Source organism: Bubalus bubalis, chromosome 10 (assembly GCF_019923935.1).
Source record: "Bubalus bubalis isolate 160015118507 breed Murrah chromosome 10, NDDB_SH_1, whole genome shotgun sequence".
In the NCBI taxonomy this organism is placed as follows: Eukaryota; Metazoa; Chordata; class Mammalia; order Artiodactyla; family Bovidae; genus Bubalus; species Bubalus bubalis.
The window spans coordinates 35,810,224-35,938,511 of record NC_059166.1 but is presented as its reverse complement, the minus strand read 5'-3'; the positions used below and the strand labels follow the sequence as shown (position 1 = coordinate 35,938,511).

The 128,288-nt window shown below is 39.0% G+C and overlaps 1 protein-coding gene across 12 annotated transcripts; it reads left to right on the top strand.

Annotated features, from left to right (window-relative positions):
• Positions 1 to 19,969: 19,969 nt before the first annotated feature.
• Positions 19,970 to 126,797, top strand: L3MBTL3 (L3MBTL histone methyl-lysine binding protein 3). Of its 12 annotated transcripts, none has more exons than XM_025294556.3 (23): positions 19,970 to 20,105; positions 23,702 to 23,775; positions 42,232 to 42,348; positions 50,450 to 50,561; positions 50,937 to 51,011; positions 52,465 to 52,624; positions 53,778 to 53,910; positions 55,726 to 55,810; positions 57,442 to 57,533; positions 59,609 to 59,713; positions 61,242 to 61,377; positions 63,369 to 63,460; positions 65,920 to 66,071; positions 74,243 to 74,319; positions 78,569 to 78,654; positions 80,354 to 80,464; positions 85,157 to 85,271; positions 86,871 to 86,973; positions 95,522 to 95,671; positions 108,095 to 108,174; positions 120,630 to 120,799; positions 121,015 to 121,077; positions 124,956 to 126,797. In XM_025294556.3, exons 3-23 carry the CDS (start codon positions 42,247 to 42,249, stop codon positions 125,097 to 125,099), a joined length of 2,343 nt encoding a protein of 780 aa, XP_025150341.2. In that variant the 5' UTR covers positions 19,970 to 20,105; positions 23,702 to 23,775; positions 42,232 to 42,246; the 3' UTR covers positions 125,100 to 126,797. The 12 variants fall into 12 exon arrangements, with proteins under 12 accessions (XP_025150341.2, XP_044780176.1, XP_025150343.2 ...); XM_025294558.3 differs by having other exon boundaries at positions 20,070 to 20,186; XM_025294559.3 differs by lacking the exon at positions 19,970 to 20,105 and adding an exon at positions 20,847 to 20,912.
• The last annotated feature ends 1,491 nt before the right edge of the window (positions 126,798 to 128,288 follow it).

Here is a 128,288-nt window from a genome sequence, read left to right as displayed (position 1 = left end):
TAAAATCATTTTTACATTTATCTTGGAATGACTAATACATTCCCGTGGTATAAATTCAGAAAGTAAAAAGGGTTTACAGTGAAGCATCTTCCACCCACACCTGTCCCCCAATTATCCAGTGCTCCTCATTGAGGGAAAATAATGTTACCAATTTCTAATTTATTACTCCAGAAATTGTTTATGCTAATATTTTTTCAAACTGTGATCCACGGGACACCTGTGTGTTTCCAAGCTGCACTGAGGAGGTCTATGCGGGCAGAACTATTTTTTTACAATAATAAGACATGTTTGCTGTTGACATTTTCCCTGGTGATGCAAAAGCAGTGGTGGATAAAACCACTAGTACCTTGACATGAGTCGAGACAGTGGCACTAAACTATCCTAGGAGGCATCGTTGTATTTTTGCCTACCACGTATCCACAGTGAAAAACATTCAAATTTCACTTAGGAAGGCCCTTGATGAAGCAGGAAAAGCTAATAATTTTGTTAAATCTTGACTCTAGTGTGTCTTCTTAATATTCTCTCTGATGCAAAATGAAGTACACATGAAGCACTTTTGCTGTATACCAAAGTACCAGGTTATCTCAAGGGAATGCTCTTGCATGCTTGTCTGAGTTGCAAACCCAACTAGCTGCCTTTTTCACGGAACACTATTTATATTTGAGAAAATGATAGACAAACTACGGTTATTCATACAAGGGTTTGGGAAACATTTTCTTAAAAATGAACGAAATGTGCCCGTTGATTCAAGAAAAACAAATGACGGTATGAGCTGCAAATTATAAAATATGAACTTTCAAGTAAAAATTAGAATTTTGGAAAAACTTGTGTCCACCAGTGTGAGCTCAATATCTTCACAGTATCTAAGAACTTTTCCGATGAAATTGGTGGGGATACAGCAAATGCAGATTTTTATGTTGTGAAATGAGGTGTGTTAACCTTTAGAAGATATGTGTAACTCAGTGGACCAATATTTCCCAAATGACCAACACATGGTCCTAAAAATCATGCATGGGTAAAAGAACTATTCAAAGAGCAAAGCAGACCAGTGGATTTTAATGTAACTGGGTATGAATAGTTCTTTGATAGTTTCAGATACTACATTAACCTTTAAGAAACTATTAGTTGTCGAGTTTTGGTGTAATAGCAAAGAAGAATAGCTAGAAGTCATATGAAAAGTATTTTAAAATACTTCTCTGTTTTCCAACCTCTTATCCAAATGAAATCAAGTTTCTTTCCTTATAATTCAATCAGAACAATGTATAACAATAGATTGAATATGGTAGCAGATATGAGAATCCAGATGTCTTCTATCAAGCCAGACATTTAAGAGATTTGCTAATATATGCCACTCAATTTTTATTTTGAAAAACCCAGCTAATATTAATAAAATATGTTATTAATGGTAACATGTAATTGGTTCATTATTTCTGTATTTTCACATAGTGGAAGGGGCAAAGGAGCTCCCTAGAGTATCATTTATAAGGGCACTCATCACTTCCCTAAGAGCCCATCTCCTAATGCCATCAAATTGGGGACTAGATATCAATATACATATATTTAGAGGGACAAAAACACACTGTTGATAGCAACATATATTAAATATAAATACATACATATATACATATATGTTCTTTATGTGTTCTTTTCTTATATAAAACATCCTACACTCACTGATCCTGCACCTTGCTTTCCGAACTTAACATGTCTTCAAGAGTTATTCCATTATCAGGACACATAGATATTCTTTTTATGGCTACATGTTATCTCCTTGTAAGAATTTGTATACTTTAAAAACTAGTCTTTTATTGATGAATTTTTAGTTATTTTTGTTCTTAGAGACATGCCACAACGAATCACCTGATACCTGTCTCATGTCACACACGAGTGAGGTGTGTAGGAAAGAAGTAGAAATGCTGACCAAGTATTCAAGTGCATACATAATTTTGATATATGTTCCAAAACATAGAAGCTCATACTTTTTAAAAAAAAAACAAGTAATCAAATTACTACTTTATGAAAATTGCTGTTGTTCAGTCACTAAGTCGTGTTTGACTCTTTGTGACCCCATGGACTGCAGCATGCCAGGCTCCTCTGTCCTTCACTGTCTCCCAGAGTTCGCTCAAATTCATGTCCATTGAGTTGGTGATGCTATCTCACCATTTCACACTCTGTTGCCCCCTTCTGTTGCCGTCAGTGTTTCCCAGCATCAGTGTCTCAGCCTTTCCCAGCATTGGGGTCTTAGTCTCTCCCAGCATCAGGGTCTTTTCCAATGAGTCAGACTTTTGCATCAGGTGGCCAAAATATTGGAGCTTCAGATTCAGCATCAGCCCACCCAATGAATATTCAGGTTGATTTCCTTTAGGACTGACTGGTTTGATCTTGCTGTCCAAGGGACTCTCAGGAGTCTTCTCCAGCACCAGAATTTGAAAGCATCAATTCTTCGGTGCTCAGGCTTCTTTATGGTCCAACTCTCACATGCATACAAGACTACTGGAAAAACCATATGGAGCTTTGACTAAACAGACCTTTGTCAGCAATATGATGTCTCTGCTTTTTAATATGCTGTCTAGGTTTGTCATAGCTTTCCTCCCTTCAAAGGACCAAGAGTTTTTTTAATTTCATGGCTGCAGTCACTGTCGACAGTGATTTGGAGCCCAAGAAAATATAATCTGTCAATGACTCCACTTTTTCCCCATCTATTCAGCATGAAGTGATGGGACTGGATGCCATGATCTTAGTTTTAATGTTGAGTTTCAAGCTGTTGCTTCTTGACCCCCACACAGGATTCTCAGGACACAGGTAAGGTGGTCTGGTATTCCTATCTCTAAGAATTTTACACAGTTTGTTGTGATCCACACAAAGGCTTTCACATAGTCAATGAAGCAGAAATCGATGTTTTCTGGAATTTCCTTGCTTTCTCTATGATTCAACGAATGTTGGCAATTTGATCTCTGGTTCCTCTGACTTTTCTAAATCCAGTTTGTACATCGGGAAGTTCTCAGTTCATGTACTGCTGAAGCCTAGCTTGAAGGATTTTGAGCATAATCTTGCTAGCATGCGAAATGAGCACAATAGTACAGTAGTTTGAACATTCTTTGGCATTGTCCTTCTTTGGGATTAAAGTGAAAACTGACCTTTTCCAGTCCTGTGGCCACTGCTGAGTTTCCCAAAGTTGCTGACATATTGAGTGCAGCACTTTAACAGCATCATCTTTTAGGATTTTAAATAGCTCAGCTGGAATTCCATCTCCTCCACTAACTTTGTTCCTAATAATGCTTCCTAAGGCCTACTTGACTTCATACTCCAGCATGTCTGGCTCTAGGTTAATGATCACATCATTGTGGTTATCTTTTTTGTATAGTTCTTTTGTGTATTCTTCCCACCTCTTCTTAATCTTTTCTACTTCTGTTAGGTCATTACCCTTTCTGTCCTTTATCATGCCCATCCTTGTATGAAATATTCCCTTGATAGCTCCAATTTTATGAAGAGATCTCTAGTCTTTCCCATTCCATTGTTTTCCTCTATTTCTTTGCACTGTTCATTTAAGAAGGCCTTCTTATTTCTCTTTGCTGTTCTCTGGAACTCTGTATTCAGTTGGGTATAATATCTTTCTCCCTGGCTTTTTGCTTCTCTCCTTTCCTCAGCTATTTGTAAACCCTCCTCAGACAACCACTTTGCCTTCTTGCATTTCTTTTGCTTGGGGATGGTTTTTCTGCTTCTTATACAAAGTTACCCAAGAAGGCAATGGCACCCCACTCCAGTATTCCTGCCTGGAAAATCCCATGGATGGAGGAGCCTGGAAGGCTGCAGTCCATGGGGTCGCTGAGGGTCAGACACGACTGAGCGACTTCACTTTCACTTTTCACTTTCATGCATTGGAGAAGGAAATGGCAACCCACTCCAGTGCTCTTGCCTGGAGAATCCCAGGGACAGGGGAGCCTGGTGGGCTGCCGTCTATGGAGTCACACAGAGTCGGACACGAGTGAAGTGACTTAGCAGCAGCAGCAGCATACAAAGTTACGTCCATAGTTCTTCAGGTAGTCTGTCTACCAGATCTAATCTCTTGAATCTATTCATCATCTACACTGTATAATCATGAGGGATTTGATTAGGTCATACCTGAATGGGTTAATGGTTTTCCCTCATCTTAAGCTTCAGCCTGAATTTTGCAATAAGGAGCTCATGATCTGAGTCACAGTCAGCTCCTGGTCTTGTTTTTGCTGGCTGAATAGTTTCTCCTTCTTTGGCTTCAAAAAATATAATCAATCTGATTTCAGTATTGACTATCTGGTGATGTCCATGTGTAGAGTCATCTCTTGGGTTGTTGGAAAAGGATATTTGGTATGACCAGCATGTTCTCTTGAAAAAACTGTTAGCCATTGCCCTTCTTCATTTTGTACTCCAGAGCCAAAGTTTCCTGTTATTCCGGGTATCTCTTGACTTCCTACTTTGCATTCCAATTCCCTACGATGAAAAGGACATCTCCATAGAACTGGTCAACTTCAGCTTCTTCAGCATCAGTTGTTGGGGCATAGACTTGGATTACTGTGATGAATGGTTTGCCTTGGAAATGAACCAAGATCATTTTTCATTTTTCAGGTTGTACCCAAGTACTGCATTTTGGACTCTTTTGTTGACTATGAGGGCTATTCCATTTCTCTTAAGGGATTCTTGCCTACGGTAGTTGATATAATGGTCATCTGAATTAAATTTGCCCATTCTCATACATTTTAGTTCACTGATTCCTAAGATGTTGATGTTCAATCCTGCTTGACAACATCTAATTTGCCTTGATTAATGGACCTAACATTCCAGGTTTCTATGCAATATTGTTACATTATTAATTTACAGTATTAGACTTTACTTTCACCACCAGACTCATCCACAACTGAGCATTGTTTCTGCTCTGGCCCAGCTGCTTCATTATTTCTGGAGTTATTAGTAATTGTCCTCTCAATTTTATATGTAAGTTGTGGTCAGGTGAGTATAACAGAGTTGAATGTTATATACATATATATATGTAAATTATATGTTTGAGAGCAAAATTGACTTTAAAAAATAAAAATTAAGAAAGATGTAAAATCTGTTATAATATATAAGGTAAATATTGTAATTTTCCATAAATGTTCTGTATCATGGATGTAATTTTGGAGAAGTTGCAAGTTTTGCCATTTGGTCTGTAGTTGAAATGATTAGTTCTTTTGCTGGAGGCCCTGAAGCAGCTGGCACGGACTGCACCAATGAACACAAGGTCCCAGCATTTGTAAATTCCAAGTTCATAGTGGCCAGTGAAGGAGATAGTACTTGTCTTTCCATAAGCGTGATTTCGGAGCCTAGCAGAGATGAATTCCAAGCAAAGACTGTTGCAGAGAGGCAAGATCAGTTCTTGAGTTCCTCACTAGCCATTACAGGTAAATGTAAATGTGGGCTCATAGAATGTGGGCTGGTAAGTGATATAATTAAGTATCTTTGTGTAGGAGGATGGTATTTTGAAAAATATTTTAAATTTTTTTCTTTTTAAAATTTTTAATTGGAGGATAATTGCTTTACAATGTGATGTTGATTTCTGCCATACATCTGTGTGAATCAGTCATAGGTATACATATGTCCCCTCCTTCTTGAACCTCCTTCCCATCTCCCACCCCATCCCACCCCTCTAGGTTGTCACAGAGCAGGATTTTTTTTTTTTAATCTTAACAGTCTCAAGTAAATTTAAAGACATGAAAGTCCTTAGTTACCTCTTCCCTGTCTCCAAATAAGCTTCACAATTTTTTTCATACTTATTGATCAAATTTTGCTCATTATATGGTTTCCCATATCTCCCATTTTATCTTCACATATCAACTTAAATGCCATCTTTTCCAGAAAGCCTCACAAATTTCCCTTAAACTCAACCAAATTATTTTCCTTCCTATTCCCACAGCATTTTGTACATTTTCTACCATATTTATTTTTGTACTTTTACCACCAATACTTTTCTAGTATATATTATGATGCAATATTATAATTGCCCATTTACTGATAACATCTCCACTATATTTTACATCTTAAGGACAGTGATAATATGTATTTTATTTAGTGTGTTTTATTCTCAGACAGATATATAACCTAGTATATTGCTTGGCATGTAGTAGATACTCAATAAATATTTGTTGAAAAAATAGAAGGACAAATTTAGCTGAAATATGGGCTCTTGGCATCTGGAAACTTTAATTAAAAAGTCCACAGAGTCCTAGCAACTATTTTAAACAGCCCTATTTTCACATCATTTGTTTTACTGTTTCACATAAAATTTCTAGCAAGACAAATATACATAAGTATTTCTGATATAGATATACTAGTGGTTTGATATAATTTAGAATGCTATTTTCTCTGCTGTTTTCTGTACCTTCCCTAGTGATATTAGTGCTGTTTGCATTATTGACCATCACTGACACCTTGGGCCATCAATGACACCTTGGGCCTAAGAGGAAAAAAATGAATTTTCCAAGAAATAACAGGATAAATCATGTGAGAAAAGTGTAGTCACTACTCTGGTATAAATCAAACATCAATAGGCCAGTGAAAGCATGCTTTAGATGATGTTAAAATGAAATTATTTTTCTATATTTTGATAAAAATTGATTTTTTTCCCTTCGTTTCTAAACTACCATAGGTCAACCAAAGGAAGCAGAATCTCAAGAGGTGGGGTAACATCAGCATCTTTTAATTCTGAAAAGGTTTCTTGTGTGTTAACTTCCAAGAGGAAGGATCAAGGGAGGAGGAACACATGAGAAGCTGGAGCTCCAGGAAGCTTCTTCCCCCAAGTTCCCTGCCACCTCCTCACTGTCCTGTAAGGCAAGGTCCTGTTCATTTTCTTTGGGAAAACTTCTCTAATCCTTTCATTCCAGTTAGAAGTTATTATTCCCTCTTCCATACACTCCTTTACTATCTTCCTATATTTTACATACATTTTTGACTGATCTTGTGTCTCTTCTGATAGAAAATGGGTTTCTTAGGGGTCCACCTTGGGTTGTCTCATGTCATCTACCATGATAATTCACATATGATGATGCTCTAAAGATGTCAAATGCCTTAATATCTCTGCAGTGACTTGCCCCTCTTGTCTATACAGGCATGTGATGTAGAGAACAGGAGTATTCAGAAAAGGTGGAAAAAATAAGCTAGACTAACTCTTAAAAATACAGAAAAGTTCATGCAAGTATAAGAGGATTTAGATGAAGGAATAAAAAATCATTTCAAGAATACCATGATTTAGCTTAAACACTCGGAGAAGGCAATGGCAACCCACTCCAGTACTCTTGCCTGGAAAATCCCATGGACCGAGGAGCCTGGTAGGCTGCAGTCCATGGTGTCCCTAGGAGTCGGACACGACTGAGTGACTTCACTTTCACTTTTCACTTTCATGCATTGGAGAAGGAAATGGCAACCCACTTCAGTGTTCTTGCCTGGAGAATCCCAGGGACAGAGGAGCCTGGTGGGCTGCTGTCTGTGGGGTTGCACAGAGTGGGACATGACTGAAGTGACTTAGCAGCAGCAGCAGCTTAAACACTGGCCATAGGCCTAGTTCAAATCTTGATATTAACATTTAGAATTGTGTCATCTTGAACAATGACTTACCTCTCTAAACCATAGTTTATTCATCTCTCAAATGGGGATAAAGAGTAGCTATCTGTGTTAGGTGGCCCCCAAGTTTCCTCCCAGCTGGTGTGTACTCTCTGTTTAATCATCTCCCCTTGACTGTGGGATGAATATGATGGGATTCTACTGTACTGATTAGATTATGCTATGTGACAAAAGAGAAGGGATTTTTTTAGATGTAATTAAGGTTTTAATCATCTGACTTTGAGTTAATCAAAAGGGTGATTATCCTGGGTCGACCTGAGTTAATCAGGTAAACCTTTTAAAGGAGGGTCGAGGGCCTCCCTAAAGGAGATGTTTCAAGTGAGAAAGATTTTTCTGCCAGGAATGAAGAAGCAAATTGTCATTTTTTGAGAGCCCCATAGATCTGGCAAGAACTGTAGGGCCCTGTAGGAGCTGCCACCTGGCAGACAACCTGCAAGAAAAAAGGGACTTCAGTCCTATGACCACAAGTAGTAGATCTCTGCTAACAACGCATGCACTCAGAAGAGACCTCCAAACCTCATATGACATTGGTCCTGGCTGACACCTTGACTCAGCCTTGTGAGTCCCTGAGCCAAGGACCCAGTTTAGCTGGGCCTGGAGCCCTGATCTCTAGACAATGTGAGATCATAAATGTGTGTGGTTTTCAGCAGTTACATGTGTGGTAATTTGTTACACAGTAATAGAAACAAATATACTACCTTATAGGGAAGATTTGCAGGCTACCAACAAATGATTCTGGCTAAAATTAGATTTTTTTTTTAAAGCAGAAGTTATTGGAACAAAATTTAGTATGTCAAAAAGCTGAAGGAAAAGCTAAGTGACTAGGTCTTGGGGTAACAGACACCAGGGCTACTCTAAAGATATCGTTTAGAAATTGGGGAGTGTACTCTGAAATAACCTATCTACAGCCAGCTACTCTTGACACTTAGCCCATGAATCAGTCGATACTCCTGACAGAGTCAAAATGGCCTCACTTTCATCACCCACCCATTCCTTGATGTTAGGAAAACTGTGGACTTAACAAGCCCCTAAGGCCACATGGAATGAGTCTGCAAGCTCCCTAAAGGGAAAATTGGTGCTATCAGTGAAAGACGAGGAAAAGAATCTAGGGTAGTCACACACACACACACACACACACACACACACACACACAAATCCACCTTGCTGTTTCATAGGGTTGTCAAGAAGACATGAGATAATATAAGGAAATTGCACATTTCTTGGCACTCTGTAATCAGTTGTAAACTATTCAGTTCAGTTCAGTTCAGTCGCTCAGTCGTGTCCAACTCTTTGGGACCCCATGAATCACAGCACACCAGGCCTCCCTGTCCATCACCAACTCCCGGAGTTTACTCAAACTCATGTCCATCGAGTTGGTGATGCCATCCAGCCATCTCATCCTCTGTCGTCCCCTTCTCCTCCTGCCCTCAATCCCTCCCAGCATCAGAGTCTTTTCCAACAAGTCAACGTCGCACGAGGTGGCCAAAGTATTGGAGTTTCAGCTTTAGCATCATTCCTTCCAAAGAACACCCAGGGCTGATCTTCTTTAGAATGGACTGGTTGGACCCCCTTGCAGTCCAAGGGACTCTCAAGAATCTTCTCCAACACCACAGTTCAAAAGCATCAATTCTTCAGCGCTCAGCTTTCTTCACAGTCCAACTCTCGCATCCATACACGACCACTGGAAAAACCATAGCCTTGACTAGATGGACCTTTGTTGGCAAAGTAATGTCTCTGCTTTTCAATATGCTATCTAGCTTAGGCATAATTATTAAGCACCAGGGGGCCTAAGTCTCATCTAGAAAGCAAAAGAGAGAATTCGGCCCCTGAAGATGAAAAGAAAAATCCCATCTTGATGAAAGAAAGATTTTCCTAGCATTCAAGAAAATAGCCTTCAGTGTCTGATGCTACCTGGATGACTTATAATTAAAAGCTTATCAGAAGATAGAACACTGTAGGTTCCTCAGTGCTCTTTTTGCTAATTATCGCCATATGCTCAAAAAGAAACCAACTGCCATTTGTTGCTAAGTCACTTCAGTCGTGTCCGACTCTGTGTGACCCCATAGACGGCAGCCCAATAGGCTCCCCCGTCCCTGGGATTCCCCAGGCAAGAACACTGGAGTGGGTTGCCATTTCCTTCTCCAATGCATGAAAGTAAAAAGTGAAAGTGAAGTCGCTCAGTTGTGTCCGACTCTTCACGACCCCATGGACTGCAGCCCACAAGGCTCTTCCGTCCGTGGGATTTTCCAGGCAAGAGTACTGAAGTGGGCTGCCATCGCCTTCTCCGAGCTGTCATTTGGACCCCACCAAACTCCAGTGGGTCAGGAAGGGAAACCAACAGTTAATGGCTGTACATTTTCTCACAAAACCCTTAATGGTTGGCTCACATTTCTGACAGTAAATATACCGGACAGTGCCTAAACCCATCCATCTATGTTTGAATCATGGCTTTCCATCTGAAATTTTAGAAAATTCATTCAGATGTGAGATGACAGCCCACTTACTAAGGATCATAAATGGAATCTAGAACAGCTATAAGTATCCAGTACTGAGTGATGCTCTTGTGTTATAGAGGCAGGCTCTCCTTTGATCTTTGTGTTCGAGTATGTTACTGGCCAGTACGCCCCTCCTGAAGAAGGCCTGTCTATGAGGTGGTGTCATTTTTGGCCTGAAACATCACTGATGGCTGAATTTAACTTCCATTATGTTCTGTTCTACTCCACAAGTATTTATTGAGCCCCCCATTATGTGCAATGAACTGTATTAAGTGCTATGATAGATTAAAAAAATGAATAGATAAGATAGAGCTCCTGACCTCGGGGTATTTTATTATCTCACAAGAGAGACAAACGTTTACAGGGACCAGATATACAATAGAGAGCAGGATGTGACCAGCATGAAAACAGATGCAGAGACAGAAGAAAGCTTTCAATTTCAAGTGTAATGACCTGGAGTTTTTCATGGTGGAGGTAGAGCTTGAGGCCTTCTCAATTATGTGGCGCTCTGGGACAGGTAGCACTTATATTCATCGGCTTGTTTGTTCATTGTATTCCCAGGGTCTAGCACAGTCCCTGGTATTTAATATATGTAACTTGAATTAGGAAAAAAACTTAATTGCAGTAAAATATACATACATAAATATACATACACAGTGGGACTTAATGTCCAAGTGAATGGGTGAATGAATAACAGACACTTAACCTACTGTATAAAAGACTTTTTTGCATCTAGATTTTTGTCTTTGGTTCTAGTCATTAGTGGTAGTCTTGGGGTTATATAATCTGTTGAAATATAATATGTGGCTGCACAAACTTTTAGGCCCCAAGTTAGGATTAGAATAAAATTTTAATTTCCCATTAAAATTTGCTGATATAAAGGTCAGAGTAGGATATACTGGAGGGCCCTAAGATGCCGTGGAGAAGGAAATGGCAACTCACTCTAGTATTCTTGCCTGGAGAATCCCATGGGCAGAGGAACCTGGCTAGCTAAAGTCCATGGGGTTGCAAGAGTCAGACACGACTTAATGACTAAACCACCACTATACATACATAAAATTGCCTATTTCAACCATTTTTTAAATGTTTGGTTATGTGGCATTAAGTACGTTTGCATTGTTGCCCAAAAACTATCACCACTGTCCAGCTCCAAAACTTTTCCATCTTACAAAACTGAAACTCTGTACCCATTAATTGATGACCCCCCCCCCCACCCCAGATAAGTGTAATCCTAGAAGATTTGTCCTTTTGTGACTGACTAATTTCACTTAGGAGACCTGGGTTCGATCCGTGGGTCAGGAAGATCCCCTGGAGAAGGAAATGGCAACCCACTCCAGTACTCTTGCCTGGAAAATCCCATGGACAGAGAAGCCTGGTAGACTACAGTGCATGAGATCGAAAAGAACTGGACACGACTGAGCGACTTCACTTTCACTTTCAATTTCACTTAGCATGATGTTTTCAAGGTTCACTTAAAGCATGAGTCAGAATTTCCTTCCTTTTATAAGGCTAAATAATATTCCATTGTATGCATATACCACATTTTGTTTGTTTACTCATCTGCTTATGGCCATTTGTGCTGTTTCCACCTTTTGGCTACTGTGAATATACAGCTATACACATGGGTGTACAAATCACTTTGAGAGAGACAGAAATTTTGATAGGTCAGTGGGGGCAGAGAGAGGGTATTTTAAGCTTAGGAAATGGCAAGAACAAAAGTACAGACAGGTGGCAATACATGGGGTTTGCTTGGCATGGCTTACTCCTTGGTTTCTCCGGGTGTACTAGCTGAAGATAGAAAGGTCAATTTGTTTCAGTGTTTGAAAGGCACTAAATACTAGACGAAGAAGATACATTTTTTTCTAAAGCTTTGAGGAACTATTTAGGGATTTGGAGCAGGGCAGTAACAATACCAGCTCTATACTCTGAAAGAGTGAATGTAATGGCAAAGATGTAGTTAGAAATGAAGGGTAATAAGCCTGGCAGGAGACCAGGCTGTTGAGTGGCAGAGGAAATAATAAAATGGAGGGAGGGATTAGAAGATAGATATCACAGAGGAACAATCAATAGGATCTGGATGTGGGTAGCAGCAAGAGGAAGCTGTAGTTAAATGTGACTTAAAGCCCTGGGATGTTATAAACTGAGATGGAGAATGCAGAAGGAAGAAGTAGCAGACAGAAACAATAGTTACTATTCATTAAACTCTTATGTGTTAGGCAACTTACATGCATTATCTCCTTTAATCTTGATAATGGTCAGTACAGGCGATATTATTAGACACTGGAGGAAATTCAGTTTAGGTAGATTAAGTTACTAATACCTAGTTAAGTAGTAGAAATGGGATTCCAACACAGGTTTAACCCTAAAGTTTTTTGTTTCTTTTAAAATTATTCACAGTCTTCTAACACATAGAATATCCACGTCGATTTATAGCTCAAGAAATTGGAAATGTAAGTCTGAAGCTCTGCAGAATGGTCACGGACAAAAATATAGTCCAGGAGTTCTATACACAAAGATGAATTAAAATGATACTGAGGGAGTACATGAGTTCACTCGAGACAGAATATAAAAACAGAAAACCAGAACTTAACTCCAGAAGCAATCATATTTATCAGGTGGGAGGAGAAAGAAGGACTAGGTCTGAGCCACAAGAGAACAACCAGGAAAGTAAATTGACAAAGACATTACGTGAGAAGACAGTTTTGAAGAAGGGATTAGTCAACACCATCAAATGCTTCTAGAATCTTAAATAGGAAGTGGACTGTAGCCACTAGATTTGGCATTTAGGAAGTCTTTGGAGACTTTAAAAGAAGAAAGCATATTCAGTAAGTTCATGGATTGAAGGATGAATCAGATGTATGGAAACGAAGAATGCTGAGTGCAAACTACTTGTTCAAGAAGTCTGGCAACAAAGGAGAAATTATGGCACAGTATTTGAAGGGATGTAGAACTGACAAAAAAGGTTTTCTTTCTAGGACTGGGAAGATATGAGCATATTTGGGGGCTGTAAAAAAGCCAGTGGAGAAGAGCAAACTGTAAATATCAGGAGAATAATGAAAATTTATGGAGGAATAATGAGAGGGTGTGAGTGATAAAGAACACATTTAGAAAGACAGCCTGGTGAAGAAGTAGGAATATTTCTCCCTGGGGATGGGAAAGAAAAAGAGAGAGATTTTGGAAGTTGAAGGGAAGAAGGAGCTTACATTGGGACAGGAGAAAACTGGGGTGGAATTTGACCTTGCAATCAGTACACAGCTGGTTGGGTTATGTAGAAGAGGAAGTCAACTAGAGTCAAAGAAATAGATCATCCAGCTTTATTGAGGGCTCCTCTGAGTTAGGATTATTTTAATCTTTAATGAAGCCAATCAGCTAGAATAGTGACCAAAACTCAGTCTCTCTTTTCTGTCCAATACATTTTCAGACTTTCCTGAAACTCTACAGAGACACCTGATTGGATTTGGGCATTTCCCAAGTCTCCTTAAACTAGATTACTCTTGACTGATTTCATCAACAGTGTACTGATTTTTACCCTTTCATTCTTCACTGTCTACAAATTCTAAGGGCATACATACAGAAAACCTCTAAGCAGTGACAGGAGGTAAGAACTACTTTCTTGGAGAGGTTTTCACAGAAAAAATTGGGAAATTACTAAGATATGGTGAAATATTTCAATACTGAATCTCAAAATTTTATTCCTTAAAGTCTTCAAACCCATTGAGAAACCCCAGTTTAAAAACCTTTCTATTGATTCTAGTTCCTGAAATAGAACAAGTGAAAGGCAGAGCTAGTATAATTTAAAGTAACAGATTGTCTTCTTCTTGAACACTGACATTCCATTCGGCATTCTACACGAACAAAGTAATGTTCCAGATTTTTTTTAATATACAGTTACACTTACTGTATTTATGTGATGAATTTTCTTCCAGTTATAGGTATTAATGATTGGAACCATGCCTCAGTTACCTCCCTTATGAAAGATAACATAGGAATGTTATAACAAATATTTAGTTAAAAAACTGAAAAGGGCTTTGAAAATGTAAAAGTGTAATATAAATGCTAAATAAAGATAATATATTCTGAACAGCAGGCTCCTTTGAAATAGGGCCTATGAATTCCATTAGCACGCTCTGTTTACATGCTTTTAGGAACTTTTTGGAGGATGTTGTCCACGGGCATGCCTGTGACGTGACACCTCTGGCCTGGTCACCAGCAAGGAAAGAGGCAAATAAAAGAGTGGCCATAATAATTCACATAATAGTATTTTCTTAAGTCATTCGATAAATATTTATTGCATTTTTAACTGTGTACAGGTACAAGTCTGGGTGCTAAGAATACTGCCGGGAGCAACTCAAGCAAAAACCCTGACTCATAAGCTAACGTTTATTGATTAGTAACTACACACCAAGGCTTAGTCTTGCATTACTCCATTAAATCCTCATAGAGGGGACTTCCCTGGTGGACCTGTGGCTAAGACTCTGGGTTCCCAATGCAGGGGGCCAGGGTTTGACCCCTGGTCAGGTCAGGGAACTAGATCTGATGTGCTGCAACTAAAGATTGAAGATCTGTGTGCTGTAACTAAGACCTGGCACAGCCAAGTAAATAACTAACTAACTAAAAAAAAAAATCCTCATAGCAGCCTCATGAGCTAGGTACTATAAATATTCCCATTTTACAGATGTAGAATCTGAGGTAAGAGGTTCGCAACTTACCCAAGTGGTGAACTTGGGATTTGCTCCTCACCATCTGGCCCACATGTTCCAATAACAGGCACAAGGTTATTGGGTGTTGGGCCGACTCAACTGACTTTCAGAGTTGGCCCCCTTTAAATCTATAAAGCTAAAAAGAACAGGCCATACAAATTGTTGGTGTTAGGGGTCTTTTGCTTATCTACTCAATTCAAAAAATGACTCAATTTTCCATAAGGGATGGGGTGCCCTCATGGTGATACTAGTGAAGACAGAAATTCTAGCCATGCAGGTGGTTTTCATGAGGTCCCAGAGTGGCCAGGCCTCTCTAAGACTAGAATGACATTTGGGGAGTCAGGCGACACCCTGGGCAGCTCTGGCCTTTATTTGGCTGGCTAACTTCTGCTCTGCTGTACCTTCTGACTTCTATTAATACTTATGCATAGTTTTTGGAGAAGGCAATGGCACCCCACTCCAGCCTGGCAAATCCCATGGACCGAGGAGCCTGGTAGGCTGCAGTCCATTGGGTCACTAAGAGTCGGACACGACTGAGCGACTTCACTTTCACTTTTCACTTTCATGCATTGGAGAAGGAAATGGCAACCCACTCCAGTGTTCTTGCCTGGAGAATCCCAGGGACAGCGGAGCCTGGTGGGCTGCCGTCTATGGGGTTGCACAGAGTCGGACACGACTGAAGCGACTTAGCATGCATAGTTTTTAATGCCTAACAACTAAGGAAACTACACTCTACTTGCTTCTCTCTGTGAATCATTTAGTTTTTGTAATGCCTATCAACTAATTTTATCTCCAGAACTTCCAGTTCATATGGTGAAGCATAAGTGTAGATGAGTCCATTTCATCACTTTTATTCATATGGGGAAGCACTCCCTGCTGACTCATAGGCTACCCCTTACTTGATTTAGTCCTTGGATTAAATATCCACTCCTGGACCAATCAGCTGTGGCCAGGAGGCCATGTAATATGGAAAGAACATTCTAGAACAACCAGGCTCTAAAATTATCAGGGGCTACAATCACAGATATGTTATGAAGTCTGGCTTGTTCCTCTAATACTGTTTAGTTATAAGGCTTTTGGATTTAGGCTTTAAGCAAGTAAATGTGTTCTGGAAAATTATTAACTTTTAAAATTTATAAGTCACTTTATAGTTCTATATTAGTCCATTGTTTTAAATGTCTGTCATATTTCTATCTTTACTTTTGCATCTAAATAAGATTATAATAAACAAGATGTTCTTTTATATTAATTTCCTTAAGATGTTGAGAATTTAAGATTTACATCATAATCCTTTCCTTACCTAATGAGTAATACTAACAGATATTTTTTCTCTCATCCTTAGCATGTCAATTACATTTCACCATCACAAGCTCTGTGCTAAGAATGTATACAGATGTGTCACAAGAAAAATAAGGACTCAAATTAGAGTACTACATGAACATTTCAGTGTTATCTAGACGTTAACAAGAAAATCAAACTCAGCTTGTATAAATAATTATCAATAATAAGAATCTTGGCCAAATCATTGTTAATGTCATTTTTATACTTGGAAAAACATGGAGCACACAATTATATAGACTAAAAAAATCAATAACTTGACTCACACTTAAAAGTAAGATAATACATTGAAAGAATGATTTCAAGTATTGTTCACGTTAGAAAATTTCTATGGAAAGATTCAATTTTACATGAAGACTTACAACCAATAGCACACATTACTACATGGGAAACGGTTTAGGAAAGCAGTTTGTGGCTATGAAACAGATCAAAACTAACTAGCCATTAGGGAATGGAACCCATGACCTTCATCTCATTAGTATCAGGCTTAAACCAACTGAATGCGCTATAAACTGGTAACATTCTGATACCTAGCAGATGGATAGATTTTTCACTCTTTACTTAAAATTCATTTCTTGGTTCCATATTATTTGTACTAAAATGTGACAATGCTGCTGTTACGTGGAAGGATGGAGAGGGACGTGGATTTCAATGAGGTCTCAGAAATCAATTATTACTCTTTCTTTGTGTAACTAGTGAGAGAATTCAAACCCTGAAGATGAGATGACCTGCCTAATGGGTTCCCAGTGGATGGTGGCAGAACTGTATTACAATAAAAATCTCTTGGACTTCACTCCTGGTCACTTTCAATTTGTGAGGGGCTGGCTGGTAGAGCAGGTTGTCCTTAAATTGTTCAAGGAAGGGGGAGTATGTCCTTTCAACACAGAACAAACTTAGTGCTAGGAAAAGGGAGTGTAGGTTTCTAAATTGAATTCATACTGAATGGAGGTTACAGGAAGGAATATAGTGAGAAAGGTTTTGAGTGACCTTCATCTGGGAGGGGATGAGAAGCCTCAGAAAGTCTCCAGAGAGTAAGTACAGTGATGGAAAACATTTTCCACGTAAAATGGCTTTAGCTTCAGTCCATGGGGTCGCAAAGAGTCAGACACAACTGAGCACGCACACATACACCTCAGGATATTTAGGAATGGAGTAACCTGAAGTCATGGGGCTGGGGGCACAAGTTTGGGTATAAATGAATAAATATAAAGAAAAGTAAAGTAGTGGCTAATAATTTCACTTGGGAGGTCAAGGAAGTTACAGATCTGGTCTGAGGATGGGTTAGGTATATAGGTGTGATAGGGTAGAGTTGGGTGGAATGGGAACCGGGGAGAGTGGTGAAGACTGATGCCATGAAGGGATGCTGGAAAGAAGGGATTCATCATGGATTATTAACCAGTGACTGAGCAGTGGAAGGGTGAAGGGGCAACAAAAAGCTTCTACTAGTATATTATCATTTAGGGAACAGATGGAGAAAGGTTCTGTAAATACTACCAATTTATATAAAGGTCCAGTGTTATTTAGATTTTAATATCACATACTGCCTCTGTCTCAGGTGGTCACACCAGTAGATTCTTTGTAGCAATATCTTTAGACGTGAGTACCTTCAAAATATTTTCCACCTGGAACCACATCTTGGGAACAACTTACATTGTCTTTGAGCTTTTACTGATGACCTCTGAAGGAGATTGGCCATGTATTGGAGACAGCCTCAACTCATCCTTATTTTTCTTACTGCACCTCAGTATGTGCACAGGTCCCAGGCAAGCCATGCTTTCCTGACCCTTGGACTTTTACTCAGACTTTTTCTGATTGGATCATCTTCCCACATACCCTGGACACCTGTCCTTCAAGAAACAGTTATCACCTTTTCTAGAAAGCCTTTCCTTATTGCCACAGTAGCTCCTCAATTATAACTGCTCTGCATACCCCTAGTACAACACCTTTCACACTGTAAAGCATTGCCCAGTGCACTAGACTGCCTTTACCAGTCTGAATTCCTTGGGGCCTAGTTTTGATCATTGTTTACCCCCAACACCCTGTAATGTGATTAGCACAAGGTAGATCTTTAATATAAGTTTAAAGACTATGTAAATCTCTGAAAAAGCTTGTGAAATAGAAATATAGTCTAGAAATTATCTAGAGAGAACAAGTCTAGAATGGATTTTTATAAAGAGGAATCTAAAATTTATTTTATTAGTTTCCTTGGGCATAGGCCTTAGTTTTGCACATAGCTCCTGGCCTTGCTTCCCTTCTCCTCTTGTAGTCTGCCTTTGGCCATTTCACTGCTTATTATTCAAGGGCTAGGGAGAAAAGGAGAGAAGCTGAAATTCAGATCAGTTAATTAGGCTGTTTGGGAACAGCTCAGAAAAAGGTTGGATATTGTGGGTGAAATCAATATTATCTATAGCCCTCTCTAACCCAGCCTTCCTCATTTCACACTCCTAAACCAATGGTTGCCGGACACAGGAAGCATATTTTATAAACTCTGTTCAGCTTCACAGGGTTTGTTCACTTGTTTTGAGTACATGTCAAGCTGTATGTCCTGGGTTTTGGTTTGGAGAATTCAGTCACTACACCAGCAGAAGACACTGTGGAGTAGTCTGTCTCTCTAGGGTAATTTCACGGTCCTAAGGGAAGAATTTAGCAGTTTATTTTTCTGAAACTGGTTCAAGGAACATTCCCGAAGTGAAAAAATTCAATTGACACTATTATTACTTACATTTTGGAGAAAGATTTTTAATACAGAATTTCCATCTGTGATATATTTAAATTCTAGGCCTCAGGCAGCAATTTTGGAAAAGGGTCTCCTTTACGGTTTATTAGATGCAAACTAGTCCACTCTGAGGGGTAGGGGGCCTTACTTCATCTCCCCACCCCAAGCAAAATGTGAAGATTTGCTTCCACCATTCCAGAAATTACCGCCGCTCCTTTTTTTCCCCTTGCATGGTGAACTCCGTTGTTGACCTAAAGTGTTGATCACAACTTCAATTTCTTGAATTATTTTCTAAGTACTTGTATCTAGTAGAAAAGGAGAATGGTAAGCTGACCAAAAAGAGGTCAACAGTCATGAGTGGAAAGCTGTCAATACCGAAAAACAATACTCTCGCTTGATCTGGTTTTGATGCCCTAACAAAGACAGGTTTTGCTTTTTAGGACCGCTCAGCCATCTTGACTGAATACATTCAGAAGGTAGTCCTCGACCTGCTTACTGCCAGAGGACTTTAACACTGATTTCTAAGTTGACATATGTATCCCAACAGATTTCACAACAGAGGCCTAACGCATTTAAGCTGTCAATAAAGACCAACACTTAAGAAACGCAAGGCACGCGGATACTACATGCACACTTTATAACGCATTCTTCCAGTCCTCTAAGAGAGAGAGGGTGTGTGTGTGGCGGGTGGGGGGGTGGGGGGAGCTTAAAACTTTCTCATTTCTCCTGACCTGTAGCTTGTGTTTAGCCTTTAGGTTGTGTTTTTGTAAGACCAAGGCCCACTCTTTAATGGCTGAAAGCATACGTTTAACAGTACATGGTGGATCAGCTGCTCTGAGGAATGCCTTTTTTAAAAAAGTAAAGTGGAAAATAGACAAAGAAATCTATCACCTTAGCAGTCTTTCATATTTGTTTTGATTGTTCTGGAACCAGCTCTGAGCTGGTGACAAGGGTATTGAAAAGATGCACCTGAAACAGGATCTGCGGGCTGCTGCATTTGCCAACCGGCTTTAATGCTGCTTTCCAGCGGCGAAGGCGCAGCAGCATTAACAGGGAAGCCAGCGCGAGCCTCCCCGGCAGCGGCGGCGGCACGGCGGCACCGGCACCAGCGCAGTTTCCCCTCTCCCCAGCCCTGACTCTACGCGCACATGCGCACTGCGCCCGCAGCCCTGGACCATTTGTCAGGACTACTCGTGAGACGGAGAAAAAAAAAGAGAAAATTTGGGGGTAAGAAGCGGTTGATCGGATCTAATCTCTAATTAATCTGAAGATTTGTCCGTGCCAAAGCCCATTCATTTATTTTCCTAGGTGAGGATGAAAGTTAAGAGACCTCTACAGAGAAGGAAGCGCACCCTCGTCTTGTGAAACAGATCAGGGGAGGGGAAAGGACAGAAGGGGTTTCTCCCCCACTTCTCTGCGCCTCTGGGAAAGAGAAGAAAACTTAATCCTGGGGAAAAAAGTGGGCAAGTGACTCGGAAACGGCTGGAGGGGGAGTCTCTGGGCATCTCACTCTGAAGTAGTGAGTGCGAGTGTGAAAGAGGAACAAAAGAGAGAGAAAAGAGAAAGGAAAAAATGGGGGGAGGAGAGACTTGTATTTTTTTCTTTGCGCGCACACGGGGAAGGGTGTGGGGGGCCGTGCGGAAGGGAGCCGGGGCGAGGCGGCCGCGTCGGGCTCTCGCCCGCGCGCAGGCGGCGGGATGCGTGTGGGCCCCCTCCCCCGCGCCCCCCGAGCTTGTCACTTTGGTCGCTTTCATGACACCGGGCGCGGGGTGGGGAGCGCGGCGGCGCCGGGCTCCGCCGGGGTGCGTGCCTGAGTGGGCGCCGCGGAGCCGCAGCCCGGGCGGCGAGCGCGGCGGCCGAGGCGGGGGGCGCCGGCGGCGGGGGTGGGGGGGGGCGCGCGGGGGTGGCCGGGGCCGCGTATCGGTGCGGCGGGAGGCGCAAGCCCCGCGCGCCGCCCCTGCGGCCCCCTCCGCCCGTGTGGCCTTTGTGCCGGGCGCGCACCGGAGAGCGAGCGAGCGAGCGCGAGAAGTACAAGTACGGGAGACCGAGGCAGTGGGAAAAGAGGCCGGGCCACTTTCTCCCCGCTCGGGCTGCGGAGAATGGACTGGTTGAATGTGCAGGCGCGTCTCCCCGGCGTGTGCTGTGTGTGTGTGCGCGGAGGAAAGGCCTCCCCGACTCCCACCGCGCACACGCACACTCACACGCACGCACACACTCACGGACCCGCGGCGGGCTCGGCGGCCGAGAGTTTGCGTTTTCTTCCTCGCCGCCTCCCACTTCCCGACCGACTGTGTGAGAATTTCATATAGATCAGCTCCAATTTCCGCCATTTTGGGAAAGTTGCACAAAAATAAACCCTCCGGTTTATTTCTGCCCGAGGCAGGAAAGTGCTTCGGGAAGCGAGGCGGCGCGGGCCCGCGGCGGCCGTCCGCGCGGGGGAGGGCGCAGGGCGCGGGCCGGGCCGGGAGCCCGCGCCGTCGCGGCGTTCGCCCCGCGCCGTGCCGCGCCGCGCCGGGCCGGGTGCGGGCGCGGGCGTGTGTCGGGAGGCGGCGGCCGCGGCCGCGCCGGGGCGGCGGGCGCGGGTGGGGGGGTTGGGGGGGGGGGGAGGCGCGGGGCTGCTTTTCCTGCAACTTGTTTACGCCGTCCTTATATTGGGGAGGCAGAGAGGGGTCCGAGGCGGGGCCGCCGCCCGCCTCGCGCGGCGTGCGTGTGCCATTCCGGAATAATGGGTTTTGCACACTAGCGTCCTGGGCCCGGCCGGCCGTCCTCGCGCCGCGGCGGCCCGGCGGGGGGAAGTAGAGGCCGGCGGGGGTGGAGATCGGGGAAGCGCAGGAGCCGAGGCATCCGCCGCGCGCCCCGCGAGCTGGTGGCGGGGGCGGGGGGGTGGGGGGCGGAGAGGGAGGAAAACTTGGGAGCCCTGGAAGCGGGGGAGGGGGGCACGGTGGCACGGGAGGGGGGAGGGCGCAACTTTCGTGCTGGTGGTAAAACTTTAATTACCTTGAAAGAAAAAGGCCCTCCGGTCTCCCCCACCCTCTCTGGGCGAAGCCCGGCCCCAGCGCGACCGTGAGAGAAAGTTTAAAAGCGGGCACTTTGCTCCCCGCCTTCCCCGCGGAGGGGTAGGGGTATCTGTTTGTCCGTCTGCGCTCTGAGAGACGTGGGGGTAACGAGCCGCCCTCCGGGGTCGCGAAGATCGCGGCTCTCACCCCACCCTTCCACGGGGAGACGAAGGTAAACGTCGCTTCAGTTTCCCTCCTACCTCCTCCCCCCCGCCCCCCCCCCGCTTCCTTTTCCTCCCCCTCCCCGCCGATTTTTTGAGGGGACCCAAAAAACGGAGTCTCTTTCCTTATGCAACTTCCTCGGACGCTGCGAGGTCGGCCCTTCCCCCCTCCCTGCATCCCTCGGCAGGCTCCTTGACCACCTCGGGTCTACCGCCAGAAAAAAAAATGCGTTAGAGATCATTCACAGTGCACCGAAACAAAAATAGATTTTTGATTGTTCTAAGTTTAAGTTAAGGGAAACTGAGATGAGAAATAAGAAGGGGGGGGAGGGAGCGGCTGGAGCGAGTGCGTCGAATTTTAATTTTCCTAGAATGTTGTTTGTGATAGCTTTATTGCTGTGGGGAGCCCGAGAGTCTCCGTACTGGCTAGCTCGGTCGCGTGGATTTTTGCGCAAGTTTTTAGAAAAACACTGACTCGAGTAGAGCATTTCTCCGGAAAGTTTCAAGTGCAGCAAAATAGCGAACGTGCAAAACTGGCCAAGGGGAGACCTCTAGTGGTTAGACGCGTCTTTAAGTTCGGAAGGCCGAGAGCAAACTTTGGCCTTTACTTTTTAGCTACGTAGTCCGTTCAGACGTGGAAGTGATTAGACGACCTGAGCCAGGGGCCAGATGTTGTATGAGAGGATGCTGATCAGAAATATAAAGTGTAGTAAATCGGAGAGCAAATGAAATCCAAGGACCCAGCCTTCCAGTTGGGTACTTCTATGGGGAAAACACTTTGCTTTTATTCTGGGATTTGAGATCGGTCACTCTCTGGATTAGACGCAGTTGTTTGATTTTTTATTTTATTTTTTTAATATTTGTCATTGTCTATACATTTGATCAACCTTTAATCAGGAGTGACGGATAATTTCATTTGAATGTTAATAAAAATACGAAGTGCAATACATGTTTAAAACTTTGAAAAAATGAAAAACACTTGTGTTTGAAAAGGCTCATATAAAATCATTTTATATGAGCTAATCATTTTATTCTCTAGTAAATATAATTTAAGGTCTTTTTTTGTTTTTTTTTTTTTGTTTTTTTTTTGTTTTTTTAAAGCACATAGTCATATATAGTTATAAAGTAAATGACCCCATTTACCTCTAAGAGTGTAATTTTGTTTCACTGGTTAAGACTTATTTCTGAATACTTTGTATAATTTGGGATTTAAACACTTAAATATATGGGAAAAACTTGCTTACATAGTATCTATTCTTCTGCCGGTGTGTGTTCTGCAGGGTAACTTTAAATAAGCGAAACAGTGAGAGAAGTTAAAATTGAAGCAAATGATCCTGGGAACTTTCATTTGCTTGTCGTACAATGGAAGAGACTTTAACAGGGGAACTTAGGGTAGAGCAGTGATATAAATGTAAAATCAATTTCACCTCACCCAAAGCTAGTTTATTTTTGTGTGTGTGTGTTGTAACATATTAAGTAGTAGTGTACAAAATTATGCAATGTCAGTAATTCAGAATTTGAACTTATTATCTATGAGTTTCAAGGCTTCTTTTTTTAAAATGGCAATACTTTGATTTTATTTCTTTTCTCTTTAAATCGATGATAGACCTCCAGGAGAAGTCTTGAAGGTGAACCACAGTCTTAAAGACCATCAGATAATTATTTCTTCACCGCCACTAGGTAAGAGTTGTGTGTTGAAACAAATTGCTTGATATACTCGCAAATATTAAAAGCTGCATTTGAGGGTAAGGAAGGAGAGTGTGGAACAGAGTTGGCAGAAAAACATCATTTTCAAAGGGGTGCTTTGAATTCATGAAAGTCTTGACCCTGATTGTGACTGAAGCTCCAATTAAAGCATTATGAAAAATTAAGAGATTGTTTTGGATAATCTTTGGACTGGCTTTTTACTGGATTCTTAATTCACACTTCAATTGTACCTGTTCTTTACTGAAAGTAAATAGTTTTATTCTTTGGAATTGAGGAAGCGGGAAATCTAGAACAAAGCAATTGTGAATTAATATAGCTGTTGTAGAAGTATGCTGTGATGTGGAAAGTTCTGGAACTTGGTAAAATTTTGTAGGTGATATTTCCAATAAGATGTTTGGGCATGTTTAAGTAACTTATCTTGTATGGCTCAAATCCTATGGTGGGCTGATGTGTGCCAAATATCATGTCATAGTGTTATAGTGAATTTCCAGTGTTTTAGCATAAACTTGTCAACTTTTAAGCATATCACCACAAGCAATACAGCTGTTGACCAATAAAGATCTCTTTGGTAATTTTGGAGGGTGCTGGTTAGTCTCCAGTAATCCAGGGCCTACTCTCAGAACAAAGGTCATTCTCAGGCAAAAGGGAACCCTGTCTGGGTAGAACATAAAAGTACATTTGTGCTACTCTAGTGCTTTTCTACTATTCATGATGATGATGTTTAGTTGATAAGTCATATCTGACTCTCTTGTGACCTCATGGACTGTAGCCCACCAGGCTCCTCTGTCCCTGGGATTTCCCAGGCAAGAATATTGGAATGGGTTGCCATTTCCTTCTCCAGGGGATGTTCTCACCCCAGGAATGGAACCCGAGTCACCTGCATTGGTAGGCGAATTTTTTTACCACTGAGCAACTAGGGAAGGAAGCCTCTTCTACTTTTATAACTGTTTTTTTTAATCGTTCCCTTTCTTTTTCTGCTTCATTTCATTTTCCTTTTCGGTCTCAGGTATTAAAGGAGTTGCTAATTCTTGTTTGGCAAAACAAAAGAAAACAAAAATTAGCAGGACTAATAATCCTTTTTTAAAAAATTTTGAATTTTATATGGGAGTGTAGTCGATTAAAAATGTTGTGAATAGTTTCAGTTTCACAGTAAAGCGACTGAGCCATACATATCCATGTATCCATTCTCTCCCAGCCTCCCATCCAGGCTGCCATGTAATATCGAGCAGAGTTCCCTGTGCTATATAGTAGGTCCTTGTTGGTTATCCATTTTAAATATAGCAGTGTGTACATGTCCATCCCAGACTCCTTAACTGTCATTTCCCACCACTCTTCCCCACTGGTAACATAAGTTTGTTCTCTTAAGTCTGTGAGGACTAACAGTCCTTATTGAGCCACGTTATAACCATGGTAGGTGTGGTTTAGAGGTCAAAACTGAATAAATACCACTATAAAAATGATTGTCAAAAAGGAATTTATTGTCATTTTCTGCTCGTGGATCACCTTGAGAAGTATAAATAGCAAAATAAATAGATGTCCATGTAGGTGATGCAGCAGAAACAAGGGGGAGAGAACGGCTGACAAGAAGATCGCAGATGGAAGTAGAGTTCAGACAGAGTGAAGTGTGTTTCCTAGGATGGTTAGTTTCATGTTTAGATATGCTGAGTGGAAGACAGTGGTTATTTTTCTTCATTTGGGGAATCATTGTGATTGTAGGTAGAGTGCTAGAATAGGAATCAGAGGACAGTTTAGCTACTAAATATACCACTTTATGTAAATCACTTTAACTCTTATAGCCTAGATTTCCCCTTCTGGAAAATGGGAGTGACAGTGCTTGCCTTGGTCTCTTTGTTGAAGGGATCAAATAAGGTTTTGAGAACTATGAACAATTATTCAAATGTTTGTTGGTCATATTATCATTTTACCTTAGCCAGGTTTTGTGAAAAGGGCAGAACAAAAGGTAGGTTTTTAAAAGCTGAACAGAGTGATTTAATTCTTGGCTAAAATAATTGGTTTAGTTTTTGGTGTACATATTATATGGACTTGCCACAATGCTTTCAGGGGATATTTCATTTCTTTAGGAAAATAGTAGTTTCTCTTTTATGGCTTTCTTGAGGGAAGAGACCATGTTTTAAAATGGTGCTGAATACAAATTATGTTTTATCTCAAGGTAGTCATTTAATAGGTAGGAGTTGGTGAAATAAATACTTAAATATAAAATAATACCAAACTGTGGAAATGGTAGGGTGGTGAAATTAGAGGGGTTGGTGTGAGGGGAATTTATGTACTGTAATTAATATTTTAGTTAGCATGGGTCTGTTGGGAAATGAAGATGACAAAATAGGTTACTGGAGTAGTAAGAATTTAAACTATAGGGACCAGAAACTGGGTCCTACAAATGACTGTGAATTTCGGGGGTGCTCCCTGTAGGGCTTTTTCCTCCCTACATTTTCTAGAACTCTTGGCTGCTTTATTCTAATCCTAATCAACTATATATTATCTAGATAGAAAAAAGAAAACCACAAGTCATTGCTTTCAGTTTGATAATACTGAATTTGCCAAACTCTTGAGAAGTTTTAGCCTATCTCTCTTATCTTGTAAATTATCCAATCAATACTCTAAGAACCTAGAAACCCAGTAGTGGAGGAAAGAAGAAATAATAGTTCCTGTTTAATTAGTCCCTGTGTAATTGAAGGTTGGTTCTTGAATAATTCCGCTGTTTTGTTTTGTTAGATAGTTTATTTCTAAGAAATACATATATCAACCAAAGCTATTTATAATAGATGCAGTTAAGACAGGAAATTTACAAAAGAAATCATTGAGTTGGCCAGAAAGTTCATTCGGGTTTTTCTATAGGATGGTACAGAAAAGCCGAATGAACTTTTTGTCTAGCCCAATACTTTAGGTAGTGTGGACTAGGGTACTAGTCCAACTTGGTGTCCCAAAGTTGGGTAACCTGAATAATAATTCCTCTAGTGATATTTCTACTAGTTAACTGATTTTTATTGAATTCTTACAGTGCTGAACACTGCAAGACCAGGTCTTTGCTCTTGAGGAGTTCCCTACACCCTTACCCTGGGAGTTTGATTTATGAAGTCAAACTGAAAAGCCTTTAAGTCCTTTTTTAGGAGACAGGGTGGTTTGCAGGAAAGAATAAGGACTTTTGAGAGGCACTTGTGTAAAGTTGACTGATTCTGGATGCATCTCCAGTTTCTTCCTCGGAAGTGAACTTACAGTTAATGACTAGGGTAGTGATTGAAAGAATTACATGTGTATTAGGTTGAGTTGGTCAAAAAGTTCATTTGGGTTTTTCTGTACCACCTTACAGATGAATCTGAATGAACGTTTTGGCCAACCCAATAATAAAGCTTTATTATTATTACTTACTATTCTTTCTGCAAGTCAGTGTTTTATGGCCGTCAATAGATATTTACTGGGTATCTTTGTAACTCTCTTGGAAAGTGCTTTGCATAATTAATGCATAGAATAGGATGAAATAAATGACTTTGTTGGGGCTATGAAGAAAGCAACAATCTTTGGCCTTAGTGTGTTTATAGTCTGTTGAGGAGATAATCCATACACATACAATGATAATTACCAAAACAAAGCTGTGGCTCAGTGCTTAGTGAAAGGTGAGGTACCTGCAGTGGGTACTGTGGCGGTAGCAAGTGTGCCCCTAACGTAGGGACCTGCAACATGGGGCGCCCTTTGCAAAATACTGTGAGGTGTTAATATAGTCAATGCAATTGTATATTGAGTGCCTTCTGAATGTCAAGCATTAAGCTGGATATTTTACATTCATTCATTCATTCATTCACTCATTCATCTAGCAGAAACTTACTGAGTGCATTCTGTATGCCCAGGTACTGTTTTAACAGTATTATCCCTAATACTTTCAGTAACCTTGAGTGTTTGGTATTATTAATTCTCTTTTAGAGGAAACTGGTCCTCAGAGATACTTAGTAACTTGTGTAAGTTCATATCATGCAGCTTGGAAGGGCTGGGACAAGGGAAAATGACACTGGCTTTTGTTTTGTTATGTCTTTAACTTTCTAATTTTCAAAATAGTAATTCTTAACAATATTTCCAGGAAACACATTTTCAGATTTTGAGGAATATATTTGCTTTTATACATGGGTTCACTAAGATGAGCAATAGCAAACAGGTGTAAGAAAAAAATGATGAGAAGAAAACACTATTTCTTCACTTTCCTCTTTCTTCCTCCCTTTTTAAACGTTGGGGAAAGACTTAGTTGTACTGAAAAGAACACCTTGGTCTAGTTCATGGCCTTGAAATGATCATTAGCTGTTAACAAAATATTACTGAGATTAGGTTTGGTAATTACTGGGCTTATTTATTAAAAGGTTTCATCTGTTCTTTGTAGGAAGAGACCTGATAAGGCAGTAGGGTTTGTTTTCAATTAATTTAAATTAATTGATAAATTAAGTTTAAATCAATTAATCACCAATCAAAAGAATGGGACCTAAATTTACCATTTTGTGAACTCAAAACATGATGGAATTTATTGATTATAAAAAAAGAAAATTAAAATGGGGGATAGAGATAATAATGGTGAGAAGCTGGAGACAGGGAAGAATGTAGGGTGTGAGAATCAAAGTTTAAAAAAAGATACCAGGGAATATGACTAAGAATATATTCACCAAAATGTGATAATTACTGATATTATGCTCTAACCAGAAGAGTAGGCCCATTTACAAAATAAAGTGAAGAGTCTTTGATTCATTAGGTGGTTCTGGTTTATAGTGGGAGTCATATGACATTTCTGTTATTTGAGTCATGGTCCATCGAGCAGAGCTTTAGTCTTAACTTCAAAGGATGCTGTTGCAGACATTGGTTATAGGGTGATGGACTGTTTCTCCTTTGTTGAAGCTCTATCATCCAACAGATTTTTTTAAGCACCTGCTGTATGTTGGAGCCTTTCAAGATTGGACCGTGGCTTTATGTGACGTGTGCTTTTATAGAATTAAACTAGTTCAGTGACTGGAACACTTTGAGTAGGATGGTTGAGGCACCAAAATCAGTTGATTACTTTTCCCCCATCTGTTAAACTGACCGAGCACTGAACTGTGAATTGAAGTCCCCGGTCTGGTTGTTAAATGATCTAAATAATTTCACCCATTGCTTTGTGGTCTTATTTGGAAGATTTGAGGCCTAGCTGTTCAATTTGTTGATAAGGAGTTTAGCTGCAAAGGGTTATCAAGATAAGCCTGTAGACATGACTTCTGTGACAGAAATAAAATCTGGACAAATCTAATTTATTATAGGCAAAAGAAATCAAGTGTAAATCTTTTAATTTTAGCTCTGTGTTCTATAAAAATATGAAGCAGAATAAGAAAAAAGAATGTACTACTTTTAGCATTTAAAAATTATGAAGTGAAGTAAGAAAAAAGAACAAGATACTACTTTTAGTTTTCTTTTAAAATTTAAACTTGTGCATATTTTGCATAAGCATGGAAATATCTCTGTGAGACAGGTTCTTGCTCTTTTTATGCCCTTGAATCCCTCTAATGGGTGTAAAATTTCTATTATTACCCTACTAGTGTAGTGTATGGATGACATTATAGCATTTTTCAGGATATTTCTGTCTCAAATTGAGCATCTCATAGTCTGTACATTGAAAATGAACTTCAAATAAAACCATTCGAAGAGAGTGTGTTAAATATGCCATAAGACTGTTAATGTCAGTTTGTGATTTCATTTTCTATATACATTTTTTTTTCTTGAAAGGCATTTTTCATTTTCTGTTCCTCCTTCAGAGGAAGTAAGTAGGTTAAGGCCACAGACTCTCAAACAATTCATCCTTCTTACAGTAACAAACGGAAGGGCAGGAAGTTGAGATTTTGTGAAGGTTGCCTTTGGTGACTACCCCTTTGCATGTAATCTTCACAGCAGAAAAGGTAGGAAATCAGATAAGCCATTGATATGTTATAAATAGAGTCATTTTCATTAAAACATGACTAGTAGTAGATACAGGAGCAGGACGTGTTTCTTGAAAAAATATCAACATGAAGGAGCCGTCCTAATAATCGATTTCATACATAAAGGAAACCTAGGTTAGCTGCCTCTCAGGCATCTACTACAGGAACATGGACAGGGACAGAAAACCCAGATTCTCAAGAATTTGTTCTGAAGCTGTTGAGATTTCAGTTTTCACATTGAAGTCATCTACAGTTCTACCTGCCTAAAAAAAAAAAATCTATGAACTTGAGCCCTCAGGGCAGAATTCACATCTCTCCACAACAGATCTCAATTCCAGTATGTGTGCGATTCAGAGTTCTTATCAGTCAGGGTTACTGGAATATCAAAGCTGGTATCTGTCATGCTTGATTTGAAAGGAAAATTTTTCTTTGTAGCAAAATATTTGTTGAGAGATGCTTCATGGGTGAGTTTAGATTTTTCTCTTATCCTTATTGAATAAGCCTGTTTAAGAGGCTTGAATTTAACTTCGTTTGATGTGTTCTTCACTGACACTTAAATAAGGAGGGTTTCTTGGAGCTGGAGAGTTATCCTCTTGCCAAAGAGGTAAATAAATACTTAGCAGCTTCCTTGTTAGAATTTTCACTGGAGAATATGAGATAGATGGACAAATGAAGATGTGTTTCTGATTTTCCCTCTCCCCAGTCCTTGCCCACAACTAGTCTGTTACCTTTTCCCCTTCTCTTTTGTTCATTCATGTGATAAATTTTTATTGATGCCTACTGTGGATATTCACATGAGGGTAATGAAATGAATAAATCAAAGTCTCTTTCCTCCAAAACCTCCTATAAGAAAGGATCATGATATGATGTAGTAAGTACTATTATTGGGGTACAGAGTCTCCCTTCAGCCCCTGTTCTCCTGGCATCTTACATACCCATGTTCCAGCACTTGTACAGAGAAAGACTCTGTAGTCATTTGAGTCCCCTTTGGAGAGGATCCATAGCTTTCATCTCTCCTTTCTCTATAGGCCTCTTACTGTGATTTCTCAATGGTGCTTTCTGTTTGCCTCTGTGTCTTTCTTGAAAGCAGGTCCTGGAACCAGAGTTGATACGCGACGATGCTTTTATGCCTCCTCAGCAAAAATGTCACAGTAAGGTTGCCAATGGCTTAGTCTTAGGTCGTTGTTCAGAGATTATGTCCTTCATACTTTTCTCATTGTTAGAACGTTCTTTTCTTTATAAGAGCTTGGAAAAACCAATACTTACTGACTTTTCATCAGTTTCCTAAATTCATTTTGAAGTTGTACTTGTTTGTGAAATCCCAGAGTCCTACCATAGTTCTTAACTCCCACTTTTCTCCGCCTTCACTTCTGGACTCTGGAGAAATCTAATAGGACTTTGTGGTGCAAAGGTATTAGCTTTTGTACAGTTATCATTTCTCTGCCGTGAGATATTCAGACATCTGGTAAACTCATGTTTAAAGGGAGTGTGGACACTGGAGAGCAACTTGTTTCTTTTCTTCAAAATGACTGTAGCTGTTGTGAACTGACTGTCCACAAAGTACAAAGCACTTTAACATGCATAATTTAAAAACGCTTAAATCTCTATGAAGTAGATATTCCTATTCATTTTTTAGATGAAGGCGCTAAGGCTCAAGAGAGGTTGGGTACCATGCCCAAGATTATTCAGCTAGTAAGTTGTGAAGCCAGGATTCAACCCAGGCACTCTGGCTGTTGTGCTTTTCACCTTTACATTAGATTGGCTTCTTTACTGACTAAAATACATTGTCTTGGGCACTGTGGTATAGTCTGAGGGTCACTGTTTTGGGAGGTGAAAGTCTGTTAATTGGTTTGGTGATCTTTTCTTATCTGTAAAAGGAGGCCAACAATTCTTGGCCAACTTAAAAGGTAGCTGTTAGGGTCAAATAGGCTAGTACTGGTAAGATCCTTTAAAATGACAAAGTGTAGAAGAAACCCTCCAGCTCCACTGTGTTTGTTTCTCTGGAGTGGGTTAGACTTACTGACTTTGTCTGACTCCCCTTACGTGGCCGTGTATTTGTAAATATGTGAGTTCCTCATTACAGCCTGTGTACCTCTCAGGTGTCATGAAAGTGCATAGGAAGGCATCAGAGAATAAATCAGAAAACCGTAGATAGACCTTAAGAGGCGGGGCCATGTCTTTCTCAGGATCACTTTCTTGGCCCTGGACTCTAGGTCCCCAGGACTTTCCCCAGTGTTAGATACTACAGATTTCAACTCATGGATGCAGACTGGGAGCTCAGCCAGAACGTAGCATCTCTATAGTTGATTTCCTAACCTGGAGATGAATGTATTCTCTCCTGTAAAACACTGCCTGTTCTCATGTTATTTCTTGAATTTATTTTCCATAGCTCAGCATTTTCTGAAAAGGGGTTCCATGGGACTTGCTAGACTGTGACAACAGAGCTGTAGGGCTGGCTGACTATGGGAGACTTGGATTCAGTGCTTCACAGATAGCTGCGTTGCTGCTGATGGGGTGCCATCCATCTCCCAAAGACCCAGAGGTTACATTTCTCCATCACCACAACACTTGTGTCACAGGACACACAGAAATGGTCTCCTATAAGTTCTGAGGAGCGAATCTGGGGACAGATTGCCCTAGCCTTTGCTCTTCATCTTGTTAACCCGCTTTAGCCTGGTCCCCAGTGTGCTGCCAGCCCAGCGTGATGGTGAAGAGAGCCCTGCCTTCGGGTCCAACTCCCTCCCTACGTGGCAGATCCTTCTCCATTACTTCAGAGGAATTGTTCCTTGAAGAAAGCTAGTCATTTCTAGAACCATGTAAATATAAGGGATTGTTGTTATTAACAGCACAACATCTATGTTGTAATGTTGACATCTTCTAATGGAGCTTTGAACACAGGTGGCTTACCGTAAGAGACACCACTGAAATAAAATGAAGGGAAAGTGGGGGGAAAATGCCAGTGACTAATTTTTTAAGGTCGCTGAGCAATTCTCATGACTCAAATAATTGTTAAACCAGGTAATATAATAGACAGTTAAGATTTTATTGACTGCGTAACTTTGGAGTAGGCACTGTGTTGAACTGTTACCTGACTCATCTTATTCAGTCCTCACCATGCGCAATGAAGAAAAGTTCTGTTATTATCCACATTTTATAGATGAGGAAATTGAGGCTTCAGGGGGTTAGTTGGTCTGAAGTCACAGAACAGGGCATTGCCAAGCCTTGGAAAGTGAATTGAAGAGGAGGAAAGGAAGGTCATGGCTCCTTTAGGAAAGGGCAGGGGATGGAGAGAGGAACTTGAGAGAGTGTGGCAAGTTTTGAGGATGATGCATGAAGTGTTTGATTTGCGTCTCTGAAAGGATGACGAGGAGCAGGGTGGGTGGGGAGAGGGAGGCTCAGCAACTTTATACACCATTTTAATATGTGTTTAGCAGTGGGCAGAGGCCCTTTCGATGATATTACTGAAGGTGATGCTTAAGACTTATTTTTTGAGAATGTCACAATGTTGCAGAGACAGCTTTTGGTGAGTGATTGATGATTTCTACAAAGTGAACCGAAAGCCAGCTTCAGTTGATGGTGTTCATGCGGGCATCATAGCAGCAGAGCATTGAATCCCCACTGTGGATGTTGACTTTTCTTATTATTGTCTCTCTCTTCTGCAGAGCTGTCATTTTTGTTTCTTTCATGGTCATGATTTAAGGGTTAGCATTCCTGATTTACTCTTCACGAAAGATACATTGCCCTCTTGAACCAAAACCTGATGTGTTTAGTTCATTGACACCAGGCACTGAGATCTCACTGAGTCCCATCATCTCTTTGAGTGATAGAATTAAATCTGATTTTCAGATGCTGCTTCTGGGGTAATGCCTACCCTCCTTTTACAACTACTCCCAGCTCTTGGCCTTGTTATCTCTGTAACTTATTTTTGAAAACTGTACCTGTTAATGGTAAAGCTATAAAATGGAATTCTAAAAAAACTACTTAAAAATATTAAACCTGTTTAACTGGCGTTAGTGAACATTAGCTGTTCTTGTAAATACTCTACTATTTTGAAAACAATGGTTTGAGCAGGAATGGCCAGGCTGCAGTTAGTACCCTTTCTTAGTAATCTTTAATACTGACCTTATCTGCAGATCCAGACTTTTGGTTTCTAGGCAAGGCCCACTCTCTCACTTTGTGTTGCAGCTACCAGATTGGGTTGCTTATCTTCCAAGGGACTGTTATCTTCTCTTCATCTCAGCCCCAGGCAGCCTCTTCACCTTGAATGTGCTGTACAAGTGCACGCCTGGGGCGTCTCTGCCCCCAACTCTGAGCGGCCATTTTATCCTCTCCTGGGAGATGTGAGCAAAGGAATCATATAAAGAGAGGATTATGAAGGACTCTGTTTATCTCCAGTCAAAATAAGATACCGTAGATTCTTGACATTTATGATGGATATAGCCCATGACCGTTGCCAGTCCACAACCTGAAAAAAAATCGTTGTAGCACATAATTCCTCCCTTCAGATTGCTAAAGTATAACTGAGTAATGTAAATGATCTCTCTAGACCTTAACTACTTATCTTACTTGATGAGCAATTTTTGTACTGTCTAGAGCACTTATTGAAACAAATTCACACGTCTTTTCTACTTATTTCCTTTTGGAGCGTTCTGTAGTTTTGTTCACACAATGTGTCTGAGTCATCATTGTATTTGACATTTCAGCCTTTAATTTATCTGAAACTTCTGTTTTGTGGCTGGGACCTATCACTTTCATACGCATTTCCATGTTCTCCTTGTTCTGTCATCAACACTGGAATCAACTAGCAGTTCATTTTGTTTGTTTCATTTCTTCACTAGAAGCGGAGTTGTTATCACTTTATTTACAGTGGCTGTAGCGCTCAGACACAGCGCTGTGGCTCAGAGCACACCTGGACCTTGGCCGGGCCCCTCAGTTTATGGTGTGTGTGATTCAGAATCTTGTCTCTGCGAAATGGCAAATTGCTAAATGTGGGAGCTTCAGCTGTCACTCAGGAATGGTAGAAATCAAGATAGTCTGTGAATGCCAGGGATCTCCTGTTTGTTTGTGATACCTGAGTTGTGGAGAAGTGAGCCCTCAACCCTTTCTCTTTCCATCAGTCTGTGGAGCTGACACATTTGTGTATGTAGGTGATACATTTGTAGCTGATACATTTGTAGTATGTAGGTGATACAAATGTAGCTGATACATTTGTAGTATGTTAAATACCTACTAGTTAAGTTACACAAGAGTTTTGGGGAAGTCCTTTTCCCCTAGTGCCTTCCAGGCTATGGCTTCAATTGTTGACATCAATAAGAAGCTAAATATTTTTGTAAGGAGAAGCACCTTTCATAACATAGCGTATTTTAAATAAATATGAAATAGAATTTTAAAATATATTTTTATGTAATTTTTTTCTTAAAAAAAATATACATTTAAATATTCAACAGGTGCTAAAGTGGCCACAGAGAGTAGGTTCCCATCCTTTAGCTGTCTTTCAACCTACCATTGCCCCTTGCTGGAGGCAGGCAGTGTTAACCAGCTTTTGACAAATCCTTGTAAAGATAGTCTATGTATATATAAGCAATACTCATACTGATATATGCCCCATTTGTTTTACACAAATTGTATCACACTGTTTATATAACCTATGTAAAATTAGTAGTATTCATTGTATCTTGGAGCTTCATCTGTATCAGAATGTAAAGAGTTTCCTCATGGTTTTCTATAGTGGTATTTTATACTATTGGGTGGATGTACCACAGTTTTCCTTTACTGATGGACACTCGGGTCGTTTCCAGTTTTTTGACATTACCAGCAGTGCTATAGTCCATGGATCACCTTTTACATTTTTTATACACATGTGCAAGTATCTATGGGATAAATTTCTAGAGATAGAAGGACTGAATTGGAGGATATGTTCTTGAAAATTCATTTCCGTAGAGTGGAGGTTGTTTCAATCAATGCTACCATAGTGTATGAGAGGGCCCATATCTCCATATTCTTATAGGATTTTTTTTAATACAAGATATTAATTAATTTCATTACCACTTAATGTTTCTAGATTCCTGGTGGTACATGGTAAGCCAGGGCTTCCAGGAATTTCTTTGTGTGAGAGATTGGGGAAGTGTATCCATTTGATAAATGATTCCAAGGGAGAGTCAAGTTGCACAGCTTTGGTTTAGAGGCAGGGGGTGGAGCAGGAGAGAAAGAGGAGGTAATTTTTAAAATTTTTATTTATTTTAATTGGAGGATAATTTCTTTGCAATATTGTGGTGGTTTTTGCCATACATCGACATGAATCACCCATGGGTGCACATGTGTCCCCCTATCCTGAAACCCACTCCCACCTCCCTCCCTACCCCATCCCTCTGGGTTGTTCCAGAGCCCTGGCTTTGAGGCTTTGAGTGCCCTGCTTCATGCATCGAACTTGCACTAGTCATCTATTTTACATATGGTAATATACATGTTTCAGTGCTGTTCAGAGGAGGTAATTCTATGTTAAATGTCATTTAGTCTGTCAGCCAGCCCTTTTGTAGATTATTATGCAAGGAAATTATAATAAAAAGAGTAAAAACTAAAGTGAACTGTTTCACACAGGAGGGACTTTGAGAGTATCATACATTTGCATTGGTGCCAGCAGTAATGATCTCCACCTACAGTATTGATGAGACATCTACTGTAGGCATTGGCGGGAACACACTGGGTGTCAGTACCCTTGATATTAGCCATTGTCAGGTATAGTATGCTGCTGCTAAGTCACTTCAGTTGTGTCGGACTCTGTGCCACCCCATAGACGGCAGCCCACCAGGCTCCGCCGTTCCTGGGATTCTCCAGGCACGAACACTGGAGTGGGTTGCCTTTTCCTTCTCCAGTGCATGAAAGTGAAAAGTGAAAGGAAAGTCACTCAGTCGTGTCCGACTCTTAGTGACCTATCAGGCTCCTCCGTCCATGGGATTTTCCAGGCAAGAGTACTGGAGTGGGGTGCCATTGCCTTCTCCAAGGTATAGTATAGGTGAGTGGAAATCAGAAGCTGCATTGGTGCATTTCCTGGATATCTGATCTCCAAAGCTGTCCCTTTTGATATCAGCAATGGCTGGACTGGTAAAGAACCCACCTGCCAATGTGGGAAATGCAAGAGACATGGGTTTGATCCCTGGGTTGGGAAGATCCCCTGGAGGAGGGAATGGCAACCCAGTCCAGTATCCTTGCCTGGGGAATCCTATGGACAGAGGTGTCTGGCGGGCTACAGTCCTTGGGATCGCAAAGAGTAGGACATGACTGAAGCGACTTAACATGCATGCACTGGAGAAAAATGGTAGATCTGGGCTAATAACACAGAGGATACATCATGGTACACGTTTAAGGTACTGCCTTAGGAAATCTCAGCAGACTTAACAAGAGATTTGGAGTATGCTTTTCTGCACAATGAGAAATACTGCTCGTGACTTAAATGGTGAGTGACTTAACCTACCTGGTTTTTAGGCCTGTAGAGTACAGGTTACACATGAGGTGATGGGATAGTGCCAGATGATAATTAAAGAAAATACAAAGGATAGCATTTCTAAGTACTAAAAAAATTCGCTTAACTCTTAGAAGCATAATTTGTTGGCATGAAAAGACGGTATGTTTGTATACAAGATCACACACTTACAGAAGACAGAAAAAGAGGAAAAAGGTGTCATAAAAACAGCTTCTGTTAAAATAATATTGGCTTCTGGTTGTTCTACCTGATTAGGAGATGGTGGAAAAAATGCCTAATCTATACTAGCTGTTCATAATTTATGTGATAGTGACTTCAAAATTAGATGAAGGAAAGGAAGGTAGTGAATATTTTTATGCTATAGAATTTTATACAAAATCACCATAAACTTTAGACTGAGATAATGGATGAAAACAATTTTTATAAATGTTAGATATGTGCTTACAGGCAGAATATACTATATAACATTACCAGTGTTTTGTATGCTAATTATTTCCTAAAATATATAATAAACATTTACTGCAGCCTTTGTACAATGATAACTTTTAGATTTCTCTTATTTTTCTATTCCTCCTCCTAGTCACAGACAGGATTTTGCTGTTGTAAATTTCATACATGTATGGTTTTTAGGTAGGAAAAGACCAGAAATCTATGTGTTGGATATGTGTCTCAGTGACATTTTGTTAATAAGCATATATTTGATGGCATTTTCTTAAAAGGATACATGTTGTATTAATCTATATACATCAAGAACTTCGGACCTAGTAAGCTGGTTTCTGGATTTTCTTGTTCCAGAAAGTAAAATAAGGAAAAATAGCCTTAGCCAGATTCTCAGAGGGGATAAGAGTTTGAAACAGGAAGACAGTGGTTGAAGAAAAACACCAGGGTCAGAATCAGGCTGATCTGGGTTCAATCCTGACTGTGTCACCAAATATGATTCTGGGTGAGTTACTGAACTCTGCAACTCACTTTCTCCAACATCAACTAGAGGGATAATAGAACCCATCTTTCTGTGAGAAAGAAGGAAATGAAATAAATAATTTTTATAAATTATCTAATGCTTTGAATCCTTTTTTGGAAGAAGGTGAGATTGAATTAATACATTTACAATGTTTCTTTTTGCAAGAGCACTCAGGTTTTACCTCGTTCATCCACCAGGGGGAAAATTATACTATCACTTTATCAGGAAAAAGTTGCCACTCCTACATTATTTAATAGGGAAGTCAGGTTCGTGTCTTTTGTTTATTTAGTGAGGTAGGAGTCATAGAGAACATCAGTATGAGTCTTAATTTATTTCTTATTTTTACTGCTTTTTAGATGGATTCTTCTCAGGCCTTTACAACTTGCATACGTGAATGCTAAGTCTTTATAGCTCACATTATAACTCAGAGAAATACAGGGTTTTGGGGGGTTTTTTTCCTATTGAGTATTTAAGATGTATAGAATGTAGTATAATAACTACTCTGGACCCTTCACTCCTCTTCGCAGTTTTCCAGGATGTTGCCAGTCTTGTTTCACCACTTTACCGCTTAATTAATTTGTAGCAACTTCCTCACCTTGTAGCATTTCATTTCACAATTTTGATTTGTATCTCTAAAAATACATGGAAGGCCTCCTCTCTTTAAAGTATGTATCATCTCTCTAAAAAAAGCAACTGTATTTCCCTAATATCATCAAATAGTTGGTATTCATACTTCCCCTCCTACCTAATAATCTTTTTTTAAAATAATTTAAATCAGGGTTGAAACAAGATCTATGAAATGCAGAATATGATTGATTAGTTAATATGTCTCAATCTAAATTTTAGATTTCCTCTTTTGTTTGCTTATTTATCATTCCTTAAAAATTTTTTTTGTGTGTATGTGCAGAAAACAACTTTTTAATCTTGTCTAGCAATGGCTTTCAGACTTTTGGGTCTAAAAGTCTCCCCTTTATGCTCTAAAAAATGAAAAAAAAAAACAAAGACCTATTGTTTTTATGTTACACTTATCAATATTTACTGCATTAGAAATTAAAATATATTGGTTATTTATTACTTATAACAATGGTAAATTGATTACCTAAGTGTATACAAGCACACTTTTTATGAAATATAATGATAATTTCCAAAATTTAAAAGAAAAGGTGAGAAAAGTAGCACTGTATTACATTTTTGCAAATCTCTGTTATGTCTGCTTAATAGAAGACAGCTGAATTCTCCCATCAGTTTCTGAATTCAGTCAGTTGCAATACATTGTTTTGATTGAAGCATGTGAAGAAAGTCTCCTTCACACTGGTATGGAGTTGGAAAAGGGAGGAATATTTTAAGTTTTTCATTTAATGATGGATATTCTTTAATATTATACCAAAACTTGACATGTGGTAGTTTCTTAAAGGTTAGTTGCAGTGTGCGATTTGAAATCTTATCAATGAGTTTTCTGTATTCTGTTACATTAAAATCACATTGGCCTGTCCTATATTCTGAATGGACCCTTTAACCATGCATAATTTTGTAACTTTAAGCGTTGGTTGTTTGGAAAATACTGCCTAACTGAGTTATGACATATTTCATTATTAAGTATCTTTAAAGGTCATTTTCATGAATATCACCATCCATCTCCTTGGAAAAGTCTATAGCTATTGGGAAGCTGTCAGGCTCATCGTGGTACATAAAGGTTTTCCAAAATGTTCAAGTTGTATCATTACATTAGTAACATGCTGTCACTGTTTTCCTTCATATGACAAACTCTTCATTTATTTTTGACAGTGTATTTTCCAGATATCCAAACTTGAATAAACATAATTTTTGAAGTAAAAGTGGGATTTCAAAGGAAAAAAAAAAACAAACCCCAAAAAAACAGCTTGTTCAGCTTGCCTCTCAAACAGTTCACAAGTACTTTGCCTGGAGACAGCCATGGTACTTTGGCATGCCTGAGCTCTGTGTGCATACTCCTCTTTCATCAGACAGAATATTAAAAAGATACATATTCAAATATCAAGACTTAATACAGTTTATTATTTTACTTCATCAGAGATGGTCTTTAGTGAGTCTGGCATTTGTTGACTCCTACTGAAATGACTCCTCCTGTAGCTGGGTGCTTCTGCTCCAGCAGGTTAACCCACTGTTGTTTTGGCCCATCAGCGTAAATATCAGCATAGTGAAAAAGGCAAATAATGTGCTAGTATTTTTATGAAAATAATTTTGACTTCTTGGACCTCTTGAAATTCCCAGAACAACTCGTATCTTGCTTCTTACATCTTTTTGGTGTGATTTCACATGTTCTTTTGTCTATGGTATTTCCTGTGAATAGACTTGATCACATCAGATTTGATGTAATTTTTTCCTGTCAAGACTGCTTCATAGATGGTATTGGCTTGGTAGGTATTCTTAGAAGGCACTCATGGTTATTGTCTAGAGCCATTATTTTTAAAGTTGCAAATGGTTATGTTTCAGTTTTATCATTCCTTCTTATTACCAAGAATTTTTTTCTAAAAGGAAGCTTCCTTTCACCAATGATTTGGTTTCCCTGAGATATAGTTCTTATTGATCTCATGTGATACAGTCAGGATAAATCCTTATTTCTTTTTCCCAATAATGAATTAGTGGTTCCCTTGTATTCTCAAATGGAGAAGGAAATGGCAACCCACTCCAGTGTTCTTGCCTGGAGAATCCCAGGGATGGGGGAGCCTGGTGGGCTGCCATCTCTGGGGTCGCACAGTCGGACACGACTGAAGCGACTTAGCAGCAAAAAGGAGATCAATGGGGTGTTCTTGATTGGTTGGTTTTGAATATCGTTGTGAACTCATAATAATTTAAACCTATTTGATATGTTTCAAGTCACTGCAGCTAATATCCTTACTTTGGCCAACAGAAGCCTTTTCAGATTGGTCTCTGAGTCCTTTTGGTGTGAACTCTGCTGTCTTTGATAGCTTCCTCGCTTTTTAATTTGATAAGATGTTCCTGATTCATCTTGCACATTTCCTGCTGCCAGTTAGCTTGTTCTCTGGGAAGACCTGGGAGAAATGGCATTTAGAGACTATAGTCTGAACACTAGGCAATTAATTTTGACTGGTGGTTGTTTTCCAGAGTTTGTCTGGGCAAAGCTAGAAAATATGCATATTTCTAAAGCAAAGTGCATCATGGAATCATAATGAAACTTCCATTCAGATTTAGGACCCATTGATCTTTGACCACTTGTCAGTGACACCAGTGTAATTACTTACTTGTTTTATCCCATACCACACAGACAGCAGCCTCAGAGTAACAGTATCAATACTACCACCAGTGGGTATATGATTATGAAAAAGTTTGTTTTTGAATTTTTTTTTAAATGAAAGAAAGTTAAAAGTATTATCACAGTGTAGCTACCCAAACTGGTTATCTTAACATAGCCTATTATGTTTGCTCTACATTTTGAGACTGTTTTCGTATTTCTAAGAACATCAGTTTGGCAGCTGTTTCAACTAAATTAAATAAATAAGTTTATTGAATCAATCATACTATGTATTTGTTGTGTTGATAGAACAGACAATTGACAAATTTAGTGAAGATGGCATTCAATAATGGACTGAATTTTCTTGTTCTTTTCATCTTCTTTTTTTAAAATCTAAATGGCCTTTCTTTTCTTTTTCAACATTTTATATTGGGTACTCTCCTTTATGCACATCTACTCTCTTTTCAAAGTCTTAGAAGGGGAAGAAAAAACTTAGAGGGTGAAGAATTCTATCCCTATGTAATCAAGACTTTCTGTTTTAAGTGAGTATGCTATGAAACAGTGAATTCCTTTTCTAACAATGGCAAAGGTTTACCATGGTACTTTTTGTTTAAACTAGAACTTATTTTCTCCTGTGATATACTTTAGATTACACTAGAAAAAATGTTTCTGAAGCAGGTATTTCTAAATCTCTGGATGTGGGACATTGTGACCAAGAAAATTATGTAGTTAAGGGAAACGGAAGGAATGACCACTGAAATAAAAATTGATTTGCATGTAGACTATGTGGTACTATGCCCTTTTTTCCCTTTTCCAGGTTAAAAAATAAATCATGACTGAATCTGCCTCTAGCACAAGTGGTCAAGAATTTGATGTATTCAGTGTTATGGATTGGAAGGATGGAGTAGGTACATTACCAGGAAGTGACTTAAAGGTAAGCTGTCTGTATTGCATACAACTGTATATGTGTGTATATCTGTTTGTGTTTATTATTAAAATGAATTTGAGCACATATGTGACACAAGGATTAAAAGCATTAAGCATAGGTGTGTGTAGGTGTATTCAGTTGCTTCAGTCATGCCTGACTCTTTGCGACCCTATGGACTGTAGCCTGCTGGACTCGTCTGTCTGTGGGATTTTCCCAGCAAGATTACTGGAGTGTGTTGCCATGCCTTCCTCCAGGGGATTTTCCTGACCCAGGGATTGAATCTGCGTCTCTGGTGTCTCCTGCATTGCAGGCGAATTCTTTACTGAAGCACAGTGGCTATAGTTTTGTGTGATACTTGTTCCTCTGCCTCTCAAGACAATACACGGCTGGTGGATTGGCAGACGCCTTTGTCATTTGGGGTGGGGGACTAAGAAATCCTTCTGCAATCTGTACTCATTTTGTAGAAATTAATGTATAGTTTCAAGGAAGATCGTTTCAGGATTTCTATGGCTAATAAATTTTAAGAATGGTAGACTTAGAAGGCCTAGCTTTGTATATGTTTTGTAGTGATGGGCTTTGTAACTGAAGTGAAAAGCTACCCTCCCTGTGTCCTAGTTTTTTCATGTAAAAACTGGATAAAGCTAAAATACTGAATAAACAGGACTGTTCACCTCCCTTAAATTATTTATACTGTAAACTGTGAATATGGATTTTTGTATAATCACTTGTTTGGAAGCTCGTGCTTCCTGTAAATGAGACTGCTTTTGTAACAATGAGAACTCTCTTCAGAGAGCAGTGCTTCAGTCTGCTCCTTTTCTAGGTGCTCACCCTGCCCCCTTTTCCCCAGCACCCCCTGCCCCCGCCTGAGCCACTCCAGGACCACACCTGCTGCCCCATGGAACAGGGTTGTGCAAGCACCCACCTCTCATTTCTAATTTGCTTTTGCTCCAATCCTATCTCTGGGACCTTGAACCTGTCTGTGGCCCTTTAGACTTCGTGTTTGTACTTGGTCACTTAGGTGTTTGAACTTCTGATCTCCCTGACTGTCTCTTGGCTTACCTCGCTAATGCTTGTCTTTCTTGCCTGTCTTGACTAGGAATTCATGCACCCTAATATTGACTTGGAATCTGCTCCCTTTTAGTGGCTACTTGACAAGTACCTGAGCCAAAACTTTTCTAGTTGATCCTCAGTGGTGAGATTTGGACAGTCTGCTTGTTGTTGGAAAAATACTTAGATTTTAGTTGGTTTTGGTTTAATTAAGTGCTGTGTGCCAACATATCTATCTGAGTTTAGCTTAACAAAAATATTGCAGTGAGGTTTAGTGAAATCTGGGAAGACAATCTGGTTTTTAGTGTTAGTTTTCTGTGACCTTGAACAAGTCAGTTAATCTCTTTGGGGCCAGTTTCCTCTTTAGTAAAATAAGGAATTAAATGAATACCAAGGATTTTATCTGCTCTAACATTCTCCAAATGTTCATCTGGATTAGATATGATGGAAACAGAGTGCTGAAAATTTTGAGAAGGAACAACTGTTTGAGATTCTGATAGTGTCAACCACATACTAGCTAAATGAGTTTTGTTTAAATTGAACTTCAGAATCTTTATCTGCAAAATGGAGATATAGGATCTATGTCATAAGCTGGTTATAAGGATTAAAAAAAAATACGTGTAAAAAAAATTAACAAATTCTATCTTTTCTTGCTTTATGGTATATTATGTAAACTACCTTTTTTATTGTTTCAGAGTCTTATTTTTCTTGTACATTTTTATCCTTTTTCTTCTGAATGGCTTTGTGTGTGTGTGTGTGTCAGGTGGGTGATGAAATTTTATACTTTTTTTCAGTTAGATTTTAATAATAGAGTGACGTCTCCATCCCTGAGAAATTTAGATTGCCTGAAGGTTTTTTAAGCAATGGATTTTAGGAATTAACCTATTACTTTTATAAAGGTAATCAGGTAATTAAGCCACTTAGTGGGTATTATAAACTAGGTTATTTGATTTGACTTTTAGACTCATCTAATTACCTGGGTAATTGCCATGTACCCAGTTTACTTTATGTGCTGTTGACAGTTTGATATCCCACTTAAAAAAATAATTTAAAAAACATTTTCTACTTTAGAACTCCTTTTATCCAAAGAGAGTCAAAGACTCACCAGTTGATTATATTGCTTAAGACTCACTTGCTCTTCATATTAAAATTTGAGTTGCTTAGGAGATCTGATTGAGAAATTTATTTTTTCACAATTAAGTTATTGGAAGTGAAGTGAAGTGAAGTGAAGTTGCTCAGTCGTGTCCGACCCTTTGCGACCCCATGGACTGTAGCCTATCAGGCTCCTCTGTCCATGGGATTTTCCAGGCAAGAATACTGGAGTGGGTTGCCATTTCCTTCTCCAGGGATCTTCTCCACCCAGGGATCAAACCCAGGTCTCCCGCATTGTAGGCAGACGCTTTTTACCAGCTGAGCCACCAGGGAAGCCAAGTTATTGGAAAGAATTTTAAATAAATCATGAAATTTACTCTCCTGCATCATACTTTGCCTATTTGAACCTAGAAGCTTTTCTTTTTTTTTAATGGATGAAGGCATGTGGCTTTTCTAATGCGCAATCACTAAGACAACCAGCTGAAGTTAATTCAGGAAATACATAGAAGTCAGTTTCTTTTCATGGGAACAGGTTTTTATATGCTTCAGTTTATTGCCGTTTTGAAAGAACTTTTCAAAACTCTGTAAAAGCCTCATGATTGCTGGCCAATCAAGTTACATCACTCTTCTGCTTAAAATCCTTAGCAGTTTCCTGTATCTTTCGTGATAAGGTTCAAACCCCTTAAGTTCACCACAAAAGGTTTTTGGTGGTCTGACCATTACTTTTCTCCCCAGCTGCATCTTGTTTCACATCTCCATGCCACCCGGTTTCCTCTCCAGCCCAGTCAGCTCGTTCACACCTTGGTCTCTTTTTACTGGTCCCTGTTGCTGGAGTCCCCATTCCCCACTTCTCACTGGGCTAACCAACCCTTATAGGAAGCAGAGTGCAAAAGCTCCTTTTTTGGGTGCAGTAGCAGAAAGAATAGAGAACTTATTCTCTGGTGAGCTCTTTGTTTCTTGTGTGTAGTTGCTCAGTTGTATCCGACTCTTTGCGACCCCATTGGCTGTGTAGCCTGCTAAGCTCCTCTGTCCATGGGATTTTCCAGGCAAGAATACTGGAGTGGGTTGCCTTTTCCTTCTCCAGAGGATCTTCCCGACCCAGAGATCGAACCTTTGTCTCCTGTGTTCCTGAATTGCAGGTGGATTCTTTACACACTGAGTCATCAGGGATTGGCCCTACGCCTTTTACTTTAAGTCACTTATTTAAGGCAGTTTCTGTCACTGATGCTAGTTTACAGATGAGGTAAACAGAGGCCTGGGGTGGTTAATGTCACTTGCTCAAGGTCAGACAGTTAGTTATTGGTAGAACTGGGTCTTAAAACCAGGCTTTTCTGATTTTAAAATGGATTCTCTTACACTGCTATTCTTCAGTCTAACAAGAGAAATGTTTTCATATCGAAAGAGATGAAAGGAAAATGTTAACAGCAGTTTAGAGGCAGTATTATGTTAGCTGGAGGGATCAGGAGGGTTTTGGAAACAGATGTCACGTGAGCTTTCAGGTGCCTGAAAATAGGTAGGAGTCTGTGAGGACTTTTTGGGACGGGGATGGGAGAAGGGAGAGAGAGGGACATTCAGAAAGGGGGTCAGCATCAGCAAGTCCAGTATTAGGGGAGACCAGGAAGTGTCTGCTGGTCCTCTTGTAGTCATTAACAAGACATTTTCACTTAAACAAGCTTTGGAAACTTTACTGTTGTCTAATTTGTTCCTTTAAAATGCACAACAGTGTTTGTAGATTAATATCTCAGGGCCAGCTGTAAGAGCAGGCAAGCGACTTAAGTGGTGAGGCTAGTGGAAAGATGCACGGTAGGGTTTGCTGTCCCTAAGCAGTTCTCTACCTAAACTTCTTATACGATTTCCGAAATTGATCCACAGAGAATTATTCCTCTGTGTCATAAGGATTTAGCCTTCCAGCATCCCTCAGTAAAATGTCAGTACACTCCCAACAGCGATAGCATCTTATCTCGAAAGAATAGTTGCCACTTAACCGGGAGCAAGACCCAGCAGCAGTGATGCAGAAACCCAACTGGAAAATTCACTGCACTCTGTGCAGGGTTTGCCTTGTCTTGATTGGCGTTCAGAACACTTTAGTTACTAAATATCTTTGCCCTTAAAACAGATTGGTAAGTAGAACTCAACATTTATTTCAATGTCGTAAGTAATAAAAACAGTAATCTCAGCAGTGTCTTTTAATGATCTGTTATTAAAGACAGGCACAAATAGGCTAAAGACCCTTTGTCTCTAGAAGCAAAAATAAAGAAGAGAATGAATCAAAGGTAGTTTAAGCCAAGACAAACAAGTAAAACCTTCTCAACCCCTTATATATTTCAGGCATAATTGTTTTCTGATTGACCTGTATGTATCCACTAACAGAAAAAGTTAGTCTCAACTAATACGCTTGATTTGCTTTATAAAGTCCTTTTATAAAGTTTGTAATTTTTGCATTCTTGATTGTAGAATGGAGTCAGTTGCTATTTTTTTTATACTGCTTTTAAGGTGTCTAAAAGAACCAATAACCTGGAAAAAAGTGATTTTATCAAGTTTCTATGGTTCTAGCAGCATTCATAAAATGTTACCAATTTCAGACTTTGAGCATATCATAGGATACTTTAAAAACACTTTGAGGTTAATGTTTTATTATAAGTTACAGGTGTACAATTTAGTGATTTGCAATTTTAAAAGGTTCTAGTCTACTTATAATTATTAACATTGGTTATATTTCCCCATGTTGTACAATATATCCTTATAGCTTATATTGTACCTAATAGTTTATAACTCTTAGTGCCTTAATCCCCATGTTGCCTTGTCCCCTTTCCCTCTCCCCACTGGTAACCAATAGTTTGTTCTCTATATCTGTAAGTATGTTTCTTTTTGTTATATTCACTAGTTTGTTTTGTTTTTAGATTCTGTATATGAGTGATACCATAAAATATTTGTGTTTCTCTGTCTGACTTGTATCACTTATCCATGTTGCTGCATATGGCAAAATTTCATTCTTTTTGTGGCTGCATAGTATTCCATTGTGTATGTGTGTGTGTGTGTGTATCACATTTTCTTTATCCATTCATCTGTTGGACACTTAGGTTGCATCCATGTCTTGGCAGTTGTAAACAATGCTGCTATAATCATTGGGGTGCAAGTATGTTTTAAAATTAGTGTTTTGGTTTTTTTTTATATATTCTTAGGAATGAAACTGTTGGCTCATATGGTAGTTCTGTTTTTAGGTCTTTGAGAAACTTCCATAGTGTTCTCCACAATGAGTACACCAAGTTACAGTCCCACCAAAGTATAGGAGGGTTTCCTTTTCTCCATATCCTCGCCAGAATTTGTTGTTTGTATCCAGTTTCATGCTGGCCGTTCTGACAGTTGTGAGGTGATGATACATACAATGACAGTGGTTTTGATTTGCATTTCCCTGATGATTAGCGATGTTGAGCATCTTTTTATGTGTCTATTGGCCATTCATTTTTTTTTTGGGGGAAAATGTCTATTATGTTCTTCTGCTCATTTTTTAGTTGGGCTGTTTGTTTTTTTGGTGTTGAGTTGTATGAGTTGTTTAGATAAATAGATGTAAACCCCTATTGCTCATATCATTTGCAGATATTTTCTCCCATTCAGTAGGTTATCTTTTCCTTTTGTTGATGTGTACTGTGCAAAGCTTTTACATTTAAATAGGTGCCCCACTTTGGGCTTTTATTTGTTTTGTGTTAGGAGATAGATCCCCCAGAAATATTCCTATAATTTATGTCAGACAGTGTTCTGCCTGTTTTCCTTTAGGAGTTCTGTTTTGTTTTTTTTTTCCCCCAGCGGTATAGGATGCCTTTAAACTTAATGAACCCTATCCACAGATAAATCAATGTCTGCCCTTAACCATAATTTTGCATTTATTTGATGTGATTTATCAATCCCTGAAGTCCATCCATGGGTCCCCGGCTTACAGGAGTTAACCGTGTTCCTAAGTGCATCGCATCTTTACTTTGTGCTTAGACTGTAGGTCAGTTACTGGCAGTGAATATTAGGAGAAGGAAAAGATAACTAGAATTAAATGTTGTTCTGTGGGAATATTATCTTTTAACTTTAAAAGTCAGCCTAAAACTCCCAGGTGTCACAGGTCTGAATTTTGATTTGAAGATTCCATTCAGTTGCGCTCTCTTTCTCAGTGTTTGAAATGCCAGCGTGTAGTTTAGCAGCAGTCTGGAAATTTGAACCACAGAAGACTTTCTGTGCAATGTAAATGTTTTGTATTGTTTCCCACATTTTGTATTAATATTTATCAAAAAGCTTAAATTAACATCAGCATATAATAAAAGTAAACTTACTTACCTGGGCTAATGCTAGTTTTTTAAAAATTCCATTCAGAATTGATTTTCCACCATCGTTTTTAATGTCATTAATTAATAATCATGATGGCTTGACTTTTCTACTCTTGCCCAGTAGATGGTACTATCAGCTTTATTTTCAAATATTCTGGTTTCAGTGTTGATCATTTAAAACTTTATTTTTTCCCAACAAGTGAAGTTATTTTTAGCTCTTTCCTTCCCAATTGACTTTTTACCACCTCTTAAACTGACATTTTTAGGTGAATCCACAGGTTTAGTATATGCATGCTACCTGGAAACTTGTATCTGAAATATATAATAGGGAGAAAACATTTTCACTTTCCATAACTATGTCACTTGTTCTATCTAGAAAGCTTTTAATAATTGTGGACCATATGCAGAAAATTGTTTAAGGTGCTATTTTCACCTGGTGGAAAGAATAATTAGTTGTAAATTTGGCTGAAGATTTTTCTGACTTGTAGTCTGAATCTAGTTTGATAAAATTAATCATTCTGTTGGCATGTTGACCAAATAGATTTTTAATTGGAAAATAGAAGGCCTCATTTTAAATACTGCATATTTGCATGTTCATATATATTTCTGGGAGCGATCTAAGAACTTTAAGCCAATGTTTTATGATCCTTTTGAATTTTGAGCTTTCTAGCTCTTTGTCCCCTGATAAAATTAGTGAATCTCTTATGTCATTCTGTTTTATGGGAAAACAGAAGGAATACAGGGTAACTTTGACTCTCATGAATGTGAGTCAACCTAGCTGTTTCAAAGAGGATGGGACTCCTGCACACAGGTAGTGGTTCAAAGCCTTCAACACATTATGCCCAGTATGATTCCACATAGGATGCCCGGGAGATTGCAGAAGAATATTTGGTTTGAGGCTTGCCATGAGATGAGGTGAGAGGAAATTTTCAATATTTGGGGTCCAGAATACCCATGAAATCAAAATGCTCTTACTTTTTAGTGGTAAACTTGGCCTGAGGCTAGTAGACTTGTTCAGATCTCTCAGATATTACCAGTTGTTTGGGAGGACTAGAAGTGAATGACTATAATGGAGAATTCTAAAGAGCAGTGAAAGAGGAAATATAGAGCCTGGGGGGAGTCCCATGACTTATGCTTCAGCCTTCCTTCTTCACATCTTGGAATATGGAGATTGGATGTACAAGTCAGAATTTCTAAAATGGTAATTTTTCCTGCTCTTTAAGCTAGGTGATCTTGGGTGAGACAAGTTGATTCCTGGGAAAACAGTAATTCTGCTTTTACTAACTTTAATTATTAAATAAACCGTAATATGAAATGTGAAAAAAAAAAAAAAGCCTTAGCCTAAAAAACAGTATTTGAAATTGCGAGCCATAGAAGTGAGCTGGCAAGTCCACGAGACAGTGCAAAGGTGGTGGTTTGTGTTGTTAAGAAGTGCTTTGCCGCGTTGTTCTGTTCCCTCTTCCCGAAATTCCAGATTTTTTAAATGCAAAGGTTTTCATCGTGGTAGTGAGTTTATCTGGATATAATTAGGGCTTATCTGAATATCATTGTTGAAATTAAAATGAACTCTTAAAATGTAGACTCTAAGTGCCAGCCTTTAAATGGTGACAGTTCTGAACACTTTTATAAATTCTACCTCTTTCTTCTGTTGCTGCTAGTTCCGTGTAAATGAGTTTGGAGCCCTGGAAGTTATTACAGATGAGAGTGAGATGGAAAATGTTAAAAAAGCAACAGCAACTACAACTTGGATGGTACCAACTGCTCAAGAAGGTAAGAGTGGGCCATCTGCATTGTCTTTTCTCTTTTTTTTTTTTTGGAGAGTTTTTAATGTAAGACTAAGGTTTTATAATAATAGGCTGAACTTTGAAAATCCTGGGTGATCTTCATGTCACATATTCTTAGGTAAATTTCTATAATGAAACTGATATGGAACCAGCTTTAATATTTTTGAAATAACTGTAAAGTGTCTTCTTTCCTCAAGCCAGATCTGTCATAGCACAAGGTTAATTGAAAATCACCAAGTAAATTCATGTTGTAATAGCCTACCCAGGTGATTTAGCCAAAAGCCTGCCACTTTTTTCTCATCTGCTCCGATGGTTGTAACTAACACCTATATGCTGATGACTCCTAAATCTATATCTCCAGCCCCGACCTCTCCCCCGAGCTCCAGGCCCGTATTTCCACCTGCCTACTGGACATCTCCACCTGGATGTCCCACAGGTACCTCAAACTCCACATGTCTAAAATGCAATTCATTTTCTATTTCTTTCTCCCCTCCCCCAACCTGCTTTTTCTTCTGTAGCCCGTAATATCAGTTGATGGTAGCACCATCCACCCAGTGGACAAGCAAGGAATCTAGGAGTCATCCTGAATTTGGTCTCTCCCAGCCCCATAGCCTGTTACTGAATCCTCTTGGTTTTTGTTTCCTAAATATGTCTCAGATCTGGCCTTTTCTACTTATTATGACTGCCGCTGTCTTCATTTAGGCCCTTATCACCTCTCACTTGAACCACTGCAGACATCTCTTTAAAAATCCCTCTGCTTCTGATCTCCCCCAATTTATCCAGCACACTGAAGTCAGAGGAACTGATGTAGATTGCTTATCTGACACTTCACCAACTTCTTATTGTCTCTTTAGCAAAACATACAAAGATCTGGGTGACCCGCACCCACCTGCTTGTTTTTGTCTCTTTGCTCTCTGTTCTGTTCTTTGTACGCTGTGTTCTGGCAGGGCCAGCAGCACTGAATTACATAGAATTCTCCCAGGACTATGTGGTTTCATGCTTCCTTGCCTTTGCTCACACTGTTTCTTCTGGCCAGGATGCTGTTTCTCTCTTTGTCCAGTTGGTAAATTCCTCTTTGGTCTTCAAAACTCTATTGAGGCTTTCTATCAGAAAATCTTTTCTCAAACTACTCACTGCCCCCACCCGCACCCCCACCCCCACCCCGGGCTGGATGAGTCACTTCTTCTGCACTGCTTCTGGAACTTGTTCATGCTTCAATTATTGCATGTATCACATTTTATTATAAATATTGGTTTTCTTGCCTGTCTTCTCTTCTAGACTGTGAGCTCTCTTGGGCAAGGTCTGTACTGTCATTATCAGTGTCTAGCATAAATGGGTGCCTAATAAGTGTTTGCTGAATGAATGATTAGCCTAATGATTCAGACGAAAGGAAATGTGGACTCCTAGACAATATGGATAATTATGATTCAGGAGATCTGCTACATTAAAAGTAAAATAGAAAGATGATTCAGCCCATTAACTAAAACTCATCAAAAACATTATATAACATAGATAACTCTTTTTAAATTTTGTCAAAAAGATAACAGCTGTAAAGGACTCTATGGACGGACAATGTCATCTTCTGAATTTAGTGACTAATGAAATTTTCTTCATTTTACTTTGAACTCTGTAGAAAAGGCATTAGACAAGCTTTTGCTTGTCTTTTCTACAGATGTTTTTGTTATGTAAATGATTTGAGTGATCCCAGTCCAGCCCATCCACCTCTCCCTCCCAAAGGAATGATCAATGTTCATTCATTCATTCAACAAACATTATCCTTTTTATTGTGTTGCTAACAAAATTATTAGAAGAAGAAGTTTAAATGTATTTTGCCACGATTTCTGTCATGGTTTTAAGGTGTTTTTTTTTTTCTTCTTTTCACCTTCTAGTCTTTTCTGAGAAGACTGGAATGCCTTTCAGGCTGAAGGACCCAGTGAAAGTAGAAGGGCTTCAATTCTGTGAGAACTGTTGTCAGTATGGCAACGTAGATGAGTGTCTTTCTGGAGGGAACCACTGCAGCCAGAACTGTGCTCGACATATCAAAGACAAGTAGGTTTTTGCCCACATTCCACTTATAAAATGAGTTTTAGAGTCCAAGGGCCTGGTGCTTGGGAATAGAGAGGTTTTAGTGTTCTCTGACGTCTGTCATCCAAATGCCTCCCCCCCCACTCCAGCCCACCCGTCAAGACTTTCCCTTCGGAGGCACTTGAACCCTAATCCCACTACTGGACCAGGTGGCTTCAGTCTGAGTTGAGTTACACTGCTCATGTCCTACCTGCAGTACAATCTTGGCCTCTTTCTTTATTCTTTTATTTACATTAATTTGCTCCCCAGCCGAGAGTATTTAGATCTCTTTGGGCTACATACACGTTTTAGTGACACTGATCCTTGTGAAAATGTACTTGGGTTTAAATTTTAGGAGTTCTTAGGTAATTCAGCTAAAACTCCATGAATGAAATACAGCTTCTCCTGACTGAGCATCCACTGAATGGCCATAGTGAGGAGTCTTGTAATTGTGTCACTGTGGTTCTCAGGACAGACTGAGGATTCTGAGACAGGGCATCAGCTGTGACTGATGGTGGTGTGATTGCCTTGGGGGACTCTGATGAGGTCAACTTATCACTAACAAGATGTATTTCCTGCAAGTATTTGTGTACTGCAAATAAATGACTTGGTATTTATGTTCTTGTGGACTTTCTCATGTATTTTAATTAGCACAGGCTGGGGATTTGTCTGTTTTTGTTGGCCATCTGGTATTTTGCCAAATTACATTTGGCCTTTTTTGATTGAACTTGGCATTCTCAATAATTGCTAGATTGTTGCTTTAAAATCTCCACCAAAGACTAGGATAGCTCCAGATAATTGATTGTGTTATTAGTATGGATGGTAGCTGTGAAAAACCAATAAATTAAAACTTGTTAGAACCTGTTTCACCTGTAGGGCTGGTGCCCTTTTAAAATTCTATCATTAATTACATAATTATAATAATTATATAAATTAATATATAAGCTAATTTCCACTTTTTGTCTTGACAGTGTCATTCATGATTTTTGTCTGAAGTGTCTCTTATCTATGATATTCTAATACATACACATTTCTCCTCCTGGTTAAATATTTTTAAAAGGTTTTTGCATTGCTAATCAACATGCAGATATTTGATGGGTATTGTTTCCTAGTCACTCTTTTGGGTTTATGAATTCAGCAGAGATCAGAAGGAAGAAAGGGACATGGGAGAAGACAACGAGGAAGAAGATTCTAAGTGTAGTAGGAAGAAAAAGCCAAAGTTGTCTCTGAAAGCTGACTCCAAGGAGGAAGAAGAGCGGGATGATGAGATGGTCAGTACCCACAGGGCTTCTCCTTGTGCAGGTGGCACCAGGGTTTCAGTGCTGCTTCTGTGACCTTGTTTTACCATCAGCAGGTGCCCACCTGTCCTCTCGCTGTGTGACAGTCCTCCTCTCATGATGAGAATAATAAATAGTATAGTGTCCCTCCCTCAGGGTGAAGAAGTAGGAAGTCCTGAAATTTATTGCTGGAGTGAGAGAGTCACTGGCAGAACCTTCAGTTCTGCAAATTAATTTTAAATTCTTTTTGACAGCAAAATGCCAATCTCATTTTGGTAAATTGCAGACAGATCTTATAATACTATGTGAGTAGGTAGAAAATGGCAGATAAATGTCAGATATATTTAGGGAAAACTAATTCAAAATATGCTAATTAAAACATAAACATCTCATCTCTAAAGTATTTATTAGTAGCTCTATATGAAAAGACAACTTTGAAGTCTCAAAGCATTTTCCTTAAGATCAATATTGAGCAATGATTATTGGTTAGTCACTGTTTTAGGAGCTGGGAATTCAGAGATGAATAAGATAGCAGAAGGACAGAATCTTTTTTCTCAGGGACATATAGTAAACCACTAGGGGAAATACCAGCCTGTGATAAGCACTGTGATGAGAAGTACAATAGAGCATTGACATAATCTGACTGTTTCAAGCTAGGTTATCAGGAGGCCTCCCAGGGAGGGTGGCTTGGACAGTATGATCTGCATAAGGAGACTGATGTCAAGTTGAGAGTAAGGAGCTCTGCAGGGCAATGGAATTGTTTGAGGAAAAGACCATAATGTAAAAACAAGTGTAGCAAAAAGACACAAATGTGTAGCAAAAAGAAGACACAAATGTGTAGCAAAATGAAGACAAGGTTGCTGAGCCTTGAAGGCTGGAGAAGAGTGGAGTAAGATGAGACTGAAGAGTTGTCTGCAGTCCAGGGCTTTATGGTAAACCAGAGTCATGGGTTGTCACTTTACTCTGAGTGTGCTGGGAAGCCATTGGAAAGTAGAGGGCAAGAGGAATATTTTGATATGATGTTTTAAAATGATCACTCTAGCTTTGACATGTGAGAACACAGTAGAATCAGGAAAACCAGCTGGAAGCTTATTGTAGTAGACTAAATAAGAGGGCTGTTTAAGATAGAAGGCAGTGGTTTTGAGATAGATGCTAAAGGCAGAGTTGGCAGGGTATATGAGGGAGAGAGAAGAATGAGAGATAACTCCTAGCTCTTTGGCTTGAACTGTTGACTGGGTAATCGTACCATTTCTTGAGAATGGGAAGGCCAGAGTGGAGTATAGAAATTAGAGTACGTTGGCCATCATGCGTTTGAGATACTTATTAGATGTCCAAGCGAAAATCCCAGGTAGGCACCTGGATATATGAGTATGGAGTCAGAGCTCGAGATATAAACAGGGGATATTTAACAGACAGATGATCTTTCAAACCTAAGGAGAGTGATTGGATAAAGAAGAGAAGGGGATTAGATGGCAGGAGATGTCAGCAAAAGAACCAAGAAAGAGGGGCGGTGAGGTACCAGGGGACCCAGACCAGAGTGGTCAAGGAACTGAAAGAAGAAAGCTTTTCAAGGAGGTGGGAACAGTATCTGTGCTATAACAGAGTGTAATTCTTGGAAATATTCTTATTTTGTAAGGACCTTAGGCCAAGAGCAACAGAGTTCTCAAGTGACCTATATTCTTTCTTTCAAAGTTATGAAGTGAAACTGAAGAACGGTGCAAAAAATTGCTTTCTAACAGCTCTCTAACTTTTCATTGGTGCCAATATCATGAACTTTTAAAAATCATAAACTTTTCTGCCTTACTGTAGGAAAACAAACAAGATGGGAGAATCCTGAGGGGTTCACAGAGAGCCCGAAGGAAAAGACGAGGTGATTCGGCTGTATTAAAGCAGGGTGAGTTGATGAAAGGAAGGTTTTACTTGTAATTTTATGAAGTTGAAAATATTTCACACAGGCAGACATTTTAGTCTTAATTGTAACGCACACTATGGCAGTTAAAGGATCGTTTGGGGATTTTCTTTGGTTAAATTGTGTCAATAAAAGTTGGAGTTTAGAAGAAGTAGAAAAGGGCAAGGGGAAAATGGAAATTAGCAAGTTTCAAGCAGTATCAGGGAAAACTTGAGATCATTTTCTGTTATTTATTTTTCCATCGGGTAGGTTTCTTTTGCTTCTGCACTTTGACTAAAACCTCTGGTCTTACTCATTTCATAAAATTTTAGATTTTTTTTTTTAATCTTTTCTCTCAATCATGACTTCCTGACACAGTACCCTTTTTTCCTTTCTTTGTTTCTCGAGGAACACTTTATTCTCTGAGGAATCTAGAGCTTAGGCCCTGCCCTTCAGTACTTGGTGGGCTAACTTGCTGCCTTATTCTTCCTGGACCTTGGGTTGTCTCCCCAAGAAGCTTCTGTGTGCCCCACTAGGGTGTGTCGAAGGACCTGCCACATCTGCCTGGCCGGTCTTCCATGTTAGGTCACTGTACTTTGCACAGTCCCATCCTGATCTGCCAATCACATTGTCCCCATGAATCAGGGCCTGAACCCAGTGCTTCTCTTCAGGGCTTAACCACATTCCTCCCTTGTTCGTCTCTTAAAAACACTTTGAGATGTTTCTACTTGCATCAAGCACACAGCCTAACTTTTACATTTGGATGGCCTTCTGTATTTCATCACTGACATTAAAGGGAGTAAATTCTCAGTTACTCTGCACTCTGCCTCAAAAATGTCTTTGTCCTTTCTGTCCCTTCCCCTTCATTTCTTCTACTCTCAGGGTTCTGGCCCTTCAGTGGCCTTGTTGCTTCAGTCATTTCCCTCTCTTAGGTCTTCCATTTTCTTCCTCTTCATGAGCTTTATCATTGCCTGTTCTAAGCTCATCTCCCAGTATCTTTCCCTCAATTTTAAAAGGGAAAGGCTTTCCCATCAAGCCTAACATTATATATCCTTTCTTCATTTTCATTTTTTTGTTAAATTAACCCCAAATAAAATTGCTGTAGACTCTGTATCTTTATCATTTATGTGTTCTTTGGCAACTTAAAATTTGGCCTTGGATGCATTGATTCCCCCCACCCCACCCTTCTCCAAGTTAGCAGCCAGTCCCCAAGTTACTCAGTACACTGACCTTTTCTCAGTTCTCAGCTTCTTGATTCATCAGGAAAAAACTTTGGAGCATCCTGCTTTTTACTTGCTGAGCTTCCATGATTCTGTTCTATCTTGGCTTCCTACTGCATCTCCTTCATTTACTTTAAGTTCTTAAAGTAAATGTACTTTACTTTAAGTAAAGTACTTTAAGTTTTTAAAAGCACTTTAAGTTCTTCTGTTCCTTTCTTCTACACTCATTCCTGGGTATACACATAGTTTACTTTTTAGCTCTCATTTCTTCAGAAGAGGAGTCAGGGAAAGAAATTGAGAAATATCAGTCATGGAAATAAGAGAAGAGCCAGGCCTGGGGGTCGTTAGGGAAGTGAGAGTTTACAGTAAGTATCCTGCTCTGGAAATTCTATCAGTTTAGTCTCATTTGCCTTTCAGGTTTGCCTCCTAAAGGAAAGAAAGCTTGGTGCTGGGCATCCTACCTGGAAGAGGAGAAAGCTGTGGCCGTGCCGGCAAAGCTGTTCAAGGAGGTACCGACCTTTCTAGAAGGCATTGTGCATAAGGGCAAAGGAGCTGGAATGCTGGTCTGGAATTAGTATTGCCGTTTCTACTATCTGTCTAGGAAATGTGACTTGGGATAATTTTTTCAAACATATTGTTTTTCATATGTGGAGGGGGAAGTGGGAGGGTAACTATCATCATATATGCACACCTTCCCTAGAGCCACATGTATGGGCACACAACGCACATACAAGTACACACCTACACACAGGCGCTGTTTTCTGTCAACATTTGTTAGGCTTTCATGCATTGATTTGAAGAAGGATGCTTCTATACTACTGAAAAACTAGTAGATAAAGAAAAACAACATAAAATGTTATGGCTTTGAGAGAATAAAAATGAGTTACTAAGGTTTGCATAATATAACAGAACATCAAAAACCAGATTGTTATATTAACTATAGTAAAAATCTTTTATCAGAAGTGAGTTAAGATCAGTAAAAGTAGTTCTGAGTAGGAACTGCTGTCACTGGGCTAAACCAGGGATCCGCAGACTTTTTCCATAAAGGGCAATAGAAAATCTTGTAGGCTTTATGGAGTATATGGTCTCATTTGTAACAGCTTAACTCTGTTCTTGTAATGAAAGCAGCCATAGGCAATGTATAAATGAATGAACATGGCTAATATTCCAGTGAAATTTAATTCACAAAAACAGTGGTCGGCTGGTGTGTCCCATAGATCGTAGTTCACTGACCCTTGATTTAAATGATTTAATTATATATCACATGGTATATAGTAAATCTGCCATCAGTACTTTGTTACATACATATTAACGCACCATTTTTAAGAAGTGGTGAATATTCAATGACAATTTTTTTTGAAAACTGATGAATAGTAAATGTTGGGATGATTACATTTACATTAAGACTAATTCAGATATAATAGCAATTGCATATGACTTATTCTGTATAATTATTTTTTGCAACTTTGGTCCTTTGCATAATAGACATTTTTACACTTTAAACAGTTTAAATACAGTTAATTATTAGAATCAGCAATACATTCATATGATTCAAAATTTAAAGTGCTATAAGAAAATTACATGTACATATAAGCAATATATAGGCAAATCTTCCCCCTACCTTAAACCACATGATGACATATGTCACATACTGTTTTGAACTTTGTTTTTTTTGTCTAACTGAGTTTGGAGATTATTCCATCTCAGTTCATTTACCCACTTCCATCAGTCTTTTATACTCACACATAATATTTCATCTTATGTTTGTTTCATAATAATATAAACTGGTCCATACTGTGGTTGACATAAATGTCATATATGTATGTCATATATATATCACATGAGTGTTACATACATACATGTGTCAGTCAGTAGAGACCAGCTTAAGTTATTATGGGACAGACATAAGATGAAATATTATTTGTATATATGGACTGCGAGTGTGCTCAGTCATGTCCGACTCTTTGCAACCCCATAGACTGTAGCCCGCCAGGCTCCTCTGTCCATGGAATTTTCCAGGCAAAAATATTGGAATGGGTTGTCATTTCCTTCTCCACTATGTGGAATATATAATATATACATGAATCTTTTGCTAAGTAAATGCTTTAGTGAATGGCCTGATACACTGCTCATTTTGCACATACGTGGCTATCTCTGTTGGGTAACTTCCTAGGATTAAAATTGCTGAGTCAAAGAGAATGTTCTTTTTTATAGATCTCAGGAGATTGCTAGAGGTTGTACAAATTTATATCCCTATTAGCAATGTATTTATACATCTCTTTCCCTAGAGCTTTGCTAGTGTAACCAAACTTTTTGATCTTTATCAGTCTGATAAGTGGAATCTATTTTACTGTAATTTTACTTTGTATGACTCTTATGGGGGGGTTGATCATCTTTTCGAATATGTAAAACATTTGAATTTCCTTTTCTGTCATCTCTTTGTGTTGTCCGTTTTCACATGAGATGATTGGGTGATCCTTTTTTTTTCCCCCTGCATTTTTAAGAGCTGTTTATGATTTGGTTATGTAGTCTTTACTTAAGAATGATTATCAGTCACTAAAACTGCTGTCATTTTACATTTTAGTATCAGTCTTTTCCATATAACAAAAATGGGTTTAAAGTTGGCATGAAACTAGAAGGCGTGGACCCTGAACACCAGTCTGTGTATTGCGTCCTCACTGTGGCTGAGGTAAGCTCTGCCTCCTCTTTATTTTTAAGATAACATAGTGCTTATAGGGTTTTAATAATGGGAAAAGATGCCATTTTTTGAACACTTCCTTTATGCCAGGCACAGTACCTAGTGTTTTGTAAACATTACCTCATTTAATCTTTGCAAGAACCCTTTTTCATCCCTGTTCTATAGATGAAGGAACTGAGGCTCCGAGAGTTTAAGTGAGGTATACAAGGTCACACAACTTCAAAGTAGTAGAACCACGATTGGACCCTGGTCCATTTCACGCCATAGCCTTTGCCATACCATGTTCCTTAACATAAGAGACAAGCCAACAGATACTTGTATTATTTTTAGTATTTCAAGGTAGCTCTGAAGTTTTTCAGGAAAAAATGTCCAAGTCAATTATGTGTATCTTAGTACAATATATGGACTTCCCTGGTGGCTCAGACGGTAAAGCGTCTGTCTACAATGTGGGAGACCTGGGTTCGATCCCTGGGTCGGGAAGATTCCCTGGAGAAGGAAATGGCAACCCACTCCAGTACCCTTGCCTAGAAAATCCCATGGATGGAGGAGCTTGGTGCAGGCTACTGTCCATGGGGTCACAAAGAGTCAGCACGACTGAGCGACTTCATTTTCACTTAGTACAATATATTACTGAGAACTCTTTAGAACTTTTTATTTCCTTTATGTGCTTGACTCCTTGTTCTGTCCCTTGAGTTGAGGGAGGTATCTTTTAAAATTTTCCTCAAAGAATCAGATGATCTTGTGTATTAGTTTTGCTTATAATTTTCCTTCAGTGACTTAGTGGTCTTGTAAGAAGTTTGGCTCCTACAGAACATAGAACCCATCTGCTGTGCTAATGGGAAGAAGATTGAGAGGCTGAACTTTTGCGAGCCTAGTGCCAAGCGTGACCTGGCAGAGGCTCCATAAACCCACGTGACTTTTTAACTTAGAACTCCCCCAACCAAGTGCCGCCCTAATTTAAGCAGATGTGTGACCTCAGTGTTGGGCATGGGTTACATAGAGTGAGTTCTCACCACATTCCAGGGACCCTGTTTCATCTGAGTATGAACTAGGGAAGCTCTTCTTTCTCGTATAACTCTGCTACTGGTGGAAAGGAGACTGTTGACTTCTCCCTGTGTGTGCACCAGCCTTGGTCTGGCCAGATATCACTGTGTGTGGAGCTTTGTAAAGGACAGACAGCCAGCACTGAGCCAGTACACAATAGGGCACCCACGCTGGGCCCTGCAGGAGCTGTGCACCCTGTGCTTGTACAACGCAGGGGATAAAGAGGGGGACTTGTCTACATGGGAGAATTAGTCTTCACCCAGATCCATGTGCTTCTAATGGCACTAGGGATGAGGCCGAAACCCCTAGCTCATCTTCGCAACAAAATAACGTTTGCCTTTAGATTTTGTTATTTGTTCACTTGTTTTTGTGGCCTTTAACAATGGTGCTCTAACATAATCCATATCATACTTGAGATTCATGTTAATTTATTTTTGTACATGTGCACAAATATTCTGTTCTTTACCTATTACAGGTTTGTGGATACCGGATAAAGCTGCACTTTGATGGATACTCTGATTGTTACGACTTCTGGGTAAATGCCGATGCTCTGGATATCCACCCAGTTGGGTGGTGTGAGAAAACTGGCCATAAACTCCATCCTCCAAAAGGTATTGTCACTTTTTTAATTTCATATTTTATATTCTGAAAGCACTTAATTTCTTATATTGTAATTTAGATTTTTGAGAATTCACTTTGTGGTTACTCAGGTGGGCCCAAATTTAAGCTTATTATTGTTCATGATGAAAAATGTTTATTAATCATGTGGGCCCAAATTTAAGCTTATTGTTCATGATGAAAGATTTTTTTAAAGTGAAAAAAATTAAAAAAATAGAACCCTACTTAAAAGAATAAACTATGTCCATGTACTTATTTGCATGTCACATAACACTTATTTGATACTTTGACTATAGATTTTAGCTACAAATTTCTATCTCATACATACACACACACACACACAACACATACATGCATACCTTCTTGAAATAACTGATTACAAAATTATTTCTAACCTGTTTACATAACTGTGTTTACTAACATTTCAGTAAGTAAAAAACCTTGAGAAATTATGCATTGAACTTATCTTAATATTTAATAGATTGGAAAGGAGACTATATTATAACACTGAAAAGCAATTTGGGTGAGGGTTGAACTAATAGTGATTACTCATTTATTATTAAGTTTTTATATTACAGTCTGCCAATGATTTTGCCTATTTCATCTTTACAAAATATCCAAGAATAACAGATTGTATCTTTTTCAGTTCATCCCTAGGGTATTTAATAATATCTTACTTCCTTTCTTTTCATGTTGCATTCAGTATTGTTTGCTTGATGTGAAAGAACCAGGTTACCAGTCTGATATTTTTGGTCTGGGTCTCAGGATTACTGGGGCTTCCCTGGTGGCTTAGACGGTAAAGTGTTCTGCCTGCTATGCAGGAGACCTGGGTTTGATCCCTGGGTCGGGAAGATCCCCTGGAGAAGGAAATGGCAACCCACTCCAGTACTCTTGCCTGGAAAATTCCATGGATGGAGTAGCCTGGCAGGCTACAGTCCATGGGATTGCAAAGAGTTGGACACAACTGAGCAACGTCACTGGTTACTGCTGCTGCTAAGTCACTTCAGTCGTGTCCGACTCTGTGCGACCCCATAGATGGCAGCCCACTAGGCGCCTCTGTCCCTGGGATTCTCCAGGCAAGAACACTGGAGTGGGTTGCCATTTCCTTCTCCAATTCACTGGTTACTACATCAGGATTATTGAAGTTTTTTTTAGGTGGGGAGGTAGGTTATTGGATTTTAATGGACAAGCCATCTTTTGGTTTTAAGTGAAAAATTAATGGCAGAATGGTATTTTCAGATAACTGAAGTTTTGAACAAAAACACCTAGAAAAGAGAGGGATGAAAAAGAAAATATGTAAGCCTTTACATAAATTGGCCTCGTATGTGGTGAATTGTTTTTCTTTTCACACCACCTTCTGGACTTTGATGGAAGTAAAAAAGAGAATCTATTCGGTAAAATTAAATGCCCAATTTCCTTTTTAAAGGAAATGTTGGCTTTACCAGTGTTGAACATGTAATGGTGAGAACTAAGGAAAGGACATTTCCATTATTGTAGTTGGCCAACATGCTCACTTCATGTCATTCTTGTGGTGACAGGCTAGAAAGATTTTATCTCTTGTAGTACCATTTTTTCCAGCTTCCCACTGTCCCTACAAGTTAGTCTCCCAAAATAGAATGAGTGAGGGAAAAACAGAGAACTCAACTACTGCAGCTCACTGCTAATGAATTCTACCTAAATACTGGTAGAAATGATCTGGTAATGAAAAGAAGTCCACCTGAGGACAATGTGTATTTGCTTCCTCATACCTTTTCCTTTTATCCATTGCCATTCATTCGGAATTGAAAAAATAATACAATTTGTTGGAAATAAATACCCTGTGTGTAAAAATCCTTAGATACTAATTATGAGTTAAATACTATCCATTTAAAAAGTCACTTGACGGCTTGATTTTGGCATGTTGGACTTACAGATAAAAGTAAGAATGGAAAGCTAAGTATGAAATATTTTGGTATTTTACTGTCTCTATATGTGTGAATCCTAGGATATAAAGAAGAAGAATTTAATTGGCAGACCTATCTCAAGACATGCAAAGCTCAGGCTGCTCCCAAGTCATTATTTGAAAATCAGAATATAGTAAGTACCTCGAAGATACTTTTTCTTTCACAGGAAGTGGCTTTTGAGTGTTTCCTTGGATAAATTACAAGTGATAACAAGAAACTATAATAAATGTTATTGCTTTGGTAAATAAGGTGCTCTTAAGCTTTAAAATTAACTAAAAATTATCATGAATAAATATCTGTTTTTAACTATATCATGGCTGTCTTTTTAAAAAATTAAATAGTAAAAGGCAACATAGTATAAAACCTAGGTATACTTTACAGTTAAGGTGCCTAAGCAAATTAAATTGACTGGGACATTTTATGGTTATGGTCACTTGATTTTAGGAGTACTGTTCAGAAAGGATTCGCATAGTGAGATGAATGTAACCCTACTTGAATTTGCATCCTAGCTATCATTTAAATCTTTTTTCCAGCTTCTAGCTCTGTTTTGCAGTGTTAACAGGAGCAAAGTCCGGATGTGTTTGTATTTTCTACTTCTTAAGCTATGGGCATCTCTGAGGAGGCCTGATAGGTTACAGTGTTCTACCCTGATCAAATTCTGATCTAATTGGAAAGAAAGAGGACAAGCAGGTGGAAAGCCAGAATCTCACCTTTATAGTTGTTGAGAGCTCAGTTGCAGTACATGTGTGGCCTATATCTGCTGACAAATGAGTCTCTTGATTCTGAGCCCTGGAGTTAGAGATTTACTGGCCCTTCCATCCTTACCACACTAGCCCATGAGCACTGGACCAGGGCAGACTACCATCTTGCAGGACAGAACTTGCTTCCAGAGGGGAGCAGGGCGGAAACTATATGCCCTGTAGGCCAGCTTAACGGTGTGACCACTTCTTCCTTCCAGATTCACCAGTTAGGTGACAGTGTGTGAGTGTGGAGAGAGGCCGTCATATTTCACTAGGGATTCCCTCCAGATATCAGGAATGAGAAAAACCTTCCCACCTACCCCACATACTCTCCACTTGGGAAATGACATTATCCAGGTGTTTTGAGGGCAGCAAGTCTAATGGCTGAAACATTCTCTAATCAAATTGAACACAGGCCAGCTTGAGTTAGAGAACTAGAAGGGGGTGTGTGTGTGTGCGTACGCGCGTGCATTTAGGTAATTAATAGAGATAATGAGCCAGATTATTATTTTTAAATATCTTAATTGAGAAGATAGCTTAATTGCTGAGATGTCCATGCTGCATAGTCAGTCAGCATTCTCCTTAAAGATGAGGGAGGCCAGTCAGGTGGAAAACTCAGCAATTGGCTTGCTGTCACGGCTCCAAGTTTCCTAATCCTTGTCTGGTTTTCTGATGATGAGTTCAGTCAGGTATTTTTGAGCCACTGACCATCATCTTAAATTCTGTGCATTGCTAGCACAAAACTGAATCTTGGGCCATGTGTGTTTGGTATGTAATTAATTTTTGTATTTCTAGATTTCTCTACCTAAGAATACTCAAATATTTATGGTCTGATACAGAAGTCCAGGGCTTAAATATATAGTAACAGTACCTGTGTAGCATTAGTGCCTGATCCTTTGACTCAGACAGGACTTCACTCTAACATATTCAGATACATGCCTATCCGCATTTTTGTGATGATAGCTGTGTAATTATAGTAAAAAGAGATAACATCTATTTTGCTTAAAGTAATGAGAAAAGTGTCTGTATGCTTCAGTCTGGACAGAAAGATTTTTTCTGAAGGGCAGAAATGACTTGTAGTGTGTTGTGATTGACACTACTGATATCCAAGAACTTCTCTGCGATTAGGATATTTTTCTTCATGAAATATTTTGAGGAATGTTTACATCCACAGCATTTCAAGTACTGCATCTGACTGAATTTTTATTGTTTTTGTTTCATGTCCCAGATGGCCAATAATCTGTGGATTTCCTTATACTACAAGCTATTTTGAATGGCTTTATGTATTAACAGCCAGCTCTTTGGGTGCTGTTATGAATAACATCTGGATTGTTGAATCATAGTTGTAATAATTTCCAGCCTTTCATATAGGAAGGTGGCCTACTTTTAGTAGACTACCCTTTTGAAAGATTTTTCAGAAGTGGGAGTGAATTTGTACTGACTTACACACATTTTTAACTTGATGATGTGCATGTTTTGTATGAAGTCATTTTCATTGTTAAGTCTGTAATAAAGGAAGAGAGAAACTGAAAGTAAACTATACGGTTCATAAAACTTGCCTAACTAGCATAGTCATCTAAAGTACCAAGACACAAGTTAAGATTAAGTAAACTTTTCAAGGTTGTGGGTGTGTTCACTTTAAAGGTCCAGATAATTAATTGGGTGTAGCAACGGAGCATTTTTCTTATTGCTGCTTCTTGGAAAGCAACTCTGCTGCAAAACTGGTCTATGATTTTTAAATTATGTGAATATAGCTGATGGATGCCAGGCTTTCAAGCAAGGGTGCAGAGAGGGTTCAGGTCCTTGTTGTTAAGTGTGTGCTTATCTCTAATTAAATCTGTATATTTCATAGACAGTGATCCCATCAGGCTTTCGAGTTGGAATGAAGCTTGAAGCTGTAGACAAAAAGAACCCTGCATTCATCTGTGTTGCTACGGTAACAGATATGGTGGACAATCGTTTCCTCGTACATTTTGACAACTGGGATGAGAGCTATGACTATTGGTGAGACATTTTTCATTGCTGTCTGCATTTTCTAATTGATGTTTATTCAAGTACTTATTTAAAACCAGTAATAATGCAAAGCAGAGAACACAAATAACAGTATTCTGTCCTCTTTCTCATTTTGGATTTTTAACTTTACCTGTTCCATATGGCACGTGTTTCTAAATAACATCCTTTAGTTCTACTTTGTGATTTGTATTTTAGTTGACTGCCTCCTATGAAAGCACAGTTTGTACCACACTCCCAAGAGACACTCACACGTGAGTGCACACACAGATTCACACTTCCCCCCTTCATCTGAGGTGTCTTCTCTCATTTCTTAAGAAAATATTTTAATCTTCCTTTCATATTTTCATGCCCAGTAGCTAATTTTACTATTTATAATGACAATACAAATTATTAATTGAGGAATATTGTTTTTAACCCTTAAGGGTTTTGGCTGTATTATATAAAGTGGCAGGAGCAACATAATTATAAAATTATATAATCATGAAAGGATTATAGTAAAGCCATAAGATTTTGATTAGGCAGTTGAAATAATGGTTTTTCATACCTAATTCACGTTCACTAACGAAACTATAGTTTGCTGGTGAAAGGAATTTCTGCATGGTTTAGTTCCTTCTGGACAATACTTGCATTGAGAAGTGACAGGTATCTTTATAAAATATGGCTAATGTTGCAGTAGCAAATGGATGTTAATTTATATAAATGTAGCTTAGTTTGAGGAAAACTTGTTTCCTGACCTTTTTAGTGTGTGTATAGTTAAATATTCAGTAGAGCCATTAATAATTTCCATTACTTCTCGAATTGGATTCTTACACAGTCATCAGTTTTACTTGTGTTGTTTTAAAAAAGGAGAGACATTGAAAGCTATTTGCTGTTTAGGCTTTTAAAAGATGAATTTTAAAAATCAGAATTATATTTTATGTATGGTTTTCACAGAATTTTTTAAAGTAGCTCCATGATCACATCACATATAATCAAGTACTTTTGAATATTATAGTAAGTTTTACCCAGCTTTTTTCTGCAAAGCATAATTTTCCTCATAGGATATCTTTTTTATTCTGTTTGCAATCAAATTTGTTACTGAAATACAAACCATTTCAGGTGTATACAAAAGTTAGAACAGTAGAGTGACCTCTTGCAGGCATTACCTACTACTGGCAATTACCAGTATATACCAGTCTTGTTTCCGGTGTTTTCCTGCTCTAAAATCCCAACTCCAGGACTGTTTTGAAGCAGATTCCAGATTCCATAGCATTTCATGTCTGAATATGTATCTTCTAAAGATATAACTTCTTTTTCTTTTTTCAAATATATAAAGTTATAAATAACATCATGTCACTAACATACTAAAACATTATCGCCCAACTATCTTGGTTTATTAGCTTTTGGTCCAAATAGGGTGTGCATTGTATGATTGCTTTGATGTTTCTCTTGATCTCTTTTGATTTACAGTTTCCTATTCCTTCATCGTTTTCTTCCCCCTGTAACTTTTATTTAAGAAACCAGGCTGTTTGTCCTGTTGACTCTGCCACAGCCTGGATTTGCTGATTGAATCCTCATTGCATTGCTTACCATGTTCTTCTCTTTCTCATATTTTCTGCAAACTGGTGGCTTTTGTTTCATTTAAAATTATCCATACCTGTCTTGAATGAGTGAGTAGATGAGAAAACTATAAATGTAGAAATATTGGAATCTGTCCTGGGTAGAACATATTTCTCTCCCTCCTGTGTTTGATGTGCTGTGTTGATGGCAGTACCAATGTGACAATTGGGATCCAGTCCTTCTATTAATAAATGATACTTTATTTATTAGAATCTGTTGAAATGAGAGCTTTTTGCTTTTAAAGTTCTGATTGCTTCAGGGAGAATTTTTTAAAAACAGCTTTTGCCTGATTTAAACACAGTAGGTAAATGTTTCAAGTTATTTTTGTGGTCCTATAAGTATTATAGGGTTTTAAAAGTGTAGGTTCCTTATTTGACATAATATGTGTTTCCTTTAAAAGCATTCATTCTTCTGGGGAGGAAAAAAGTAATGAGAAAGTCTAGGAGAATGTATCACATTTTTCTCTGGTGCCAAATGCCTAGGGAATAGGAAGCATCCTGTTTTCTTATTAGAAAGAGCAGGGGTAAAAACTGATCTCTTTCAGCAATGATTTTGCACTTTTACGAGCACAACCAAATTATTTTTAGAATGGAATGTACTTTGAAGATAGACTTACAATTCTAACTGTTGAAGTTATATTTTGTTAATTGTCAGAAAAAGAATAACAGTGTGTTCTCTTGCTCGATATGCAATTAAGGCATATTGAAAATTACTTAAGCGCACTGAAATTTCTCCAACCTTATTAAATATTATGTTCTTTGATCTTTGAATTTTGGAATGGTTTTTATCTGCATAAATTAGTTACTTAGGTATGTAATTGAGGTTACAAATTGGATTGCTTTCCCAATTTAAAATAGTTTGAAAATGAGATTTTTTTTTTCCTTTGAATTGGGCAGTGATCTTACCTCTTTTTACCTTAGTGGGAATTTGAAAGTGTGCTTGAATGCGCATGTGCATGCACGCACTCTCACACACACACACACACACACACATTCATTTGTGGTACTGCATGTTTAATTGAAGCAAAACATTTCTTCCTTTCAAAGAGTAATGCTATGTGGGATTTAAATTTATGTAGGGTTGTAGTAGTTTTTAATGAGAGCAAATAGTATACATATATTAGAATAAAAATTGGTTTACCTCTGGGTTTTCTTTACACTTTTGTTACTAGTAGTTGGGCTCTCTTACATGTATACATTAAGAGTAATAGTAATTTTATGTGTCTCCCCAAATAATGTTGAAAACTTTGCATTGTGTTGTCAGTTTCTCAGAGCAGTGTGTGTGTCATCAACCATTATATTCGAGAAACACCCCTTGATGGTGGTGGTGAGTTACAGAGATGACAGGGACCTAGGGACCTCTGCACTTCAGTCTTGAGAGGCTCGGTGTCTAGGAACAGAGAGAAACACAGCACCTCTGTCTTGGCTGCAGAGTCCATGGTGGTTAGCGCTTAGTTATTAGAACCAACTGCTTGCTGTCTGTGGTGGCATGTGGAAGGAAGGACTGACTGACTCACTGAAGGTTTCTCAGGAAGATCTTCCTGGGGACATGGAATTTGAACTGGATCATAAAGAATGATAGGAGTTAGTACTTAGAAGTTGGGATGAAATAGTTCTGGCCAAGGAAAGCACTTACTTATGTTTAAGTCCATGGAGCAAACAGGGATATGTTTGGGGTGTGGCAGCCTTGGTATTCAGTAAGTGACTTAATCCTTCTAAGCTTTAGGTGCCCCCTTTGGAAAAAGGGTTAATAGTCCCTATCTCACAAGATGTTGTAAGGATTAAAGTAAGAATTTCAGAAACAGAAACCAGTTTGCAAAATGTTAAAGAGATGGCCGTTATGCAAAGAACTGACTCTTTGGAAAAGACTCTGATGCTGAGAAAGGCAGGAGGAGAAGGGGACGACAGAGGATGAGATGGTTGGATGGCATCACAACTTGACAGACATGAGTTTGAGCAAACTCCAGGAGTTAGTGATGGACAGGGAAGCCTGGGGTGTTGCAGTCCATGGGGTTGCAAAAAAGAGTCGGACACACTGAGTGACTGAACTGAACTGACTGAAAGAGATGTCTGTAAGGCACATCGGGCAGAGAAGTTTAGCCCTGAAGGTGAAAGTGGATTATTGTCTCAGAGGGAGTAAGCCCCTCAGGTGTTGAGCTTGGTTTTAGGCTGAAGGAAAGAAGCCGCTGTTGAGGGAGAGTGGAGACATCTGAGACTGGATAATTGAGGACCCCAGGCCCATAGGAGAAGGGCTAGCCTTGGGGAGAAACGAGCTTTCTTCTCTCTCAGTGTGGAGAAAATGAAGACTTGAAAGGAACATTGATGTTAGGGTGATGAGATGGCACCTCCTTTGTCTCTTCCTGGTACTCACCTTGTTAGTGAAAATCAGGTTTCATGCTTGAAGCAAATTATGAATGTTGAAAACAGCCTCTATAAGGAATGAGCTTGGAAATGAATTAAGGATGAAAAGGAGAACAAGATGACTCGGTGGGATGAGGTCTGGGGCTTAGTAAAACAAGAGTGATGGAAGCCCTAAAGAGTTAGCACGGAGTGGGAGCCGGGAAAGTAGGCACCAGAAAAGAAATTGGCAGTCATCATGCTTTGGATTTAGGGAGTGGGGGAGACCAAGTGTGCTGTTCGAAGAATATAAACCATTATTGCTTGAAATGAAGACTTTGATGTGTTCCTTAAGTGAGTAACTTGAAATGTGCTTATCCGACTCTCTGCCGAGATCTGGGGAGCCCAGTGTGGGCGCATTAGTTTTGTTTAGCTTTGCCAGTGGCTGATGAAACCAGGGCCCTTTACTGTCAACCCGAAGCCACTTAACCTCTCAGTGTTTCCATGAGGGTCTTAATGTTTGCTCACTTTATATGACATGTGTGGGTTCTTCACAAATTCTTAGTTCTCTGATTATCTACCAGTCTAGGTCTGATTTGGGTCCTAGCAGCCTTCGTAAATAATTTGTATGTACTTGTGAAATGGACTTAGAAATTGTTTTGAAATGGACTTTCTTAACAATACACATAAAAACCCCAAAGAAAGAAAGGAAAGGCACAGGGACCAGCAGTTTGCCAAACATTTCACCATTAGTTGTTCTTCATTATGTTTCTTCTGGGTTACATTTCTGCTTTTGAACACTAGATGGGACTAAGAGATGACTTGTGTTTCAATAGTAACATAATTTCACAGCCTTCCCACTTCTGAAGGAAGTATTGTTTGTTTATAGAGGGGCTGTAAGTCAACTAGATAAAAATGAGGCTATTTTTATTTTCATAATTGAGACAGCTTCTTTATTTTATTTACCGTTTATTTTAAATGATGACTTTGATCGATATTTAAATAATATTGAAACCTTATATGAGATTCTGGCTGTACAGGAACAAGTGGCCAAAATATGCTACAGTGTTTTCTTTACTTGTAATATATAGAGAAATCCAATAAACAGAATTGTATCTAATGCTTTTACTTTAATCATCATGAGCCGGACATAATTAGAAGTACTTGAGAGTTGTCTTAAATTGAAAAAAATTAAAGAAGTATTACATACTTGTTATTTTTTTCATTTTTAAGGAGCCATTAAGAGTTTTCCCTAGAATAATATAAAAATTTCCCTAAAATAAAGGCTGCATCATTACTAATAATCCATAGCCAAATGATTTTCCAGGAAAGAATAGTATAACTGGAAAATCAAGATCCATAGTTTTGCTTATACAGTTTAAAACCATGCATCTGAAGGGATTGGGCATTAAAGTGTACTGAGATTTCCGTATATCCCTCACCTGCTGCTGCTGCTGCTGTGTCGCTTCAGTCGTGTCTGACTCTCTGCGACTGCACAGACGACGGCCCTCCAGGCCCCCCCCCACCCCATCCCTGGGATTCTCCAGGCAAGAACACTGGAGTGGGTTGCCATTTCCTTCTCCAATGCATGAAAGTGAAAAGTGAAAGTGAAGTCGCTCAGTCGTGTCCGACTATTAGCGACCCCATGGACTGCAGCCTACCAGGCTCCTCCATCCACGGGATTTTCCAGGCAAGAGTACTGGAGTGGGGTGCCATTGCCTTCCCAGGTTAAAAAAAAAAAAAAAAGCTTTCTTTTTTTCTATCTAATGTCTCATTTCTCTACTTCTTTTAAAAACAGAACTCCTTAAGTGTGTTTTCTGAGCTAGCTATGCTCATTTCCTAACATTTTCTCCTAAACCTACTCTGTTCAGGCTTTTGCCCTTTCCCATACCCAGCTCCACCACAGCAGATCTTGTCAAGTATACCAGTGACCTTTACCTTGGTAAATCCAGTGATCAGTTCTTGCTTTTTCTTTTCTTTGACCGAGCAGCCGCGTTTGACCCAGTCGATTTTGTCTCTCTCTCTCTCTCTCTCTCTCTCTCTCTCTCACTTTACCAGTCATTGTTTCTTGGACTTCTTCGCCTTTTCTCTTTTCTGCCCTCTATACTCATTTTCTGGATGGTCACATCTCTGCTAATGGCTTTAAATACCATCCTATTTGCCGATGACTCCTAAATGTGTGTTTTTATCCTTGATCTTGCCCTTAAATTCTAAATTTTTGTGCTCATAATCTACTCCTTTACCTGCTTGTGAAACATCTTAATATCAGATCTCGTCATTCACTGTTTGGAATGTCAGGCTGTGCTTGCAGTCTTCCTATCTCAAAAAATGGTAACATCCATCTTCTAGTGGCCATGCCCAAAGCCTTGGAATGTTCTGGACTTCCCTTCACTCCCACTCTGCGTCAAATCTATCAGCTTATCCAGTGGATTTTTCCTTTAGAACATTGACCTAAATATACAATCACTTCGTATTATCTTCACCACCAGCACTCTGGTTCAGGTTACCCTCACCAACTCTGGTAAAAACCTTCCAGCAGCCTCTTGTCTCCTTCCCAAATGCGGTTTATTATCTGCAAAGCAGTCAGACTAATTTCTTTAAAACATAAATCAGATTATGCAACTCTTCTGCCTAAAACCTTTCACAAAATGTTCTAGTAAACATCATTTTACTCTAAGATTCCAAGACCTTACTGTGGCCTAACGGCCCCTCTTGATATTTCCTGTTCTCTGCTTATCTCAGTCCATTCCTAACACAGTTCTGCTTGGTATCTCCTCTTAACATAGCACCTGTACTTGCTGTCTCCTCGGCATGGAAGGCTTTCCTTTATATATTTGAGTGGCTCAGTCCTCTTTTCACTCTTTTCAGATGTCATCTTATTTAAAAAGTCATCTTGACTATGTGTTTTGAAGGAATATCTTAACCACTGTTTCACACACTCTACTTTTTTATTTTAATTCTTTACATAGCATTTTGCCCCCAGAATATACATTTTGTTTGTTAATTAATTTCCTCTTTTCCCATTATACTATAAGTTCCAAGAGGCTGAAAGTTGGTAGTATTTTATTTGCTACTGTATCCTCAGTGTCAGTGTCTGGCACATGATAGACACTCAGCCTTTCAATGAATGGCTGAGTGAATGAATGAATGAAGAGTGTTGCATGTTGGGATGAGTACTATATCGAACAGGTTTAATTAGGAGCAAGGAATCAGATGTGCATACTGGTAAAGAGGCCTTGGCAAAGCATATACTTGACTGAAGTAAAGATGACAAGAGGTGAGGAAAAGAAAGACCCCATTTTAATACCTGGTCTCTGCCATTCTAATGGGCAATAGAGAGAGTGTGTTTGCTTTTTGAGGGTGATTGCGCTTCCTGCTTTTGTATATTTGTCCTTAGAAATACTGAAATAATTTTAGCTTGCCTGTGTATATGCTATTTATATACATGTTTATTATTCCAAATGATTTTCCTAAATGGAAATTCCAAATTTTAGTGACGTTATCTTTACATTTGCTATGTTCGCAGTTGTGGAATATAACACCACTTGTGTGGGAACAAAGACTATTTGCCTGGTGTCAGTTTTGAATGTTATATGTATCTGATAGAAATCTCCTTGGTACTAATATGTTGGAAGAGTGAAAAATTCTTTGGTTTAGCCATTTTTTCCCGAATAAGATAGATTGTGAAAAGGTAGAACTTGGTGTCGGAGAAGGCAATGGCACCCCGCTCCAGTACTCTTGCCTGGAAAATCCCATGGATGGAGGAGCCTGGTGGGCTGCAGTCCATGGGGTCGCTAAGAGTCGGGCATGACTGAGCGACTTCACTTTCACTTTTCACTTTCATGCATTGGAGAAGGAAATGGCAACCCACTCCAGTGTTCTTGCCTGGAGAATCCCAAGGATGGGGGAGCCTGGTGGGCTGCAGTCCATGGGGTCGCTAAGAGTCGGATACGACTGAGCGACTTCACTTTCACTTTTCACTTTCATGCATTGGAGAAGGAAATGGCAACCCACTCCAGTGTTCTTGCCTGGAGAATCCCAGGGACGGGGGAGCCTGGTGGGCTGCCGCCTTTGGGGGTCACACAGAGTTGGACACGACTGAAGTGACTTAGCAGTAGCAGCAGCAGAACTCGGTGTAAAATGTTCACAATCACTAATTTTTTTTTTTTTTAACTTTTACTGGTATTTGAGAATTTTTCCTAATTACCAAATTTATATAACTTACAGGTGTGAAGCCTCTAGTCCACACATTCATCCAGTTGGTTGGTGTAAAGAACATCGAAGAACGCTCATTACTCCTCCAGGTTTGTTGATTATGTGTCTGCTGTTTGTTATTTATGTCAATTTGAGTTTATTTTCATGTGCTAAAGAGCAGATTCTGTGACTTCATCATCAGACAATGCATTTTTGAGCATGTCACTATTTAACGTGCCATGGCTACTGCTGGTATGAAATGATAGAGTGGTTAGCTCACACAGAGCGTCACTGTGGTGTATGTGGCTTCTTGTGGATACTCCTGTGAGTAATGAAAACTGTCATGGTCCTAGGGAAAGGATGCCCCCTTGGCTTGTTAGGAGCTGTTGTATGTATGTTGCCCACAGCATGTAAGCAACAAAGACTCAGCTTGGAGCTTCAAATACTTGTCTCGTTCTATTCTGCCAGCTAGTGTTGTTTTTAGGCTTGTCCCGTGTTCCTTGATATTGCTTCTCAGTTATCGCCTGATCATTTACTCACTCAGAACCAACCATTCCTATGATGGGCAAGGCAAGTCCCTTCTACCTTCTGCATTTTCTTCTATGTTCAGGGATGAAAGCTCCTATTCTTTCCTGATTTACAGAACTGTTTTGAAGGTGAAAGAATATTTGCATAAACCATGTAGTGTTAAAGTAAGATATTAATTGGTTTGGTAGCTCAAATGTGGTGCTGCCTGAAAGACCCCACTCAGCCCTCCTAGGTTCTGGGATTTACATAATATTAGGAGCCAGGCTTCTCTGGTGGCTCAGACGGTAAAGTGTCTGCCTGCAACACAGGAGATCTTGGTTCGATCCCTGGGTCGGGAAGATTCCCTGGAGAAGGAAATGGCAACCTACTCCAGTACTCTTGCGTGGAAAATTCCATGGACTGAGGAGCCTGATAGGTTACAGTCCATGGGGTCACAAAGAGTTGGACACGACTGAGCGACTTCACTTTCAGGAGCCAGTGAATAGTGACTGCCACTACCACCATCTGAATTATGTTATACAGATTCTTTTTGGACTTTGCAATTTGATATAGATCTTTTAATTTTTTTCCGTACCATCCTTTTGGTCATCATTGGCAACCCACTCCAATATTCTTGCCTGGAGAATTCCTTGGACAGAGGAGCCTGGTGGGTCACAGTCTATAGGGTCGCAAAGAGTCGGACAAGACTGAAGTGACTTAGCATGCACGCAGGGATCTGTTAAATTAACAGGACCAGTGAACAGCAGGTTCCTGGCTGTCTTCACAGCCTGGGAGGGGGTGTGTGAGGTATCATTACTGACTTCTGATGTGAGACAGATTACCAGGTCTTCTGTCTCTTTTCATGGACTTTTATAATTCAGTAGCAGAGAAAGTATATAGCTTTTTGGCAAAATTTAAAAATACAAAATTGCATGTGAAAAGTACCAAACACATAGCAGTGTGAATATAATTGATGCCACTAACTGTAACACATGAAGATGGTTAAACTCGTACATTTTGTGTGATACATATTTTATTACACTAATTAAAAAAGTTAAAAAAACAAAATAAAAATATGCCAAATAAAAAGACTGGTGTGCAAGGCCTGTGCTGATGTTACTCTGCTCTTTGGATCCATGGCAAACAAGATGCCCTTTCTCTGGAGCCTTTTCTCTAAGGGCAGATTCCTGGCTTGTGTCTCACATCTTCTCTATGAAAAGAAAGGATGTTAATCACCTGTCTCCCTAGGCAGTTGCTCTTCTGCTTCGTAGATCAGTCTCATGAGCAGCCCTGCCAGCTACTCCATATTCCTGTTCTTTTTTAACATTGGTACACCTACTGTTCTTTTTCCAAAATTAAAGTCTTCATGTCTTTTAAAATGATTTTTATTTTTTAATTACCAAATTATCCATTTAGATATGCTTATTTTTAAGAGTTTAGAGTGAAACTAGAGATAACCACTATTCTCTCTCTTAACGGCTTAATAGGTGGTTATTATATCTTTACAGAGAAACCTTTTTTGCCTCTGTATACACATACATGCAGGGCTTTAAAAGTGGCGCAGTGGTGAAGAACCCACCTGTCAATGCAGGAAATGCAAGAGACGCAGGTTCGACCTCTGGGTCGGGAAGATCCCCTGGAGGAGGAAATGGCAATCCACTCCAGTCTTCTTGCCTGGGAAATCCCATGGACAGAGGAGCCTGGTGGCTTACAGTCCATGGGGTCACAAAGAGTCAGACACGACTGAGGGACTGAGCACACACATATGCGCATGCATGCAGTCAGCTTTAATGTCACTTAACTTCTGCAAGGAATATACCTTAAAAATGCGCTGTGAAATGTTGACTACTTGGAAATGTTTGCGTATTTACTCTTTCAAACTTTTATTTTGAAACATCTTCAAATGTACAGAGAAGTTGTAAGAACAGTAAATAGCTCATTTATATAACCTTGAATCAGAGACCCATCCAAGTTTGTCAGTTGTATCAAGGATGTCATTTATAGCAAAATTATGGCATATTGCTCAGTTGTCATATTTCTCTGGTCTCCTTCAATATATTGTCCTTGATTTTTATGACTTCTGTATGTTTAAGAATTACAGATTGGTCATTTTGTAGAATATTACTTAATTTGAACATGATGGGTACTTTCTGGTAGTTAGATCCATGGTGTGCATTTTTGGCAGGAATATCACAGAAACAGTGCTGTGTTCTCATTGGATCATCTTCTGTGCCACTTGATGTCCATTTATCTCATTATTGGTTGATTTTTACCAGTGATTGATTGATCAAGATGCTAGTTACCAGGCTTATTCATGGATGTAGGAGGGTTTTGTCTGTAATTATTAAGTATTTTGAGAAGACACTTTGAAATTGCATAACTATCCTGCACTTCAGTCCCACGTCGCTTCCTAGTTTTAGCATCTGTTGATATTTCTAGTGTGAATTAATATTCTGATAGTTGCTAAATGGTAATTTTTCTTAGTCTTTCGTTGTACATAATTAGATGACATTCTTCTGCAAAAAATAGCTTTCTCATCTTCCTATTTATGCATTCAGTTAATTTATATCAACATGGACCCAAATATTACTATTATCATCAGTGGCTTATATTCCATTACTAACATTATTTATTTTCACCTTCAGATTTTCTTACATTTGGCCAGTGGGGGACCCTTTAGGCTGGTTTCTGTGTCCTTTTGACATTTTTTATTATTTTTTGGAGACATTTCCTATTTTCTGGCACAGCCGGGCTTATCTTGTGCTTTCCCTGACCCAACCTTGACGTCACCCATTTTTCCCAGACTCCGTGGTTTATTTTTGTAGAGAACGATTTGTAGATGCTATCTGGACACTTGATATGCTCACTGCTTCTGAACTAATGCTGCTGTTGGCCTTTCAGGGGACATATGGTTAAGTAAATATATAAAAATTTGTTGATTTCTATATCCATTTATAGATATTGAAAACCATGAATGTATACCATTAGCTGCAGTTCATATCTAACACCACCAAATTCATTCTGGTTTTTCACTTTTCATATTTATAGTCAGTGAGAAATCTGGCTTCTATTTTCTCCAGTATATTTACTTACTTTTTCAGTGAGTAAAGACTACATAAAGTAGCCATAAAGAGGATTACATAAAGTAGCCAGTTTCCTCCCCTACTGGGCCAACACTAATTCCTATTCATGTCTACCTAAGGGGCTTTGGACTCTGGAGGAAACAGAGAGAGTGAGATGGAGGAAAGATGTTGTTCTTATGCATTCTATCAGTAGTGTTCCATGATTTATTTTAACTTATTTGTTTGGCCTAATAATATGATTGTCTGGAATATTTCACATATTGATGTATATATAAACCTGCCTCACTCTTTTTAATAAATGCTTTCTGTTTTACATTTACGATATTTGTGTGTGTGTATGTGTGTGTGTATATTTCTATATTGATGGTCATTTAACTGATTTTTACATTTTCACATTTACAAATGATGCATTTTCTTTGTACACATGTATGAGATTCTTCCTAGATTAATAGAAGTAAAATATCTAGATTAAAGGGTATTTATATTTGTGTGTTTGTGTATATCTTGTGTTGTTAAGACTGTCCTAACTTGAGAAGGCAAATTATATATATTCTCATTTAAAAGTTAATAGAGAAATCATGATCTAGATGAAAACTACTTCATTTACATGTGGTTCCAAATGTGTAATCAGTTTAAATTTGTTTTGTGTAATGTGAGCATGCTTTTCTTCATTGTAATGATAACAATATCTCATCATTTTATAGGCCTGCTTGTGGTTGTCACTGTCATTTTGGTTAAACCTGATAGGATTTACTGTTTTCATTTTTAGGTTATCCAAATGTGAAACATTTTTCTTGGGATAAATACTTAGAAGAAACCAATTCTTTACCTGCTCCTGCAAGAGCTTTCAAAGTGGTGAGATATTATACTTTACAATATTTGATTCATTTATGTTGATAATAGTGTTCAGTCATTGAAATTTAAGAACAGAAAAAGTATTGGTAAACAGGAACAAGAGAGAAGCAGAAGACCAAAGAAGATGTTTTTGAATTTTTACAATTTTGAAAGGGAAAATGATTACTGGCGCGGGGAGGGGGTTTGTTGTTGCCAACTAAAGAATACTTCCATTTTGGACTTTAAAGTTTCCTTGGAAAATAATTATGTTTGAATTGGTTTGCAGTGAGTTGATTGTACAGCAGACTTCTGTTTTTCCAGCTAGATATTCTGAAAGACCAAACAGCACAAGATACCTATTGTTTTATAATGAAAACTTTATTTCTTCATTCCTTTGGGTTTGTTTATGGCAAGCTGAGATGGTGTGTGTGTGTGTGTGTTTTAATATTATTGCTATAAATCATCATGTTTGACTACCACAATACAAGGTCATCTGTTTTGATTATAGTGTCTTTCTAATCCAGGTAATTGCTTCTTGCCTATTAAGATTCGAAGTTAACGTCATTTGTGTGCAAGGGAAGAATACAAAAATGAAATGTATTTAAAATTTTTTTAAATCTCAAGCAACTTGCTTTATAATTAGTATTTAAGAAAATAAAGATATATTAAATACTTGATTGTTTTTTAAAAAGTGACAGTATTATAAGCAACCTTTTTAATAAATCCTTTTGTGTGTAAATTTATAGGATTTTTAATGATAAAATTAATTAGTAGGTATGGATCCAAATACATCAGAAAAGAACATCAAAATTTTTTGAGAGAAAATTTGTTGCATGAAGAAAAGCCATAAATTCAGGATTATACATGAGTAATGTTTAGAGTCATGAAATTTTATAGATTTTTATCTGACCCTCTAACTTAGCCTCATACAGAAAAGAGCTGCTTTGCAGTTTTGCTTTGAACTGGATAAAATCAGGTCAAACTCCGTTTGCATATCTAGTGTCACAGTGATGTCAGAGAGAAAATCAGAATTCCTTTAGCTTGGCCCTTAGGTGCCTTGCATTAATTGTTTTGCATCCTTTGCATAATTTTCACACTTGATTTTCACAGCCAGACTTTTATTATACCTGTTAGCCATCACCTTTCCTTCTGCCCATAAATTTTTCAGAGGGTTGTAGGTTTCTGCTGAGTTTTGAGATGTAGGTAGTCCCATTCCTGTTCTTTGTAGAACAGTTCCACCTGTGTGCCTTGATTGCTAATTTTCTTCTTAGAAAGACTTCTGTTACTTTTTTGTGTCAAGCTAATTTCTGTGTCTCCTCTCCACAACTTGAATGTTCTTCCCTCTCTTTTATAACTTTCATGTTTGTTGACTTTTGCCAAGACAGCTCCAAGTAATGAGAAAAAATTCTTGTCTTCCCTATGACTAATCAGAAAAACCACAGTGGTCTGAATTTCAGCTTAAGATTTTTGGCTTCCTGTTTGCTCCTGTGGCTAGTTGCTCAGGCTCTTTCTATCGCCTGCAGGCTTGGCTGTGTGATTTGGGATTTTTTTTTTTTTTTTGTAAGGAGAATGAAGTCCAAAGCCATTTTAGGAACTTGAGTTCGGGAGGCTGGTTCTCTTATAATAGTTCAATTTTTTTTTTTTTAATTCTATCTTTGTGACATAGAGTTCACCTTCCCTTCCTCTGTATTTCACTATATAAAATTTTCTGTTACGGCAGAAGCCACCACATGGATTCCAGAAAAAAATGAAGCTTGAGGTCATAGACAAAAGAAATCCCATGTTTATTAGAGTAGCAACAGTTGCAGATACAGATGATCACCGAATAAAAGTAAGTATTTTCTGTTGTGGTTTTGTTTTTCTTTTATTTTAACAAGACATCTTGGATGAAAACTTCAGCAGACATTTAATTTGTGAAGTCCTAAAATTACATTAGTAAAATCATAGGAATATGCAAATTAAGTGATTATGTATCTTTGTAAGTGTTTTTCTACTCTTCTTTAATCTATGTAAGTTTTCTCCTTATTTATGACTGACTTAATATTTTAAGTATGTATTTGGAAGAAAAAGTAGATACAGTGTATAAGGTAATCTGTTCAGAAGGCGATATAATACTTCATTTTCCAATAGTGTGTGTATATATATATATATAATATATATGTATATTTTTTTAATTAAGTTCAGTTTTTTTTTTATGGGATGTTGGTTTTTGAGACATCCAAGGCCATTGGGTTCCTTCTCTCTGACAATTTCTCTCTGGAAACTCTCAAGATTATCTTTGTGCCTAATATTTTGATGTTTTGTGATAACATACTTTCGTATGAGGGTTTTTTTCCATTATCTTCCATAAATCTCCATATTCAGACTTTGAACCAGTCCTGTCATTTTCCAGACCTCCTGACATACTTGCTGCCTCCAAATTGAGTCCTTCTGGATTCTACACAGTGAGCTCGTTCACCCCGGCCCTGCTCTCCCTCGCTCGGTGTCTGGGTTGCAACCCACCCACTCTCTTCCAGTGGCTCAGCTCTCCCTCACCCACTTGTGCCCTCTGCACTCATCATTGCCACGTCTATCAGCTACTTTCCTTCTCCGTTTGTCCTTCTGGGTTTATACATTGTCAAACATAACTTTCATTTCAGAAGAGAGTGGAAATAAGCACCTGGGTCTAAAATGTGATTTATTGAGTTGCCTTTCACCTCAACAGAAAATCCAACCAAATTAGTTTTTTTTTAAAAAATGAAATACTGTGCTCTCAAAAACGATTATCTGTCTTAATCTTGAAATTGTCAATAATGAATATTCAGTTTTTATAAAGGGTCCAAATTACACTTTTAGGTAAAAAATGTATCTAATTTCCTAAACTGTGATTTAAAATATTTTAAATTATCTGTACTATGCTTTAATATCTGGTAGTCTATTTTCGTTAGAATTTTCATTCAGCCTCATTACTGAGTTGCTTTTATGTTAATTGTCTTTATAGTGGAACATTTCTATTATAAATATTTTTGGATGTCTCTTAGGCTTCCCTTATGGCTCAGCTGGTAAAGAATCTGCCTGCAATATGGGAGACCTGAGTTCAATCCCTGGGTTGGGAACATCCCCTGGAGAAGGGAAAGGCTACCCACTCCAGTATTCTGGCCTGGAGAATTCCATGGACTGTGTAGTCCTTGGGATTGCAGAGTTGGATACGACTGAATGAGTTTCACTTTCACTTGTGTTTTGTACAATGCTTAAATATTTTGTGTTGTATGTTTATGTATCTTTCTCTCTTACTCTTTGTCAGGTAATTTTATTTCATTTCAAAATAGGACCCAGCAAGAGAACAACTATCACTTAGCATTGTGAGAAAGTCTGATGTTTTTGTTTATGAAAACCTCTAATGTGCCAGTGACTCAAGTAGTAAAGATGAAATGAAACTATACAAACTATAATAAATTTATTTCATCTGGGCTTCTATAGTAAGAGTATTCATTAGGTTTAATTTTTTTATATATTATGTTTGCATAATTTCTGATAGCAATCTTTAATTGAAGTATTGGTGGCTAAGATGGTAAAGAATCTGCCTGCAATGCAGAAAACCCAGGTTCAATTCCTGGGTTGAGAAAATCCCCTGGAGAAGGGAATGGCAACCCACTTCAGTATTATTGCCTGGAGAATTCCTTGGACAGAGGAGCCTGGCAGGCTACAGTCCATGGGGTCTCAAGAGTTGGACACGACTGAGCAACTAATGCACACATATTTCTGATAGCAATTTTTAATTAAAGTACACTTGACTTATAATATTTTATTAGTTTCAAATGTACAGTGTGATTCAGTATCTTTGCAGGTTATACTCTATTAAAAGTTATTACAAGATAATGGCTATAATTCCCTTTGCTGTACAGTATATCCTTGTTGCTCATCTGTTTTATGCACAGTAGTTTGTAATCTATTAATCCTGTACTGAACTCCGGGAGTTGGTGATGGACAGGGAGGCCTGGCGTGCTGCAGTTCATGGGTTCGCAAAGAGTCGGGCACGACTGAGCGACTGAACTGAACTGAACTGAACTGAACTGAATCCTGTACTGCTAATTTGTTCTTTCTCCCCTTTCTCTCCCCTTTGATAACCACTAGTTTGCTTTCTATATCTGTAGATTCCACATATAAGCAATTAAATAGCAGTTTTTAAGTGCATTTGCTCCTTATCAGAGAATTGTATTGTTCCTCTGTTCATAATATTTAAATTAAATTCTAACTCTAAAATTTAACCTTAAACTGCTAAAATTCTCCCAGTTGCCAGCCAGCCTAGTTTGTAGAAGAGATTCAGCTTATTTACAGTACCTAAAATATTGTCTCCTTTTTGTTGCATATTGTCATATATTGTCAATAGATCTGTCATCTTTGATAGATGACTTTTCATTGCCAAACTGAGATATCAGTTTTAATGAAAACTAGGAAGGGGTTTGAGGTTGCACAGAGTTGGACACGACTTAGCAGCAGCAGCAGCAGGAAGGGGTTTATGGTATCATTAGATATATTATCTTCAACATATTCTTAAAGGTATTTGGGAGGAAATTATTAAAAGAACCCTTTTATTTCTGATGATACCAAGATTTTTGGACTCTATATTGCAGTACAATAGTGTCCTTTTTAGTATCACTGGAAATTTTCAGTGTACAGTAGAGTTACTTAGAAGTTAAGTAAATGACATGTTAGGTGCACAGAACCCAAGTTACACTTCTACGTTTAGAACCTCCTTGGTGGGCTCACCTATTGTTTTTTTCTTCTTATTTTTAGTTATCACAAGTAATTCTAGTGTGTATCCAGGTTGGAGAACCATTTACTTATTAGGATTGAGTCTGTTTGCTACAGGAAGATAGCTAAATTTTGTAAAATGTAACAAATGTCACATGAGTTACATGAACATTGTTTCCAGTGTGGAAGAAATGAAATTTAGGAATAGGAATATAAGAAAACAGTTTCATGTATTTAGTAAAATAGAACACTATCACTTGATGATTAGTTGAGAATTAGAATGCTTAAAATTTACTTTACACTATGAACTATGTATAACTTCTTATTTATTGGTAGTACTGACAGCATAAGCTGATAGTCTTAATTTTCAGTGTTATTTGAATGCTACTTTTGATCAGAGGAAAGAAAAGGATTGTTTCAAATTAAACAGCTTTAAGTGTGGCTTTTATATGCAATGTATGTGAACGATGAACAAGTTTATTTTGGATCCGTGAATCTTAAGCTGGTTACTCCTCCTGACTAACTTTGTGATTTTTTTCTCCATTTTAAAATTTTATCCTGATTTCCTCCAGATGTGGAATTCTGTGGGATTTAATTCTAGGATTAATTGATTTCTAAGCTTGAGAAAGCAGATCCATTGCAAAGGACATTATTTTGAACCCATATATACATGCTTTTGGAGAAGGCAATAGCAACCCACTCCAGTACTCTTGCCTGGAAAAATCCCATGGACAGAGGAGCCTGGTGGGCTGCAGTCCATGGGGTCGCTAAGAGTCGGACACTACTGAGCGACTTCACTTTCACTTTTGACTTCCATGTATTGGAGAAGGAAATGCAACCCACTCCAGTGTTCTTGCCTGGAGAATCCCAGGGACGGGGGAGCCATCTATGGGGTGGCACAGAGTCAGACACGATTGAAGCGACTTAGCAGCAGCAGCATACATGCTTTAGTAACTCTGTACTTCTCCATTACATAAACATACCGTAAGTTATATAACCAGTCTCTAGGCATTCTGGTTTTTTTTCTGGTACAACAATGAATTGTTTAGATTATCAAGTCAAAGATGATATATTTTAAGTGTTAATCATTGTTGCTAAATACCTCTCCAGAAATATCTCATCAGTCAAGGCTCTTGTCAGTGGTCTATGAGAGTGTCAATTAATCTCATGTTCACTAGCTCTAGGAATCACCAAAATGGAACATTCTGGCAGACTGAAAGGAAAAGAATTCCATCTTGTGGATTTTAATTTGTACCTTTTTATTTTAAGTGAAATTGTCTTTTCATATGTTTACCATTTATTTTTATTTTTCTGTTAATGAGCTGTTTGTTGCTTTTCCACCTTTTCTATTAGATTTTTCATCTTTTTATACTGATATATGATTTTTTTACGAATTGAGGAACAAAGTACATTGTCACACGTTAACAAATATGGTTTTCAGGTTTCTTTGGGGTTTTTCATCTTGCTAGCAGTAGTATTTGCCGTTGTGAAGATTTGAACTTTGATGTAGTCGAATTGATCCATCTCTCATTTATGGTTCTTGAGTTTGGCATCTTGCTTACGAAGGCTACCGAACTCTTAAGAGTTCGGTAATTCATGCTTTCTTCTAGAACTTTTATTGTTCAGTTTTCAACATTTGAATTTTTATCCATCTGACATCTATTGTGTTTATTTGTATATTCAGTGTACTATTTAAAAGTTAGAATGAAGATGGTTACCATTGGCAGAGTTTTTACTGTAGGGATTTTTGTGACCTGAATTAAACCGTTGATCTCTTTTTGTTATCCAGGTTCACTTTGATGGCTGGAATAGTTGCTATGATTACTGGATAGATGCAGATTCTCCTGACATTCACCCTGTTGGTTGGTGTTCAAAAACTGGGCATCCTCTTCAACCTCCTTTGAGTAAGATACACAAGGATTACTTAAAGAAGTGTTTCCACTGTTGTGTAGTGTGCTTAATATTCTCTTTTCCTTCTCATTCTAGTTCTCTCCTGTACATTTCTTCTCTATGTAATCGTTTTTCCTCTTACTGCATTTTTAGTTAACCTGATAGTCAAAAGTACATAAAAGAAGAAATTTAATATCCGAAAAAGTAGTGTGTGCCTAGACTTTCTTTTATTTAGCAGTATCGTTCGTCATCTTTTAAAACTAGTACTCAATTTTGGAAGACAATTTGTCAGACTATCAAAATTTAATGTATCAATGTCAATATCTTAATAGTGACTGGATGCAATAGTTTTGCAAAGTAGTACCATCAGGAGAAACTGGGCAAAGTGTACAAGGGATCTCCCTTTGTGTTATCACTTAAAATGGCGTGTGAATCTACCGTCACCTCAATAAAAATTTTAGTTAAATTCAGTTTTTTGAAAAGGTACACCAGGAGCTCACCCTGCGTGCTGTCACTTCAGTCATGTCTGACGCTGTGCGGCCCTGTGGACTGCAGCCCCCCAGGCTGCTCTGTCCATGGGGTCCTCTAGCTAAGAACACTAGAGTGGGTTGCCATGCCCCCCTTGAGGGAATCTTCCCCACCCAGGGACTGAACGCATGTCTCCTTCGGCTCCTGCATTGCAGGCGGATTCTTCACCGCTAAGCCACCGGGGAAGCCTTGGGCTTAACATATTGGATTTCAGTTGTGGAGGAAAGTAAATACATTGTAGAAAGAAAAACGTGGCAAATACAATACATTCTTATGGGGTTTCTTAAAAATTTATCATGCCCTTCCCAACTAGTGGCTTCATTCCTGGATGTCACCTAGAAACTGCAAAAGGCCACCAGAATGCACTGCACGATGTTGGTCACAGTCTGTTTAAAATAATAAACCTTGGGAACAAATACTGCTTAAATAAATCTTGGTGCACTCATAGTACAACTACTGTGCAAATCATAAAAATATTACTATTGAGTTGAAGCTAAAGACCAAAGAAGACTGCTTCAGAATAGTGTATACCCATGTTGTCCCTAATTTATGTGGCAGAAGTAAACCAAAGATTTGACACATGTACATATGCAAATGTAGGTACATTTGGGAATGCTTGGAACATCTAGGAAGGTCACGTTAATATGGTTAGTCAGGACTAAGGAGGCTATGAAATGTGAAGAGAGTCGCTTAAAGGGGATCTGTAGCTGTTCTTTGTATCCTGGTGTGTTGTTTGAAGTTTTCACAGCGTGCGCGTGTTCATATATCAATTATGTTATTTACTTGATCAAGCTGTTTAGAATCATCTCATTATTTCAGATTTAGGTATCTCTGGAATTTGTGACATTTTGAAAGAGGGTTGGGTCAAAGTTTACCGTTTCACTATTAAAGAAAGACATTGTGAACAAAGTACTAGGGAAAACCTTTAGAAGTAGAGACTTTAAACATAGTTTTAATTTTGTAGGGCCTTCTTTTTCTGTGTATAAGTGTTGATTGAAAAAAAATTTTTTTTTTCTTCTTCTGCTCCAAGGCATTTGCCTCTTACAGCCTTAACTTTTTGCTTTTTTCTTTTGGCTTTTTAATAGGCCCCTTAGAACTGATGGAAGCCTCAGAACACGGTGGCTGCACAACCCCAGGATGTAAAGGGATTGGCCATTTTAAGAAAGCGAGACACCTGGGCCCTCACAGGTATTTGGTGCTTCCACTCACATGGAGGTTCCTTCTGTGGTCAGATAGAGGGTGCCTGTCCCTTGTAGGTGGACGGTAATGATTTCCATGGATACTTAATAGATATGAGCTAATTCTGCATTCAGATCTATATGAACTATGGTTGCTATGGTGACCATGTAAAAATAAAGAATGTATGTGTAGTTAAATATTCCTGGGAGAGAATGCATTCGTGAATTTAAATAGATTTACAGTAGTTTCTTGGCAACCTGACTAATTTTATAGATACTTTACGTCTTAAAGTCATTTGGGGTTGACCATTAATAGTGAGAAGAGGACGGGCCTTGTTGAAAGTATTTGTTTGGTAAAATATTCTGATTGGGTAACTCAACAATTTGAATAGTGAGAGGTGAGATTATTGTAGATTAGCAGCAAAGATCACAAAAAGCACAAATAAATAGACACATTTCAGAATACATTGGTCAAAATTAAGTGCCTTTCAATATTTTTCTCTTACTTCTAAGTAACTTAAAAGAGAAACCAAAATTATACATTTTAAATTTGATATGTTACTTGGGCGATTTGGGTTATTTGTAGACATATTCAAATATTACTGGAATAGAAAGAAATTTCTGTGATTTTAACTGGGATTTTTAGAGAACAGAGGCATCACCTATTCTTGTATATATTAAAATAATAATTTGTCAGTGTAAAGTGCTCTAGCTGCATGTTAATTGGATTGCCCAGTAAGAAAAATGATTCCTTGTTTATCTAGTTTATGCAGGTTGTGAATCTCCGTCCTTAAAACATCTGAAGATTGCCCTGCCTGTTTCTCTGAGCATTAATAGGAATTGTAAAATTGACCTGGTTGTTTTATCTTCATATAGGTTTCCTCTTCCTTAAGTTTCTATAGCCTCAAAGCCTTTTGCAGCGCTGCTGCCAAGTTTGTTTTATGGGCTTCAGTGTGTTCCAGGGTAAAAATCCGCATGTAGACAGGATCATGGTTCCACTTGCAAATACCCATTTAGAAATCCTTTTCATGGCTTGTAGGACTCCAAGCCAAAAGCAGTATGATTAAGGGGAGATAAAAATACTATATCCTAGGAGTGATTCAGTATTGGCCAGTGAAGGCAGCTGGATTACTTTCAGGCATTCCAGTAGTATCTCTCCTACCCTCCCCATCCCTGTGTGGGTATGTTCCAAGATCCCCCATGGATGCCTGAAACCTGGGATAGTATTCAACCCTATATATATTATGTTTTATCCTATTCATACATACCTATGATACAGTTTGACTTATAAATCATGCACAGTAAGAGATTGGCAACAATAATATTAAAATAGAACAGTTATAAATAATGTGCTGTAATACAAGTTATGTGAATGTTGTCTCTCTAAAGTCATACTGTACCCATTGAATGCCTTTTCCATTTTAACTATGCATCTGTTACACACTGTGGCCCTCACTTTTGCAGTCTGAGGTATGACAGGAGAACTAGGACAAATTTCTTTTTCCTCACAATTTGACAGAAGATTCATTTTCACTGTAGAGATGGTTTCCCCATGAAGTTGAGAGCTGTCACCTGTTCACCTGAAGGAAGCACTTGATGGGCGCCTGAAGGGCCAGCATCACCACTGTTGCTTTGGGGCTCTTATTAAGTGCAGCAAGGATGACTTAACACAAGCACTGTGATACCTTGCCAGTGGATCTGGGGACCGAGGAGGCTACTAGGTCACTAACAGCCTGGATGCACTGGACTGAGGGGTGGTTTGCTTCTCACAGGGCCAGAGTGGGACACTGTGTGATTTCATCATGCTGCTCAGAATGGTGCACAGTTTAAAATTTATTGTTTATTTCTGGAATTATTCATTTAACATATTCATACTTAGATTGACCTCAGATAAGTGAAACCATAGAAAGCAAAACCACGGATAAGGAGTGACTATGGTATATAATGGAGAAGGCAGTGGCACCCCACTCCAGTACTCTTGCCTGGAAAAATCCCATGGACAGAGGAGCCTGGTGGGCTGCAGTCCATGGGGTCGCCAAGAGTCGGGCATGACTGAGCAACTTCACTTTCACTTTTCACTTTCATGCATTGGAGAAGGAAATGGCAACCCACTCCAGTGTTCTTGCCTGGAGAATCCCAGGGACAGAGGAGCCTGGTGGGCTGCTGTCTATGGGGTTGCACAAAGTCAGACATGACTGAAGCGACTTAGCAGCAGCAGCAGCAGCATGGTGTATAAATCCAAATAACTCATTAGTATGCCAGACTTCTTTATATATCTATAAAGTCTTTCATTCAGTAAATATTTTTGAGCAGTAGGGTTTTTTTTTTTCACCTAGTAGCATGTATTGGATAACCTTCAAGTGACACTATAATATTGGACTATTATTTTCTTCATTTTTTTGGTGAAGCCAACATGATACTGTAGAGGTCTCTCTAACTTGCCTAAGTGACAGCTGGTGAGGAGGGAGCCAGGAATAGCACCCAGTCTAACTGTGCCCTTGACCACTCCCCTGTCACTGAGAATCCGGGCATGGCTTTCCAAATAAGTCACAGATCTAGCCTTTAAAGAACTCAGAGACTAATGAAACTATAAAAACTCGATTTAATTGAAATATGAGATACAAAGTAATAACTAATATTGAAACTTTGACATGTGTACCTTTCTGCTTTACAACCCTAAGATGTTTATTGAACCAAAGGCAGTTTGTTCAAATTATGAAGGAAAAGATTAAAGAAATCTTAAAAATGGGTGAAAACTGACATTATGTTGTGTGGTACAATCAAAAATTTACAAAGAATTTTTCTTTTTGGTCTTCTGGGAAGAAAATCCACCTTAGTAATGTCTGTAATCTCTTCAGGGGTGCGGTAGGTCTGAGCAGAGAGGTTTGCCTTTCACAGCAAGGTCTGTGCCTACAGTCCTGTCCCCTGCTTGATGGCACCAGCCACTCATTAAGACCACCTTTCCCCAGAAGGGTTGTGGACCTCAGAGGTGGTCTAGCTACCTCCATTTCACAAACTTTCAGTGATTGTCTCTGCAGTGTTTTTTCACAGATGCAGTGTTGTATTTGCTAAGTGAAGGGAGAAATTATGAGGAGAATCATATAAGATGTTATGGAGAAATGTGGTTAAAAAAAAAAATCTTTCAGTATAATTGAAGCCATATGGAGAATGACGTATTGTTTGGGGGAATGAAAGAGGAAGAAGTAGACATTGCGGCTTATAAGACATGCATTGATACAGAAGCGTTCATTTCCTTGTCACCTATCAGACATAGCCGGCAGATCTGTGCATAGTTTGGGGCAGGAATGCAATCCAGAGGACTAACAGACAGTGTCAACTCCTGCCTGTGTCGTGGCTTCCCATTTTCTCAGCCCACTCCACTGGCTTTTCTTGGTCTTCCTGAATATGCTGTTCTCTTCATAGCACTTACTGCTCTTTATCTGGCGGAACATTAACCCCTAGTAGCCACAGTGTGTTTATCATTTCCTTACTAGACTTGTGGAAGAGCTGCTGCATCACGAATATTCTTTGACAGGTTCATTTCACTGGCACTTATTTTTGTCCTTGCCAAGAATGCTGTGTTTAGGAAAATGTAATGAGAAAATTCTCTTTGGATTAATGTGAGAAATTGCATAAATCAAAACATGCATTCTTTGCTTAGATAACAAAGAAAGTTGCTCTTTTGGCAAGAAGTATCAATTTTGTGAATATGTAAGCACAAGCCTATGTTTTGACTAGGATGTGTTGTTAGCGTCTCCAAAAATTACAATAGTTGAATTTGATCTAAGAAGTGTTGGAAATACAAATGTGTTCTCAACAATGAAATTTAAGAATGTGCTGTTTTTAAATGTGGCGATATAAACCATCAGTGAGCGAGTTGGATGTGGATATGGTGTTCCCATTTCTAGAGATGCTCAGAAGCCAGATGATAATTCTGTCCCTAGCAATGGCAACCTTCTCCAGTACTCTTGCCTGGAGAATCCCTTGGACAGAGGAGCCTGGTGGGCTACAGTCCATGGGGTCGCAAGAGTCGGATACGACTGAGCGACTGACACACACAGTGTTCCCATTTCTAGAGATGCTCAGATGACAATTCTGTCTCTAGCAAGGCAGTAATAATATTGGCTGTGTCATGGTGTATCCCTTTCTTGATTCACTCATTTGGCTTACTGAGAGGTCATAATGAGGAGAGATTAAAAGAAAACTAAAGTTATATAAAACTGAATATTTTGCATATCTAATATCTTCAGAAGTGACGTAAATCTTCCCTATGTAAGATTTTATCTCAGTAAAATTAAACAGGAAAAGAAAAAAAAATAGTACTTCCTACAACCTCTAAAGGATATTTATAAAGTCCCTGGAGAGTTTTTAAAAATTAATAACTCTGGACATACACCTGCAAACCACAGTCATCATTTTAATTCAAGATTCAGTCCACTCGTGGAACAAACATTTATTGAGTGCCTGCTGTGTGCAGATACTGGGCTAGGTGATGGGCTGTACAGAGGAGAAGGCCTCACTTCTAAGGAGGCCAGCATGGTATAAACAGGGATTTGGAGACGCATGAATGAGTAGTGCTCAGAATCATCACCTTTTCCTGAGGGAAGCAGTGAGCCTCCATAAGCAAGGCATGTTATGGAGTTTTTAATGCTGTTGTTTATTTTTGCTGATGGCCTTTTACTCAGTAGGGGTTAAGTGTTCCTCTTCTTCTCCTTTTAAAATAATAATCCTAGGCAGGCTTTTGTGTGTGTGTGACTTCCTAGATGCCAGGCTCTGTTTTAGGACTTATATCTGTTATCTCGTTTTATTCTCTCAGCAGCTTTATAAAGCTGGCACACTCTAATCTCTGTTTCATAGAAGTGTGAACAGAGATTTAGAATGCTTGAGAAAAGTACCCAAGATCAGAGAGTGGCAGACCCAGGATTCAGCCTAGGCTCTTAAGGCACTAAAGCCCCTACTCTTAACCACTAGACTCTCATGCAAACCACTGTAGCTGGATAGAACTTGTATTTTATAGATTCCTGTCTTGACAGAGAGTGAGAATGAGCATGTGAGCACTTAGGAAATGGAAGATATCATCCAGTTGTTTAAATAAATGTATTTACAACTAAAAAGGTTGTAAGGGTGGCAGTGGAAGGCGGTGAACAAGGCCGTTTTTTCCACCTTTCCTAATACACTGGACAGTCATTCCAAGGAAAAACTGCCTCCTTACAGGGGACAGTGGGACAAGAATTTATATATATATATATATATATAGCAGGTATGGAATGATTTGCTAATAGAACAGAGTTCACCCTAATAAAGTCCTCATAGTAAAGAGCTGTGTAATCCTGTGTGAATCTGTTCCCCTGATGTCTGGGGAACTGTGTAACAGCAGAGTTGTGTGTACATGTATAATTGCATGTGCCCATTACTGTTTGTAAGTGTACCTGATGTTGTGCCATGGGCCAAGCTGTACTTATGTTTGTTATGAGAAACCTAATAGACAAGAAATATGAAAATGATTATAAGCCTAGTGAAACCCACTTTCCCCAGAGAAGTTTGATCAGCACTTCTGTGTTTATAAAATCATTAAAACTGCATATGGATTTTATAAACTTAAAAATGAGGAAATTGGCCCAGAAAGGTTAAGTACTGCTTCAGTTCATATTTAACCTTTCTGAGCTTCCTTGGCAGTGCGGTAATAAAGAATCTTGCCTGCCATTGCAGGAGATGCAAGAGATGCAGGTTCGATCCCTGGGTCTGGAAGATCCCCTGGAGGAGGAAATGGCAACCCACTCCAGTATTCTTGCCTGGGAAATCCCATGGACAGAGGAACCTGGTGGACTACAGTCCATGGGGTCGCAAAGAGTTGGCATGACTGAGTATGCATGCACGCTTCATAGCTTCATGGCGGCAGCATCTTGCTAAGAGGTGGTACTCTCAGGTTTAATTGTCATGGATTAGGGATAAAGAAATAATTCAATATTGCAAGGTACTTTTTGCTCCTGTAGGAGACAGCTGGAGTTCATATGCTAATGGGGTGATACTAAGCAAGTTCCCTTTTTTAAAGCCTCAGTCTCTGCATTAGCATTAGAATGGGAATGATTTTCCAGTTTTGCAGGAGTTAGATGACATCATGCCAGTAAAGCAGAATACCCTGGGTAACACACTCCATCTGTGTAATGTTTGTTGTCATGCTCTTCATTTTACAAGTGTCTTGTAAAACACAGTCTTCCAAGTTTGTTTGCTCACTGTGGACAGAGCTGCAGAGCACATTTAGAGCCAGGTTCTTGATTTCCGTCTGGGGCATTGCCCATCCCTCTGTGCACACTTCATTTGCATTCTGTGCCTTTTTATTTTTTAAATCACCTCCCACTATGGGAACCAGCTGGTATCCCTTTCTCTCCTAGAGTAGTTGTAAGAACTGGAGATGTTTAAACCCATTTGATTTTTCTCACGGTTCAGAAGAAGAGAAGGCTTAGCATAATATGTATAGCCGATCAGCACAGGGTTGTGTTGGTTGATCATCCTGGCCCAATAGTGTATCTTTGTTCGGAAGGCTGTGATTGTTTCCCTGCTTCAAAATGAGAGTTTGAAATTTCCCTCTGGCCCTAGCAACCGAGATAAGGGGGATATTTAGGTGCCAAGTCTCATTCTGCAGCCTTGCCTCTCTGAGCTACCCATGTTTACATATGGTGGTCTAGAGAGACATCCTCTTCCTTCACGTAATCAACAAACAGGAAGAGGCTGCCTTTGGGGAGCTTCTAAACTACAACTATTCACTGTAGTGTGTAGGTGGGAACCCAGCCCATCTAAAAACCCGGGAATCTTCCCTGTGTTAGAGTGGGGTGAAAATCAGCACCCTCATTTTCTTTTCTTTCTTCAAAATGAACATGCAGACAGTTATCCAATAATTGTAAAGCCAGGTGTTTAACAGTGAGTCAAACATTTGATGGTTGTGATATTCTAGGAAGAGCAACATATGTGTCAAAAGAAATTAATTTAAAAAAATTATATTCGTATTTTTTTTCCTGCCGCTTTTTTCCTGAGTGATAGTCACTCAATTGTGTTCGATTCTTTGTGATCCATGGCCTGTAGGCCATCAGGCTCCTCTGTCCATGGAATTCTCCAGGCAGGAGTACTGGAGTGGGCAGCCATTTACTTCTCCAGGGATCTTCCCAACCCAGGGATTGAACCCAGGTCTCCTGCATGGCAGGCATATCCTTTACCTTCTAAGCCACCAAGTAGATAATTTGCAATAGGGTACATACACAATATGAGAAAGAAAGAACAAAATCAAACTTGACTGTGATCTGAGAGTTGGTTAGTGTATTTCCTTTATCAGAAAGAAAAAATCAAGAGCAAGAAGAGATAGTTGTGTTTTTTATCCTTTTTGTTTTCAGAGGAAGGGAGTTCATTAAAGATGAATTTGGTTTTAACCAAGTTTATTATAAGACATAGCAGTATAAAGTAACGTGTAAGTAAAGAAAATAAAGATGTACTTTTACTTACAAGTTATCTGTGATAAATTTTGTAGACCATTTGCAGAATTACTTTGGGAGCCTGTGCACACTCGTCTCTCCTCCCAGGAGGATGTGTCAGATTCTCTTGGTAGAGGGCAGAAAGGCAGTGTTTAAGAATTTTCCCCAAATGTTACTTAATCTGAGGAAAAGAATATGCAGGACACTAGCATAATTTACCTAACTCCACATCATTTCCAGATTTCAGGAGTTTTCCTAAAAACCAAGGGCCAAGATAGGCAGTTAGTCAGAGTGGTTGATTCTGTATGAAGATACAGAAGCTGCCAGTTTTTCTGGAGTTGGAAGGTTGAGGCCCAGGCACAGGAGTGCCCTGACTTCATGCTGAATGAACAGTTAGTGACCCAGATTCCCTTTGCTTGGATGACAGGAATGATCCCCAGATGGAATCTGAGAGACCAACCCAGTGGTCACCAGTGGAAGGGAAGGGAGCTAGATGGGTCATTATCCAAGTTACCTTCTTGTCCTTTTTCATATCAGGAACAGGATTAGCTACAGGATGATGTTTTTTTCTGGGCAGTCATGAATGCATATGGGCCTGGAGACAGGAAATGGGGGAGCCTCCTTCCTTTAGAGGGCAGCAGCTGTTACAAAGGAAATTAAACAGTTTGTGATGACCCAGGGCCTGGAGATCACTTTGGGAAGCAGGTCTGCTCTGTCTGTCAATCATCTGTCTCTCTCCCACCTCAGTGACCAACCCTCCTATGTTAAGCATTTCTCTCTTGGGCTGATTGTTCACAGACTTACACACAGGCCCTGCCCTTGGACAACACAAGAGGGAATCCTTTGTTGACCATTACTCACTTCCAGAGAGTGCAGGAGATTGTATTTAAAAATTTAGGGCAAAGACATATTTTTTATCAGAATATACTTAAATTATGTTTTAAAGGTAAAAATTTTTTGCTATATGTTTAATCTATGTAACTATGTATTCAGTTAAATTTTTGCATTTTACGTTTTATAGCTTGTTGTCATAATTGGAAGAAGTAACTATGGTCTAATAGGAGTCTTCTCTTTTTTCGATTTGTTACGTTTTAGTGCTGCCAACTGTCCCTATTCAGAAATCAATTTGAATAAAGACCGAATTTTCCCAGATCGTTTAAGTGGTGAAATGCCTCCAGCTAGTCCATCATTTCCAAGAAGTAAAAGAGCCGACACAAATGAAATCTCTTCGTCTCCTGAAACCAGGTAATTAGAGTGGTAATATTAGTGTTATTCAGAGGTAACTGTGGTTGAAAGACATTTTTTTCCTTAGGTGTTTTGTGTTCTATGGTGATGTCTTCTAGTACATTATTGAAAATGCCCCTGACTTAATGTGAAATAATGGTGGGGGTCAATACTTGGATTTAAAAAAATTTAGGCAAATTTTTTATAAAAGCACATGCACATCAGGCAAGATTTCTCTTGTCCATCTTTTAGCTGAACTTGCTTGATATTAGAAGTTTGGACATCCCAGTCATTGTATTTCCTGATAATTCATATTTCTCAATGAACTGATCCATATTTATATAAGATCATACTCTGTAAAGAAGATGATCAATACCCTGTGAAGAATGGACTTTCTTTTTAGTGTTCGTTATACGCCACGTGCTTGTATCTACATTGTTTCATTTAATTATTAGTGTATTCGTTGTACAATGTGCTCAGTCATTTGGTTTTGATTTCACTTGTAGAGTTAAGTTGGAACGTTTTAACCTCTATGGATTATTCAGTAAAGAATCAAGTTTTGTTTGATGTATCTTTAAGTAAATGGCCTCTGTCCTTGCATTGACTGAAGATACTACAAAAGAAAACAGTAATATAAAGATGATCCTTCACACTTATGTTTGGGGACTTTTCTTTTATGGAGAGTCTTTAAAATCTAAGGCAGTGTAGTTATTTGATTATTTTAATATTTGGTAGCTCACAAATGTACCAGATGAACATTTGAATTAATTAGTCTGATTCTTAGTTCACAGCAATGTTGTTGAAGCAATGGCATTTAAAGTATCAGTATCCTCATAGAAAAGCAGTTTTGCCCTATGGATGAAGGAGAGTTGTAACCTCTTTAATTAGAAACAACAGTGATGATTTATTCTTAATCCTTAAAACCATGACTAATGTAACCTAAGCTCATTCACCTAACTCAGAACCCTAATATGAGGGCATATCACTTGAGGAAATTTACTTTAAGACAAATGAAGTACTAATTCACATAGTAGTGATTATAGCAACAGAGTTCATTGACTCACAAGGAGGTAAGGATCCCTAAAGTTTTTATTTCAAAAGCCAAGATGGGAGGGAGGAGGGTTCAGGATGGGGAACACATGTAAACCTGTGGCGGATTCATTTTGATATTTGGCAAATCTAATAAATTTATTTAAATTTTAAAAAAAAAATAAAATTTATAAAAAAAAAAAAAAAAAAAAAAAAAAACAAAAGCCAAGATATTGTGTAAAATTTTAAAAGGATACTCTGAAGTGTTGGCAGTTTGACCTTACAGGCTTGTCACTAACTTTCTGGGCCCTGGGCTGGATAGCTGGGCTCAGTTTCCTCACAGCAGAAAGGAAAATGATAACAAATGAAAGGTTGGTAATAAAGAAGTCTAATCTTATGGCTTGAGAATGGTTGCTTTAAGGTAGAATTAACAGAGTTGAAGTTAGCTGGCTTCATTGCTGTAAGTGAATCTGTATGAACGTATTTAATATGCACTGGGACGACCCAAAGGGATGGTATGGGGAGGGAGGCGGGAGGAGGGTTCAGGATGGGGAGCACATGTATACCTGTGGCGGATTCATTATGATATTTGGCATAACTAATACAATTTTGTAAAGTTTAAAAATAAAATAAAATTAAAAAAAAAAAAACAATTTTTAAAAGATTTTTATTAGAGTATGCTGCTGCTAAGTCACTTCAGTCGTGTCCGACTCTGTGCCACCCCATAGATGGCAGCCCACCAGGCTCCCCCGTCCCTGGGATTCTCCAGGCAAGAACACTGGAGTGGGTTGCCACTTCCTTCTCCAATGCATGAAAGTGAAAAGTGAAAGTGAAGTCGCTCAGTCGTGCCCGACTCTTAGCAACCCCAGGCTCCTCTGTCCATGGGATTTTCCAGGCAAGAGTACTGGAGTGGGGTGCCATCACCTTCTCCTTATTAGAGTATAGTTGATTTAAAATGCTGTGTTAGTTTCAGGTGTACAGCAAAGTGAATCAGTTATACATATATGCATTCTTTTTTAGATTCTTTTCCCGTATCGGTCATTACAGAGTACTGAGTTCCCCATGTTAAACAGTAGATCCTTATTAGTTATTTGTTTTATACATAGTAGTGTGTATAGCAAACATGAAATTTTTTGATCACTGATTCTTTTACCTGATCTTAAGAATGGTAAGGTGTACAAAGCTCTGAGAACAGTGAGTAATAAGTAATCAGTCCTCAATAAATGTTAGTTTTTATTAGTTTTGTTGCAAGAGGAATAGTTTGCTTGTTTGTTTCTTTCATTCCAGAGAAGCAAAGTAAGGCCGGCACATTTTTTAAATATATACATATACCTAGGTTAAGGAGAAGGCAATGGCACCCCACTCCAGTACTCTTGCCTGGAAAATCCCATGGATGGGGGAGCCTGGTATGCTGCAGTCCATGGGGTCGCTAGGAGTCAGACACGACTTAGCGACTTCACTTTCACTTTTCACTTTCATGCATTGGAGAAGGAAATGGCAACCCACTCCAGTGTTCTTGCCTGGAGAATCCCAGGGACGGGGGAGCCTGGTGGGCTGCCGTCTATGGGGTCGGACACGAATGACGCAACTTAGCAGCAGCAGCAGCAGGCTAAACTTTGAGTAGAACACTCAAACAAGAAGATTCTCATGATGTCAGATAATGTTCTCACCTCTTTTCTCAAAATTGTTGCTCACGTGGATGGGTTCCAAGTCAGGTTTTAACACATTTTATTTGCGTCCTTCATAATAATTTTCAAAACATTGGTCCACCAGACTGTATTTTTTTTAAAAGGCATTTGGCACAGCAAGAGACAGCTAGCACTCCCAGAAGCAGACCTTGAGGCAAAGATTTGATTGCAGGTGGTTTATTTAAGAGGTGAGGAAAGCGCCAGTGGGGGAGTAGGGAGGTGAGGCCACGAAGGGAAGACCGCTGGTAAAGCTTCACTGTCACACCAGCTACCACTGTGGACAGCAGGAGCACAGGCCTGCTGGGGCCTCTCTGGGAGACTGTGTAAAACACACCTCTCAGGTTTTTCCACCATAGGGATGAACGCGCTCAGCTATTTTAAACACTTGGAAAGGAACTATCCTTCAATTAAAAACATGAATAAAGTGGAAAAAACCAGCGTTCCCTTTGGTCACAGAGCGAGGCTGCCAGGGTGGAAGGATGAGCGAATGCCCCAGCACGTCCCCTGCCACACAGCAGGCAGAGCTGCCAGAACCCGGGTAATCCTTGGGAAGGCAGAGCAAGTGAGATAGGTGGGCACAGTGGGTGGCCAGGGGACATGGTCTAGGCACGGCTGACAGTGTCTGCTGCGCCAGCCGAGGCACCCATTTCAAGTGCCAGCTGGGCACCAGAATGAAGTATGCTGGCATTGCTTTTGATCCAGAAGCAGAAATAATAAGGCCAGAAAAATGAACAATTTGAGGAATACCTATGTCTTTTTCATACCAGAAAAGGTATTTTAAGGGCCAGTTCATAGGCTACCTACTCAGAATAGACCCATGGACGACTGGTGTTCCTTATCTATGCTTCACAGGCCTGACTCCATATCTGATCCCCTGACATCTCTAATATTCAGATTAGGGGCCCAGCCAGCCAGAACCTTTCAGTCTGGAGCCCAGGAGCCTACATTTTAAAAGTTCATTTGGGAATATATCTCCCTGCTTAAAAATTTCAGTGACATCTCTTTACTCTTGGAATTAAAGGCCTAATTCTGAATGTAGCCTGCAAAGCCAGTGTTATCTGTTATCTGCTGAACTCTCCAGCTTTTTTCCTATCAGGTTGTTTTTAAACTTAATGCTTCAGCCATCTTGGTCCTCAAACCTTTTCTCTCTGCCTTGAACCCTTGTCTCTAACCTGTCCTAGTGAGTCTCACCTCATGGGCTTCAGGGTAGCTCCCATTTCCCCAGGGAAGCTTCATCCTTTCCTGCAGACCCTGGGTCAGGTTCCTCATCACTTGCTTTCGTGTTACACATGCCCAAACTGTTGATGGTTCTCTGTAAATACTTCCTCTGAGTCTGTGTGCTTGTCTCATTGGTAAGCTCCACAAGGGCAGAGGCCACATCTTCTCTGATTCTTTTAGACACCCTCAGTGCCAAGTACACTACCTGACACTCGGTGAGGCTGGAAGGCCGCTATGAGTCATCCACTAGCCTTCAGAGGAGACCTACCAGTCATGTCGCCCAAGAGGCCACCTCTGTGTAGCCTTTTTTTTTGTTCCAGCAACACTTCTTACTTTTTAAACTTTGTACAATCCCCACACCAGATATCTAAGAGGTGATTATTAAATGATGAGATAAAGCCCCCAAACACATACCTGTGCTTTTATAAATGTTTCCCAAACTGTTGTTTGCCTTCCTCCCCTCCATAGAAAACCATACCATACAAATGACAACATCTGTATGACGCAGTGAGAAAGTGGTTGGGACTGCCTCTGGGTGACTAGACAGGGACCGTGTTTACTGACAGGACCACCGGCAACAATACCTCAGAACTCTTGTACCTGAGCGTCAGGGCATCCTGGCTGGGAAGCTCTGCTCCACGTTAAGAGGGCTCTGCCTTGAGTACTTTTGTAGGTGTACTGAATGTTTGGGTCTGTCTGCTTTACAGAGACTTGTCAAATGGGTGGTCAGCTAATGAATGAGTTGCCAGTGTGTGTATAGATAGAAATATGAGATTGTAATCCTTTCCCAGTTATCCATTCATTCATCACATGCATAAGGAGTGTCAGTATTGTGTCTGGAGATTTCAGTGAGATGTTTTCCTTGGGAGATCAGCAGCTCATTTCTGCCCTCACTGCCCTCCTGGCAGCAGATGGTAAGGCTGGTGGGCTCTGCCAGTCGGTGAGGTTTCTGGGGACCAATAACCTTTCATCTCTATATGTCTGCAGCTGAGTAAGAGAACATGTTTGTCTATATATCTAAGTAAAACCTTTCAAAGTTTTAAACTTTGTTTTGCATCAGAAATATCAGATGCTTGTTAAAATGCATTGCTTAAGGTACCATCTCCAGAGATACTAACTCAGAACATGTAAGCTGCATCCCAGTTCATTTTTAACAGGCACCCCTAGGTGATGGAAGCAAGTGATCTATAACCCAAACTTTGCGAATTGTTACTGAATATAAAGACCCTTCTCCGGAGTAATAGTTCATGATGTGTTACCAAACAAAGAACATCAGCATCTGTCCGATGTAGTCTTATTCTCCTGAATGTATTCTATAGCTGCTTGTCATTGTGTTTCTAAATTAGGTGCTATCTCTGTTTAAAATCACATTATGTTTTAAGGTCCTGTGTTGTTTAAGCCTGCTTAGAGATAACCATAGAAACATAATAAAGCCTTTTTAAAATACCTGCAAATGCTTATATTAACTTGCAAGGCAAATGTCCATTACTAACCTATATCGAAAGAAAAAATTCAAGTCAGTCTTATATAGGCCATTAAAACAGCTTTTCAAGTTGTAGATCCAGTGTTTCTACTCTGAGAATTATGTGGAACAGTTACAGGAGTTGCAGCTTCAATCTGATTTACATAGTTGGGATGAATCAGACTTGCCCATCTGTACCCAAAAGAAGGGCTTTATGAAACAGATGGGAATACAAACTAACATAAAATATGAAACTGTAAGCATATATACATCTCGTTACTTCGCAAAACTGTAAAATCAAGTAGAGTAAAATTAGAGCCAAAAGTTCTAAAAGATGGCAAAAGTTAATTAGAAATCTTCAGAAGCTTTGTTTTGCTTCCTAAGGTACTCTGGTCATGAGGACTTGGTATTAATGACTCAGAAAGTCCCTTTAATCTGTGGGCATCCCCTGCCTATTGTAAAGCCTTTCCGCCCCGCCCCCCCCTTTAGTTGATATGCTGCCAGATATGGATTAGGAACTGTGAAACTTTTCAAATATTCCAGTTCTTGGGAATCTGCATCAAATCTATGCAGTTGTTTATGCACGCTAGGGAGGAGCTGGGTTATTAAAACACTTCCAATCCAGATGTCAACTGCTGTAACACCAAAGCACCCATTCAGAGTGTAAGGAAAAGATGACTGTTATTGTTGATGCATGGGAAGTTGTTAGAACAATATTGTAACAGGGTCTTACTTTATCTCCTTGAATAGCACTTATTTTTGACTCAGGAGATGCTTTTATATACACTAGAAAATGACGTCTGTTCTCCTCTTCTATGACAGCAGCATGAGAGCAATGCAGTCCTGCTCTTCTTATGATGTGATCTTTATTTCCCAAATCTCACCTTATTGGTTAGGGCTTTTCATCTTATACAAGAATTGATAAATTAATTGAGGAATTCATTTTATTGGGGAATTTCCTTGGCATCTTGATAACATCCACTATATTTACTTACTCATTATATTCCTTTCTTCACTAACATGTTAGTAGCCTTATTAATTAGGGCTTCCCAGGTGGCGCTAGTGGTAAATACCCGCCTGCCGGTGCAGGAGAGGCAAGAAACATGGGTTCAAGCCCTGGGTTGGGCAGATCCTTTGGAACAGGGCATGGCAACCCATTCCAGTATTCTTTCCTGGAGAATTACGTGGACAGAGGAACCTGGCAGGCTACAGTCCATAGGGTCGCAAAGAGTTGGACACAACTGAAGTGACTTAGCGTGCATACAGCCTTATTAATCAAAATTTTTTATCCATAGTCATTAGGTAAATAGTAAACTGTGTTGACCTTTCCTGAGCTGTGTTTAGGAAAAATGCTGTTAAAACTATTGTTCGTGTATTGTCTCAAAAGGAATTTAATTTTTAACTATCTTTATTCAAGTGTTAACTGTAGACATGAAAGTTTTATTTGCCACTTTTTTCTAATCCCTTTGAATGTGGCGACCTCCTTGTTTGGACACAATCAGCACAATCTTCTCTTCATTTGTAGGAGGCATTTTGGAGACAATTTCAGGTTCTCTAATTTTAAAGTTCCTCTAACATATTACTCTTAAGATTTCTATTTGATTTTTTTTACCTGTTAGTGACCTCACCCCAAAAACTTTTTTTTCAAAGTGCTGGGGGTATGCAAAGAGACATCCTTTTAATATTCAAATGAGGAAGCTACATTTTTTACAGCTCTCACAACATTCACTGTGTCCCCACTTGTTCCTGGAAGTACAGGTAATTTACAGTTCTAACAAAGCCCCAATGAGTCTAGAGTAAGCTATTCTGGAAGGAGAATGATGGAGTGGTTTTGAGGTATGAGCCAAGCCAAATTCATGCTGGAGTTAGAGAGCTGGCTGAAATCCCTGAATTGAAACAGGATAATTGTTTCATATTTTTTCAGTATTATTTTTAATAGACTGATGACTAATTGAAACATAACTGGCTAGGGATTGTTTTTAAATGAAAAATAAGCTTGAAGAAATCCAACTGTTTGCATTCAAATGCTATCCTGTTGCTATGTATTTACTCTTCTAATGTTTGTTTCACTAATATTTACCACAGAGTCTAATTTGAGTAAGATAGTAAGACATCTAAAGCATGACACATAATTACAGAGGAAGAAAAAAAAGGATGCTGACTCAGAAAGAAAACATTTTTCCATTTGAGTGGATTCCACTGTCTTAATTAAAAGCCTACAGAGTATTCTTCACTAAGATTTTGTGCTTAGTCACTCAGTTCAGTTCAGTTCAGTTGCTCAGTCGTGTCCGACTCTTTGCGACCCCCATAGACAAGAGCCCGCCAGGCTCCTCTGTCCATGGGTATTCTCCTGGCAAGCATATGGAAGTGGGTTGCCATGCCTTCCTCCAGGGGATCTTCCCGATCCAGGGATGGAACCCAGGTCTCCTGCATTGCAGGTGGATTCTTTACTGAGCCACTGGGGAAGCCCTTGAGTAAGACATAAGTAGGAGCATGATAAATGGTAACTTAATATTTAAGAATTACTTACATTTTAGGATAAAATTGTTTACTGACATCTGTTTTCTTTATGTAACCTGTTTTTCTCAGGTTTTGAAACAACCTTTAGAGAAATGGTTATGAACCAGACTACAGTCAGACTTCCTAGGCTGCTAATTACTAGCTGTGTAAACATGTAACCAAGAGGGGTTTGTCTCTAGAATGGGAATGTAATAACAACATCTGCCTCACATAGACATTATGAGGATTGAATGATCTAACACAGGTAAAAGCACTTAGGAAAGTGCCTGGAATACAGTAGTCTCCCTTGGGATTTGAGAATTTTTAAGAACCAGTTTATTTCACTATTTCTTTAGCCTGAATTGAAATATAATCATAGCTAAATATATATGATTATATAGCTAAATATAATATGATTATATTTCAATTCAGGCTAAAGAAATGTTGAAATAAACTGGTTCTTAAAAATTCTCAAATCCCAAGGGAAACATTTATCATGCTCCTACTTATGTGTCTGGCTGTGCATTAAGCACTTATTATACATTATTTTGTTGAGTCCTCCAAAATACCTGTGAGTTAAAGGATTTATTATCCTTGTTTTACACAAGATGCAACTGAGGGTTAGGGAAGTTCAGTAGCTTGCTGAAGGTCATATAGGACTAGTAAGTAGCAGAGCTGACGGTTGAACCAGGTCTATTCACCTTCAAAGACCGTACATGTCACCACTGCTGGGCTGCTTTCTCCACGCTATAATACACACCCTGGGCCTAATCAGCTGCTACTCCCTTCCTAATAGAAATTGTTGGTAGTGAAAAATGGTGATCCAGAGGAGAAGATAAGAATTTTAAAGTAGAGCAAAATCATAATATTAAAGTACAACATAAAAATATTTTGGGTTGTCATTTAAAAAAAAATCTTCAATAAGCATGTCTTGTATTATGTTCCAGAGTGTGTAATAATATTATCCCAGAGTTTTGACATTCTGATACAAACATGTTTTGTTTATAATTGGAAGATGGTATAGCTAGGATAACGTTTTGCTTGGAAAGTTAATATCCTTGATAAAGCATTTCATTTTTGCATAGAGAAAGAAATTCATAACCGTACCTATTCAATCAGAATTAGCAATGAAATTTCTAAACTTATGGGTGAGAGAAATACTGGTTTTCCAATTCAGAAAGTGATTTTTAAGTAAAATATAAAACAAGAAAGGATATTAATGAGTCAGATTCTTCATTCCTAACCCTATCGATAAAAGACAGTTGAAAATTTTAATAAGTTTATGATACAAGAAGGCAAGTTTCCTTTAAGTGTATATAATAGGGATGTGTACTGTATTCTGGAAAAACACAAGGGTAAAAAACAAGTAATAATTATTTCTAAGTATAGATTTTGGTGTGTTAAGACCTGGTTCTATACTAGTTCTGAAAATTCGGGATTAACCTCCAAGTTTCAGCGAATGTAACAACAGAACCTTCTTCCAATGATTGTTATGAAATATCAGACATGTAAAGAACTTAGCCAATCTTGGTGCATAGTATGTTCTTAAGTATATTAACTTTTCTTATTACTTACTTATTACTTCTCATTAATACTGTTTCCACATTTCTGTATGTGCTTGATCAGAAGTCTGTTTCCTTCAGGGGCTCTATTCACCCATCTATTTCATAATACCTGTTCTAATAGACTATTCAGATAGACCCCACACCACCAACCATCTCACTAAAGGAAACATCAGAACCCTAGGGGACTTAATCACTTTTAAGTTTAAGGAGTTAGCAGGCTCACTATATTAATTGGAAGTAAAACATTCAGTAAACCTTTCTTGTAGTGTTCTGTTTTGGTGCAAATAAATATCCATATTTATAGATTCCCAAGTTTATATGGGTTAAGTTTAATGAAATATCATGAGTTTAAAGTAAGGAAAATGAGAACTGAACATGCTTCTGTAATTAAGCAATGTGAATAAGAGCAGAAGGTTTCTTTTTTGCTTCTCTTTGGGGATAGATTATGGCAGATCAGGCACAAAGAAACTCTTGGGGTCAAACATATTATTTTCCTTTTCTATTTCTGTTTCTTCCTAGAAAATGATTCTTTTCCTACATTTCATAAATCATCCATATTGTAATTGGGCATAAGAATACAAAAGAACTTCCCTCATACTTTGGTCTTATAGCTTTATTTTAACAAAGTTTACTTTTAGGGAATATATAATATACTTTACTGAAACCACAAAAATAAGCATTAATTATTAGTGGACAATTTCAATCATAAAAAATGAAATATACAGGAAAATCTAGGACTTAATTTTAGCCTTTGGACTCAGTTTGGGCTTTGGTTTTTGTTTTCTTTTTGGGGTGTTTTATTTGGGGCTTTTTTAACAATATTAAAGCTTTTAGGTAATTATGCTAATTAATTGGGAATTTGTTTCCTTTAACTCAGAAAAATGCCAGTTTTTTTTTTTTTAATTTTATTTTATTTTTAAACTTTACAAATTGTATTAGTTTTGCCAAATATCAAAATGAATCCGCCACAGGTATACATGTGTTCCCCATCCTGAACCCTCCTCCCTCCTCCCTCCCCATCCCATCCCTCTGGGTCGTCCCAGTGCACTAGCCCCAAGCATCCAGTATCGTGCATCAAACCTGGACTGGCAACTCGTTTCATACATGATGTTTTACATGTTTCAATGCCATTCTCCCAAATCTTCCCACCCTCTCCCTCTCCCACAGAGTCCATAAGACTGTTCTATACATCAGCCAGTTTTAAGATACATCACTCTAATGTGTGATTGTTTATAACAAGCATTAAGATTAGCTATCCACAGACCACTTTTTTCAGTGGCCACAATAATGGATAAATTTGTGGACTCAAAAACTATTATATCCAGTTTAATATGAAACAAATGGAGAAGATCACATAAGCTATTTTTAGCATAATGTGGTTTTAACGTGTAATTATCAATTCTTTTTACATAGAAGACAGTTTTCTGTTATAACTTAATGTCCTTTTTCCAGTTATCATTAATTTTCCTACTTGTTTTCACTGTACCTCTATCTCCCCACTTTCCATGGAGTAAGAGCCTCTATAGTCATTAATTGATTTTTCTTAGAAAAAAATTTTATTGCATAATAAAAGTGATTCTTTCCATTCTCAAATAAGCAAGTATCCTTCAGCAGTTGTAAAGATTGTTTTCAGTATAAACTAAGCCAGGGAGCTCAGATTCCAATGAAATTTCACATATCTCTGGAAGTGATCTTTATAAGAAAAGAAGTAGTGAATATATTATTTATCACATGCTTACTGTGTTGACATCGTTATGTTAAATTACTGTTGTTACAAATAGGGAATAAATAAGTGCCTCAGTAATTAAGATTATAAAACTCTTTTATATTTTGTTGGGATATTTGGCTTCAAGGGTATTTTCCGTTTTCTTAACACTAAGCAAAAGTGTGGTCTGAGTCTTCAAGAAACTAAGGATATTTGTAAAGGTAACAGCATATGAAACAACAGAACATAAGTACAGAGGATTATAAAATATTATGAAGTATTCATTTTGAACCCTGAGTATGTAATAGATTAGGTTAAAATTTTTAAATCCCTGAAATTTAGTTTTAAAGAAAATATACATAGCCTGGACCTGGTTTCCTTTAAAGCCATTTTTGTCCCTGACTTCAGGGTAAAGCTCTGAATTAGGATTGTAATGGGTCCATTCCATTTTAGAGGATTCATGGCATGGTTCGATTAGCATTAGGTCATTCCTAGTCAGAAAGAGATGGAATCAGTTCAGCCTATGAATTTAACCTATTTAAGCCAGGAAAAGCTTCCTAGAATTGAGTTTGATTCTCCTGAGCAATCTCAATCTCAAATCCCAGAGTGGAGTAGTATATGGTGACTTGATTAAATGATGTGGACTTTAAAACCCTCTTTTTCCTTGAAATTGTAGTCTTACCAAACAGTGCAAGTAATATTGCTCATGAACATGTGTCCCAATTTGAAGCTGAACTATTCAGTAGCCACATTTTTCAGAATAGTTAACCTTAATAAAACATTCTTAGCTTTCTGAACAGTGAATGAAAATTGATAATGAAGGAAATGAACATTTATAGATGTTCTTAGTATTAATTGCTTCTTAATAAAGCTAAAAATCCTTTCGAACATTATAATGATATCATTGGTTTTTAAATTTTAAATAACAGTTTCTGAGGTGCAGTGTTGAACCATTTCTTTAAACATTTCTATTTTTTTTTTTTTAATTTTATTTTATTTTTAAACTTTACATAACTGTATTAGTTTTGCCAAATATCAAAATGAATCCACCACAGGTATACATGTGTTCCCCATCCTGAACCCTCCTCCCACCTCCCTCCCCATTCCATCCCTCTGGGTCGTCCCAGTGCACCAGCCCCAAGCATCCAGTATCGTGCATCGAACCTGACTGGCAACTCATTTCATACATATTTTACATGTTTCAATGCCATTCTCCCAAATCTTCCCACCCTCTCCCTCTCCCACAGAGTCCATAAGACTGTTCTCTATTTTTCTCAGAGACCAGCGTGCTGAGGATGTCAAAGAAGACTTTGAAGAGAGAACAGAGAGTGAGCTGAGGACACCACATGAAGCCAGAGGTACCCATAATATTCTCATATTATTGATAGGTATTACAATTAATACTCAACAATCAAAACTGGAATGTAGCAGTCCCTTTTATATTAAAGACAAACTTCATCTGGTTGGTTCTGTTCCTGCAAGCCATAAAAGTTTATTGTTTAGGATAATTTTGGTATACAATTCATAATGAGATGGATCCATCTGTGACCTGTATTTATAGTCTCTTTCACATATGTGTAGAATATTGTGTATAGAGTTTGAATAAGGCCTTCTATTTGCTCCATGTAGTGTATTTTTTAACATTGTTGATGTCATTTGCTTCATATGTTTCAGACTCATCTCAGAACATGTTGACATACAAATAGAAGTAATATGCTCTTAATCTAATACCTCAAAATGAAAAGAAAATCACTTGAGCAAATGTTTTAAGTTGTACTGGAGAAAGTAACTTGTCTTATATCTTTGCTGAATAGATATTACAGTAGTTTTAACTGAGCACTGAAGTTGTAATGACTGTTGTTCATAGTATAACCTGTATTTATAATTTATACATGGCTTTATAATTACTATTTATTTTTATAAGAAAAGGTTGGCTGGATTATGATTTTAATGATTGCCTCTGGGGACTTTGCTTGTCATGTGCTTTCTTGGGTTTAGATTATTTGTAAGATTATAGAATGACACCTAAGGACTGTATTCCTGTAATGACCTATTCTGTAAGTGATGCTTGGATTTCCATATCTGATTTTCATAAAGCAGTAATTTATGGTTAATTTAAAAGCTGTATCCTCTGCTGTCCTCAGCATATTTTATAGTGTCTAATATTACACCATATACAAACCCCTACGGATGGCCAGGGTTTCATCTGTGATCTCCCACCTGTCCACTGTGTAATCTTAGACATTTCACTGAATACTTTTCAGTGCTTGTTTCCTTATCTGCCAAAAGATTGATAGAGGTAGTCCCTCCCACAGTTGTTATGGGGATTGAGTACAGTAACATTTGTAACTTGCTTAGAACAGCGCCTGGTACATAATAAGTGCTATGTAAGTATTTGACTATTTAAAATGTTTCCAGTCACTTAGAAAGGAAAAGAAAAACAATTTATGAAGGTTTTGTCATCAAGGTATTGTGCTGCTGTGCTCAGTAGTGTCTGACTCTTTGTGACCCCATGGATTATAGCCTGCCAAGCTTCTCTGTCCATGGCATTTTCTGGGCAAGAAGCCTGGAGTGAGTTGCCATTTCCTACTCCAGGGGATCTTTCTGACCTAGGAATTGAATTCATGTCTCCTACATTGGCAGGTGAATTCTGTACCACTAGCGCCATGTGGGTTCTTAATCCAAAGTGTCAGCCTTTCTTAGTGAATGGTGGTTAGGAGCACGGCCTTCATTCTTGTCTCAGCTCCACCAGTACCAGCTGTGCGGCTGGCTCCAGGGAAAGCATTTTAACATTTCTGTGTCTCAGCTTCTCAGTAGTGCCCACATCACTGGATTATTACGAGAAGTGAATGCATCAGTGGCTGCAGGATTAGCTGTAACAGCAGTGCTAATAGCAGGAGTGGTAGCATTGTGAAGTAAGTGTCTATTGTGTGCAATTATCTGATCACTGGAAGTTTAGATAGAGTCGTGGTAAAATCTTCTGGGCTCTGAACTTTTTGATGGAGGGAGAAGGCAATGGCACCCCACTCCAGTACTCTTGCCTGGAAAATCCCATGGACGGAGGAGCCTGGTAGGCTGCAGTCCATGAGGTCGCAAAGAGTCGGACACGACTGAGCGGCTTTACTTTGATTTTTTCACTTTCATGTACTGGAGAAGGAAATGGCAACCCACTCCAGTGTTCTTGCCTAGAGAATCCCAGGGACGGGGGAGCCTGGTGGGCTGCCATCTATGGGGTCGCACAGGATTGGACATGACTGAAGCGACTTAGCAGCAGCAAAGCAATGATTTTCAGCCTTTTCAGTTTCTTCCTAACTTGGTGATGCAATTCACTTTTCACTTGATTTACTGAGCTGATTTTGATCCTTCACCCCCCCATCCTCAAAATAGTCTATTTAATGGAGAATTTTAGGTTTGTTAATGTGGTATGCATGGTGTTCTTTCTTTTTCATGGTAGTTTTGTCTATTCAAACTTTGTATATTTTTATCCTGTTTTTCTTGATTTGAATTACCTGAGTTTTTCTGTTTTATTATTCTTTCCAAACATTGCTAGGATTCATATATAACCCTTTAGTGTTTTTCTCACCTACAAAACCTGTAGTTTAGTATGCATATTATGCTGTCTTATTTTTCATTAGTGAAAGGGAGCCTCATAAAAACAAGCTGCTTTGAGAATTTTTGCACATATGTTCCTAAGTAAAATTTGCCTATTAATATCTCATCCAGTTTTAGCCTCCTAAAATGAGTTTGATAACTTCCCTTCATTTCCAGATTTTTGAAACATTTTATGTAAAACTTTCATAAAATTAATTTTTTCTGTAGTAAAATCTTGTTATCATAGTTAGCTTTTATTTAACTGCTTTCTTAGCTTTGGATTATAATTTTTTTGAAATTTTTTCCAGATTCATTCTGTTTGGAAAAGATTTGAATTTCACCTGCTGACCTTACCATATAAGAGTTTGTTGGTTGTCTTTCTCTGGACCCCATGAACCTTCAGTACAAAATGAGGTCTTATGGTATCTTGGTGATGTTGGGGATATCTCAGATCCTAGTCAGTGTGTGGATGTGTTTAGTTCTTTCTGTCCTTCTGCCTCTCAGGTACAGAGCCATGACCTAGTGTCTCAGATGAGGCTCTCTGTTAGCAGACATTGAGAGTGGTGTGTGCAGAAGTCTTGTTAGTGGTTACTCGGGAGCAATACCAATGGGAGAGTTGAGAGAAGCAGCAGTGGGCAGAATGAGAAATTGAGTTGTAATGCAGTTACAGCAGAAGCCTCAGTTGATCCCATAAGGAATTCTGGTTGAATCTTGAGAATTATCTCAGATTTAGGCAGGAGAATCCCACCTTTGTATCTTTGCATTGACTACTCCTTGGATATTGGCTGAGAAGGGCAGGAACCTCCCTTTGAGCAAGGAACCTCCCTTTGGCTTAGGGCAGTTTCTGGAGAGGGAGGTAGCCGTGAGGCATCAACAGTCACAAGGTAGGAAAATGAAAGGTCTCGGTTCTGAAGGGTGATTTCGGTGGCACACTGCAGCGTCTGCTACACTTGGCTCATACTACACATCTGCTACACTTGGGCTCTGACTTTCCTATAAGAAAAATAAAACAAAAATGAAAAACAGAGTATCCTTTCGCATATGTGGAGTTAGGCCAGCCAAATTAAATCTAATCTTTTGGTTTTAAACAATGAATCTGACTTCTAAATTCAATTTTCTTTCATTATTTTGCCTGAGATGTCATGAGCTTGCTTTTTTTTTTTTTAATCCAGAAAACTTCCTTCCGTTATCATTTTTATTATTTGGTATTGTTGCTGTTCACTCGCTAAGTCATGTCAGACTCCTTGCAACCTCACAAACTGCAGCATGCCAGGCTCCCCTGTCCTTCACTATCTCCCAGAGTTTGCTCATATTCATGTCCATTGAGGCAGTGATGCTTTCAAACCATCTCATCCTTTGCCACCTCCTACTCCTATTGTCTTCAGTCTTTCCCTGCATCAGGATGTTTTCCAGTGAGTCGGCTCTTTGCGTCAGGTGGCAAAGTATTGGAGCTTCAGCTTTAGCCTCAGTCCTTCCAACGAATATTCAGGGATGATTTCCTTTAGGATTGACTGGTTTGATCTCCTTGCAGTTCAGGGGACTCTCAAAAGTCTTTCCAGCATTTGAAAGCATTAACTCTGTGGTGCTTAGCCTTCTTTATGGTCCAATTCTCATATCCATACAGGACTACCTGAGAAAGCACAGCTTTGACTATAATGGACCTTGTTTGGCAAAGTGATGGCTCTGCTTTTGACTGGTAATACCTATTATTCTTGGGTTAGATCCAAAGGATGATATTCAAAATATTTAACAGTTGGTTTGACAGCCAACACCGCACAGGACAGTTAAAACAAACACCAGCTGTAGTGCTGTAGCGGTTTGGAGGCTCCGTGGTATACATCTTAGGGAAGTCCCTCAAGTGCCTGACTTCTGAGGGTGGAGGGGCCTGTTACCATCCAACGTGGAAGCATTATAATATTTCAATAACTTACACATTTTTTTATATTCTAAGCATAAATCTCAAATTGGAATATCTTACTCTTGCTCTGTCAAGTCTGCTATTTACTGCCTTTAACATGAATTTTAATAGTGGTTTTATTTTCCTTTAATTTCTTGCACTAGCTTGTTTTTTTTTCTTTTTTCTTTTCATAGCCTGTTTTTGTCTTGTAGAGGTCATGTTCCCTTGTGCCTTACTAAAAATCAAGAAACTCTTCTGTCGATAATTTAATGCTCCTTTCCCGATGTTTTGTGTAACTTTTTATCAAAGGCCTCATATTGATTTTTTTTTAAATCATTTTTGAGTGTAGAGAAGTTTCCCCACGTTTTTTGTGAAGAAACTTACCTCTCAATGCTCCCATTGGGTATGGTAGAATTCCTCTTTCACACCTGAGCTTGAGGGTCAGGTAGGTATGCTGAGCTTAGTACATGCTCCATAGTGTTCATTCACAATGCCCTTCCCCAGGGTGGAAGCAGCCCTTTCCAGATCTAGCCTGGTTAGGGGGTAGCATAGGAGACAGGAGAGAAATGCTCTTGCAATTTGTTCACTATTTAGTATAGAGGAGACTGAAAAGATCCGCCTAGTCACAGCTATGGTTTCTCCAGTAGTCATGTATGGATGTGAGAGTTGGACCGTAAAGAAGGCTGAGGTCCAAAGAATTGATGCTTTCGACTTTTGGTGCCGGAGAAGACTTTTGAGAGTCCCTTAGACAACAAAGAGATCAAACCAGTCAATCCTAAAGGAAATCAACTCTGAATATTCTTTGGAAGGACTGATGCTGAAGATGAAGCTCCAATATTTTGTCCCCCTGATGTGATGCGCCGACTCATTGGAAAAGACCCTAATGCTGGGCAGGATTGAAGGCAGGAGGAGGGGATGAAAAAGGATGAAATGGTTGGATGGCATTACTGACTCAATAACATGAGTTTGAGCAAACTCTGAGAGATAGTGAAGGACAGGGAAGCCTGGCATGCTGCAGCCCATGGAGTCGCAAAGTGTCGGATACGATTTAGCAACTAAACAACATCAAGACTGAAAACAAGCCACCCTATATTCCTTATAGTCAGTAGGATTTAAGACTCAGTAAGCCCATGAGAGCTATTTTATTTGGAGTCTTAGAGCAAATGGATTTTTAAAAACACTTCCCCTAATAAAAAGCTTCCTACCTTGTTTCTTCTGTTATTTCAGTTTAATTCCATACAATATGTGTGATTATGAACCTTTTCAACTTTTTTATGATTCCCACTGTGTTACTGAATTTGACCTTTGGAGACCTTTACTAAATACGATTCATTACATTTTTCTTCTTTCTCTATTTGCTGATTTCTATTTCCTTTACCTGAAAGATAAAATAACTCTTTCTCCATTGTAGGAAGGCCCATAATAAAGGATCCTATAAATTGACCTTAAAATTTAAACTCTCGTATTCCTGGGAAACGTGTAATTTTCTTTCCCTTTTGCAAACGTTCTTTCTCATGGATGCTGATGGGCAGAGAGAGTTGAATTATATTTTGTAATGTGCTAGATTCTTACTTGAAAAATCAGGCTTGCTTTTTGCTTCCATAGCAGTTGGTTTTTATTTTGGTTGTTAACCTTGAAATGATCCTCAAATATTTTTAATGCTTGAGTGTAGGATCTTGGAGCTAAGTTTATCCACATTCCTCGATGTTGTGATCCATTTATTCTACCCAATCACTGTTATTGTTCATCCTTCTTGTATTTAGTCACCAGTGTGTAACTCCATTAAAAAGATTGGTTGACAGATGTATCCCATTTCTTCTGGCCTTTTTCCTTTCACATTAAGAGCATTTTTTTATAGACTCATGGAATATTAACTTAGAAGGGCCATTGACTCCTTTTCATTTTTGCCTTTTTATAGTCAATATACTCTCAGTTATATGCCTTTCTTTCTTTTTTTTTTTTTTTTTGCCTTTCTTTCAAGATAGGAATAATTTCCCCCTTTTGCTGAGCCTTTACTATATGTCAGATAGTGGAATAAGCATTTTTTAAAATATCATGTAATCCTTGCAACAATTCAGTTGCACTGATAGCCAGAATTTAGAGCTGATTAGTGACAGAACAGGGTTTTAAATCCAGGTTTGGGTGCATGCTAAGTTGCTTCAGTCATGTCCAACTCTTTGCAACCCCATGGACTGTAACCCACTAGGCTCCTCTGTCCATGGAATTGTCCAGGTAAGAATACTGGAGTGGGTTGCCATGCCCTCCACCAGGGGATCTTCCCCACCCAGGGATCAAACCTGTATCTCATGTCTCCTGCATTGACACGCGAGTTCTTTACCACTAGTGCCACCTGGGAAGCCAGTTTTATCCGACTCTTAAACTCTCCCCCTTGACCATGACTCAGACGATCCAGGGCCACTCTCTGATGCTTCCACTAGCTCACGGTGAGGCTTTGGGCTTTGCCCTGACAGTGTGTTTTTCTTGTCTTTGGGATAGCTACCTCCTAGTGCTGTTTTGAAAATAAAAATGAAACAAAGCATTTGAAGATTGTGGTCTCACTTCTGTCACTGGCTTAAAGGGAGGAGAATGAGTCGGGACAGGTGGCAAGTCATGGTTGGCTTGCTGATTAGCAGTATTCAGGCTTGGAAATAGGAAGCAGAATAGAGTCTGAGTCTGAAAGCAGCGGGGAGCGTGAAGAGTACTTTGCCTTTTCTTTGGGACTTGGGCTGCCTGTGGTTCTGCTGGGGTTCTCTGGGCCCCTGACGGGAACAGTCCTGTACAATGCAGGTTCTCATGTTCTGTGATACTGAGGACATCTCTTTCTTCTAGGAGATTTCATGTTTGGTTTAGAAGGTGGTCTCTATTCTGAAGATTTATTGTCTTGATTCTATGTGAAACATTGGAGGATATATTTCTTTAGGATCACCTTTATCAGATCTGTCTTCTCACAAGAGTTAATCTTCTACTTCACTTTTTCCTACCCTGAAGTCAAATCAAGAATTTTAATACCTATATTTGCAGCCAGAATTGACAGACATTTGTATTTGCAAATTTCTACTTTGGATAACCACATTATTTATTAAACTTCATTTCAAGGAAGTCTACAAGGATATACTGTATTAATGTAGCCTTCCAAATTGCATTGTAAATGCTGAGTAAATTATTGCTCTGTGAATGATTTCCGTGTAAGTAGTTGTAAATGATAGAGGCAGGCCTTTACTATCCATTCATGAAGTATCAACAAAAGAAAATAGTCCTCATTTGATTGTCTAGAGAGATGAAGTAGCGGTAAAACCATACAAAGATCCACAAAGTTATTTCTCTGACACTATTCCCATCTAATATTTTCTTGCTTCCAATATTAAGGAAGCTCAGCAACTGAGGTTTGGTTTTTTTTTTTTTTTTAATTTTATTTTATTTTTAAACTTTACAATATTGTATTAGTTTTGCCAAACATTGAAATGAATCCGCCACAGGTATAGATGTGTTCCCCATCCTGAACCCTCCTCCCTCCTCCCTCCCCATACCCTCCCTCTGGGTCGTCCCAGTGCACCAGCCCCAAGCATCCAGTATCGTGCATCAAACCTGGACTGGCGACTCGTTTCATACATGATATTATACATGTTTCAATGCCATTCTCCAAATCTCCCCACCCTCTCCCTGATGTTTTAATACTATATTTCCAAAAATGCGTTAAATTGCTTTCTAGGTCATGAAAGAAAGATTTTCATATTTTTTTTGGTATGATTTTTTAGTAATAATAAATAGCTTATTCAATATCCGTCTCTGGTTTTATATAATTATTGTCAAGATAACATTTATTGTAGAATAATTAGAAAATACAGGAAATCAAATAGCAGAAAATCAAAATTACTTGTGATTTTATCTTCTAACACACCATTTTCTAAATTTTGGGCAGCATTTTGGATTTTTTAATATCTGAAATATTGTATTAGCTATTTTGTAGCCTGCAGTGTTTTGACTATGTAACATTACAGCCATTTTCACATAAATATTTATACTAATTATAAAATAATATCAAATACTCCCTCTGTGGATTGATGCAGCATTATTTAATGAAGCACTCGCTAATGGATAGCTAAGCTAGTTATTCCCTGTCTCTCACTATTATAAATGCTATTGCAGTAAACCTTAGTAGTGATTAGGATTAGGGGTGTGTGTGTATGTGATACAAAATTCATACAAATGGCTTACACAGCAGTTTATTTCTCTCTCACATGGAGGAAGTTCAAAGGTAGGTGCTCCAGGATTTAATGGTGCTCAATAGGATCAAAGAAATCAGGTTCCACCTATCTTGTTGCTCTGCTTTACAGAATGTCTGTTCCCAAAGTCTTATCTTGGTCAGAGGTGTTCTAGGGGGCTGGTTACTCAATTAGTGTTCTTCCCTGGAAGGAAGGAGGGTTAGGGTGAGAGAGTGGGGAGAAAAAGTTTGAATACCTTTAGTAAATTTTCATCTTGGGAAATGTCAAGAAATACAGAATACTCCTTAAAAAGTAATATTTTTCATGTAGGTAAGCAGTTTGAGAGGAAAGTGGTAGGAAATCTGACCCTTATAAAATGATGGTGGCAGAAATGTCTTGCAGAATTAAAGGCTTTGTTCTCTGAAGCACATTGTACACATTCAGACCTACTCTTCCCTGCTGTTCTCACTGAGACAGCTACTTGAGCCAAAGTCTGTGCACGTTTATTTGAATGTATATCACATATTAAAATAAAAATCTGGAGTCATGTTTCTGTGCATTTCAAGGGATTTGGCTCATAATAGATTTTCAGTAGAACAGGATGAGGACCTAAAACCTTAAAGCCAGTTATGTGAGATTTGCTGGATGAAATGTGGAAAGAGGGACCATGTAGGGTTTTTTATAAAATATTTGAAGAATTGAAATGTTTCACGGGGAAACAGTTTTCTATATAAGCTCACTCAGGAAGAACCAGGGCTAGTGGATGTTAGCTCCAATAAGACAGATTTTTTTTTTTTTTTTTTTTTTTTTTCAAATTCAGCATAGTGACTTTTCTAACATTCAGAGCAATTCAAATTTAGAGTAGGCTAGTTTAAGAGAAAAGTTATTCAAGATCAACAGTACAACATGGTAAAGAATTCGGCTGCCAATTCAGGAGACATGGGTTTGATCCCTGATCCAGGAAGATCCCACATGCTGTGGAGCAGCTAAGCCTGTTTGCCACAACTGTTGAGCCTCTGCTCTGGATCTCCTGAGCCACAACTACTGAAGCACACGTGCTGTAGAGCCCATGATCCGAAACTAGAGAAGCCACTGCAGTGAAGCCTGCACACTGCACCTACAGAGTAGCCCTGCGCACTGCAACTAGAGGAAAGCCCCTGCAGCAAAGAAAACCCAGTGCAGCAAAAAAAAAAAAGAAGAAGAAGAAATAAAAATAAACTTTCTAGGCAGGTCCAGTGGCTTAGATGGTAAAGAATATGCCTGCAATGCAGGAGACCTTGGTTCGATGCCTGGGTTGGGAAGATCCCCTGGAGAAGGGAATGGCAACCCGCTCCAGTATTCTTGCCTGGAGAACCCCATGAGCGCACTGCGATTACAGAGCAGCCCTGTATACCGCAGCTAGAACAAGGCCATGCAGCAAAGAAGACCCAGCACAGACAAAAAAAATAGACAAATAAAAATAAAATTTTATATTGTACCACTTATAATAGCAACAGAAAGCCTCAGGTACATGAGAATAAATTTAACAAAAGAGATGCAAGGCCTCTACACGACAATGGTAGAACATTGAAGAAGGATATTAAAGAAGATCCAGAGAAATGAAGAGAGATACTTTGTTCTGGGGTTGGAAGACTTGATATTGTGAAGATGTTGTCTCTCACCAAATTGATGTGTATTCAGTGATAATTCTAGTCTAAATCCTAGCATTTTTTTTAACAAGCCCATCCTAAAATTCGCAGTGCAAAGGGGTGAGAATAGTCAAGGCAATCTTGAAGAAGATTTAGATCACACACATGAGTACACTTATAAAATGGGGGTTGCTAAAATCCGTGGATGGGTATAAAGACACCAGTGGAACAGAATCAGAAATCTTTAGTAGCACATTTATATTTATTTTAAAGTTGGAACTGTAGTACAACAGGGAAAGGATTTCTTTTCATTCAGTCATGCTTGGGCAATTAGAAATCCATGTGGAAGAATGATATTTACCATACACAATAATGCCATTTGTAGCAACATAGATGGATCTAGAGATACTGTGTGAAGGAAATCAGGGAAAGAAAAATACCATAGGACATCCCTTATATGCGTAATCTAAAAAGAAATGATACAAATGAACTTACTTAAAAAATAAAACAGACTCACAGACTTAGAGAACAGCCTTATGTTAATCAGCAGGGAAGGAAGAAAGGAAAGGATAGTTATGGAGTTTGGAATCAACATGTACACACTGCTGTATTTAAAATGGATAACCAATGAACCTACTGTATAGCTCAGGGAACTCTGCTCAATGTCTTGTGGCAGCTTGGATGGGAGGGGAGTTGGGGAGAGAATGGATACATGTATAGGTAAAAAAAATTTGAATATATAAACTCATTTTATAACAACTTAAAAAAAGATTGTCAAGTTTGTTATCAGACAATTACAGTTGTAACCACAAGTGTGGCACAACACACTCACTAAAATGAATACAACAAGAAAGACAGTACCACATGTCGCTGAGAGTATGGAACATGTGCAACACTTTTACACTATTAGTTGGTGTGTACTGTACAGCTGTTTTGGAAAACTGGCAGAATTTGCTGAGGCTTAAAGTACACAAATGCTATATCCACAAAGCCCCACTCTTCAGTATATATGCAACAGAAAGGTATTCATATATTCAAAAAAAGATACATACAAGAGTGTTCACAGCAGCACTGTTGGTCATAGCCAAAACTTAGAGACAACTCACATGTTCATCAGACTATTAATTGTGAAATAGTAATAACAATGAAAACCCATACAGCAAAGAGCAGGTCAGCTACAACTACGTACCGCAACGTGGATGAATTGCACAAACTGTTGAGAGAAAAAAGCCAGATACCAAATGGAATTTTCATCAAACTGCAGTTCAGAACCAGGGCAAAAAGCAGTGGTGTTAGAAGTTGGGGCAGTGGTTTCTCTGTGGCATGGGGTATGATTGCAGGGGATTCTGGGTGTGCTGCCCACTTCTGTTTCTTGCTGAGCTGGTGGGTAGACGGGAGAATTAAGTATGAGGGAGGTGCCTTTCTTCTGAAGGGCTTTGAGTTAAGTCGTTTTCAGGAAAGATTTCTTTTCTGAAGGATCTTATGCTATGCTATGCTAAGTCACTTCAGTCGTGTCCAATTCTGTGCGACCCCATAAACGGCACCCCACCAGGCTCCCTGTCCCTGGGATTCTCCAGGCAAGAACACTGGAGGGGGTTGCCATTTCCTTCTCCAGTGCATGAAAGTGAAAAGTGAAAGTGAAGTCGCTCAGTCATGTCCAACTCCTAGCAACCCCATGGACTGCAGCCTACCAGGCTCCTCCATCCAAGCGACCCCATGGACTGCAGCCTACCAGGCTCCTCCGTCCATGGGATTTTCCAGGCAAGAGTACTGGAGTGGGGTGCCATTGCCTTCTCCGGAAGGATCTTAGGAGATAATGATTAATTAACAAACTCTGTCAAGAGTCCCAAGGACAAATAATCATTTATTAAAAAGGCTGTTTAAAAGAATTGGAGAAAACTCGGTTTGGATAAAGGCGTTTGCATTTCTGTTTTATTTTTATTGCAATAATTTCATATCCATTTTCAAAAAAGATAAGGTGGCTATTTAAAAAGTCAGTGTAATTAGTAAATAGAAATTGGAAGAACAAAGCAGAGATGAGATAAAAGGAGAGAACAGGTATGGTATCTACAGGGTAATCTCAGTAGATGGACTTGAGCATACTTTCCTTTTACTTCCAGGACATCCAAAGGCAAAAGAGAACCAACTATAATTTCCTAGGTTGGGAGTTATTTTCTTTGTCACTAAAGCTCCGGTGCAGATTTCTTCCCTGAAGCATTAAAAAGGCAACACTTAATGATGTAATGGTACATGTCTTCAGAAATGGCGATATGACAAACGTGTCAGTTGAGTTTTAGGTTGTTTCTTATGATGACCTTCGGTAAAAATGAAGAGAGTGTAATTACTCAGTGAATGTAATGTTGAACCAATGCTTTTACTGGTATTCCTGCCACTTGTGGTTTGGGGGTGACATATAGCATTGGGGTATTTTTTTTCTTTTTCTTTTTTTTTTGCTACTTTTCAGAGAGTGAGTTCACATTGTTTCTGTCAACCAGGTGCCCGGGAAGAAAGCAGCGTACAGCAGGCGCAGCGTCGGTCGGCCGTCTTTCTGTCCTTTAAGTCCCCAATTCCATGTCTGCCCCTGCGCTGGGAGCAGCAGAGCAAGCTTCTCCCCACGGTGGCCGGCATTCCTGCCAGTAAAGTTTCTAAATGGAGTACGGATGAGGTAGGTTTTACTTTCGTTGTCTGCCAGGGACCTGACATAGGAGTACCAGCTTAAGGAGAGGGCAACATGAATGCGTATGGGGCTTAGTCTTTTTTTCCTAAGAAGAAATTATTCTGAGAGAAACAATGAAAACATAGGTTGGATATTTGGAACCTGTACCAGTTAGATTCTGGCTTCTGTTTCAGAACTGGAATTTTGATCTTATTTTTTAACAGGTGTCAGAATTCATACAGAGCTTACCTGGATGTGAAGAACATGGAAAGGTATTTAAAGATGAAGTAAGTGTTCAACTGAATTGCAGTATGTTTCTTAATGGGGGACACAGCACTGAAATGCAGTGAATTGTGAAATATTCTCAATTGGCAGAGGAGAGAAGAGATGGGTTATGTTGCAAATGACAAATTGATACTGAGTTGTCTAACAAGCAGTGTTAATCAGTTGTATAAAAACATGTAAGATGAGGAGTAAAGGAAATGTTTGTACCATTTTATGATGCCCCACAACAGTAGCACTAAACTCATTATTTTAAAAAAAACACAAAACTTACTAGCATACATTTATATAGTATATAGCACAGAAAGAAACCAAAGCAGGAAATAAGCAACGTTTCATTTTTAATAAAGTGAAACTAGTTCCCGTTATTTAATTTTCAAGTGTCATTTTAACACCAAGATTAACTTCATTTGATGCTTATAATTAATATTACCATTATTGCTAAAACAATCCCTTCGATCTTACACATTTCTCATGTTGTTTATACTAACTGACATGCATTACATTTATTAACATCTGCCATTGGAAGTGGAGAAGGAAATGGCAACCCACTCCAGTGCTCTTGCCTGGAAAATCCCATGGACGGAGGAGCCTGGTAGGCTGCAGTCCATGGTGTCGCGAAGAGTCAGACATGACTGAGTGACTTCATTTTCACTTTTCATTTTCATGCATTGGAGAAGGAAATGGCAATCCATTCCAGAGTTCTTGCCTGGAGAATCCCAGGGATGGGGGAGCCTGGTGGGCTGCCGCCTTTGGGGTCGCACAGAGTCGGACATGACTGAAGCGACTTAGCAGCAGCAGCTGTTGGAAGCTTATCTTATTAGTTTTTTTCATCTGTCTGTCCAAAACTTCAATGTAAGGGATGATTAATAATGATACCACCTCTAGTGAGCATTAGGACAAAAAGAAATTCGACTTCTAACTACACTAGAAGCCGGAGACTCTTTTCACTAGAGAACTTTAGAAATAAGCCACTTGCCTGTCAGCTCCTCCAAGCAGAACAGTCCATTATCACGTGATCTTGGCTCCCAGAAGGTACAGTGAGGACTGAGTCATCTCAGAAGTCTTTGTCCCACATCTGCTTTCCGCAGTAGTAAGTTATCTTGTTTGTGCCTGTGTTTAGCCTCCACTGTTCAAAATGGCACATTTTCTGTTAAGAACATTGCAACAGAGTAAGAGTGTCGGGACTGCCCAGAATTCAGCCACCAGTCGTCAGTGTCAATATACTGTTAGCTATCATTTATGCTGTATGTGAATGCCTGTGAACACGCACGAGGATCTGATTTTCATCAGCCTTTTTCTGACTTACGTTCTTATTTCAGAAATGTTGTTTTCTTTCTAGAGGATCTTTAATTTGCATTTACTCAGATTTTGAGCTTCTTAAGGCCCAAGTCCTAAGTGTCTTTGTGTTGCTCTCAGTCGATTTTCCATCCCTAAGCAGACTTATATACCTGCAGGGAGCCATTGTTCTTTCTTTGAAAGAACCTTTGAAAATGATGCAACAGTTTTAAAAATAAATTTCTAGTACATATATTTTATAAACACTACTTTTGGTTCTGTTGATGTCTAGACAGTCTGTATAGATTGCTCTGTTATTTAGTTAAATTAAGGTTCAAATTCACATGATATGTTATTTCTTTGAATAACTTCTTTCTTCATATTATCTTTGGAGACACTCCTCAGGCACCAACCCGATAGCCTGAGGCAGAGCCTTCTTTTGAAGAATGAGGCAGTGAATGTTCTCTGTTCACGTGTCATTGATACGTTCATTCCGCTCTTCATTCATCCTGTGAACTCTTGTTAAATGCCTGCCGTGTGTATGTTGCTACATGTGATGCTCTGGTGAGAGGGTTAATTCAGAAGCAATAGGACACGATCCTTGCTCTCAAATGTCTCACCAGGTCCGCAGGCGTGGGGTTCGAGTCCTAGATGAAAACCAGAAAGCAAATCTAAAGTCTTGTAATTCATCTCTGAAAGGCAAATTTGCAGTGCAGGTGTGGGCTCTTACCTGAAACCATCCTTGACTTCTGTTTCTCTTATACACTCCACATATAATCAGTTGAAAAACCCTATTGGGTGTATTGTAAAAGCATAAGGATTCCAGCTCTCTCTCCACCACAACCTCTATGGTCAGAGTAACTGTCATCTGCCAGTTGGATTAAAGCAGTAACTTCTAGCCAGCCACCTTGCTTCTACTTCTGCCTTCTAGAATTTATTTCCAGCATAGCTGGGCTGATTCTGCTAGAGCGTTAAGTCAGATCATGTCTCTCCTCAATTCAAATCCTTCTGGTAGTTAAATCAGAGTAAAAGCCAAGATCCTCACCAGGGCTACAGTCTGACACTCCATCGCCTCTCTCACTGTCTGACCTCTTTGTCCTCTGCCCTCTGCTGACACTGTTCCACACACAGACCTCCTTGCTGTTCCTAGCATTATCCAGACACACTCCGGCTGTCCGGCATGCTCTTCCTCTGGGTGTTCACATGGCTCACTCCACTTCTCAGTGTCCCATCCCAACTGTCCTCCTTCAGACTGCCACCTCCCACCCCGGACTCCACTGCCCACTTACATCCTCAACCAGCAGTTTTCTCATGGCACTAATCACCTTTTAGAATTATTAATTCCAATTTGCTTGTTATGGTTTTTCTTATAGTCTACTTCCTACTCCTAAAATGTAAACTGTACAAGGAGTTTTTGTTTGCTTATTTTGTTTTTATCTGTTTTAGTCTCTGCTATACGCCCAGGCCCAAGAATAATACTTAGAATATGTGCTCTGTCGTGTCTGACTATTTGTGACCACAGGGACTGTAGCCCGCCAGGCTCCTCTATCCATGGGGATTCTCAAAGCAAGAATCCTGGAATAGTTTGCCATGTCCTCCTCCAGGATCTTCCCGACCCAGGGGTCAAACCCAGGTCTCTTGTGGCTGCTGAATTGGCAGGCAGGTTCTTTACCACTAGCACCACCTGGGAAGGCCATTTAAAATATAATGGGTACTTAATAAATTTTTGTTGAATGAATATATTCATCCCTTTACGCCCTGAGAAAGACATTCAAAGAGCAGTTTGCTGTAATTTGTGGAGTTAAAACATTGGAAGAGAACCACGAGTACACAGTGAAAAGAGTAATAAAACGGGAGGCAAGAACCCCAAGTTCCAAGTCTTCCTTCAGAGTTTTGGGCCTTTAGCAAGATACTTAATATCTGGAGTTAGACCAGTTTATATGCATTATGAAAGCATAAACAAAAAGTAAACCCAGCAATATATCGCAGTAATTACTGTTTTTAGAAAGTCATTTCTTAATTTACTTCTTTCCACCTGAGGTTATCCTTATGGCTGCACATCAAAACAGCTTGTGAGAAATCCGTTTTCCTGTGGGTTGATTTTTTCAGATGAATAAATTTGACTTTGGTCACAGTCCCTATTTGGGGGTGTTATTACATATATGGGTCAGGGTTTCGTACATAGCAGAGCAGCTCCCTCGCTGCAATCTATTGAAAGTCAGCCCTCGACACAAGGGTTTGTTTAGGGCTTCCCTGGTGGCTCAGAGGTTAAAGCGTCTGCCTCCCATGCAGAAGACCTGGGTTTGATCCCTGGGTCGGGAAGATCCCCTGGAGAAGGAAATGGTAACCCACTCCAGTATTCTTGCCCAAGAATCCCATGGACAGAGGAAGCCTGGTAGGCTACAGTCCACGGGGTCATACATATAAGAAAGATCTACTTATCAGGAAATGTTTGTACACCTGAACTCCCTGTCTGTGTTGTTCTAGTGTTGCATGTAGAAAACAGCTGATAATTTAACCTTGAATATCCCACGACCACAAATATGTCCCACGAAGCTGTGTCCAATCAACTCACAATCTTTTGTCTTTTTTCCTCTCCTTTTAGCAAATTGATGGAGAGGCATTTCTGCTTATGACCCAAACAGACATTGTGAAAATTATGAGCATTAAGTTGGGCCCAGCGCTCAAAATTTTCAATTCTATCTTGATGTTCAAAGCCGCGGAGAAGAACTCTCACAATGAACTTTGAAGGTGGTGAATTTTGAATACCATCAGCTTTCTGCTTTAAAGCTCATATTTTACTCAAAGCACAAAGACAGTTGTAACTTCTAAGTGAGAAGTCTCCAAAAATCTAAAGAGCAATGCTATCAGATTATTTATATTCCTCAAGAGACAATATATATGAATTCTTACAAAAGTGCTTGAGCTTTTAACCAGGTACTGTCTAACAACAGTCATCTTTCGGTTCTGTTCACTGAGCTAAATTTATCTTTGTAAATCTTTTTGAGGGTGGGGGGGTGGGGGGAAGGGGGACTTCATTAATTATTTATGGAAAAAGTGGGGGGGCAGAGTAAGAACTTTTGGCATTTTGTAAACATTGTTGAATTCTCTTTCATGTACACTGTTTCTTTTTCAATACTTTCAGGAACCTTTTTTATATAATCAAACTTCAACTTAAACCAAATTAGTCAAAACCTGGCTAAGTGTAGCCAGTGGGACTGTTATCTGTATTGTTAATTCTGTGCCATATTTTGAATTGCAACATTATGCTAAGTATAACTTTGCAAGTCATGATATTGCCCAACTGCTTGTCCTGATTCATTGAGGCTGAATAGTTGTAAAAATTACCTTCCTTTAAATCAGTGTTTTTACTTTTGCACGCAATTATGAAATGTTAAACAAATTACTTTCACCAGCATCTTGACTATAATTACCAAAAACGTGTATATAAATAATGGAATTAAAAAAATAAAATATATAAACATAAATAAGGTGATGTATTTGAATGGCATCAGTCTCATGCATTGTGGTGCCGTGTGTTTACAGGATTCCAGTGATATCAAAGGAATACACAGTTATATTTGAAGGGGGCGCTGTTTGTATGATCTTGAACTATTTATGAGATTATATTGAGCTTTTCTCTAATTGTCATTGAAATAACTGTGGTGCTTTGCAGAGGTGAAGGGATCGTTCTGTCGATGTAAACACTAATCCCAAAAGAGCTCTGTCTTAGACCTTGCAGTGTCCTCCAAACCCAAAGGTTTTCTTCAGTGTTGGCTAAAGAGAGAGTGTATAGATTTTACTGAAGAGGCAAGATTCGAGGGAGCAACCCCAGTTGAGGCAAACATTCTAAATGCTCACAAATCAGGGGAAGTGACTTCCTAAAGCTCCATTTTGGAGAGACCCTTTTCTGCATAGAAGTGTTTGCCTCAGTATAGAAGTGTACAGATGCACTTTAATCGAAAGCCCTTGATTCCCTTTAAACTGAGAGCTGGTAGTGTTTCTTTTGCAAGAATGCATTTCCAACGCAAAAGGTAAATTATTTTATCAGCCTATGTATGTAACTTCTATTTCCAGGATTGGATATTTATCCAAGGACTATTTTAAAAGTAGAAAGTAAGTTTGTAGCATGTTGTCTGAATTCTGGGGAAAGTTTCACCTTTCTCTGTAGTTGCTCTCATTTTTTCTCATGTAGGATTCCCTTGCTCTCTGCCCTGCCCCACACACCCTGTTGGAAGTCTGTAGTGGTCCTTTGCTTTTGTTGTAGTTCAAGGTAAAACAGGGCCCATGACATCTGCCATGGCCCCTTCATTTCTTTGCATGAGTCTGCTTAAAAAAAGTTTTTCATTGTTAGTTTTTATTTTCTTTATGTTTTGTTCAGAGTTTGTACATTCAAGTTGCACTTGTTATACCTGACATGAATAAAATAAAATCTTAATTGCAGATACCTTTTCTACATATGTATGATTCTTAAAAATAGACGGGGTGAATGAGAGCAGGAGTAATATCAAACATATGGCATTAGATAGCTGTGTAATGGAGCTGCAGGGTTCAGAGCTGTTTGTCAAGCTATGTCCCAGATGATGTGAAGAGTGACAAAAAGGAAGAAAAAAATTTAAAAATGTTACTGTTAGGTCGAGTAGGCTTCACACACATTGAAGACTTCTTTTTTAAAGCATGTGTTGTGAAAAAAAGAGCCTTTAAATCTTACTGAAAACATCCACTTATTCTGAGAAGCATGTTGTTTGTGTTCGAGGCAAGATATTAAGCATCCCTGTTAGGGTGGAACAGTCTACCAAAAGAAGTGGAAAGCTCTCACCATTCCATCCCTGGGATATGCTCTAAGAATGGACTGAGTTTTAACAGAGGAAATAGGGAGCCCATGGTGACAGGGAGGTCCCTGAAATGAGAGAAGCAGGTTTGAGGTAAGACAAAAGGGAGAGATGAGAAATGTGGACCTTGACAGGACCTTCCCATCAAAAGGCATTTTAAAAAACTTACAAATACTCTATGAGCCAAAGGAGTCCTGCCTGGAGGTTAACATATTATCCCAGGCTGCCATTTTGCAACTTTTGGGTTCAGTGGATTCAGCCTCCAAAGAAAATAGGGTTAGGTTGGTCAAGCAATATTGAATATTTGCCAAGTGGCATGGCCATGCTGGACATTGGAAATAGATACACCACTGAAACAATGAATTTTATGGGACTCTGCCCTCACGGTCAGCTCATGTCTGTCATGTTCAAAGCCAAACTTCACTGCAGTTTACCTGCAGCTAGCTCCACTTCTTTCTCTCCACCCTCAGCCCAAAGGAGCAAAGAGAGGCTTTCATTCAAGGCTCTTAAAAAAAAGGTAATACACAGAATTGAAAGAGACATGTGTACCCCAATGTTCATCGCAGCACTGTTTATAATAGCTAGGACATGGAAGCAACCTAGACATCCATCAGCAGATGAATGGATAAGAAAGCTGTGGTACATATACACAATAGACTATTACTCAGCTATTAAAAAGAATCCATTTGAATCAGTTCTAACGAGGTGGATGAAACTGGAGCTTATTATACAGAGTAAAGTAAATATCAGAAAGAAAAACACCAATACAGTATATTAATGCATATATATGGAATTTAGAAAGATGGTAATGATGACCCTATATGTGAGACAGCAAAAGCGATACAGATGTAAAGAACAGACTTTTGGACTCTGTGGGAGAAGGTGAGGGTGGGATGATTTGAGAGAATAGCATTGAAACATGTATATTACCATATATGAAATATATCGCCAGTCCAGGTTTGATGCATGAGACAGGGTGCTCAGGGCTGGTGCACTGGGATGACCCTGAGGGATGGGATGGGGAGGGAGGTGGGAGGGGGTTTAGGATGGGGAACACATGTACGCCCATGGCTGATTCATGTGAATGTATGGCAAAAACAACTACA

Coding starts and splice junctions, on each gene's coding strand:
- L3MBTL3 (XM_025294556.3), top strand. CDS start 42,247: ATGACTGAATCTGCCTCTAGCACAAGTGGTCAAGAATTTGATGTATTC. Junction 66,072..74,242: donor GATGAGAGCTATGACTATTG/GTGAGACATTTT, acceptor TATAACTTACAG/GTGTGAAGCCTCTAGTCCAC. Junction 86,974..95,521: donor AGACACCTGGGCCCTCACAG/GTATTTGGTGCT, acceptor GTTACGTTTTAG/TGCTGCCAACTGTCCCTATT.